We start from the raw sequence: 121,896 nt of genomic DNA, 5'->3' as shown, positions 1-121,896 counted from the left end.
GCACAGTGTATAGGTCCATGGGACCGTACACGAGGCACGCTGTGTACGATACGTACCACAGCTACCATAAGTGCTCCGTGCACTTCATGTGTGTCATGCACGACGAGTTCATTACGTGGAACTCCTGGCAGGTTGCTCGACAGCAGCCAGTGCCGATGCACGGTACGTGCGTTGACTCACAGCGTCCAGAGCGCATCGGGTCGTGGTATGGTGCATATTCTTTGCACCTATACCAGTGTCTGTCACAGACACCATGTACCTTGATGGTACTCGACCGTGGTGGGGCATATCTCACCACCATGCCACTGCGGCGTTGGTGTCTGGCATTGACACCGAGTACTCACGGGTACCAACCCATGGTGAGGCAAGCTGCCGTCGCCACGGTGTCATGCTCGGCGCGGCACCAGTTACGACTGCGTGCCTTGCCTCGACCACCACCTGGTCAGTTGTGTGTGCACTCGTGCACCACACTTGGGTTATGGCTCCACGGCCCATTATACCCGGCGCGTTGCGTACATCACGTACCGCAACCGCTTTGTCGGCGGGTGAGACGTTCCGTTCACCCTACTCGACAGGTCGTTCATGACCAAGGGACTTACACTAGGCCCGCGCTTCGCCTCGTGTGTGGTTGCTTGCAACCCCAACACTGCTGATTCGCTCAGCGATTCCGAGGCACCTTGCGCCCGTGGCTTTCTTCGCCACTATGTCTTGTTCGGCTAGAGCTACCGCAGCTCTAGCCCGGCTGTTCGCCTCCAGCCTGCAGTCGATGTACATCGACGCCTGGTTCCGTAAGGAACTTGGTCTTACCTCAAGACCAGGGAGGAAAGGTATTTCCGAGCCTCTCCCCCACTTACACTCGAGACTATTGAGTCTCTCGTGGCTTGTGATAGCCACTGGCAGCACGACGGCTACCTGCCTCTTGGAAAGTCAGGGAGGAAAGGTATTTCCGAGCCTCTCCCCCACTTAACCTCGAGACTACTGAGTCTCTCGTGGCTTCTAATAGCCACTGGCAGGCGCAACGGCTCTCCGCCATGTGCACTGCGTCGGTATGGCCGACCGCGTCGGCCGTGTCGACTGAAGGCATTCAGCCTTCGCGTCAGCAGTTTGAGTCTGCGCGACTTGACGTCGAGCGAGTTGCTCATGTCTGGCGAGGCCAAGACAACCTCGCGCCTCGAGCCAATGGCTCTGTGTGCGGCGCTATGTTACTCGCCGTGGGTGTGGAACTCTGTTACCCACACCGGAAGCGCATACAGCGACTTCCTTATCAGTTATGGTCTGAGTGACCTTGCGTGGAACTTTGTTACCCACGCCCGGAGCACCGAATGTCGGTCTCCTTAAGCAGCTTCACTGCTTGCGGAACTTGTTACCCGCAGTGTGGACCTATGTTACCCACCTGGTGAATGCCCTTAGGCACCACCACTGTCGAAGCGCATACGGCGCGACGACCTTCGGTGTTGGGATCGGCTGGTGTGGCAGACCCGCCCACACACCGGACAGAGTTGGTGTCCACCGACCGAGTCAGAGGAGTCCGGGCCCTGGACTCCGAGTCGCTTGAAGCGACGTCGGCCTGAACAAGGTTCAGACCCGACTTGCGGCGGCTGACGTGACGTGGCACTTCGTTACCCACGTCGTGATGTCTCGTTGACGACATCAGAGGCACTCGAGACCTCGTGTGGCACTGTGTTACCCACACAGGAAGCATGGACAATGCCTTCCTCTTCAGTTATAGTCTGGGCGACTGCGTGTGGTACTGTGTTACCCACACAGGAAGCATGGTCATGCCTTCCTCTTCAGTTATAGTCTGGGCGACTGCGTGTGGTACTGTGTTATCCACACAGGAAGCATGGTCATGCCTTCCTCTTCAGTTATAGTCTGGGCGACTGCGTGTGGTACTGTGTTATCCACACAGGAAGCGCATTCAGCGCCTTCCTCTTCAGTTAAGGTCTGGGCGACCGTGTGGTCCTAAGTTACCCACCTGGTTAGCGCTTAAAGGCATAACCACTGTCGAAGCCCGTACGGCGCGACGACCTTCGGCGTTGGACGCTGCTGGTGTAGCAGGTCCACACGCCGGGCAAAAGACCCATGCCCGTGGCATTGCCGCAGCGTAGCATGGTCTTGCTGTACGCAGAGCTGTCGGCGCGTTGACAGCTCCGTGACGCTTCTGCGTCCTGGCGGTCTGTATCAGACGCCCCAGTCATGACGGAGGTGGGAACATGACTCACCAATGCTGCGTCATAGACCTGGACTGGTAGGCCCTTCTCAGCCTTGCCACACCAAAGTCCGGGCTGTGCCTTATGTTCGGCACAGCCATGTTGTTCATGGCGAGAACTGCGAGCGACACCGCGGTGCGCGAGCTCATCGAGCCGAAACGTTCAGGTCCGTTGAGGACCATTGATACTACCGTACCAAAGGCTAGTCCATCAAGGACCAGCCCATGACCGCCACTCTGACATAGAGTGCAGTCGGATGTCGCTATGCCAAGCGACGTTCCGGCGGCGTATCAGCGCCCCAGAACTCATCAAACGTTCAAGGGGTACCGTACCCCCGTACACCGAGTGTACTACCAGCAGCCCATCACTGCCCTTCACCGGTTTGAGAGAACCACGTCTCTCTGGGCTAAGTCCCGTGGTGTGCACAACCTGCACACCCATCACAAAGACTTAGCGCTTTTCAGTAGGGCGTACCGCCTCTACTGGTGGCCGGGGAGTCTTCGTCCACCTGGCCGTGGCCTGCGCCACCGGACTTGGGGCCCACGGGCCGTCTTCTTCCCGAGGACTAGCGAGGGACACACACGCTGGTAGTGTCCATGTCCGCCGCATCCATAGCAGCGGACCAAGCTCTCGGCTGAGCTTAAGTCCATGGGCTCGGGCTCGCTGTACGCACCGGTATCGACGGGCTGCGTGACAGCAGGAGCAACAGCGTCATTGCTGCGATGCTCCGCCTCCCGAGGAACGCCATTCTCATCGTGGCGATGTTCTTCTTCCCGAAGAGTACCAGCCTGCTTGTGGCTGTACTCTTCTTGGAGACCTTCAGGCCGTCCATGAGGACTGTTGGCTTAATGTCTTCAGGCAGAGGATTCCCTGCCAGAGATGCCACCAGCGTGCGCATCTCTTGCGCGTACTCCTGCAGCTCACGTTTACCTTGCTTACACGCGAGAAAGCGTGAGCGCTGGCGGAACTCGTCGTTCGCCGGTAGGAACGCGGCTCGAAGCTGCTCACACAGCTGAGCCCAGGATGCAAAGCATCCAGGAGATGTCGTCTCCCTGGTGTATGCCCAGTGCTTGGCACGTCCACCAAGGTTGGACAGGGAAGACGCCACCCGAACTGGCTCGTCCGAGATGAGACCCGCCTTCATGGCGATCTCCACCTCACGGACCCAGAAGTGAAGGTTCTCTCCTTCCTTCCCCTCAAACGCGGGGACCTTCAGCCACACCGGCTTAGGCCTGGTTGCCTGGGGAGCGGCCATCGTGGCCTCCAAGCCCCCGCGGACGTGAGCGATGAGACCACGCTCGTAGGTCTCAAACGCGGTCACGCGTTCTTGTTGCTCGGCAGGCGTCGCCGCCGCCAAGCTGCGAAGGACATCTTGTCCAAAGATGCCTCCCATCTTCCGAACAGACTCGTACTGTGAGTCGTTCAAGCGAGGAAACTCGCTTCGGTCCATCTTGGCTCAAACGTTGAGCGCACAGAGGATTCAGGTAGTTCAATCTACCCGCGATGGTGTTGGATTGACTACTAGTGCTACCAAGTGTGACGGGGTCACACAGCACCTTGCACAGAGGAAGTGCTTAAGGGTATTAACTACCCGAGTGAACGTAAGTCCACGTGTTCCCGGCCTCAGTGGGAACGGTTTGCTACTTAGAGGAGTAGATTTAAGACTGATGTATTTATAAGTAAGATAAGCTTGGGTCTCATACAAACTAGAAATTACCTATAGTGGAGCTAAGTAGCCATGCACTGACTGGCTCCGAGAGCACCTGGTACCGTGTACCAGGTGTCCACAAGAGTGACGGGTCACTATTTATGTAACATGGGGCACACTGGATTGTACCCCGTTACACTAACAATGTCTCGCATTGACTAGCCATGGTTACCATAGCAGACATCCACTGCATCCTTTCCAACTCGTGAACTGGCGCTGAGATAGGTGGTATACTAGACAAATCAGCAACGTACGCCACAATTTCGACAGCACGCAAGCAGTCCTTTTGACTTCTGTTGCCACGGGATTTGGAAAGAGAACCGAGACCCTCCACAAAATACTGCACCAAGAAGTCGGACAGACGCTTGCCCCTCAAGCTGGATAAACGGTGTGGCCACGTTTGTTCTACCATTGGAGGACGTAGTTCCAGTGTTGAGGCTGCATTTGGTGGCTGGGTTTGCTCCGCCACGTTGCCGGTACTGCACACAGCGCACACGGTGTGCTCCATGCGAGGCATGTGATCTAACCTATCTAGTATTTGATGCATCATGTTTTTCAGACTTTCATTTGCAGCAACAAGTTCTTGATGCCCAAGTAATAACCTCTCAAGCGTATCCCCAAAGGTATGAACTCCAACAAATTGTTCCGCTTGTTCTTCCATCGTGAGACTGCTTTTAATACTTTCTACTGGAAGCGAGAGGATGTTATCAGTAACAAACCGCTTCCGGATCTTGCTACCCCAGTCCAGCAGCTCCTCCTGACACGAATGCAGCTGTTGAATGCGACTGGAGATTTCTCGTAAGTGTCAACGTGTGATCATACTTGTACATGGATTTAAATAACCTGTTGATGTACGCAGCCACATGCGCTTCCGTCGTAGTCTCCAATACTTGTGAGAACACCCTTGGCGAGGCGTTATACGGATTGGCAATTAGCTGAGATGCCAAAGCATGGAAAGGGTCAATACTCCAGCATATATAAGAACAGAAAATCGAAATACTTTGTTGTTGTCGAGCTTTTATGCTGCAGAACGAAAACTCAATTAATAGGGGCAGAAGAAATAGTACTAGCTAACCCTTACCGTGTGACGTCGATGAGAACAAAGTTCCCATTCCAGTGTAAGTCTGAGAAGTGAATGGTGCCAATATCCGAGCTGCGTCCAATTGCTAGCCATTGATTGTTAAGCAGAGTTCTGTCTAGTAGCGCTTCGACATCATTGCGAAGAAAGAGAATTGTAGAGATGGAACGTAAGTCGTCTAGTGTCATAGGAGGAGCCTGTTGCTTCAGCTTTTTTCCAGTCGAAATGGAAAGCATGAGATATTGTTTTTGAAGATGACGACGACATCGTCGGTACCACTCCGGATCGTTGCGGAAAAGCTCTGTGCCAGTCGTCTCTTCCAGCTGACGCTTGATAGAGCTGAGATAGCTCATCGACGTCCGCCAATGGATGTCAGGATCATTAAACAAAAAAGATAAAAACTTACCAAACATTTCTTTTGTCACATGAGCTGCTGTTAGCGTAGCTAGCTTCAGAGTCTTGTCTACATGTCTGGTCAAGAAGGCATTGAACTTCGCCCTTGCGGACGCATCTTGCTTCTTGGAAGAGGGGCCAAGCTCACTCTCCATCAAGTCCACAATCGATTCCACGTTGGTATCGCCTGCCATCTCCAAAAGCTTTTCCCCGACTGGTCACAGTAAGGTGACGTTACTTGAATGTTGCGCTAAGGTAACTTTGATTATCTTCGTCAGACGAAGTTAAGTAAATACCCTATTATATTATATTATATCCGAATTTTGGGGCAAGGAAGAAATGTGCTCTAATGACAACTCGTGGCGGTTGGGGTAGCTCTTTTCAACTGGTTAACCGAAAGCGGGTATTGTAGCAAATGACCCGCTTAAGGTGCCGGCGGGCGAAGACGCGGCCGCATCGAGTGCCATGGCACTTGCGTATTGCGTCAGCTCTATCGCTCTTACTTAATTTTTATAAACCCAGAAAACCCAGCCTAAAGAAAGAGTGGGTGGGTGGGTCGCTCAAAATACCCAAAACCCAAAATTCCAAAACCCATTTTGCGAACCCTGCCTCTATGGCGTCCGCGACGTCGTCAGGATCGAGCATGGAGGCTGCTGGGTCCACCCGCGCAGCGCTAATTATCGGTGCGTGTCAAGTTTCTGTAAATTGGCATCTTGTCCGGCGTTTCTTAGTCTAATTGACGTGCATGCAGACGGTTCCTATGCGATGATAGGAGCGCGGGCCCTGGTACGGTGCACTCTTTTACCATGGTAGTAAGGTGCGGTGGAGATGCACATTCTTAGCTGACTGTGACATATGCAGGGTGGAAAGATCGACTACATCAAGCTCCGATCGGCTCTGGAAGATCAGGCGTCGACGCAATTTGGAGGTAGGCGTGGGAGTATGCAGGCAGATTGATGTTTTGCTGTATGTGTGCGCAATGGCCGTCACGCTTGTTGACGCTTTCATGATTCATTAGATTGCTGGTTCTTCGACCAGAACCCGTCTGCTCAGCGGGTTAATCCAGCATTGACGGCAGAGTACCACATGCTGAAGTTTGCACCTCCGGACGGGCCTCAGGTATTGCAGACCTGCTAAGTGTGGTGCTGAATGATTAGTGACAGACGTTGTAAAATGGCTACTGCTGGCAGTTCCAAGTCAGCTTGTTCCCGATGAAAAAGTATAATTGTCACTGCAGAAGATGCGGCAACCACTTCACGCAGAATGTGCAAAAAGGTGTTGACAACGGGTACGGGCATCGACATCATGTATTTTCTAGGACAAAACGAATCTTACTAAACGCGTAATACGTTACGCAGAATTGCTACCAAGATCCTGTCACTTGCCTATGAAAACGTAAGCCAACTCTGTGCTGTCACAATATTCAAATCTCTCCGTAAACCTGGTTTCTGCTGAACGTGTACCAGATTTGCGACCGCTTCATTTTGTTTGCCGGTGCGCGTTCATACTTTCCTTTACTATTTTCCTGGGTCTGACTTATTGCATGCTTGGAGCAGGTGACGGTGATTTTTACAGCTCACTCAGCCACGTACGCAATGTGTTACGAAAGGATATCTGGGTAATTGGTAAGTGCTGCTCCAATCGTTTATTCAGTTACTTGATAAACGGTACTGATGATACGAGATAATTGCTTAGGCTACCGAGGAACAGTATCCGGGGACCTGCAGCAACTGGCATCACGGGTTCTTTGGATGAATGACTTATGGTCTCAAGTTAAAAGTATCCGGCAGGGAAGATCTCAAGAGGGTGGACATAGGGATGAAGGACGAAAAGATCGAGGGCGAAAAAACGAAATGCGAAAAGACGAAGTTGTGTGGTTTGAGGACCACGAAGGAGAGGACGTACACTTTAGCAATGACTCTGTTTCAGCACTCAACGAAGCGCAAGAGGTAGGCAGTGGTCGCCAAGTTGTCATAGCTCCAACTAGTGAAGATGCGCGAAGCCGCTCCAACCAATTGGCTCGGGTCAGACCCCGGGGTCGTGAAGGGCGATTGAACGGAAGAGGTCGAGGAAGAAATGGCCGAGGACGAAGCCGCTCCCGATCGAGGGATCGGCCTCGTGCGAAACCACCTAGCACCGAGAATGGCGCCACCTCGAACGCCCTACCTGACGTCGAAAACGCGTTGCCTAGTGTTCCTGCGGTAGTAAGTGTCCCAGTGAAAGTTACAAGTGTTCCAGCAGGGGTGGCTAAAAGGAAGAAAAAGCCAACAGCTCAAGGAAAACGAGGTGCAGGTGAGAGAAATGGCAAGAAGCGGAAAAGAAATGGTACGCGTGGCGGAATGTGTGCGCTGGATTACCTTGCTGAACAACTTTTTTGCTCATCGTATCACGGTGTATTGTAGGTGCAGATAACAGCGAGCAAAGGCCAACAAAACGAGGAGCTCGTACGAATTCAAGCAAGCCGGCAGACGATGCGCCAGTGTTCACTTTATCAGACATCAGTTCGGATGAAGATGTGGGAGGCAAACCGTTTCCGCTGTCATTGCCTGTGCCACTGAGATCAGTGGCACCGGTTATGGCAGCGCAGGATCGTGAAGATGGAATGGATGAAATGGGCTCCCGGGCTGAAGTTATCGATCTCGCTTCCGAGACAGAAAGTGAGTGACACGTCGACGGCTAAAGAAAATGGAAGAAGACGAAAGGCGGAGGTTTTGCGCATTGTCAAGTGAGCCGAAGGCGAGATAGGATTGGCGATTTACCGGAGTGGAATGTCGTAGTGTTTGTTGCCTATGGCGACGTGAACTGCTGCTACGCTTGTCGTAAAGCAGCGCTGGTTTTCCTGCTGGTGGCTGAGGAGGCTTTCACATTGGTCCGATGTTAGTTGCGCGAGCTCTTCACCCAGGGAAGAGGCGATGCTAACATGCGGAATGGGATCCTATGAGATCGAAATCACCCCGACGTTAGCGAACAACACCATTCGAGCCACCGGCAACAAACACAACGACATTCATTTGAATAATACGATGCATTTGTTCTTGCAAAATTGGAGAAGCAACGACGCACCTTGTAGTAAGTAGGCTGTTCGACGCGAGAGAGGCACTGATCCACACAGCGCAGCACTTGAGTGAATTGCTGCTCTCCTTCACCAACTCGAAGCGCTAAGAACGAGCGAGTTTTTTCATCGTTCGCCAGCACGAGAGCGCGCCGCAGGGTAACGCTGAACCTGAGAGCATTTACAGCTGACAGATGATCAGTTCAACTACAAGATCCATTACACTGAAAGTAAACATGCACGGCACCGTTGTTGCCATTTGAGCGCAGCACGCAGTGAGTCCACAAAACCGTTAATCTGGTCGTACGTGAGGACAAACGGTCGCGATAGACTCAGGTGCAGATAATCAGTTGCTCCAGTTGATGTCAGTCCAAGCTCCTCGAAAGCCAACATTGCTACCGCGTCGCCGACAATCTCCTGAGCTCGCTCGATAGCGTGTCTCGCCAGCTCACGAAGTTCGTGGGTGACGGGAATATCGATTCGTACGTGGCTTGGCCAGTTGCCATCAACGTGAGGGAAAGCTCGTTTCCACTGCTGCTCATCGGAGCGCTTCCGCTTAGTGCCAACCTGAGTATCATCTCCAGTGGCGGCACATCCCGCTTCGCTGTCGGACGAGGAGGAAGCAGCGTCGTGTGATGATTCGGACGATGATCCGTAGGCAGCGACGATGGACTCCATTTTAGTGATCGGGGGCGGGCAGTATAGAAAGGAACAAAAACGGGGAATCGGAAATGGCTTGAAGCGTTAAATGGATGATGTTGCTAATTGCTTTCCTGTCTTAGTTGTCTTCAGCCAGGACCTCATTTATCTGCACCTCGGAGGGTGGACGTCCTGTGATCAGCTAGCAGTACACAATAGCGTCTTAGCGTAAATAAGCGATTCTAATAGTGGTCTCAAGGACAAAACTGCGCACCTTGCAAACAAAGTTGAGAACCTGCACCTTGCTCACTTCCAGAAACGTTCGCGGCCCATACTGGTAATGTTTGATCTTCTTCAGGTCCATATCAAGCTCTGACGTAGCGTCCAAGTACCTGACAGCATCCGCAACAAACGTGCGTTTAAGTGCGATCCGCGATGAAGTGCATCATACACAGTGTCGATCGTTCACTTACAGTTGGCTCTCAAAGGTCTTGAAGAGCAAAGAAATGTCTCCAAGCTGAGGGTGGTTTACTTTCAGCTTCACTGTCGGGTCCAAGCGGATCAGTTGCTTCCACAGATCATCTATATTTCGCAAGCAAGCACCGTGAGTTTTTTGCTTTTACGCCAGCTCAAGAGCAAATGTGTGACAAGTTGTCACTGACAACACCAGTAAACGAACCTTCCGACAGTCGCCGGGCAGGGGCGCACCACAAGAGGCCCAACACCATCATGAGAAACCCGCGCGAAGCAGCTTTTCCCGTCTTGTTCATGAGCAGCAAGTGTTCTTGCGACGAAGCATTGTTCAGCACGAGGTACAGCTCCTTGCTTGTGCTATCTTCCACCTGCACCACGCGATAGCCAAACACGCTTTCAATCTTCTGTTTCGCGTGGTAGAAGAAGTATCTGTAGTAACAGCCACACTCATTAGAGCACAATATACTTCACCGCCACTTAGCAATTCGTTCTAGCGCACCTTGATACACTCTTGTACTGCGGGAACACGTCCTTGCTGATGTCCGCGAACTTGATCGGCAGCTTCAGGCCGCCCTTGTATAGCATGTAGCGCACCAGCTTCGCCATGAGCTCATCCAGCGCCTTATTCGTACAACAACATCAGTACAGACAGCTTCATATACACACAGATATACGCATTATATGGCAAACCTTGTCTGAAAGTTTGTGCAAGGCTTTAGGTTTGGTGGGCTCCTTGTTTCGCCTGGTCAGTCCTTCATCGTCACTGTCGTCACCTGCGATCGGCTCCACCTGACTCATCTGGACCACATAGTCCGTCTGTGTAAAGTCCAAAAGCGCCTCCTCTTCGTCGTTGTCTTCTTCTTTTGCTTCTTCGTCGCTGGGGCCGTCATCCACCACGACATTCGTCGGCATCACTTCATCGTCGCTTGCGTCTTCGCTGCCAATTACGTCGCCTGCGCAGTGTTATAAGCTGTTAGATGCAGAGCACAGAACAGCAATATTATATACAATGCGTACGGTGGCGCGATCGTTTGTTGCGCTGCGAGGCCTCCTCGCGTCGGCGCTTCAGTCTGGACATTGCCAACGAATAATGACGTTGCCGTTCCCGCGCTTTTTGGAATTGTGAATATTAGGTTTAAGAGAATCAATTACCGGTATTTACAAAAGAGGTTGAAGATGCAAAGTTGCCGCAACCGTTGGAGGATGAAGCTTTGTTACGAAGTTCGTTCTGCTCTCGCTCAAAGCTGCGGGTGTCCACGCCAATTTTTGCAGTTCCATCACGTCTCTGGAAGAATTCTGGACCGCCGCAGCTCGATCGAAAGCGACCCGGCTGCGACGGGGCGTGATAAACAGCAAACGCTCGCGTTCCTTGGTCCCAGACCACGCATGACAGCCAGAGAATAAGAGAGCTAAGACAGTTGAGGGAATTTCCTAGGAGCTGACTTCTTCGTGTTTTCCCATCTCGGTATTTGGCAATTTGCCGCTCCCCGAACAAGTCAAGCATGGCTATGAAAAGAAAGACCAGCGAGGTGTCCGCCAAGACAACAGCGTTGATCATTGGTAAGCCGATGAAATTCCATTTCTCAATAAATGCAAAGAATGATACATTTTTTATCTATTGCTGACAGATGGAGCGTATGCACGCATCCATGGTCGCAGTCTGGTAAGCACTGTATTTCAATATGTCGGTATCACGTTGCTAACTCGCATGCTAGGGCGGAAATATCGATTTCAGCCGTCTCCGAACGGAGCTAGAGGAGATCGCGTCAACCGAGTTTGATGGTGAGTTTGGTTGCAAGGAAAATGAATATGCTTGTCAGTACTTAGCTCACAATTTGGAGATGTCTATCGTAACACACATCAGAGTGCTGGTACTTCGACAGCCAACGTAGAGATGCGCCAGGCAACAGTCAATTGGCTTCAGAGTTCCATGCCCTGAAGTATGCTCGCCCAAGAGGGCCCCAGGTACGTTTGTTTGCTTGTAACAGTCAAGTGACAGACCAATGATTTATGTACGACGAGAATGCAGCTTCAAGTGGAGATCTACTCGACCAAGCCGCGCAGCTGCAAATGCACGAGCTGCGGACACAAGTTTAACCAGAATGTGCAGAAGGGTGTCGACAACGGGTAAGATGAAATGCTAAAATGTATAAAGGACCTCGTGCATTAACCCCGTTGCTCGTAAATTAATAACAGGATAGCTACAAAGCTGCTTACCTTGACGTTGACGCGTGTACGGTCTAAACCGTCCTTGCCTGCAAATTGTCACTTAATATGCAAAGCTAATGTTCTGTCTTTTGTCGGTTTTGTGTAGAATATTGAGCGCGTCATTTTAGTCAGTGGCGATGGAGACTTTTATACCTCTTTACGCTACGTTCGCAATGAACTGGCGAGAGAAGTCTGGGTAGTCGGTACGTTTTCATCAAACAAAGCGGTTGTTCGAACTACTTTCTTGTTTTTATTCTAACCAGCATGTGTATGATCGATTTTGTAGGTTTCTTGGACACTGTGTCAGGGGATCTACAACAATTGGCGTCACAAATAATGTGGATCGACGAAATGTGGGGGTTAGTGAAGATGGATCGGCGTGGACGAGGGCGTCTCAGCCGCACGGAAAAACCACATTTTTCTCACTTGCGTCACCAACCAAGTCTTCGGTCCCACCGACGCCGGCACTCACATTATGACCGACACCAGCGACGCGACCAAGCGAGAAGCGACTACGGTGAGTGCGTAAGTGGAGAAGGATCTTATTTATCAAGCCTGAATTCCCATGTGCTGCTCGATAGGGTCCCCAAGGCGCGAACGAAGTCTGCCACGGCGCGAGTTGCCGTTTCATGCACACGACTCGAAAAGGATCCGTCGCTCACCTTCACCGCGTCGAGACAGCGAGGAGGATCCCAGCTACTCGCCTCTATTTGAGGGAGTAAATCTTAGCTGCTCGGGCAGCGAGGTCGAGTATTCGTGTCCTTCCCTTCAGGCGTCTCCGTCTCCAAATGAGACGGGTGTGGCACAATCGCCCCCGGAGCGTCGATTTAGCTTCCCCCCATCGCCGACAAATGGTCCAAGTTCCCCGCACCACCTTTTGGACTGGGCTTTCGGCAGAAACGCCTAGCTTGCCACGACGAAGCTCCTGGTGAAGTTCAAGACGAGAAGGTGCAGTTAAATTTATTTTCGATGATGCAGACTGCAGTTTGGCAAACTGTTTGCATCGTCGCACAAGTCGTTTAAGAGAGTGAGCTTCTTTGGGGGAAACTATGCTTTTTTAGCATAATTTTAAAAATGAATGGAAAGTCAATAAGCACTTCAACGACCATCACTTGAGTGGGTTAGGGGGTTTGCCTTGCGTTTTTAGCCTCATCTCAATTTTGCTCATGTGGGTTCTGGACGTGGTGGCGGGCGACGGCGCGGACACGACCTTCTACCTTGTGGCGGGCGAGTGGAGCGTGGGGCGTAAGCGCTGCCATTTCAACTTTCACGCGGACTCGTCCATCTCGCGCACACACGCGCTGATCCGCGTCGGGGCTTTGACTCCTGAGCAGCTTAGAGATCCATCGACGCGTCCAACATTGGAATTGGTGGACAAGAACTCTCGTTTCGGCTCCTTCGTGAACCAGGAACAGATCTTCGGGACGCGCATCTTGCGTCATGGCGACCAGATCTCGTTTGGCGCAAAGAAGACGGTGCTGCGAGTGCGCTATCAAGTGTTCGTACTCGTGGCCTCACGCATTCAACGGGCCAATCGAGTGCAAGTGAACGACACGTGCCAGCGTCTCGGCATGCACTTGGTTGCGGCGGAGAGCAAGGACGCTACACACTGTATTATGGACCCAGGTCGCATTGTGGCGACTGTGAAGGTGCTCTGGGCGCTGGTATACAACCAACCGGTGGTGTGCACGCCGTGGATCTACGCCATTTTGAATCGCTCGAGTCTGCCCGAGCCGTTGCCACGATGTGAAGAGTTTCTGCCTTCAGACCCGCTTGTCCCTTCAGTAGAGAGCAACTATCTGCCGAATTCGCTCCGCAAGTCACTGTTTCAAGGATACGCAGTCGTGTTTCTAACCCCGCAATCCATGCAAGAGCTCATCCCGGCTATGGGTGGTGTAGTGGCTGCTGCCTACAAGGGCTTTGAGGAGGATGATAACTTGCTGCGTGCGTTGGATTCGCTGGCTTCGAGCAAGCGCCTACTTCTTGTGGAGCCGTCACACGGGTCGGGATTCTCCAGCACAGCGGGTCAAAGTGAACAGCGAGCTTCAGCTTCTTTAGATCCTCCGTGTCCTGTAGAAATAGTAGAGCGACGTGTGGAGCTGTTCAAGTCAATGGGGGCTGTATTTACGAGTGTTCAAGAGCTTGCGGCGAGTGTGATTTTTGTAAAACCACCCTCAGCATCCAATGACTCCACATTCAGCAGTAGTCTTGCTAGCTATGCAGGCTCATCCGTTCAGATCATGAGCTTTCCAGAGCACTTAAGCTTACGAAGTGCTACGTCAACAGTGGAACATGAAGACGACGATGTAAAATCAAGCAGAGAAGATGACGACGAGGATGTTGACGCTGCGGATGTGACGATTAAGGAGAACTCTGAACAGCAAACTGATCCTCTCTACGAGGAGGTACGCTTACCTTCTTTAAGAATTACTTCCTTTCAAGTTCTTAACGAGTTTTGTGCTCTCAGGCCAAACGTGACATGTTCGAGGACAGCAACATCAACATCGTGCAGATCCCCTCTTTGGACGAGGCGCAAATGCGACGTACGGTGATTTCAAGCTTTCCTTGCAACGGAGATGTCACTTACTCTGTTGCGGTGTGGGGCCATATTGTTTTCTTACGTGATAGAATCTTTGACTCCTAACAAATGCGAGCGTGAGAAGCTGTCCCGTAAGCCAAACGATGAAGAAGCGTCCTCCTGGAAGTCAGCGCGTGTATTGCAACCGCGTGACGTAAAGTTTGAAGAAGAAGATGCAGGTAAACCAATCGTCGTGAGCTGCTCCTTGATCGTGAAGAAGCTAGAACTGCCTCGCTCAGGTAGGCGAGGGGGAAACGGCCTAGTGAACTACAAGCGCTTTAAGAAAGGCAACGGACACGGCTCTCGTTCTTCCACAGCTTCCTTGTTCCCGCAGCAGACTGTTGTCAGTGTGGTCGACAACCCCGAACGCAAAGCACTTCAGGAGAACCTTGAGGCTATGGAAGCGCAAGAACGTATTGCGGAGGAACTGTTTGCAATGGGAGAAGGAAGAACCAAGACGAAGCTGTTCTAGGTTCTCTGTTGACGGCAATAATTTATCGCAAAGTTCCGAAGATAATCCACGCAGTCCATGTTTATTACCTTGTGCTACCTTTATACGGAGAGTGGCAGCGCAACTCATTTCTTGTCATTGAAGAGAGCCTTCTTGGTGACCTGCAGCTCCTGCCCGAGTGAGTTCTCAATGGCGAGTTCGTTCGCTGCTTGAGTGATCTTGTCGAGCGCCGACTCCTCAGCTTCCTTGTGCGACTGCTGCTTTTCCGGCACATAATACTCACCAATGCGTGACGCGCTGCGACCGACACGGGGCATTAAATGAGCCTCGCAGCCATCCAGTTTGTTCGCCAGCAGCTGAATTCGCTCCGAGAAGCGGTCGCGGTTCTCGCGCTCCTGCATCGTGTTGGAGCTCAGCGTACGCATCCATAGAAATTCTTCTGATAGAACACTGACAACCTGGGAACCAAGAGAGCTCATAAAGTAGTCGATCTCCAGCGTGTAGTAGCGGTTCCAGCAGTTACCCCAGCGCTCGAGTCTCGCACTCTCGTCCGTGACAATTGTTCCATCGGGAGTCTCGTTCACAGGGGCAGCAAATTCCGGCGGATACACGCGGAAAGCTCCCATCTCCGGGCGCTTCTTGGCCAGCGAGCGCAGCGGATCCAATACAATAGCAAGCCACGGATTGCCGTGCGGATCTTCTGAGCGCTGCCACTGTAGCTGCGTGCTCACGTCCGTGGCAGAAAGAAAGCAGTGGCTGTGCACCTCGACGTCGAACGGGTGGCTATGGTACCATCCCATAAACTTTTCTTTCCGGGTCTGCTCCACAGCCTCGCCCAGCGAGATCATGTAGTTAATAACCTCGGCGTCGTCTGCAAGCACACGCGTCTCAGCGCCCTCAATGGGCAGTGGGAAGCAATCGGTGACCACGAGCGTGTGGGCATCTCCAGCGTCTCTGTCAGTTCCAGTAGACGGACGTCCCATTATAAGTCCCATGATTTCCACGGGCTTTCCACCGGCCTTGATGCCTTTCTCCACTCCCGAGTTGGCGTGGTTGAGCATCTTCATGGTGGCGGCAGGCGACACAATCACCTTCTTGAAGTACTTGGGGTCCTGCATCCACACCTTATTGTTGCGCACATCCTTGAGTACCTCTTCATCGAAGGCGTAGGCAGCGTCCGACATGGACGTCGCTGGAGCCTTCGCCTCGCTCATCTTCGCAATCTGGAAGACTGATGTCTGCCAACACAACACGATTGGTCTTTTATAGGTTATATCACATTCGTCCAATCAAGTTTTGTCATAGGAAACAGGTTATGTCGCATTTAACCACCTTATAATCCGCACTTGACCTGCGAGCCTCAAGGATGAAGAATCGCGTGGGGGAGGCCGCGCCTGCGCCGGCCCCAGGCGACATTGACGCTGTGGTAGGAGGACAACCGCAGGTTCTCGATGTGCCTGCAGCGTACTCGCCACCACCACCCGTCGTGACCGTAGCCATGCTGAGCAAGGCGGAGCAGAGCCGCGTTGAGTATCGTGGCGGCAAGGGTGAGCTGTTGGGCCTGGGCGAGATCTACCTGAACGACCTGTCGGATATCTTCGTATTCGAAGTGGCAAATCAGAAGGCACGCAAGCTCAAGCTAAAGCTACGCGCGGAGCTGCGCAAGCCTTTCCAGAACACTCAGTGGGGCTTCCAGCTCGAGAACGAAAATGTTAGCATCATGCAGCGCGAGCTTCAGCAGGAGAGGGACCGTGCCGTGGCCTCGGATGAATTTAACCACGTACCATTTTCCGTGCTACGCTCGTCGTCCAAGGCTGCTCTGTGTGCCGAGAACGTTTACCTGTGTGAAGGCTACAACGAGCTCTTCAACCATATCGGGACACTGGACGAGATCGTGCTGGGGCCCAGGGAGACTAGGAGGATCATGTTTTCCATATGTACTAACCTTACACCGCAGCACAATGCGTCGGGGAGCTCCACGTACGTGGCGGCGGGGGATTCGTCGGAGGAAGAGCGTGCTCATCTTAGTGAAACATCGTGCTTCGTGCTGTCAGGGCGACTGATACTGCAGCCATCATTCGTTGACGGCAGTGTTACTAGTAGATTGCCGATTCCGGAGATGCTGGTGCCACTGCAAGCTCAAGTGTGCCGCTCGCTGCTACGACTAGATGTCAAGGAATTGCATTTCGATGATTGTGTGCCTGGCGGCTCGTTCGTCAAGGACTTTACGGTCTGGAACCGCTCGGAGATCCCGTTACTGCTCAAGCTTGTGTCGCCAATGACGCCGTGGAGTGAGAATAACGAACTGCTAGTGTGTACGGACTACAACTCTGGATACGTTATTGGCGACAAAACGCTTCAAGCTGCTGCTTATGGACATGTGCGGATTCGCGTCACGTATCGCCCGACGGATGTAAGTGTGTATTAGGAGGGGGAGACAGCTGATCCGTGTTGGTATTTACCGCATGCTTTGGCTGCCTACTTGCGTGGCGTACAGATCGGAGAGCGCTTTTTCGAGATTCAGGCACAAAACCTACATGACTCCAGAAACATGAAGGTTCTCAAGATTCATGCAGTTACGAACCAAGAGCATCACAGGTATAATGACGCCATTGAAGTATCATCATACTTTGCTATCTGCTCACTTAAAACAATTGCGTCTAATGTGTCGTAAAGGGAGGGTCTGTCGATCAAGGAGCCCGATGGTTCTTACCTTAGGAGTGGAAGTCGGCTTGATTTTGGGGATTGCTACACGGGAATCGCAAGTTCAAAAGTGATTTTGATGCGAAATATGACAGAGGTGGCCTTACATGTGGAGCTGACTAGCGACCGACCCAAGGAAGTCACGTTCGAACTCAAGCTGCAGCAGAATCGATCACGTGTTCCGAGAGCCCCACGTAGTGAAGAGCTTCTTTCTCCCACTAATTCCAACGATGGATCGAGCTTAAAGGGATCGATGTCTCCTGACAGAGCGAAGACCTCGATGTCCTTTTCAAACATGGATGCGTACGCACTTGACAGTGACGAGGAGGCCGATGACAACGAGGTTAGTGCGTTTGATTATTGAAAGGTATCAGCAGGCTAACAAATTGCAACTACTGTTGTGACAGGGAGACTTCTACGAGGAGGAATTTCAACAGACTAAACGAAACTCTTTCGAGGAGAACCCGATGGGAGATGGTGAGGATTTAGATGACGACTTTGAGTTTGATCGAGAGCCCCGGGCACTGCCTGAAAGTCCTCTGGGAAGTCCAAAATTGCGAGGACCAAGAGGGACTGGAGATTTGCGAAAGAAAACTTATCGGACGAAAGGGAAAAAGTCGTCTAAGGTTTCGTCTCGAGTGAGAGGCCTCGCTTACGATAGTGGTGTGGACAGGTAAAGTGGTTGCTGCCGTATGGGCATTGCTTCTCGATGTGCTTTTATCTAATGTTGTATTTTTTTATGATGACAGCCCGCGCTCTTCCCCTGAACGAAGTCTTCGTGTCGACACACGAAAGCGTCAGACAGCCCCTGTTGACGACAGCTCGGTGTCTAATTTCCTCGTTGAAACCATCGATTTGCCACCTGGTGTCGAGCGAACCATTTTAATATGGTACGCGCCGGTATCCAGTAGCAACTTAGAAGGATTGTACGGCGAAAACGCAGATGCAGTCGATCTCAAGGCTGCTCGTTTGACGAAGCAGACGTTTCGCATATCGTTCCGGTGCCTTTTAATGCATGGCGCGCGGCAACAAGCTCAGTCACGAGTGTATGACCGCACGCTGGGCAAATCTATTCACGTTCGCGCCCGTACGTGCACCTCCATGGTGACGGTATCACCGTCAGTGTTGCACTTGGGAGATTGCAACATCGGAGAGCTGAAGAGCAGTTCATGTATGCTGACAAATCATTCTGAATTACCGACGGTCGTAAAGCCGTTAGTCACATCCAAAGTGATTTCAACGGTGCCCAATGACGACATGATGCTTGGTCCAAAGCAGTCCACCGAGCTCAAGATCGAAATTATTCCGCGCAAGACGAATCCCAACTACTCGCGACTCATCTCCATTATCAACATGAAGAACAAGAGCAACATTCCGCAGATTTGTGTCCGTTCGAGCAATATGGACGCACATCACGTGATCTACCATTCGTTGTTTTACAAGCTGCTGACCCAGTCGAGATCCGCCTTTCTGAATTTTGAGCACGTGGCAATCAATTCGGTTGGAATCCAGGTGTTCGATTTGGAGAATATCACGAATGCCCCGCTTCACTTGAACATACAAAGCTCTGCACCGGCAAAAGTACGGCTGTATTGCATTAAACATCCATTCGGCGACGTGGCAAAGCCATCGAAAATGTTGGAAAACAACGGGGGCAACGAAGAGGAAGGTGACGCTCGACCATCGTCTTCTTCAAAATCTACGACCTCGCAGGGTAGTGCTGGCAGTGGCACTCCAAGTAATGCTTCGACGCAAATAAGCCAGCCACCTACTGGGAGGCCTCTCCGCAGACGCAGATCGTTTGGCAGTGTGTCGGAGCTAATGGACGGGAAAACGGTCGTGAAAAGAGGCAAGTCGACAGCGCTTCGAGAGCTTTTGACGAAAAAACTGACGGCGATTTCAACTGCCCATCTATCAACAGCTTCACCTGGTGCAAGTAGCATATCCAGGTCGGTTTCCACTCAACATTTCGAAAGTGATAGAGGTCGGCAAGAACAGCAAAACGCTTCAGAAAACAAAGGAAATTCATCCCATGCGACGGGAGATGAGAGAAGGAGCTCGGAAGGACCTTCTTCTAGCTCACTACTGGCATCTGCGGCCAGAGAGTCGAGGCTGACGTCGCCATCGACCTCCAGTGATTTGGAAGAGGTTTCGTCTCTGCTGGAGCTTTTTGCGAAATCTCGTTCCGAATGCGATGCACATTGCCACAGCTCTCTTCCTTCAAAGGAAAAAGAGGAAGAAATTGTAGCGATGGTTCGTGAACGCACGAAGCGCCTACAAACTCTATTCGCCGAGAAAAAGCTAGCTTTGCTGAGCTCCAACAAAGAACGCAACGTGCGCATCCCTGCAAAATCACGTCAACGTATCGTCGCCGTTTTTAGTCCTGTTGCTTCAGAGACAGCAGCCCCCAAGGATGTTGCGAAATCACGAGTGGAAAAGCATAAAATCATGCTTACTCTTCCACCTGGTGGAAACAAGAAAGCCGTCACAGATGGAGGGAAGTTTGACCAGAGCAAACCCGTATGGGCTACGTCAAAGCATCCTTTTGATACTCGCTCTTCTGTGAGGGAACTACTGCTTAAGAGTCGAGTATGTCGTTCCATCATGAATGTGAACCAGAAGAACATCAATTTCGGCCGCATCACTACGTCTTCGAAGAGTTCGAAGCGACTAGTTGTCCAAAACATGTCTGCTACCCCGCTTGTGTACAGCGTTGAGAAAACGGGCTCAATCTCTTCGGGCTTCTTACAGATCAAGGAAGGAGAAGTTGGCGTGGTGAAGGCATTCGGCACGAAAGAAATCTGCTTTCAATTCCAACCAACCCTGGCTGGTCCCTTTGAAGAAAAGCTGAAGATTATCAACGTTCAAGATCCAGAAAACTCGGTTTCGGTCACAATCAAGGCGAAGGTAGTCAAGCGAGAAACGTTCAAGCTTCTACAATCAGGTATTCCCTCTGATGGGTATTTTTGTTTAGATTCTGGGGTATTAACTTACTGCCGTGCATTTCTTTAGGCCAAACGATCTCGTTTGGAAAGTGCCTTGTAGGGGAGAAGACAGATGAGGTGAAGATCGCTGTCCGAAACACTAGCCGCAAGAAGCGCGAATACGTGATCCAGTTGGATCCAAGTTTCACGGTTCCTACGTTGCGACCAACGTTTTATTTTTCAGTCGATGAAACCCCAGCTACGGTTATTACTCAAGCGCAGGAGAAAAAGTTGGACGAGGAGCTGGAGAAGTTGGAGCACAAGTTGCGAATTGCGATTACGAAAAAGAAGACGGACAAGATTGTCAAACTGAACGCGAAGATTTCTCAGGTCAAGGCGTTGTTATCTGGCGAACAGCTTCCGAAAGAGCCCGGGACGCCTGCAGATAGCGACGCTGAATTGACAGGCAGGTCTGGAGGAAGCAGTGAGGTGGGGGAGTTTGATCCGTATGATAGTGCCAACAGCGATTCAGAGATGTCTGAGTCAGAATCCAGCTCGCATTCACGACGGCGACGGTCAAGACATTCCGACAAACCGGTCATCGATATGAAAACCGGACTAGTGTCGTCCAGTACGAATACTTTGCACTTTTCGCTTGGAGCTGAGGCAACTGGGCGAGTTGTGGCCTATGCGATTTTTAGCCCCCTGAGGTCCGGTGATCTCTCACCACGGGGGGAGGACGGGGACAAGAGCGGAGCTCGCCAAAGCCAGAAAATGAAAAAGCGACTCCTTCGTCGGGATGCTACTCCTATAGTAGGGGTTGGAAAATTTCTCCTCTTTGAGCAGCAGAACAAGGACGTGGTCAAGGAGCTTCAGTACAATGCAGAAATCTTCTCACGGACGCCTGCTGGAGAGAACGCATTTTGCCGCGCCGTCGGTCGAAAGCCTCCGTCTGTGCTTCCCCCGCACCCAAACACCAGCGTGTTGCCTTCTACAGTGGGCGATTCTTCAATGGAAAGTCGTGCAAGAAAACCACACGAGCCAATTGAGGGCTCCATTTCACGCTTCGGTGATGTTATTCCATCGCAGACCGCACATTCTGGTACTGATTCTGCCATAGTGGAGCATCGTCGCAGTTTAACTATCAACATCCCTGATTCTGGCAAGACAGCACGAAAGCTGAACTTGGATATTGCCCCTGATCAGCTGGGTGTATCCCCAACGAGCTCAAACCTGCTGGTGTCTGCGGAAGAATCACCAGCAGATACCCGTGGCTGGACAGTAACACTATCGCTTGGATCCCCTTCGTATAAGGGCTCAGGGATTGTGGAGGTGGTGTGGAATGCAGCGGGAACGTTTAGAAATGTGCTGGCTTTGACGTGCGAGGTTGTTCCTCATGATTTTCTGATACCTGGTGAGATGATGACTGAGTCTGGACCCACAGAGAGTGCTGACTTGCGAACTATGCTTCCTCTAAAGTTGAGTATCCCCCCTGATCGGACGGTAAATTTGAACTTTAAGTGGTGTTTCACTAGTGATGCGGGCTTTGCATTGTCGACCTCTCTGGCGTCTTGTGTAAGCCGATCGATTTTGGAGAGCGTATCTGAAGCGGCGGAACTACATGCCGGTCAGATCGATTTTTTCTACCACCCAAGCAACTCGCCGCCGGGTGAGAATATCGATGTGACGACGCGGACTCCGACCTCGTCCGTGGGTGTTGCAATAGCTAAGGCTGTCCAGCGGTCACTGTGTTTCGAGAAGGACACGCTTGATTTGGGTGAACATCAGCAAGGTGATGACGTGAGGGGTGAGGTTGTTATTCACAATAGATCGCATCAAGCTCTCCAGTTTCTTTTGCTAGCTGGGTCTCGTGATCAAGGTAGTGCGAGCTCATCGTCCGTGGTTTCTCCTTTGCTTGTTGGAGGCGATATGACGTTCGAAAACGCTACTGGGACCGTGGAAGCGGGGTCTTCTGTGAGAGCTACATTTGTGTACAAAGGCAGTGTACCTGGACAACACACCGAGCAAATTGTCTTGCGCAATCTCAGTGGGGATCGCCTCGACACGTCTGTGTTGGTATTGTCGGTTCGCATTACTCGGCCAGTGTATGTTCGGGTTCCTGAATTGGACCTTCAATCGACGGGCCAGTTGGAAGTTCTCAATCTTGGTCCTTGCTACGTTACGCCAGAAATGCAAGACACAGCGGTGGACAGCCCCAATGTCTCGCTTAGGTTCAGTAAAGTGCACAAGCTGACATTACAGAGTCAAGTGGACGACTCTTTGGTTATTTGCGCATCGTCGAACCTGAAGACTCAGTGCTATGTCTACGAAGACGCTCGCCTGCATCGTGAAGCGACACATGTTACGATGAAAGGGAAGCAATCCATTGATCTTTACGTGGCAATACGCCCACGGTTGTCATCGGATGCAATCAAGACAGGGTCGACACGTGATCTCGTTGGTGGCATTCGCGTTCAGCTGTTCGGGCTACAGACGACCCAGTCATCAGAAGAGGAGAAGAGTGAGATGTTGGCCGAGTTTACTGTCAAGTTTGTTGGAGTGGCCGGTGCCAGTATTGCTCGAGTGACGCCGTCCTTGATCGACTTTGGTGTGGAATACAACAGCGAACGGACGCAAACATGCCAAACGCACGAAGGGTACTTTGAATTGATTAACATGAGCAAGGCGTTGCCGCTGGGATACCGCCTCTTTGTGACAAGTGCTACGGAGGGCTACTCAGATGACGATGATGCACTACACATTTCACTGAAGCACGAAAAGGGTGAAATTCCTGCCGGTGAGACTGGAGTTATCGAGTTTCGTATAGTGGCGTACACGAACGGGCTATTTCGACGTCGTATCATGGTGGAAAATATCCACTACCCGGGAAAAGTTAGCTTCGTTGATGTCGTGCTTTTTGTGGATAATGGTGCATTGAAGTGCGAAATTCCAGGTGCAAATGCGGGAACTGATATATCTACGTACGGCGGAACTCAAAAATCGCATTCACTGCAAACTCTTGACTTTGGTTTGATTAACGTGATTAAGCTTGAGGACGAGTTGGCGGACAGCCCGTCTTCTTCTGGAGGCGAAGGCGAGCCCACAACTCGTAAATATCGGATATATGGAGACCACGGAAATGGATCTTTTTTTGAAGAGGAGCATGGCCCGACAGTGAACACGGCGTCACAATCAGACAAGCAACGTACTGGAAAGACCCTCGTGCTTACGAACACGACAGATCGAGCCATGGTGGTGCGCCCCTTGAGTACGCTTCCGTTGACGTTCGAATGGAAGCGTGAACGACACTCAGGAGATATCACAGCTATCACAGAGCAAAACGATTTGATGGCTCGATGCACCTCGACCGACAGTGCTAGAAGGCTGCACACTCCACCACTTGAGATAGCACAACCGAGTCATCAACCGTCCATTTTCTACGGCGAGTCATTTTCACTGGAGGCCAAGAGTTCGTGCTCGCTATCGTTCCGCTTTGCGGCCATTGCTACGACTGTCCCATTACCTATTGATACAATCGAGAGTGGTAAGCTGTGCCCACTGCGGGGAATGATTGGAATCCAGAGTTTTGACAGTGAAGATGGAACGGATGCCGAAGAAGCATGCACGCTGAAAGTTGTAAACGTTTCGGGATCTTACGGTGAACCGCGGTTTCAGATCGCTGAAAAGTGCTTCTCCTTGGGAAAAATTGGCTATGGAATCGGCTGGAAATCATCAACGTTTCAGATTTGTGTGAGAAACGTATCCGACGTGGCAGTATCCTTTGCCATCGCCAATCTACCAGCTTGCATCAATGTGCTCAATGTTTGCGACGGTAGCCGTATACAGTTTTTCGCCGACAGCATTTCTGGATCGGGGCTTCAAGTTCCTTCACTTCGAATGCTGGCGCTAAATGTAGAAAAGATCCTGAAGAGCAGCGAGGCTCTACAAGGGAGCGCGTGGAAAATTCAGCCTAGGACATCGTGTGTGCTCGAGATGGAGCTCGTCCGGACGGCAGAGGTACGTTGTTTAATTGGCTTGTATGTTGATGATTGAACTCGGGAGATTGAACTGATGATATGATGTGCCCTATCACAACAGTTTTTGGCAGCAGGCTCGCACGAGTTTCCTCTGCGCTTTCTTAACCTGAGCAATCCTCACAACCATGACGATGTGCTAGTTCGAACGCAGATTATTTCAAGTTACGCCGAACTGGCAGTAGACCCTGAAAGCTCAGATCATGGAGTGGAAGCGTCAGAGCTTAAGGACCAACACATAGCTTTCCTCCCTCCGGTCACAGTGCCGACCGCACAGGAAGCGCCTCCGCACCGTGCAAGTTTCTGGTTTTCGCTTCGAAATGTGTACGATGAAGAGTTGAACGTGAAGCTCTCCTCACAGACGCACAATCCTTATGAGCGGTACGTTATCTCCTCCTTTTCGTAGTTCTTGTTGCATGAGTCCTGACTCCTGCCTGATCTTTTGTGTGTTGTAGAACGTTTGAGCTGTTGTTCATGTTGCGTTCTGCTAATACGCCATTGAGTTCGCTTGTCATCGCACCTGGCGAGTCGGTAGATATTCGTGTCGTGTGTCACGTTCTTCCGTCTGCTCGCCTCCCGGCTGACACATGGTCGACTGGGAGCAATGGAGCTACATCCGAAATTCTGGACTTGGGGCTTGTTTGGCTTGACATCAGTATCGAGAAAATGGAGGACGCTGCACAACGTGAAGAAATTCACGTAAAGGGAAAGCTGTTACCAGGCAAAACATTCGTGTTGTCAGCCTCCAGCCTTCACTTTTTTGCCACAGCGACAGAAATCCCCGCAGATATTCCAGTGGATCAACTACCGCCGTCATTGAAATCGAAAACTGGGGCCAGCAGAGATTCAGCTCAAAACACGCTACCTGGAGCGTTGCAACAGACCACTGCCTCCGTTGTGCATCAGCTGCGAAACGCATCAGAATATTTCTGGGTGAGGAATCCGTCAACCGAGGAAGTGTTAAATTTCGTCATCAGCCCAATCTCGATGTACCAGCCCGGGTTGTGTCTCGTTGAAGGCTCGACGGAGTCGGATATGCGCGCTATGAGTGAATGGATCCAAGCTATAGCAGTTCCTTCGTCGGGTACAATTGCTCCTGGTGAGTCGGTGAAGGTCACTGTGCATCTTGAGGAAACGTCAGCTCCATCTTCAAACTCGACTTCGTTCCTTGAAGCTAGTGATACCAGACCAGCGGGGAAATTGGCAGCACTGCACAAGATGCGCCACCACCCAAGCTGGCGAAGCAATTCGTGGGATGCCGATGGACAAGAAACAACCGCAGAAGAGAGTGGGCAGAACCGCATGTTCTTAACTGTGCGGGATGCAGACTCCAGCCTGGACTCCGGCGTGTCAACCGAGGTTGATGTTCTCTTAGTTTTGCAGCAGCAAAGCTCGACAGGTGAAGCTGCCAAACAAGGAGGTGTGGTTCTGGACAAAACGTTAATTACTGCAGCCTTTGAGGCCCGCAACAAGCGACTTGCGCAGTCCAGGAAGCTGTACCCTGGGCCCACACTTGAAACCCACTTGGAGGACGAGTTGTTCGAGCAGACGGAATCATCTGGGCTGGACAACTTCGAAGAATTTGACATCTCCTCGATCCGTTCAGGCTCTGTGGGACGCAAAAACCATCTACCGGTCTTGGCAATTCGTGGCTGTACGCCAGCAGAGTATTCATCGCTGGAAAACACGCGTTATTTGATCGATGTGGGGCAGCATACTGTTCGTAATGGTGGAGAAGTGGAATGGGAGATTACGATTGAAAGCTTATACAGTGCCGCTAGTGCGGCAGATCCAGGACTCGATTCCGTCGAGTACCGTCTAATGCTTGTCGACAAGAATGCCCAGTCGTGGCTGCAACTAAGCCGTGAACGAGGCACACTGGATCGAGCGCACAGCTACCAGAGTGTGGTGCTTTACTTTCTTCGGGGAGTCGTGGGAGTTTACTCGACCTTCATGGTGCTGCAGAATTTGGCTAACCCGTCCGACCTGAAGGTGATACATGTACGATTGGAAGTCATCGCGGACTTGAACTCGTTACGTGGAATGTCATCCGGGCTAGATCCAGCGACGAATTTGTTCCGCGTGCTTGTGTCGAATCACGGCAGCCCCAAGCGTTCACGCCGCTCCAGTGTCGAGATGCCTCCAGAAATCCCTGCCGGTGGTGCTCAGCGATTGATGATTGATTTCAGCGAGGTGTACTACTACAAGCTGTACCAAAACCACTCGATTGTGATCGAGAACTCGTCTGGTTTGAGCCTCGACTTCATTCTGTCGACGAATGCAAGGCCACAAGAAGTCAGCTTTTCAATCTCGCCGATGTCTTTTAACGAGGTCACCACAGTCACATTGGGAGCTCATGCGAGCATGCAAGTGTTCTTACATTTCCGACCCCAGCCAAAGCAAATGCTTCTTTCCTCTGCGTCTGCTGAGGTGATGTCGGACGTCGAAGTGAATGAACCCTGGGTGCGTGAAATCGAAGTCTATGTGAGCTGCCGACTGGTGAAAGACTTCAGGGAAACAGTCATTATCCGGGCTATCTGCAGCCAGCCTCAGCTGATGGTCAATGTCGCTAATGGAGAAACCAACGAGTCGCCTTTGCAGAGGGAAGCGTATTTCTCAGCCCAGCCAACGTTCCTTGGCTTGGTGTTTCCTATGCTGGAATCAACACTCTCAAGCCCGGAGTTGTCGACAATAGCTGCCGATGAAACCCAGAAGTACTTGGTTGTACGCAACACGAAGAGTGATTCGTATGCGAGGCTTGCACTGAGGAATGATAGTATGTTTTTCGGTCTGGCGCTGGATGACAACATGACTCAGCCAGGTGCTGCAACTGTTGACTTGCTTGACCATGGGGTGTGCGCTGGTCGAAGATCAACGCTACTAGTGACCATCCAGCCCCAGAGTGTTGCAGTATTCCGAGTGAAACCCGATGTCGCGGCGCTGTGGAAACATCATCAGCTTTGGGATCACAGCGTGAAGGAGCACGTCACACTGTACAATATCAAGCAGTTCGCAGAGCACTATCAAGTGACGTTGTGCTTCACATGCAGGTACGACACCGAAAGTGTTGTGTGTGTTGTGTTTGTGCCCTAACCTGTGATGTTGACTTGTCTGCTACAGTAACGTCGCGAGCTTCTACATCCCACCAAATATTAGTGAGAGCTACCCCATCTCGGCACTCGAGGATATCGTTGCAAAGTTCCTTCAGGTGCGTAAAACGCTCTAGACCTGCGAGTGGGTGGTATGGATTGCTCTAACACTTTAATTGCTGGTGATGTAGAACTACGAGTACACGTGGAAGTGGTTGATATCGTACCACGAGAAGGCCTTGGTGTTAGCAAAGCACTCGGTCGGCCAGTCATCCCCTGCTTCAAAGCTGGCGAAAATTTTGAATGACCTCGAGAATGCGTTGGATTTGGTGTCGCCTCTGAGCCCTCGGAATCTCACTCACGCAGCCATACAAACCTTCGACGAAGAGGAGAGTGTTCAAACAACATCCAGTAGGGACGACCTTTACCAACTGGTGCAGTCATATCGAGCACTGTACTTCGACTTTTACTACATCACCGATGAACTGGTATGGTACGGCGTGCGCGGAAATGCAGTACGGCATAGTCTGGCACTAGCCGACTTGGCCTATGGCGTTGTGTTTAACCACGAAGTCTTCCGATCATTCGTGCGCGATGCGAGGAGCGATAGTGAGGCTGTGGCTTTCCCACGGTTGCTGCTTCCGTGGACCCGACAGCTTGGACACTTCTTGAGTTTCTTTCCCGAGAATCAAGAGGCAACACAGCCACTTCGACAGGTCTATGACCAGCTCCGGAAATTTGAGGCAAACTAGCAACATTGTAGGGAGAACATCTATACTGTAATGATGTGTACGCGGGGATATCGACGTAGGGCGGACGAGATGTCGTTTCTTTACAATAAAATATCGGCTCGAAAAGCGGACATCTTCGCAAGTTGCGAAGATGCGAATCGCAACCCACGGACAATCGGCACTCCATCCCGTTTCATTTCCGACGAATACTACTGTCGAGATACTGTTGTCCTTCGAGCGGTTCTACTTTTGAGATCCTATCCCGCGCCGTGGTGAAGCAAACGTAAAGCCCATACATGTAGCAAGTCTCTTACCTACTGATTTCTCTCTCAACTGCTTCGCCATGCTATGCGTTCTACTTTTCGGCTTGGAGCTTTTTGTTCACTTCTCTTTTTGCAGACTCGGAGCACCATGACGTCCGAGTTTTCGCGAGCACTCGACTTAGCTCGGCGAGACAACAATTCGTCCATCCTTGTAGAGGATGTGGGCTCAGATGACCTCGATCTTAACGAGTGCTGGATTGGGCTTGGCGTGAGCTCTGCGCCACACTGGCGGGTTTCATACCCCGAGAAGAAGGAACCAGTTGGCTCCATGTGGGGACCACCACGCTTCACCTGGCTCTCTTCCAATGTACGCAATGCTGGCGCTGCAGTAGCTGTACGCGCCAAGCAGCTTCGTATACCCACGCTAACCTGCATCGCTATCGGTCGTTCGCGGAAGTCCACAAGGAACCTACCAAGAGCAGCATCCTTGCCGACGCAGCACGTGCTCAACGAGTCCGATATTGACGACTTCGGAAAGGAGCCCGAGCCCGAAGACGACAACGACAGCTCGGAGACTAGCAACAAAAAGTGTTCTATGCTCCATCCACCCTACTCGTGTACCCAAGGTTGCTCCTAGACAAAGAGTTGATGTACATGCATTAAGTGAGCTGATAGAAAGAGTAAAAAAATCACTTCAACTTGTCTTTTTATTGTGCCACACCTATTTGTACACTAAAACCAAACAAAAAACAATAGTTGCCGAAAATGGGCAAGCGCGACTCGAGTGGGCTTGATGAGCGCAAGCGACACAAACGGCGGCGCGATGAGGATAAGAAGAAGCACAAGAAAAGGAAGGAAAAGGATAGTAAGAGCCACCGTCGCCACAAGCGCATGCGCCACAGTAGCGGCAGTGACAGCGATAGTGATCGCGACAACGTTCCAGATTATGCAAGGGCAATGAAAGTAGTGCGTGAGCTGCTGACGGAGACACCGGAGCTGGCAGGGGACCTGTTGGGGTTAATTCAGATGGTAGACGATGGAGAGGTAGCTGTCATCGGGGGTATCGAGAACCGACGCATCCGCTCCAAGCTGAAAGAGCTCTTTCCGTTGCTGGGATTGGTCAAGGTTTGTGGCTTGAGCTCGAGTGAGTTGACGATATGCTAATACTAATGACTGGTATTATTGATGTAGCTTAGAGAACCTAAGGGTGCATTTGCCAAGCCGCGTAAGGCTAAGGATAATGGAGAGGGTCTCATGGAGGTGTTCCAGAGAATGCTGTCTGGAGACAGCGACAAGGTTGGTAGCTCCCACGCAATATGGTTGATGAAGGTGGCTGTATAATTAACGGTGTTTTATTCGTAGCAGCTGCCTAAGTCGGATGCAAGAGGAGAGCAAGATGACAATTTACCGACGAAAGGTACTGAACCTGTTGGAGAGAAGCCGGTGGTACAAAAGCCGATTAAACGGGACGTACCCATTGGGCCTACACTGCCTCCTGCATCAGCGAGATTGCCCAGCAGTGATGTTCAGAATGATGACAGTGACGATGAGGTTGTCGGTCCATCACTACCTGGCATGAAGGGATTCCGGCTGGCAGATGAGCGCGTTGAAGCGGAGATGGCACGTAAAGCAGAGCAGTTGGAAAAGGAGCAGTGGCAACGTGCACGTAATGGTGGCCAGGAAGAAAAGGGTGCAGGGAATGGGATGGTGCGAGAAGCATGGATGACTATGATGCCCGAAAGCTCAATCCTGAAGGATTCTCTAGGACCCCAGAACAGACCTCCTCCTGGCAAACCCGCGGCATTCCGCAGGTACAGTCTCATAGTTTAGTCGTCGTGGAGTGGTTATCTTGCTGACTATTGCATGTGTTGTTTTATATTTGCAGCAAGGAGCCGGCAGCAGTGGATAAGACGTGGTTTGATTCTCCTGAAGAACGAGAACGTGCGAAACGCGCCAAGCTGGACATGTACGACAAGGTGCTTTCGACGATGTGCTATCGTGAATGCTGTTCTGATCTACTTTCTTTGCTGTCTAGGGAGTTGCTTGGTTACGTCCGCGAGGAAAATGCTCCTAGCGTTGAAGCCGCTAGTAAGATATCCTCGACTACAGTACAGCCAAGCGTGAACGAATCGATCCTCCCGAATGCGAACCCCGAAGCAGACGAAGAAATGCGGAAGCAAATGGATAAACTGCGAAAGTCACGCGGACCATCGCTGTTAGAGCAGCACCAGCGCAAACAAGCTGAGCAGGCGAAAAGTGAAGCAGAGTCTACCCAGAACGTTGGTGGATGGAACAGGTTTGTAAATGCAGTTCGACTTCAGCGATCAAGAGCTTTATCTCATTGATCATTTATGCTAACCACGCAGGGATCGAGACCTTACAGTTCGTCGGGGAATGTCTGGGGACGATGCAGAGCGCATGATTTCGGCGGCAAAGCAGATCAACTCGAAGTTCACGGCACCGACAATTTCACGGCAGTTCTTGTAGCTTACGCCTCCTGATGCGATTAAGCATCTTACGACATTTTGACTTTGCCACGCGCAGCAATCAGAAATCGTGAAATTGCATTGATGATCATGGCAAGCACAGTGAGAACCCAGCCGACACCGGCGTTCCAACCGTTGAAAGACAGAGCATAAGTGAGGTTGGACTTGTGCTGCTGCCGGATGCTGTTAAGATCCTGTGCACAATCGACCTCCTTCTTGTCCTTATAGAGCTTTCCTACTGCTTCCTGCATCATCTTCTTCTGAAACTGCTTCCTGTGCTGAACTCGGTGCTTGTGTTTTAATTCACCTCGGGAAATGTTCTCTAACTGTTTGTCAAGTCGATCGACAAGCTGATCGCTGACACCATCAATCGACGTTGACGGTCCACGAACAATTTGCTTTGCACGATAGACGTCGGCACTGTTGAGAAACATGCAACGTTAGAGTCAAATCAAACGATAGTCGAATGAAGCTTCACCGTACCGAGCATCGTCAAAGTTATTAAGCTTCACTTTCGCCTTCGCACGTTGCTGGAGTGATTTAACGCAGTTCGGGTCTATGGAAAGAACTTGGTCGCACATCAACCGAGCCTTCTCCCATTGCTGTCGACAAAGGACCAGCATATTTCAATAAAATCAGCTCACAAAACTTGATAGCTTGTTCGCCCCTACCTCCATCATTAGCATGCAGGCAGCCAAGTTACAGGTCAGTGGAATCTGTAGCTCCTGTTGGCAAGAAATCTTCTCCTCTAAAGTAGAGCCAAAATCCAGCGCCGTAAGGGCCTGGATATACGCCTCTGCTGCCTGTTGATAGTTTCCAGTGTGGAAGGCGTCATTTCCAGCCTGTCGTTGAGTTTCTACCCACCGTGCCTTAGCCAGTTTGTCAAGTTGAGCGACTTGCTGGGCTGAGTGCTTCACTCTGGCTTTGGTGTCCAGGTATGCAATCTCCTTCTCCGACGTGTTCAGCATGATACCATTCTCCGTCTTTCGCTGTAACGTCACAGACCCGCATACATCAGTAGCTACAGGAGCCATGACTTCGTTGATACTGGCGAGCATTTTCGACACGGTGTACGCCTCCGGCATCGTTCGTTCTGGTTTCTGCACTCTTGGTGTTCTTTCTTCAATGCTGTACGACCAGACAATAACCGCTCTACTATTTATTTGCAGACGAGAAATGATCATTTTTACTCTTCGTCAACACAATGGCTATTCTCAGTCTACAAAGTAAAATCAGGACCGTCGCGCAACACTAGTATCACCCGCATAATACAAAACTTTTCACTTTCTTTTGCTCCGACTCTGCTTCTCCATCGCTCTCTGCTTTTTCGTCTTCAAGCCTGTTGCCTTTCCGATCCGACGCAGCAACTGCAAACTCCACCACCGAGAAAACCTACATATAAGACAAGATATGAACATCAGGGTCAAAGTAACAATACAAGCAGTTCTAGAAAACAAAATACAGGACACTCGTACAGTACGAACGTACCTGAAAATCGGCAGCTTTTTAGACGCTTCATTGCCTTCTGAAACAGGGTCACACGCGATGGCTAGCAGTAGAAACTGAATACCCAACACCGTAGACACACACAATTTACTTAGTCGTCTGCCACCAACAACGGATACAAACAATCAAACACATACCACTGGAAAGAGTAGAGCGAAGATGCCTTTGCTCACAAAATTGGGTACAAAGAACGTAGCCAGCGTGAAAGGACTCCCGAATCCCGCGAAATAAGCCCAGTTCTGCTCCAAATGGGCTAGTCTTCGCTCAAGACTCCAGCCAGCCAGGGACCACTTGTACTCGAAGCAGTAAAGCGAATACAGCCAGCTCAAGTGAATAAAACTCGTAGCAGGTCCAACGATCGGGATTAAGTAAGACAGCACAGTCTGCAGTAGAAAGAAGGCCACAAGAATTGCTCGGTACATCTCATCCCTAGCCAATCCCCATAAGCAGTATTTAGTGCTGAAACAACATACAGAGTCCATATCCCTGTACCCACCTAATCATATCGGTCACCGGGGTGGGTGACGGCTTGCCATGAAGCTGCATGTACGCTGAGCAACAAAAAAGTCACTCCTAATGTTAGGTCAACACGATATCATATGTGAGAGTTACACGCACCATCGTCGGCAATTTCTTGGTACCAGATTGTGTTCAAGATGAAGCTGATGCAGTAGATCGGGTACATCCACAGCACCTAAAAACAGCATAGAGTTGTCGGTATAGTGCACAATCTAATGACTCCGACGTTATTATGCACCTGATACAGTATAAAGACGAAGCCATCCACTCGATCTCGCACATCATCCACTTGAGTTGTCGTCCTGGAGTAACTCCACTTAGGCAACAACAAAGACAGCTTAAAGAAAAGGCTCCCTACCCGTAGGAGAAAGAGCGATGCAGAAGTTCCCCGAACATGTGAATCACTGGGATCACGGCTCGGTCAAAGAAGTAGATGCTTCCCAAGAAGATAAGGCCGTTGAGTACGAAGCACTATTGCGCTCAACAGTAAGGTTTAGAAATTAGTTTTACGCCCTGAAAATTGTGAGTCTACCGACCTTGACGCTGGACACACAAATGAGTCGCGACTTCAGATAGAAGAGCAGGATGCGGTGCAGCGAGACAGCGTGCTGTACGCCACCGCAGAACTCGCGGAAGCCGGCGCTAAAGGCGTCCGACATTTTCAGTACGATTTCTTGTTTCAAAGACGAAAAAGAAGTGAGCAAAAGCACAAATCAAATCACAAATCGCAAAACAAAATTGTGATTTTATTGTTGAAGCCAATTTAGGGAATGACTGCTGCTCGACGAAAAGGAGCGGAATGCGAAGGTGTCGCCTGTGAGCATGCACTGGGACAGCAGCCATTGCGACTGTATGAGTATCTTTGGTCCAATGCGAATCCTGACGATGAAGACAGCGGCAAGCAGGCGTTCTCACTCATGCTCACGGACACGGTGGTATTCAAGCGACAGAAGCCCGTTAAATGGTTCTTCACGTCCAAGCAGGAGCGGGGCAAGGTACGCAGCTACTATTAGTAGCAACGCTCAAACTGTGAAGCGCTGACGACCATAAGGGTGATTGCCCTATTCTATTGCAGATTTTGTGCAAGACCAAGAGGTTCTTGACCACTTCTCGAGTGCTGCAAGAGTTTCTGGTACCGCGATGGGTTTCGAACTCACTACCTAAGCTGGACAACGGTAAACAGATACTTGCAACTTTCTCCTACTTAGAGCGATCATCTGCGTTTGGCGAGATGCAGATGATTATCGAGCACCTGGACAAGGCGGAGCTAGGTGAGCTATGACACGTTTTGGTACTGCCGGGGTGAACTCACGATAGATTTTCTGCTTCAGAACATTTGCTTGAAAAGCGAGACAAGCCTGGACTTAGCGTCTTGCAGCGGTTTATCCCAACCCAGTCAGGATACAACCACACGGTTCGATCGGACTGGTCGGCGGATAGCTGCACGGTTCAAAAGTGCATTAGTCCGTTTTTGCTGAGCGACACGAAGATTTCTATAGCACAACGCACGGCCACATTCGAGGTCGATGATTCTTTACTTCGCCATCGTACGTGTCTGTTGCGTTGCTTAATGTTGCAGCTATTGACGTTTGGTACTGTGATTCTCATGAAACTTGATAGGCGATGTGACGGACAAGGAAGTACGGAAATCTATTGAGAGGATCAACGCGGAAATGAGGACCCACCTGGAAGCCATCGTAGGGAAAAAGATGGTTCGCTTTGTCAGCTACTTTAAGGTAATCAACTTGCTACTTTGCGCTTGTATTAATTAAGCTCTGTAGTGTACATTGATCAGCTAATTCCTGCTTATCGTTCCACGAACAGATTGGGGTTGATCATCGCATCTATCTGCTATGGAGCTCAATGCTTTCTTTTGATGCTGAAGCGAAGGGTGCTGCCAAGCACTATAGCATGGCACTGAGTCATTCTCTCTGCCCATCGTCCTCGTCAAACAATGAAGAAACACCGCAAATGACGAACCAGTCGCTCATCGGCTGTGCAGCCCAGCTGAAGGTTTGCCCAAACTGCAATCGAATGTTTCCAAGAGACGAAGTTCAGTACGTGGTAAGTCAAATATGCCGAGGGGTTGCATCTTCTAGGCACGATGAATCGTAGTAAGTGATGCTCTGCTCTGCTCTAGGTAACCAACAAGTCGATTATTCAGCAATGCAAGCGTGATTCAGTCGACAACGCTGAGAAGATGATCCCGACTATGCTTAATGGATCCATTCAAGGAGAGCGATACAAGCATGTGAAACGGTCTGCAGCCTATCTGTAAGTTTGCCTTTGTAATATTGGTGAGACTCCTCCTGTTCGAGGTGAGAGCATCATTTCTATTTGTTTAAATCGCTGTTTTCGTGAAGATACCAGACAGTACAACTTTGCTTTCCCTGCGCTAGAAATGTCAACGTGGAAGTTAAAACATGCAGCTCGCCAAGCCGAAACAACAATGAGGACGTCATGCATGACCAGAGTACAGGTATGTCAAATGAAGATACGAGACTTCAAGCTGACCAGCATCTACCCAAGGAAAACAAGCGTTGCAGTTCTGCTAAAGAAGAGGAAGTAAGGAAACCCCAGAAGCCGATCGTGGTAGTACATACGCGAGCATTTTCTGCTGGCTCGATGCGGATGAATTTCTCCAAGAAAAACATCACGAACGGTAGCAACCAGTATCGGCAGTATTTCTTGCGAGTCCTTCCTCGTTTGCATGCGTTCGGCCCACCAGAACTAGCTCCTCGAGATCGAATGCGTCAACTAGCGTTCCACTTGAAGCGCACGTACGGCCATCCATCTCTACGCTTTGCGCTATCACAATGTAACGTGTTCCCTGTTGGATCCTCTACGCACGCTGGGTTGTGTCTGCAGTACAGAACTACTGATGTCGGTAGCTCTCTATGTAAGCAACTGCCACTCTTAAAACAATTTGCTCTGTACTAACTGTACTGTGGACAGTGGGCAGAGCTATCTCAAGTGCAAGAATCGTCGATAAACCCGCAGACCATCGACATCGACGCAATTGACAGTTTACTCGCCGCCAGTCTTAAATCTTCGTATCAGACTACTCGTTCTACTGAGGATGCACCCTCCCACCCGCGGCGACAAATAATTCGGCCTACTCGCTTCATGCAAGCTACGGAAGCTTCGTGTCCTTTGATCCCCAGTGATCCGTCGACAACAATGTGCGTGCCAAAGAGACCCGATCGACCACATAGCTGCATCCCAGCCAGCTTTACCTCTCGCAGAGCACGGCTACTTTCGCTTACAGCAAGGAAAGTTCGTGAACCTTCGAGTAGCGACGAAATGCAGCCTGCAGACTCATCTGGCCGATCGAAACCAACCGTGCACGTTATCGATGGGATTCAGTGTCGTGTGCAAATGTCCGCCAGAAATGATGATGACGGTCAGTGCGTGTTGCATCTCGAGGTGGTCAAGTTGTCCAGTGCGGACAGCAACCAAGCACTGGAGCTAACGCTCAAGACCTCCCAGGTACGTCGACTCACGCCATCAATTGGACAGCAACGTCACTAACCACTACCCTGCACAGATCATCGCGCTGCTTGGGAAAACTCAACATCTCTCCAGTCAATCTGCTCTGCTTAATGGGATTCTGCCGCTTCTTCGGATCGAAAACGCGCAGCTATGCATTCCCGTACTGCAGCAGCGACAACAATGTGCGGCATTGCCAGGGTCGAGTTCACAGTCATCCCTTTTGCTGCCGCATCCTCCTCCTTGTCGAGTGCCAAACGACAACCAAGCGCATTTTGAATAGAGCAAACGAATCTTTTGCCAAAACGCCACGTGCGTGGCACCAGTGTTTTGCACCAGTGAAGCCATTTCAAATCCCCAATCCTTGCAAAAACGGGACTTGACATGTGAAATGAGTGGCAACTGGCAAGTGAAGCCACTTTTTGCTGGCAAAAATATTATATCATGTTTCTAAGGTTTTAGTGTCGACCAGTCATTTCCCACGCTCGTGGCCCGCGCTTCCGCATCATTCCCGTAACCGCGCCAGTCCTCTCACTTCTTCCTCAATTGATCGACGGACAAACATGGCGGACTTCACCCCGGAGCAGTTGGAGGCATGTCTGCTGCAGCTTACGAACCCGGACACGGAGCAGATCAAGCAGGCGGAGGTTGCACTTAAGGCCTACACCAAGCAGATCGCGTCTGTAGGCGGTCTGCTCACGCAGTTGCAGCACTCGGCCAAGCCCGAAGTGCGTCAGCTTGCCGCTCTCATGCTGCGCAAGAAGATCTTCAAGCACTGGCCCAAGCTGGATGCGGCTGCGCAGGCTCAGGCCAAGCAGGTGCTGCTCAGCCGCGCTGCCGAGGACCCCGTGCACGTGGTGCGCTCCACTGTGGCCACGCTCATCGCTGCGTTGGCTTTGCACGAAGTGCCCGCTGGCAACTGGCCCGAGCTCATGGTGTTCATCAACACGTGCGCCAATAGCGCCAGCGTTGACCAGCGTGAGATGAGCATGAAGCTGCTGCAGCTTCTGGGCGAGGGCATGGGCACGTCGCTCCAGCCGCACTTTAACGACCTTAAGCAGCTGTACGCCAAGGCTCTTCAGGACCCCGAGAACCTCAAGGTCCGTGTGGGAGCCATGCGCGCTGCCTGCAGCCTCGTCGAGTTCTTGGAGGAAGCTGACCTGCGTGGTTTCCGCGAGCTCGTGCCGCTTATGATCACTGTGCTGCAGCAGTGCGTGGCCAACGGCGCTGAAGCCGAGGCCGTCGAGTTCATGGACGTGTTCTCGGAGATCGCGTCGCACCCGTTCCCCATTCTGGACCAGGCCTTCCCTCAGTTCATTGAGCTGCTGTTGCAGATCATCCTGGCCGAGCAGCTTGAGGTGAGCACTCGCGCGTCCGCCAGCTACGCTATCGGCGAGTTCATCAAGAAGAAACCGAAGACTATCGGCAAGAAGAACCTGGTGGCCAAGATCTTCACCACTATGTTGGACATTGTGGCCGCTGACGAGGCCGTGTCCTGTGGCCTTATCTCAAACCTGCTCGAGCGTGAAAGCAAGGAAGAAGGTGACGATGACGAGGATGACGAGTCCCCCGGCCACTTGGCCCAGCAGACGCTGGACTCGCTGGCCCTTAGCGTGCCAGCCAAGTACCTAAACCTCGTGGTTTTTGGCATCTGCAACGAGTACATCACAGCTCAGGACGCTCGTAAGCGTAAGGCTGGTGTGTTGGCCCTAGGTATCCTGTCGGAGGGATGCTGCGAGTTCATGTGCCAGAACCTGAACGAGTTGCTGCCTGCCGTGTACCGCGTCGCTCAGGATGCCGACCAGCACGTGCGTGAGGCCGCATGCTTCGCTCTTGGCCAGTTCGCCGAGTTCCTGCAGCCTACGATCACGGACCACTACACGGACATTCTGCCTATTGGTCTCACTCTGCTGGACGACGCGTCGAAGGTCATCAAAGCCACTGCTTTGTACGTATTGGACGAAATCACGCAGAGCATGGAGAGCGAGCAGGTGTTCCCGTACCTTGAGACGCTGGTGACAAAGCTCGTGGATGTGTTGCGTACTGGCTCGCCGCAGCTGCAGAAGATGGCTCTGGATGCCGTTGGCTCTATTGCCATTGGTGCCAAGGACGCCTTCTTGCCGTACTTCCCGTCTGTGGCCGAGCTGATTCAGCCGTTCTGGGGCATCACGGACCCCAAGTTCTTCTTCCTACGTGGCGCGGCCATCGAGTGCCTGGGCTACCTGGCTACGGCCCTGGGTAAGGAGCCTTTCCGTCCTTATTTTGCGCCCTCGATGCCGTTCGTGTTCTCTTCGTTCGAGCTGGACGACTCGGAGCTGAAGGAACAGGCGTTCGTGTACTTTATTAACGTGTCGAGCATCTTCAAGCAAGAGTTCGCCCCGTTCCTTGACCAGGCTGCCACTCACGTGCTCCAGGCTATTGTCAGTGACGAGGGTCTCCGTGTTATGGACGATGATGAGGACGTTCTGGGCGGTGTCGACTCGGACGATGAGGAGGACGGAGACGACCACGTGCTGCGTCACATTAGTATCCGTACCGACGCGCTGAACTCCAAGGTGCGCGCTGTCGCCGCCGTGGAGGAGCTGGCTCTGAACTGCGGTGGCTCCGTGTTCGAACCGTACATTCCCAAGTTCCTGGAGGCTCTGGCTCCGCTCACCGAGTACATTCACGAGGACGTGCGTGGCGCTGTGGCTGAGGCTTTGGCTGCTCTTGTTATCTGCTCGTTCGAAGCTTCGCACGCCTCCAGCGGTGACGCACAGGTGTGGACTAAGGGTGATTTCAACAAGAACATCTTGACGCCAAACAACGCTGTGATCGCGTCGGCTGTGATGAAGAGTTTGGTGGAGGAGCTACTGGAGGACCCTGAAGAGGTTGTCGTGGAGAAGGCCTTCAACGCTATTAAGGCCATGAGCGCTCGTGTGGGGCCCGTCGTGACGATGGACCACATGAACGAGCTGATGCGCATCACCAAGACTGTTCTTGCTCACGAGCACGTCTGTCAGACTAGCCACGAGGAAGATGAGGATGAAGAAGAAGAGGAGGGTGGCTCTGTGCTGGAGAGCGCATCGGAGCTGATCGGTGTGCTGGCCAAGTGCTACGGCGAGCACTTCTTGTCTGCGTTCCAGGAGCTGTTCCCTGCTCTGCTGGCGTTCGCCACTGGTCTGCGTGCTGTGCGTGACCGTGCCGCTGCAGTAGGCTGCTTCGCTGAGGTACTTCGCGAACTGGGCCCTGGCGCCCTGGGCTTCGTGGAGAGCGTGTTCCCGGTCGTTCTGCAGGGTCTTGCTTCCGACAACTACGTGCTGAAGGCCAACAGCGCCTTCTGCATGGGTATTCTTGCTGAGGTCAGTGGCGACAAGCTGACTAGCGCCTACGAACAGATGCTGCAGGCTCTGCGACCGCTGTTTGAGACCTCGGGCAACGACGAAGTGGTGACGGACAACGCGTGCGCTGCTGTGGCTCGTATGATCATCGCTGGCGGTGCCAACCTGCCTCTGGAGGCCGTGCTGCCCGTGTTCCTCGGCGCTCTGCCGCTGAAGGCTGACATGGATGAGAGCCCCGTGTGCTTCCGTTGTCTGAACGGCCTTGTGAGCTCGCAAAACCCGGTGGCGCTCAATCTGATGCCGCAGGTGCTTGACGTGTACGCCAAGGCCCTGGCCCCTACGTCCAGCGTAGAGGAGGAGACCCAGGCTGAGGTGAAGGTGTGTGTGCGTGGTTTGCTTCAGGCCTATGAGGTCCAAATGAAGGAAGTCATTGCACAGATGAGCCCGGACGCCCAGGCTGCTCTTAGCTCGGCCCTTAACTAAGAGTTCCTCGGAAATAGGTAGTATAGAAGTATGAGGCGTGCACCATCTGCCTCTTGCTTCACCCACGGCTTTGGTTCTTTTTGATAAGTAGTGAGTAGGTTGGGGAATATGTATAGAGATTTTCCTTTTTTCTTCTTTCTTGCATTTTAGCAAATGTTATGCTCCTAACAAGCACTGTGCGAGCATGGATACATTTCTACAAGTACGTACAGTAGTAACTTCAATAATACATGTACGTGGCACTAAAGTTGAAGTTGAAATTTATCAACACATCTTACTAAGGAAGCACTTTTGACAAAATTAAAATACAACACTGCACTATTCTTTAAGTGGTTTCACTCGACGGGGTAAGCTCTGCGGAAGCGAAGATGGCGTTTGGCGATACGTCGACAGGTCTAATAATGCCGCATCGCGTCATTCCGGGAAATCGGGGGCACGCTACTCTTTTTTTATTCCACAATGCTTGGTGGCTGGTGTAGGAGTCGTTGCATCTGGAATGGCCGTCGGGGCGATCGAAGACGCAATTGTCGGGGTTTCAGATGTCACACTAGGGCTCGCAGTGGTCACGTTAAATGTCGGACTGGAATTAGTTGCTTCCGGTGTCACACTTGGGGTGCACGGCGTTTCCGAAGAGGCAGTAGACGTCGGCGTTTCCGGAGAGGCAGTTGACGTCGGCAATTCCGGAGCAGTAGACGTCGGTGTTTCCGGAGCGGCAGTAGACGTCGGCGCTCCCGGAGAGGCAGTAGTAGACATGGGTGTTTCCGGAGCGACAGTAGACGTCGGCGATTCCGGAGAGGCAGTAGTAGACGTGGGTGTTTCCGGAGCGGCAGTAGTAGACGTAGGCGTTTCCGGAGCGGCAGTAGTAGACGTTGGCGTTTCCGGAGCGACAGTAGTAGACGTAGGCGTTCCCGGAGCGGCAGTTGTAGACGTCGGTGTTTCCGGAGTAGGTGTGCCACCACGTGAAGCCGCGTTGTACAGAGCCCAGGAACGGGTGAGACCGTCATCCATGGTAGCTGTCGCTAATTTCGCCAGTGCATCAGCTTGGTTGATGACAGCTTCGTTCACAAGCAACAACGATAGCCACGGGTTGGAGGTATCACTGCCCGTAACAATCGCCTCCTTTGACAGAATATCATCCCATTCTTCCTGGACGAACGTCTTCGTGCGTGCCAAACCGTTGATAGGCGAAACAGGGATCATTTGAATACCATGGATGCAATACTTTTCGGCGCTGAACCACGTCGCGTAGTCAGCCTTGTTGTCGAAAAAAATGCCCGTGACGTGGTTGGGAACGAACTGAGGCGGGTGGATCGTGTTGTCTGATGTCATGAGGAAATAGGTTCGGACAGCGCGAGCATTGAGGCGCAACATGAGACTCCCCAGGTCTTCCACCGCCTTGTTTTCTGAAACCTGTCCCCACAATTTCATGCCGTAGAAGAAGTTGAGGTCCTCCGATGTGCTCTCCTCGTCCTTGCCATCAGCCATGGGGGTCACACCGTGCGAGTACGAATGACCCAAATACCAAGAGAAGTGGCGGAACGTAGGGAAGTATTGGTCATCCGCGCTTGGGTTGGCAACATCGCGAAGGATCGTCCATACCATCGTCTCTAGTTGCGGCATCCCCGACCACGTCGGATCTAGTTTTTTCAGAATAGCCGACGCCGTGATCCAGTAGCCGTAGTGATAGTGGTGGTCATTGTAGATCCCATTGCCGAAATCCACATCGATGTTGTTGGCGGTGAAGACCTGGCTGGTGACGATGCCCTTGTAGGCGGTCTCATACGCGAGAGGCGAGCTAAGAGTGTTGCTAAGGAACGGCTCAAGTAGTTTCTCAAGCTTCGTCAGACAGGTGCTCAACAGTGTAGTGTCATCGCCCACAACAGCGCTGTCAGCGGCCATCAAGCAGAGCGATGCGTACTTCTGGTACGCCTTGCCATTAAAGTACCAGCTGCCTGTGCTGAAGCTCCAGTCGCTATCGATGTCGCTCTGCAGAGTCGGCAGCAGCTTAATCTTCGAGACCACGTCCACAGACCGTCTGCTAGCCGGGTAAAAATCCACCTCTTCGTCCGCCTCGCTCTCCGTCAGCGTCCAGCTCCCGGACGTCGACACTTGGCCCACCATCTGACCGCGGGTGGACGAGTGCAGGACAATGGCGTCGCTTGACTGTGCGGTGATGGCGTTGTCCATGACTTCCACTTGATGAGGCAGAGCAAAGTGAAGAAGACCCGTGCTATCACATCCACTGCCCTCAGTTTCCCACTGCAACGTATAGGAGGTGCGGGACTCCATAGACACATTACCACCGTGGATGATACAGGACGCGTAGTCATCGTACACACTCTGCTCGTTGCTGTCAGGAAGAATCGCCACTCGAAGCGTGCCGGTGTACGGTGCGTTAGACACAAGAGCAGAGCCTGTGCTGTCAATCGAGAAGGATGCACTGGGGTCGCTAGAATAAACAACCCACGTCTGGCTGTTTGCCAGTTGAATGACGTACTTGCCCGCAGTCGAGTCGTCTACGATGGTCATTGCGTATTCGGACACAATGCTGGCGGTGAGACCGGAGTACGTGGCGGAGACGAACGCCATACCGTTTACAAGAGACGAATCCATGCAGTTGTCACTTCCTGACGCACAAGTACGAAGACTGGCACCCATGTCGCTGAACGAATAGATTTCGTAGTCAGGTTTTGACGAAAACTCGGTCGCCGATAGCGTTAGATCATTGCGGAACGCATGCAAGTAGTACTTGACGACACCGTTCACCTCATTGGCCATGCTACGGTATGTGTACGAGTAGCAGGCCTGGAGACCAAAGGGTGCTTGCTTGGGTAGCTTGAGAGCGTACGGGTTGGACCAGGCAGGGTTGGCCACCGTGTTGATGTCTTGTTTGGTGGTGTGGATGAGGTTTCCCCACCACTTGTTGGTGGGAATCGGCTTAGTGAGCAAGTCGGAAGCTACGTTGATGATCGGCGCTAGCTCGGTGAGGGTGTCGTAACGCTGGAAGAGATCGGAAGGTTCATCAGTCGAGAACGGAGCCATGTAGCCGCCACTCGATGTCGTGTCTGCTGCAAAAGATTGAGTTGTTCCTGCGACGGCCACTGCCGCTTGTATCAAATGCGTGATCTTCATCGGTGTGTCGTGAGAGGCTGACTCGAGTGCTTTATCACTAGCCAGCCGAATTGGAAGTGAGTCTCGCTTACGAGCGAGATGTTCGCCACCAAATCGACAAGGCAGTCGGAAAGTTGGCAGATACTTTGTCTTGTTGCCAGGCTCGGGCCACTAATTAAAATTGCCGACATCTCAGCGCATTGTCTTGACTTGAAAAGCAATACACGCTTGTAAGCCTGTTATTACATCTTTTTCGAGCTGACCACAAACTTGACCACTTCTGAGAAGCACGGACGCCGATCTTCCGCTTGCATTGCGCTGATACCTAAATCAGAAAGCCGCCACCACGAGAAGCTGGAGCGGTGCTAGTGAGGAAACGCCGCCTACTGGGACGAAAAGTGTTCTCATGAAATTGCCACCGCGTCGATTCACTTAATATTTGCTGAAAACAGTCGAACATCCCAAGTGACATTTTGTTGGTCGCGAAGGCAACGCGAAAAATACTTGCGTCAGACAATGAGTCAAGTCAAGAGATGGCCTCATTTTGCAGGCATCTTCGCCCCAAATAGGCGTCATGTGGTTCCACAGAAAAGAGTAAATTTAGCGCCGACACACACGTGTGGTGTTGGAAGTGACACCGGACGGCTCTCATCGTCCGTGTCAGATTCAACGTAGCTGCAACCTGAAGACAGCTCAAACAACAAGGGATAGCGCTTAAGCAAAGGTCTCGGTGAAATAAGCTGCAACCTGAAGACGGTTCGAAATATGCCTTTAGCCATTTTAGACTCCAATAAAATACAGTTAAAAAAGTATTTTAAAGATTTCTAACATGAAGTTAAAATACCGGTATCTGCAAATTAAAAAAAGCGATATAAAGTTTTTCTTTTTGTCAAGAAGCAAAACAACACTTTTTTCGCAACTTGCTTTTTACATCTCTACAAGTATTGTTTTTTTAGTTTTAGGAATGAGATGCCTCTCAAGCGGCCGTCAAGCGACCAATTTGACGCTAACAGGCCCCACAAAGTGTCAGGTGCACTACCTCCAGCCGCCAACGCTGCGGTGAAGAAGCTACAGCGAGCATGCAAAGAATTGCAGCTGTCGAGTCTCCCTCGCGTGATGACCGGGCGTGAGGAAGAACGCGACGAAATCTACACGGCGCTTCGCTCCTCCATCGAGCAGCAGAGTGCCGGTGGACCAATCTACATCAGTGGCCTCCCAGGAGCGGGTAAGACATCCATCGTGAAGGAGGTAATCCGTATGCTTGAGGCTCAGCGAGACAGCGGGAAGCTCCGCAACTTTGCATGGGTGGAAGTCAACGGGCTGCAGATGCCACGGCCAGACGTCGCCTATACTGTACTATGGAAGGCCTTGCACCCACCTACAACTGAAGAAGAGGATAGTGAGCTTCAACCCTCGCGTGCGAACGTGAGCGCTGCACGACGATGCGAGATTCTGCAACGCGAGTTCCACACCAAGAGTTCAACGCGGCCCATGCTGCTGGTGCTACTGGACGAGATGGACTTCATGCTGGCCGGCAAGAACCAGGTACTGTATAATCTGCTAGAATGGCAGACCTCCGCCTCGGCGAAGCTTGTATTGGTTGGTATTGCCAACACTATGGACTTGCCAGAGCGACTGCCAACCAAGATCCGCAGTCGATTGGGTGGCCACCGCATTACCTTTTCAGCGTACACCAGAGCTCAGCTAGAGAACATCATTCAGCAGCGACTACTTCAGCTAGACATCTTCAGTGAGGAGGCTATCCAGATCTGTGCCAAGACGCTGGCACACCAGTCGGGTGATGTGCGTCAGGCGCTGTCGCTTTGCCGCAAGTCTGCGGAGGTGTGTTTGCACAGGCTTACTGAGCTTGACCGGTCTGCAGCTGCAACAAATAAAGGTGAATTGTTCGTGACAGGTCAAGATTTGCACGATGCACAGCAGGCCGTGTCGGTGTCAGCGCCAATGAGTCGCCTCCGTGCGTGCAGCAAGTTCGAGTGCACGTTTCTGGTCGCTTTGCGCATGGAAGTACGCTCAAACGCAACTCGTGGGGTCAATAAGAATGGCGCGGAACTGGAAGCTGTGATCGAGCGGTTTGCGATTTTGTGCAAGACTCACTCGTTCGTGCCGATCCCGCGACTGCGCGGACTGCTTTTCATTTGTGACGAGTTGGAGCGCTCGGGGATCATCAAACAGATATCTACTCGAACATCGCGTTACCCGCTGTTGGAGCTGCGGTGCTCTCACCAAGAACTTCAAGACGTGTTCCTTACACACCACATCGGCATGCAGCTAATTTCGTAAAAGAGTCCCGCCATTCAACGCAGTAGCTCGATTTAAGCCGCTACGTGTTGTTGTACGTACTGTTGTAATAGTAGCTATGCTCCAAATGCATTCGTTGACAACAACTTGTACTTACAGAAGTACACAGCTGCAACAAATAATAACCCGTACCCTAACGCGGACGATCGAATTTTGTTCTACTGCAATAATAAATAGACCTGACGAGTGCTAATCGTCGATGACACACGCATTTCAGCAAGGGGCAAACAAGAGCTGAAGTACTAATTACTAGTACTACGTAATAGTATTAATAAAACTTGTTTTTCCGGTACCTCACGTTACGCAGTAGCTCATAGAGGAAACAGCAGCACCAAAATCCACACTTTTTGATGCCACATTCGCCACTTGCAATAGATCGACAAATAGTAATAGTACAGTAGTACACGGTACTGTTCTGAAGAAACACAGATTCTTTTGAAAAGGGTGGTGTTAAAAAACACCAGGTGAAGAGTGAGGAATCAGAGCTCCTCGCAACAAAGGCTAGCTCAAAAAGCAGCCAGTGATGGTAAAGTTGCTGTTTAGGCTGCCGAAGCGACCTGAAACACTAAGCGAAATGCGCTTATCCGCCGAAGCCGTACAGAGTGCGGCCCTGGCGCTTAAGAGCGTACACGACATCCATGGCAGTCACGGTTTTACGGCGAGCGTGCTCAGTGTAGGTGACCGAGTCACGGATGACGTTCTCGAGGAACACCTTGAGGACACCGCGGGTCTCCTCGTAGATGAGGCCGGAGATACGCTTGACACCGCCACGACGTGCGAGACGACGGATAGCGGGCTTGGTGATGCCCTGGATGTTGTCACGAAGAACCTTGCGGTGACGCTTAGCGCCGCCCTTGCCGAGTCCCTTGCCGCCCTTGCCGCGTCCGGACATTGTTCAGTAGTTGATTTTCTTGAGAAAAGAGGAGTGGAAAGTTGTTGTTTCCAAGCCGGAAATTGAAGAATGAGAGTTGGGAGCACCCGCGCTTTTTGTGGCCAAGCCCCTCTATACCGGTACCGAGTCTCTGTTTTTTTCGGTTTGAAAAGGCGGAGACCTACCCTCAGCCAAACAAGACGTTTTTCACAGGATGCACTTCGGAGTGGTTGATTGGTCAATCTCTCATCATCTAAAAATAGGCTTCGCTCATTGGCGGAACCTTATTAGAGGGGGTCCGCTGAGTGGCCCAACAGCAAGCACAATGTCAAGCTCATTCTCAAATTCTCCCTCAAGTTCTCAACTTCGAAGAAAAGAAACACAATGGCTCGTACCAAGCAAACCGCCCGCAAGTCCACCGGTGGCAAGGCCCCACGCAAGCAGCTCGCCACCAAGGCCGCCCGCAAGTCGGCCCCCGCCACTGGCGGTGTCAAGAAGCCTCACCGTTACCGCCCCGGTACGGTCGCTCTGCGTGAGATCCGTCGCTACCAGAAGTCGACGGAGCTTCTGATCCGCAAGCTGCCCTTCCAGCGTCTGGTGCGTGAAATTGCCCAGGACTTCAAGACGGACCTGCGTTTCCAGGGCTCGGCTGTGCTTGCTCTGCAGGAGGCTGCCGAGGCCTACCTGGTGGGTCTGTTCGAGGACACCAACCTGTGCGCTATCCACGCCAAGCGTGTTACCATCATGCCCAAGGACATTCAGCTGGCCCGTCGCATCCGTGGCGAGCGCTCGTAAGTTGTTTGTCCGCAACTGCGTAGCTCTAGCTGCTAAGTAGGTGAGCTCCTTTGTGAGCCTGCTTACTCTTTTCGTGTCGGTTTGACCTCGTCAGGCCAACACCTTTCATTCTGGTGTTTTTTAACACCACCCTTTTTAAAAGAACAGTCAAACAATTCGTTGTAGGCTTAGATGCGTAACCAGTTAAATTATTACTAGATAGAGAGAGGCAAAAGCGATTGAGGTCACACAAGTACCACTAGTAGTCGTGGGAGAACCTCTGTTATCCAGAGGATGAAGGTACATCTTTCCATGCATTCAGCATCGGAATGCTACTGTAGTTGTTCAAACGATCGTACTACTTCGTTGTATGTACATGTATCAAGGCGTGTGCAGTACTTAAGTACTACCTCCGCTCGGAAAAAGATAACCATTTGTTTTTTTTTTGCGCAGCGCTCCGCCTCGTTCATTTGGGGGTTATTAATTTGTGAGAGGCTGGCTAGCTAGCTTTATGGCGAGAGGTGACAGTGAGAAACTAAGCAAGGCACAGGCGTTCATGCTCCGCCGTGCAACTACAGATACAAAAACGGATCTAAGACGGCAACTACATCGCCACATTCTGAAGGGGCGCTCAGTGGGGCTTCTGGAACTTTAGCGGTAGGCGGTGGGGGGCTGCTCGCTGCAAGAAGCAGCATGTACGCGTTAGCATTGGCGGGTGAGGTAGCGTCACAAGGCAGTGACGTAGGGAGAGTGCCAGCTCGTACTTGCTTGTCCTTGTGCCGGAGCGCGCCAACTTGTGCGTGGGTGTAAGTAGTGGGCGGGTCTGTCTGAGCGCACGCCGTATGTAGCCTTCCTTGATCAGCTACTGAACCAGGTAGCAGCTCATGTTGGACGCGCGCTGAAGCAGACGCTGGTTTTCGCGCTCATTGACAGGAACTGCAGCGATTCTCTCGCACAGCTCAGCTCGAACCACCTTCTTCCTACCACATGCGCTCTTCCTTGACTTGACCACGGCTGCTACTCGATCTCCCATTGAATTGATTCCACGCCTCCAAATTCGCTCGACAACTTGGCGGCCCACACGGAAGTACGCTGCAACCCGAACGATCTCTCCATGTTTGAGCACTCCTCCCACGCTGCGAAGCAGTAAGGTCTTCCAGACGGCCTGGCGCTCACTGTTTGATCTCCAGCTTTCAAAATGAAAGCTGGGAGCGGGAGCCAGTCTGGTCGGGAAAGCGCGGGAGATTCGAAATCCAAAAAGTGATCGGCATAGAGGGGATATGTATTTTGGTAGGCTATCATATAATTTGAAATGGTTTTCTTTTTCAAAACGGAGGTAGTACCACTGTAGTACTGTACTACAGCAAGGTTTTACTGTAGTATTACAAGCACTTCAAGGAACTGTTCTCGTGTCTCGGTGAACCTTTCGCGCCCTATAAATTTACTGTATTAAAATGCTGCGCTAATGACCTGAGTCAGGACTCATGAAACAATCTGTGTCGAGAAGTTCCAAAGCACCAACCGCTCTCTAATTTCTTGAGCGTAAAACTGAACACATGCGCAGCACAATGGCGGAGATTCATTCCCGCAATTTCCGCATCTACTTTTCTAATACCTCGTGAAAAATAGATAAAACAAACAGCTAATAAATTTCTCGAGCAAAGGGTGGTGTTAAAAAACACCAAGATAGAAAGAAAGTCAACCCAAAGCCGCAGCTTGTGTGACAGTAGGGCGACTTTGGTAAGTTGACACTTAAGCCGACGTGAACTTGGTCACAGCCTTCGTGCCCTCCGACACGGCGTGCTTGGCAAGCTCACCAGGGAGCATGAGGCGCACGGCAGTCTGGATCTCACGGCTGGAAAGCGTGGACTTCTTGTTGTAGCGGGACAGCTTGCCGGCCTCCGAAGCGATGCGCTCGAAAATGTCATTGATGAACGAATTCATGATCGACATGCCGCGCTTGCTGATACCCGTGTCAGGGTGCACCTGACGCAGCACCTTGTAGATGTAGGTCGAGTACGACTCAACACGCTTCTTGCCCTTGCCCTTGCCGGACTTGGCAACCGTCTTTGCGGCCTTCTTGGAGGGAGTCTTCGCCATTGCTGCTGGTAGAGAGGAGAGTAGAAACTGCTTTTACTGCGTGAGTCAAATCTCGGAATGACAACCTTCATGCAGCGTTGGCCGCTACTTTTTCCCGCGCGCCGCTCAAATTATAAACATGTGGCTCCATCTCGCAATGATGGTAGCTTTTCAATCGGGCTCGCTTCACACGCGCTGATTGGCGGAATCGGTATTGTCTTTATTTTATTGGTGGGTGGCGAAACAGAGGGTCCACTAATCAGCTGACAAGTGTAGACACACAAGCAGCCGGCATCCGGCATCCGAGGTCCGCTGTCCGACGAATAAAAGAGGCGTCAGATCTCCCACTTCTAGCCACGCGGCTAATACTCGATCCAAGGTAGCCAGCAGCCATGAAACTGGGAGCAGGCCAGGACACGTACGGCGCCGGAGGCGACTCTGGCCGCGGCGGATCAGCTATGACAATCTCGTCCGTCATGGCTGACATCAAGGAGAAGTTTAAGAACGACGAGGAGGACCAAGGTACGGCTGTAATAAAGATCAGCATCCTCTAGTCTCCCCCTGCTGGGAAGCTGCTGTTCGTACCTTTATCAACTTAAACTGACCGTGAATGTTCCGGTCGCCCCCACAGTGTCGCCATTCCAGGGACTGGACAAGGCTACGGTGCTACAGGAGACCAAGATCTTCTCGGATGCCAACACAGTGACTCGCCACCCCAAGAAATGCTGCCAGCTGATCACCAAGCTGCTGCACATTCTTACACAGGGGGAGCCCTTCACTAGCGCAGAGACCACCGCTGTTTTCTTCGGCGTCACCAAGCTGTTTCAATCCAAAGATGCCAATCTGCGTCGTATGATGTATCTGTTTATCAAGGAAGTGGCCGAGGCCACTGCGGCCGACGAGGTACAGCTCAGCTTACACACGTATAGACACAGCATAGCTGGAAGAGCGCGGACGCTGACGCGTGTTGTGGTTATCAGGTGATCATTGTGACTCAGAGTTTGACCAAGGACATGAGCTCCGACGTGGATCTGTACCGTGCCAACGCTATCCGAGTGCTCTGTCGTATCATTGATGTACGTCTCAGCTACAGTACCAGTGTGGCGCTTGTGATAGTAGACTTATTAATGCTGATATGGTGATGTAGGGCTCCATGTTGAACGCAATTGAGCGCTACATCAAGCAGGCCATTGTGGACCGCAACGCTCTTGTGGCTAGTTCAGCTTTAGTGTCTGGTATTCACCTGATCAAGAACAACCCGGACATCGTGCGACGCTGGGTGAACGAGGTGCAGGAGGCCGCTAACTCCACGCACGACATGGTGCAGTATCACGGCGTCTCGCTCCTGTATCAGATCCGACAGCACGACAAGCTCGCTGTGTCCAAGTTCATCACGCAGCTCCAGAAGACCAACCTGCGTTCCAGCCTTGCTACTTGCTTGCTCATCCGCTATACGGCGGCTCTGTTGCGAGAAAACGCGAACGGTCAAGACGCCGCTCCACTTTATGCCTTCTTGCAGAAGATGCTGCGTCAGAAGAACGAGGTACGTGTACACACTCTCAGAAGATGGATTGATTTTATTAATGTAGTTTGAAGTTGCTAACATTCTTATCGACATGATAGATGGTTATCTATGAGGCTGCCAAGGCTCTATGCGCACTGCCAGTGGACGCGCGTGACCTGACGCAGGCAATTGTCGTGCTGCAGCTGTTCCTGGGCTCGTCAAAGCCTACTCTGCGCTTCGCTGCGGTGCGCACTCTCAGTCAGGTGGCACTTACCCAACCCATGCTTGTGACGCGCTGCAACGAAGACATGGAGGCGCTTATCACGGACTCCAATCGATCTATTGCGACTCTGGCCATCACTACGCTGTTGAAGACTGGTACGTTGGTCGTGGAGATGGCTGCTGTGACTTTGTAGCTAACCGTATCGGTATATATAGGTGCCGAGTCCAGCGTCGACCGTTTGATGAAGCAGATCTCCACGTTCATGGGCGACATTGCCGACGAGTTCAAGATCGTCGTTGTGGAGGCTATTAAGAGCTTGTGCTTGAAGTATCCTCAGAAGCACCGGGTGTTGCTTAATTTTCTGGCCAACTTCCTCCGTGAGGAGGGTGGATACGAGTTCAAGAAGACGATTACGGACGCTATTCTGTTCTTGATCGACCGTATCCAGGAGTGCAAGGAGACTGCGCTGCTTCATTTGTGCGAGTTCATCGAGGACTGCGAGTTCACTCAGTTATCCACCAAGATTCTACGAGTACTGGGTCAGAAGGGACCGACCACGTCTGCACCGGCGCGGTACATTCGTTTCATCCGTAACCGTGTTATTCTGGAGAATGCACCGGTACGCGCTTCGGCCGTTTCGGCCCTTGCTCAGTTTGCTATTCGCGTTGCATCGCTCCGCGTCAGCGTGTCCTCGCTGCTGCAGTGCTGTAAACTTGATGACGATGATGAAGTTCGCGACCGTGCTACCATGTATCTCGCCCTTCTGGAGGGCGATGAGGTCACTAGCCGTACGCTTCTTGTGGAGGACTTCCCCATGAGTGTAGCGGCACTGCAGAAGTCGATTGACCAGTATGAACTGCGCCCCGCTGAAGGTCCGCTTACTTTCGAGGCCCTTCCGCACGTTGAAGTGGTCGAGGACGTCGTCGAAGCTAACGTAGACGACGCCGAAGCTGACAATGATCCGATGCAAGCGGACGCTGCGCCGGAGCCGCAGGACGTTGCTAAGGAACTGTACACGGTGCGTCCAAGCGTGGCTTGCTCTTTAGTATGTGCTCTGCTGACAAATTTCTGCTTCTGTGTCATTTCTGTAGATTCCGGAGTTCGCCGAGCTTGGCACACTCTTCCGTTCGTCCAAGCGCCTGGAGCTAACGGAGGCCGAAACTGAATATGTCGTTAGCTGCACGAAGCACGTGTTCGCGAAGCACATTGTGCTCCAGGTATGTGCACCCATTGAAGGCAAACAGGAGAGAGTATTTCTGCTGATGCTGTCATTGATGTACTTGCCAACAGTTTAAGGTGCTTAACACTGTGAGCGACCAGCTTCTCACGAATGTGAACGTTGGATTCGTGATGGAACCAGAGGAAGTGTGGCAGGTACACTCGGTTGTTCCGCTGGATAAGTTGGCCTACGGGAAGACCGGCTCGTGTTACGTGTGCTTGCAGTACACTGGCGATGGTGTCTACCCCATCGTTCAGCTTGCTAATGTGGAGGTATGTTTCACCGTTGATATCACTGTTTCGTACTGCTGCTGACTATTGTTTTATGCTTCTTCCAGTTGAAGTTCAAGGTACACGAGGTGAACCCGTCGTCCGGTGAAGTCGAAGACGACGGCTTTGACGAGGAGTACCCGATGGAGGAAATCGAGATTGGCTCGTCGGACCTGATGGCCAAGGTTCCCGTCAACGACTTCCGTTCGGCTTGGGAGCACATTGGCGACGGTGCCGAGGTTAAGGGCAGCTATGGTCTGAAGTACAAGAGCCTCGTGGAGGGCGTGGCCGCTGTTATTGAGAACCTCGGCATGCAGCCCTGCGAGAACACGGCTGTGCCGCAGCCAAAGGCGAAGGCGCACATTCTCCTGTTGTCCGGTGTGTTTGTCGGTGGTGTCAAGGCACTGGTGAAGTCGAGAATATCGTTCGATGAGCAGAGCGGCAGCATGATTCTGCAGGTACGTTGTGAATTGTGTTGCTGTACGACCATACATTGCATTCTTGCTAACGTGTTACATCGTGTAGATGGGCGTGCGTTCGGAGGCGGAAGAAATCAGTCAGACCATCATGGACTGCATTAGATAAGAAGCCTGCGTTCGTCGTCCGGATGTTCGGCAGTCGTGTCCATCAGGCAATTGAAATACAACGTGGAATATGTACAGCTCTTGGAGAGGAACATAAGCGAACGTTGGAATTTGAGGAACGTGAGGAACGGAGGAGCACAATTAGCGAGATGCTTACGAGCTATACTTTCTCTCAAAACACAATGGACATTGTTTGTGATTGAATCTGTGTTAGTTGTTGACTACGGCTGCGTAGTGACGTCCAATAGGCCCTCGGACCACAGTCGCAAAAGCATTCCGCGCACTGCGGTTTCGTCGCTGGCAGCCTTTGCTAGCTCGTCAATTGATGCTCCAGGTGTGGAGGTGGCGTACAGCTTCATAAGCGCAGGTGCCAAGTCTCCTGGGAAAGCGATGCTCTTGGGTTGAGGAGGCATTTGCCCAAACGCAGCACTGAGGTCTCCATCTTCGTCATCGCTCTGGTCGTCGCCATGGTCTCCGTCGGCGCTGCTAGTCTCAGCTTCCTCGCCAGCGTCACTACCATCGCCTTCTTCCTCACGTTCCTTGCCCTCCTCATCATCTCCACCGTCACATGTGCACAGGCCCATGTGATGCCGCCTACAGTTGTGCAGCGAGAAATAGACGGCGACAAACGCCTCTTTCATCTCGTCTTCACCAATCGACAAGCGGATATGTGAGCGGTTCTTGAAGCAAATGGAGACGTTTCCATCAAGCGGACTCGGGCCAGACTCGTCATCGTCGTCCTTTCCCTCTGATGGCGGCGGTAGACGGTTTGCAAGCACATCCAGGGCAGCTTCATCAGCAGCCTCCTGCAAGTCTTTTTCACTTACGTGAGCAGCCAGCTTGCCCACCAGCTTCTTGCACGTTGCCATAAACTCCTTCGCCTTTGCCGAGTCCGCTGGGAACTGGGTGCCCACCGAGTCCAGGTAGCCCACCGGAAGACCCTCACGGAACGAGACGTCTGAGTCGAATGCATGACGGATAACACGGGGCAGCGCCACCTCCAGGAAATTAGCCCACGTGTTGTGCTGGTACACTGAGATGGTCACATGCGTGGAAAATTCCTTTTCGTCCGTGCATGCCTGGTGTATGACGCCACGTGGGAAGTACAAGAGGTCTCCTTCCTCCACAGTCAGCTCCATCCACGGCTCACCGATTTGATCCTCTGCCAGGTCCGAGCTGTGTTCACCCGCCAGCTCCACCAGCGGGTGATAAAGCTTCCACTTCTTGCGGCCCTGCGTCTGAACCACAAAAACTTCGACATCATCATGATGCGGCGCCAATGCTTGCGAATTGGCAGGGGTCAAGTATGCGCTGGAGCCTGCCAGACCGCCGAAAACGTCCTCAAACGCTGCATTCAGCTCGTACAGTCCGTCTTCGTATCGTTGCGGCTGGTAGAACTGACAGCTATAGCCTCTGTCCAGCAGACTAGCCACCTGTCGACTCGTAGCATGGCCATTAGTGTCCTCGCCGTCAAAGTTTTCGCGCTCTGAGTCGACGTATCTGCACACCGTGAGGTCCTTGCCGAAGCTCAATGACCGGTGCTGCTTCTCCATGACTTTAAGCAACTTCTTGCGCGAGAACAGATTGCTGTCGAATAATGCGCCCTTGTCTGCCTTGCGCACATGCAGCGGCTTCTTCTCAAAGTACTCGGACAGGAATGTGTCCAGCGACATGCCACCCAGCAGCTTTGTCAACGTGTTCTCAGCCCACTCGCGGCTGCCCTTCTCTCCATTGGTAATTGCAGTTGCAGCAGGAGTAGTAGCATTTGCAGTTTTAGGCGTGTTCTTCTTCTGCTTCTTGTTGGATGTAGCTGGAGCTACATCGGCGTTGCGCTTGCCGCGACGCGCACTCTTCTTGGTGCGGGTCATGCCGATACTGTAGATTCGAAATTCAAAACGGCAAGTTGAACCGTTGGCTCAGAAATCGATTTGCATCCATTTCATGTGTCGAGCACAATCTTAGGCTGTATACCACACCAATCTGGTGTGAAACTGATGTGTCAGTTTTTCGCGCGGTCGCTTGACCATGATGCGGACCTCGGGTGGCCAACGGGCAAGACAGCGGTTCGTGAGCATGTCTGGACTCGTTATGTTGGCGGAAGGCAGCGCTTCCAGGTTCGTGCGCGGAGGATGCGTCCGTACTTGCTACTGTGACGACACTAATGAGACGATTCTCTATCACTCGCAGGACGATGAAGAGCGAAGAAACGATGGCGCATCGAGACACAGAGCAGGAACAAGTACGCTTGAAACTAGAGAATGCGCGCGCTAGGATGGGACCATCCTTGGCGGTCATCCCGACAGGTCGCGAGTACGACTCGCGGCCGGATGCTTCGGGCGAACCGGTGTACGACGCACTGGAAAAGGCTTACAATGCAGCCTTCCTGGTGCACCCGGCGGTGGAGGCGGAACATGTGCATAAAGAGGAGCCTACGGTCCGACATGAGGAGAAGCGGGGGTGAGCTGCAGCTTCAACGAGATTTGCATGGACCTCAAGTGCTGATAATTATGTTTTAGTTTTGTGGGATGCAGGGCCGAAGGGAAGACTACTGGATTTGGGAAGGAAAGTGAGAGCAAGGTTGGTTGTACTGTCAACAGCTGGATAGGTAGTGAATACTGACAGAATTGTGGCATTGTTATGTGTTAAACTAGGACAACACGGCGGACGAGCAAACCTCGTGAGTTGATGGTTTCCATTGAGTTGGACTATAAATTAACGATAGCGTACTAACCGCTGTGAATTCTCATTTTCTCAGACAAGTCGGGACATTGAAGAGTATGTGTCTATCGTCAATGCAGCAGCACGTTGACAGCTCCGAGCAGCGTGAATTGAACGATGGACAGCAGACGAAGGATGTCAGCTCAGCGACCGAAACGCGACGGACTGCCTCGTTAGCTGATCCCGGATCTGAAGGTACAAACTCGGCTGGCGTTGGAGGAAGAAGTGACGCCCCGACATCGCGTTCAGCCGACTCGGTCATGTCGACTTCGTCCCCACCACAGTCTACAATGTTGCCACTTAATCGAACCTCGAGTGAAGACGGGTTTCTATCAGCTTCAGAGCCGAAAAGGAAACCTCAGCACGTGACAAATGGAGGGAAGAACAGGGTGGAGCGAGCTGATCATCTCTCCCTTAACGAGTTCCTTATCGCAGAGCTTGAGGTTTATTGCTCCCAATTGCTGGATAAAGGATTCCCAAAGCGCGGTTCTTCTGGTGCTAGTGACTTAGCTCGGATCACCGGCTTACAGCTCTTCCAGGACCACCAGCGAGCTCTTATGGACTTTGATGACGAGTGGAAAAGGTGAGATCTAGTAGGTTATCGGAACCTGCTGAACCTGCTGACATTTTTTTGCTGCCAGATCCCACGCTGATAGTTTTCGACTCGCACCAACGACGTCCGAAGAACTGCCGAAGGTGTCTTCGACCATAAGCGCCAATCCTTTTCAGCGAGGCACTACAAACCCGTTAGGCATGGACGAATGGGCAACACTTTTGACGCAGGTTCGAGCTTCCAGTACGAAGTCGACTCCAACTGGGACGTCTTATCCTCCACAAGTGATGCTTCGCGGGGATACTGGCGAATTATTTGCTTCGTACAAACGAGGATCGAATGGAGTTATTGTTGGAGGAGACAGTTGTGATGCCGAGCGCCTCAAGGTAGGTCGACATTTGTGCATGTCACGTCGTCTATAACGACTGATCTCTATGATTTGTATCCAGGTCGGTGCGTTTATGGCTCAGGTTGCGTTGTACCAACGCACGTCGGCATTTTATGTCGTGGTGGCCGCCGGTTCGGATCTTGCTCGCTGGGAGAAGGCATTGTCGTCTGAGCAGCTTATCCAGTTGTATCCGTATTGGGGAAGCAAGCAAGATCGTCGAAACCTTTTGCAGCTGCTGAGCAACGAGTATTTTTCAAGCCGGAACCTGTCAGCACACGTTCTACTCACCAGCTACGAAGTATTTATGGAGGATATCGGGATCGTGGCTTCACTGCAGTGTCAGCTCAGTATTATTGAAATTCCAGGACAAGCTACCGATCAGATTGCAGCCATTTGGCCACAACTGCTTTCGCTTCGATGTCGCCAACGGTTGCTGCTTTGCCAGCCTTCGTTTACTATCGACGCGCGAAAGCTACTCCACTTTCTCGTGCCCGAACTGTTTAGCTCACGACGAAAGCTGCTGGTGAGCTATTGCATAGCTGTCGCTTTTTGCTACTTCCCAGGCTTACTGACGTACTATTGTTGTTGCGGATTTGTGTTTGGTAGGCATGGAATAGTGCAGCTCTTCATCCAGATCAAATAGGTGTGGCGTGCAACATGGTGAAGGCATTCATGCTCGACTCGAATGAGGAAGCCTGCTCGACGTTTATGACGAAGGTGGAGTCGCGTACCAAACAGAACAGCGAAATCGAGATGGCTGCTTTGGACACACTCAACAAACAAGGCATTGTGAGAGCAATAGAGCCGTCAATTATGGTGCCTGTGAAGCGAGTAGTGAATAGGAAATCTCGCAGCCGTCCTAGTGCACACGTCCCGGCGAAGGTGAAATCCCTTCTTATACGTTTTTCTGTCTTTCACGGATACTAACTCGCTTGCTTGTCGACAGGGCAAACTTGAACCGGAAGATGCCGCGATGGATCCTGTGGACTCGCAACTGACGATCAAGGCACCGATTGCCGTCAAGAAGCGTAGAGGTAGCGATGGGACACCAGGTTCTCGCCAACGAATTGGGCGTTGTGGCAAATGCTCGGGGTGCTTGGCGGAGGACTGTATGAAATGTGGACACTGCCAGGACATGAAGAAATACGGTGGACCAGGTCTTCGCAAGCAGTCCTGTAAGGACCGCAAGTGCTTAAATCCGAAGATATGGGGATATGCGACAAGAAAGAGGAAGCGCAGCAAGACGAAGCGTGCTGGATCCAGAGATGCGAGCAGCGTGAAGGGTGAAATGGAGGCGGATGACGATGGCTCTGTGGCGTATTCGTCTGCAGAGAGCGACGGAGAGTCTGTGTCGACCGCAACGTACGGGAACGGGGACTCGGATGACGAGTCTCTTCGATATTCCGATGCAACGATGAATTCTCCACGTGACTTGTTGCTACCGGCGAGCGACACATTACTGGACGATAAGTTGTCTCTCAGTGACTTAAGTTCTCGATCTGCCAAGTCACGTGTGGTGCGGTGTGGGGAATGCGAAGGGTGCAACGCTCCTGATTGCATGAAATGTCCTCATTGCCTCGATATGAAGAAGTATGGAGGACCTGGACTACGGAAGCAAACGTGCAAAAACCGCAAGTGCAATGCTCCAAAGATCCTGATGCTGAATAAAGCCAAGGGAGGTCATGATCAGTATGTTGACGAGAAGGGCAACGTGGTGTACACTGGACTGAATGACAGCACATTCCCGGGTTTTTATGAGGCTCCAGATCGAGCAGAATCAGCGTCGCCTAGTGCCAAAAGCGAGTCTGGGGCACTGACTATGATTCAGGAGTGCGAGCGCTACGTGAGGCCTCGACTGGTGTTTACTTGTGTGGATTGTGCTGCTCGTTTCAGTTCGAGTAGAGTGCTCAATTTCCATACCCGGGTAGAACACGCTTCAACTAACCAAGGGACAAGCTGTACGGCGTTGGAGCGAGAGGCAAGTCGGATGTTCTTGCGACCAGTTTATCAAAACGCCATGATGAGTGCTCAACTCAAGCAGCAAGAGAGAAGCTCACAGAATTCACCACTGGGATATGCGAAGCTGGAGGTACGATATGGCTCGCAGTTGCCGATACACTGATGCGGTTAGACTCACTGTTCTTTTTATTGATATGATACAGGGTCAGAGTTTCCAGTATTTCTTCATTGAGCCGTTCGTAGTGCTTGGACGGATGGAGTCTCAGTGGTGCACTCTGTACAAGGACATGGGCTTTGGGAACCTCCAGGGTCTTCCTGGCGGCCTTGTCGATTGTCATATCGGCAACGACAGTATGATTGCAACGAGACATGCAGTGATCTCGTGGAACGCTCTCACCGGCAGCTTCGTGATCGAGTGTCTGAGTCTCCGAACGCCGATTTCCGTTAACGGACGGGAGCTCAGCTTTTCATCGCCCCCAGCAGCGCTAAGCAGCCGCAACTTAATTCAGATCGGTGCGAGTGTCTTTTACTTCCTGTTGCCAAGAACGACAAAGGAGAGCTCGACAAGCAGCACCCCACGTGCGTAGGCGTGTAATGAAGGAAACATCGAATACAGCTAAACCTGCTTAGGTGATGTGCTTCAGCTGTCGAGAGATGGAAGTCACAACGGCTCGCGATAGAAAAAATAGGCATTGGAGAGATTTTCAGCAGAAAAACATGAAAAACATCAGGGCATCGCCACAACTTTCTCCCAGACCAGGCTTTCCCAGGGACTGTCCAGTCTAGAAGATAATGTAGGCGGCTGGACTGGTTAGTGCTTATCGACCCTCACACAACACGGGCCCTGGGGACCGGGCTCCCTTGGACTAGTACTCTTCCTCTTCTCGTCAATCATCACCAGCGTCGTCACGGCGTGGCGATACTGACCGACGGCTTCTTCAGATTGCTGACGCTCCCCACGCCTGTGCTTGACTAACCTCCAAAGTTCATTCACCCAAACAATCCGTGAGGCTTGCTGTTTTCCAACTACGGCACTTGTCAAGGCGAGGACTCCTCGGCCCTCGAATGTTCCAACTGCTACTCGTTTTGCCTGTTCTTGGTCTCTTGCCCAAGTAATGGGTGTTGCAAAGGCATGGAGACCACCGCGACGAGTTCGAGAGCATTACGAAGGCATCATGATAATAAATCCTGAAGTCATCGTGTTTGTAAATCTGACACATTTATTTCTACCAATCAAGTACCAGGACAATTCATTTGATTTCATTAAGGCTTTGTCAAATACTGGTGGCCAGTGGCTGGCCGCCAATCCATCAGCAACATCTTCCACACTCAGATCGGTCCTCTAGCACGCCGTACGTAGCAGTAGTAAACCAGGCAACATGGTCGTCGCAGGAATTGACATCGGCACGACGCACGGATGCGTTGGCGTGTGGCACAACGGCAAGGTGAACATTATCGCCAACGACCAGGGATTCCGTACTACGCCCACGTACGTGTGCTTCGAAGGCGAGGAGGTGATCGTGGGTGACACGGCTGTCAACAAGCTGCCGTCGCACGCCGACAACACCATTTTCCACCTCAACCGCATTCTGGGCAAGGCCCACGCCGATATTAAGGACCGTGACTTTGTCAAGGAGTGGCCTTTCGATGTCACGCAGGGCTCCGAGGGTGCTCAGGTCGAGACCCAGCGCAACGGCGAAAAGCACCCCGTGACCCCTGTGGAATTTATGGCTGTACTGCTGCAGAACCTTAAGGAATTGGCTGAGGACTTTACGGGCGAGAAGCTTGAGCACGTGGTCATTAGCAAACCAGCTCACACGGACGACAAGTACACGGAGCTGTTGGACGCCGCCGCCAAACAGGCCGGTGTCAATGTGTTGACGTACCTGAGCGAGCCTCTAGCCGCTGCCATTGCCTACGGACTGGACGAGGCTACCAGCAATGAGAAGCCCGAGTATGTGCTTGTGTTCGACATTGGAGGTGCCACCCACGACGTGACTCTGCTTAACGCCGACAAGGGTCTGTTCGAGGTTGTGGCCAGCAAGGGCAAGGACACTCTTGGCGGAGAGAACTTCACGGCTGCCGTGTTCGAGCACTGTGCCAAGTCGTTCATGCGCAAGACCAAGCTGGACGTCAAGACCAACCAGAAAACGTCCAGCCGTCTTCGCATTGCATGCGAGACCGCCAAGCGCTCGCTGTCCACACAGACGCAGGCGAACATCGAGGTCGACTCTCTTATGGAGGGCGAGGACTTTGCGCTCAAGCTGTCGCGTCCTCGTTTCGAGGAACTCATTACTGACTACGTGAACGAGACGATCACCGAGATCGACGCTATTCTGGAGGAGAACGAACTCGAGAAGGAGGACATCGACCACGTTGTGCTGGTTGGTGGCTCTACACGTATCCCGCTGGTGCAGAACCTTGTCAAGAAGTACTTTGAGGGCAAGAACGTACGTACGCAGATGTCGCCCGATGAGGCTGTCGCTTTCGGTGCCACCATCGAGGCTTCGGGTCTTGCCGAGCTCGTGGACGTGCCCGAGCCGGAGAAGCCACTGAACATGGTGAACGTGGTGCCGCTCAACCTGTCTGTGGCTCTGGCCAATGGCAGTGTGTCGGAGCTTATCCAGCGCGACACTATCTTGCCCGCCACGGCTACGGAGCTGTTCACGACCTCGGAGGACAACCAGGAGGCTGTGTTCCTGCAGATCTACGAGGGCCAGCGTTTGATGGCCAAGGACAACACGCTCGTAGCGCAGCTGAGTGTGTCCGGCATTACCCCGCAGCCTAAGGGCGACGCTGAGATCGAGGTGACCTTCACTGTCAGCTCCAAGGGCGTCCTTACGGTGACTGCCGCGGAGCGCAAGGCCGGCAAGAAGTCGCTTGAGGTGACGCAGGACTCCAAGCGTCTGACTCCCGCTGACGTTGCCGCTATCGTCAAGAAGGCCGAGGATGCCGCTGACGAGGATGACGAGCTGTTGGCCCAGCTGGAGGATGCCGAGGAGGAGGCTGAACTCGCTGCCGTTGCCCCTGAGGTTGAAGCCGCCAGCGCCCCCGCCGTGCCTGTCGTGCCCACGCAGGACCTAGACTAAACTACAAATCACTAATAGCTTGCACACACAATGCAAGACACGTTATTTGTTTCTCCAACGTCCATGTCTCGCTGCCACTTGCCCATGTCAATTTCCATCGATGCTTTAGCCACACTGCAACTCTATTGGCTGAAAACAGCGGGATCCATGCATTCCAAAAAGACGAGTCTAAAAAGCCAGCAAAACATCATAAAAACATGGACGACGACGTCAAGTCCGCGGCGAATGCCATGAACGTACGTGGCTTGATGCGACCAACACGCTGATATATTACCTCATCTCCTCGTGGGACACTAGCTTACATCTAACCGCTGTTTATACTGCCCCTTTCGGTTCAACGACCGCACAGGATCGAGGCGCCGACCTCAACTTCGGTACGTTTGTTCACTGGGGCGGAATGAACTTATACGACCACTTTAGCTGACTGCTTACGGGTTGGTTGGACATGGTAAAGAGGTCTCGGTGGTCGAAGGCGATGAGCTGGAGGACGGACTTATGTCCCCGAAGGTTAGGGACACACTCATGGGCGCCAAAAACGCTGCTTATGGAGAAGACGACACACCTGCACGCCCCGTGGGTCTGTGCGGCTGCTTCAGCTTGGCGTTCTACCAACCGGTTTGTCGCAGTTGATAGTGTGTGCATGCTACGAGGCGTAACCTAACTCTTTTGCTTCTTGGAATGTCCAATAGTACTTCAATGTCGACACGTCGGATGTTCAGCAGCGTCTCATGCGAGCGCTGGTGCCGTTCAAGAAGGACCCTACGTTTGCTGAGCTGGCACTGAAGTCCCCCGATGCGTATGGTCCGTTTTGGCTCTCCACGACACTTATCTTCTGCCTGGCGTCGTGCAGTAATGCAGCGTCCTTCTTGGACTACGAAGGCAACGCAGACGAGTGGTCATACGACTTCAGTCGCCTGGCCTCTGCCTACACATTAGTGGAGATCTTTTTACTGGGCCTGCCCATGCTGATCTGGCTAGTTGGCAAGTACTTCCAAGTGCCGATGACGCTGCTCTTCCTCGTGTGTCTGTACGGCTACTCCTCGATCATGTTCATCCCAGCAGCGGTAAGAGCTCATCGATATTGTCGCAGTGTGAAGTGGACATGTGACTGACACGCTAACAACATTCTGTATGCAGATATTGTGCGTTTCACCGGTCGACGGCTTGGATTGGGTAGTGATGCTGATTGCCATGGCGTGGTCGCTCTACTTCCTGCTCTACAACCTCTGGCACGTCATTTCGGAGCATTTGACGAAGGAGAAGATGCTACCAGTACTGGCCGTTATCAGGTGCGTACGCTTGTTTGGCCTGTGATTCGTCATTCTGAGCTGTAAATGCTGACTTGGTAGTGTTATCCTCCTTCGTAGCGGAGCGCACATGATGTGGGCCATTCTTTTGAAGCTTCTGTTCTTTTAGGTGACATTGTGTGCTTACATAACTCAATACGAGCGCTGTCTGTTCCAAGCATCATCAAAGCACATTGCATGCGGTATACACACTGAATTGCATTACCAAACGGTGCACATGACACTAAAATATGACAACGAACAAGGTGATAAACACAATGACACCAAGGCCGCCAGGACCAGCACTTAACGCATGTCTACACGATCTGGATTTCCTCCTCGTCATCGCTGTCCAAGCTCATTCCACTCTCCGCGTTCAGCATCATTTCTCGCTCGTCATCCGGATGTACAGCCAACTCCTCGAAGTCAATATCTTTGCCGATAGTCGCGGGCTGATCTGACCGGTTCCTGCACATAATAACACAATTGTTCAGCCGTAGTATTACAGAGCCATCAAAGTTGGTGAGCGTACTTGAGGAAAATCGCTAATCTGACGTACTGCACTGCATTGCGCAGGGCCAGCACCGAATCCGCCGCAACCTCTTCCAGCTCGCCTAACACGCCCTCCCCTTCGTTAAAGTACATGGCCACGGACACCAGGCTCATAACTGCAGAGCAGATAGCATATCATGAGTTACAGTGCCTTCAGCATCGCCACTTAAATCAACGCACCTAACGCGACGACGTCGAAGATGTTGCACCATTTGTGCCAGAATCTCTGCCATGATATGCAAAGTCAGACCTCACTACTCCTTGTACCTGCCACTTCAATTGCAGCATCACTCACCTTCTTAAACGCCATCATACGCAGCAGCACCTCGAACACCAACAGCGCACTGACCGTGATCTCCAGTGAGATGAACACGACTGACGACGGACTATAATAACACAACAGACTCGTTAGAATGCCCACGCTTATTCCACTTCTTGGTTTTAATAAGACATACATCTTCCAGTCATTCATCCCTGTCTGTCGTTAGCAATAAGCACAGTGCAATCGTATCAGTTATTAGATCTCTCTCAGCAACTTTGTGTTAACGGATATAGTAAATGAGACTGCAATTGCTCACCCAGGCGACGCATACAATGCTAGAGGCGATCATGAAGAAATACACGAGGCGGTAGAAGCTGGAGAAGTAGAGCCGACTGGACACCGTCATGACGTACTCCTTGCATCCGATATGGGACGCCGCCGGCTCCGCCGCGCCCGCCACCATCGCGTAGCCCTTGGGCGCCTTCATTGCCTCGCGAAAGTGACGATAACTTAGCTGAACTGATTCATTTCGACATCTGAGTCGATAGATGATTGGATAAAAAGAACAAATCAAAAGCTATCATGCTGACTCGATGGTTGCTTGAGGAAGTCCCGGTTGACGGCGTCAGGGCGTCAGTGACGCAGGGGGAAATATCGCTGACGCTCTTAATTGGCCTGTAAACGAGAGGGATCACATACGTGGATATGCTGGTACAAGCTCCACATGAATTGGCTCAGCATAGTTCACGAAAGCCCTGGCAAAGCCAATTCTTGAAGAGTGGACTTTTAACTTGATTCTGTTGCTGCAAGCAGCCCTCTCGCCGAGAGTCTCGACCACCCTGAGTCCTTTGCGCCTGCGGGTCTACATGTAATAGACCGTCTATAGACTCTATAGAGTGTGCCCGGCAAGATGTTGGCATAATCCAAGCGGGTTACATATTGAAGTTCATGCAAAAAGGACCTTTTAAAGGTGTCACGAACGTGGGACTGGATGGGAATGATAGGTTTAACGCGTGATGCAAGTGTTGCCTCTGGATGCCATTCACGGCGCTTGCGACGTGATGGTGGCTGACCAGGATGCCTGCTCTACTTGCGAATTCACAGACTCACTTTGGAATTTGCTCCGCCTGGTGCACATCTGCCCAGGACATCCCCCAAACAATGGTCTTCCGCCTCGCGAACGCTGTTACCGTACTATCTGCTGCAACGTCACTCATCTCGGTGCATCAAACCGCGGCCGAGTCTATCTGCACGCTCAGCGACTCCGAAACGTGCGCCGTCGACTCACTCACACCTTCCGACGACGATGGCAGCGTGATCATCTACCCGGGAGGCAACACGCGTTGTGCTTTCGATGACTACACGGACTCGAATACAACGTTCTCCACGAACTCGACGTATTTCTTCCAAGCGTTTCCGAATGGAGGCTCGGACAAGTCGAAGCTGATGATTTTATTCCAAGGCGGTGGAGCCTGTGCCGATAAAGGCACGTGTGCGTTCGGCTTGCAGTGCTCTCTGGGTGCCAGTGCCACATTTTCGACTGCAGCCACTGCTAGCAGTGCAGGTGTACTTGACCGCTCGCTACCGGATAACATGTTCAAAGACTGGAACATTGTCTTCATCCCTTACTGCACGGGTGACATTCACATTGGCAACCGAGTCACGGCTGCCTACGAGAGCGGCATTGAGGTACTTCTAGGCAACTCGCAGCGTCTGGGACACGACTACGCGATGCACATGAATGGATACAACAATACCATGGCGGTGCTGGACTGGGCACTCGAGAACTACCCAGACGTGGACAACCTCATCGTTGGCGGCGAAAGTGCTGGGTCTCTTGGTGCTCAAGTCCACAGCGCAAAGATTGCTGAGATGTGGGACGTTGACGCCAAGGGTGCGAGATTCTCGGTGTTGGCCGATAGCTACGTCGGTGTCGTGCCGGAAGACCACCCGGCAGCAGAACTCTTGGTGTACTACGGTGCATGCACCAACGACTTCGGTTTGTCTGAGGACATTGTGGCGGCTTGCGAAGCTGGAACTGCCACTACCATTGAGATGATCGATGCGCTGTTGGACGCACAACCTGAAGGAAATTGGCTCTTCATCGACAGCAAAGGAGACAAGACTCAGCGCTACTTCTACGCCCTTGTCGAAGAAGGTATCTTGGGTTATCCCTTCTCGGACTTGATTTCGGAGGCAGATTTCTTCTCAAACATGAGCACAATCCTGGATTCGTACCGCAAAGTAAGCTCTCGTATCACAACTTTCTACGTGGAAGGTACGAAGCATGTCTTCCTGGCCGATTCGAACTTTACGAGATATAAGAGCGATGAAGGTTTGCTACTAGGTGATGTTATCAATGAATGGCTCATCTCAAACTCGAGCTTGAATTCAAACTCGACCGAGACACCGACTGGAAGTCCTAGTCCGATTACGGTGACACCCGGTGCAACTACGGCAACTCCTCCGGCGACAGCAGACGCACCAGGCACCTCCCCGTCTTCCTCCCCGAGTACGCCTACGTCTCCAAGCCCCACTACATTATCGACGACTGCACCCAGTGCTGCCGCTACCTCCGCGCCCCGCGCGTGCTAGGAGCATTGAAATAAACTTTTGACCGTTCACCGTCTCGTAAGAAGGCTCAACTGAATGCAAACTTTAATTTCTGTGAGCCGGGATCTTGATTCCTCTTGTAGCAAATCTTCTTCGATCCAACCTTGCTTCCAAACACTTCGGTAACTCACGCACCGAAAACGACGATGCGGAGGTACAGTACGTGTACCACGAGCTGAGCAGGGCGGACATGATCATCAATCTCCGACAATTGCGTAATATCCTTGCAGCTCAACAAGAAGTTGACACGCATTTGATGCTCTCAAATTCCTTTATGTACAGTATGTCAACTTGACATTGTCAAGGAAACAATGTCCAGGTTGATGACATCAAGTTGAAGTTGTCAGGACAGTGGAGGTATCGTTTAACAGCACGACAGCGTGAACTTCTCGCTTGATGTAGGTGAATGGATTCTCTTTCGGTGAGCTTCGTGAGAGCACTGCCCACCTGCTCATTTTTCAATCAGCCTCGTGAACGCTGCATCGCTTGCCACCCGCCCTCCAACATCTCCGCTATGCAGTTCAAGAGTGTCGCCTCCACTCTGCTCGTTGCTACGGCCTTCATCGCTTCAATTCCTCAAATCAAGGCCGAGTCCATCTGCACGCTCAGTGACTCTGAAATGTGTGCTGTGGATACACTCACTCCGTCCGACGACGACGGCAGTGTTCTTATCTACCCGGGAGGAAACACGCGCTGTGCTTTTGACGACTACACCGATTCGGCGACGACGTTCTCAACGAACTCGACGTATTTCTTCCAAGTCTTTCCGAACGGGGGCTCGGACAAGTCGAAGTTGATGATTTTCTTTCAGGGAGGTGGCGCATGCACTGACGAGGATACCTGCTCGTTTGGCTTGCAATGCTCCCTGGGGGCTAGTGCGACGCTTTCTACAGTTGCAACCTCAAGTAGTGCGGGTGTACTGAATCATTCCATCTCGGACAATACGTTTAAGGATTGGAACATTGTATTCGTGCCGTACTGCACCGGGGATGTCCACGCTGGAAACCGGATCTTGGAGCCGTACGAGAGCAGCATTGCAGAGGCCCTTGGAGAACCACAATGTCTCGGATTGAATTACACCATGTATTTGAACGGCTACAACAACACCCAAGCAGCGCTGGACTGGGCTCTGGAAAATTATCCGGACGTCGAAAACCTCATTGTAGGTGGCGAAAGTGCTGGTTCGCTCGGTGCACAGCTTCACAGCGCCCACATCGCGGAATTGTGGAGTGTCAGCGCCAAAGGCACACGGTTTTCGGTGATCGCAGACAGCTACGTCGGTGCCGTGCCCGCGAATCATACGGGATCACAATCGCTGCACTTCACTGGAGTATGTGACGTAAATTTGGGCATGCCTGCTACTGTCATGGCAAAATGCGACGCAGAGACTGCTACAACGGTTGAGATGACAGAATCATTGATCGAAGATGTACCACAAGGCAATTGGCTTTTCATCAACAGTTAGGGAGATCTGACACAGCGGTACTTCTATGCGCTTCTCGAGGAAGATATCGAAGGCTACCCGCTCACTGATCAGGTGTCTGAGGAAAATTTCTATGCAGACATGAGCTTGATCTTAGAAACTTACCAAAGTATCAGCGCTCGCAGCACTACGTTCTACGTCGAAGGGACGAAACACGTCTTCTTGGCCGATATGAACTTCACGACTTATGAGAGTGACGAGGGGCTGATGCTCGGTGATGTACTCAATGCATGGTTAGTCTCGGATTCCAGTCTGAACACGAACTCGGGATCTACTGAGGCCAGCACAACCAGCACAACCAACACAACACCTACTGCGAGTATAACTTCGACATTGACTACAAGCACTACCCCTTTCTGTTAGTGAAATACCAGACCTGAACGCAACAACTCATGACGTGAAAATGAAAGTAACTTTCTTGAACAACTGCATTGTACTTAGTGTCATTTTTGAAACGAACCTGGCTGGGTCTTACACAGCAGTCTCAGGCAGCTTTGGAGCAGAAGTCTCGGCCTCGTGCTCACGATGCTCAGCGTTCTTTTCCTTCGGCGGAATGCTGATGACGCGCTTGCCACACAGCGAGTAGTGGTAGCCCGGTTCGAAACGGTCTTCAATGTTCGTACGCACCAAAAAGAGCACCACAAAGCCGATACACACGATAACAAAAATGACCTGAATGTTGTCAATGTACGCCTCGCCCACGCTCATGCCGTCGGCAACCTTGCCATTGTATGCGTTGTTGAAGGTGATGCCGCCAACAACGGCACCGAAGGCCAGGGACGTGAGAATAATGCCGTGCAGGGGACCGACGTTGTAAGCACCGAACATGTCGGTGACGAGGGCCGGGATCGTACCAAGACCACCACCGTAGCTGCATGTGAGTACAAAAATCTCGATGACGAAGAACGTAAAGCTTTCGTGGCGAATGACCGTGGGCAACGATCCGATCACAATAATCTGCGCACCCAAAGTGAAATAGTAGAGCACTTTGCGAGCGAATGTCTTCTCCACTTTGAAGTAGCGCACGAGGAAATCCGAAATGGACGAGAACGCTAGACGACCGCAGCAGTTGAACACACTGTTGATAGACACAATGTCGGAGGCAGTGTTTGCGCTCTTGGCGAAAATGTCGGTACACATACCGGACAAGCGAGATAACACGATGACACCGAAAAGCTGGTTGGCGAAGAACATGATGTACATGAAGATGTAGTCGGGTGAGAGAACAGCATGCTTGAGCGCTAACGGCTGGGTAGGAGTCTTGGAGGAAACCAGGGTCTCCTTCTGGTCCGCACCCGTGGGTGTTTGAACAGGCTTGTAGGCAGTACTCAACTTCTCCTCAAGGACGTCGCTCTCGTCGATACGATCACCGTGAATGTTAAGACCGTTAACAGTGAAGTCAGGTGGCGGGACGCGAAGAACTAAGACGGAGGCGTACATGACAGTGCACATGATCGTGCCTAGAAGAACAAACATCCAGGCAAGGCCAACAGCATCAATGGTGGGCAGGTACACCTTGCTCCACACAACGGACCCTGCACCGGAGCCAGCAACAGCGAAACCAGCGGCAGTACCACGGTAATCGGGAAACCACTTCTGAAGTGTCGATACCGGGGAAATGTAGCACATGCCCATACCGATAGCGGTGATGACACCGTATCCGATATAGATCCAGGCGATGGACTTGTAGTGAACTCCGAGGGCCGTGACGATGTGGCCGATCATGAATAAGGTTGTTCCGATGGACACAGCCCAGCGGGGCCCCTTTCGCTCGATGATGGGGCCCAGAGCTGCCGTTGCCGTGCCACAGACACCCATCGAAATGTAGAAAGTATTCACTGCGCGGCCTTTCTTGGCATCACCGTAGACAGCCAAGTCGATGGGGTGGTTGAGTACCGACCAGGCGTAGATACAGCCGAGGCAAAACTGCACTGCAAATGCTGCGATGAACAGATACCAACGCGAGAGCGTGAGTCCAAACATCTTGAAGTAGAGGCCAGGCAACTGGAAAAGGGAAGGCTTCTGTGTCAGGTAGCCGATTCCAAACTGAGCGAGTTCTTGGAGCTTGAGCTTTTGTCTGGTTGGCGCCTTCGGGTGGTTGTTGATGCGCTGGTACGCAAAGCACTGCCACCGAGAAAGCCAGCGACTTCGCCTGTCTGTTTGGGCTGCTGGGTGACCCACTGTGCCTAGCAAAGTTAAATGATCGGGTCAACCTGCAGCTTCTGATTAAAATCAAATCAAAAGAAATTGATTAACGCTGTAAACAGAATCCTACACATGACAACCTTTGCTACAAATTTAGTACATATTAATACATGTACTGCTTAAAATAAAGAGCTTGAAATGGGGTCGAGTGTACCGATAAATTCGCCGAGCGACCAAATAAAAAAAATGCTAGTACAAGTAATAGCACCAGAGAGCAACCATAAATTCGCCGATACGACCAAATAAAAAAATAATTGTTAAGCTTAGCACAAGCAGAGTATGGACCCAATCTTTGGATCGTTCAATGATGGGCCCCAGAATTGCCGCTGCTGTTCCAAATACACCCATCGCAATGTAGAATGCATTTACTGCACGGCCCTTCTTGGCGTCGCCGTAGACGGCCAAATCAATGGGGTGGTTGAGCACGGACCATGCATAGATACAACCGATGCAGAATTGCACCGCAAAAGCTGCGATGAACAGGTACCAACGCGAGAACGTGAGTCCAAGCATTGTGATTGAGGACAGTCGACTGGATAAAGTGAGGACTTCTGCGTCGGGCGGCCGATTTCAAACTGAGTGGGTGCATAATGCACTGCATTCACCTAAAGAGTCTCTCTAGTAGAGACTTGTCTCGAGTGGTTGTCGGGGGGGGGGGGGGGGGCGGGGTACATGTACATGTGAAGGGGCTTCCTGAACGAGTTACACAAAAAGTTTCATGTAGGTAAAACTGTTACTGGTAAAACAGATACTTTTTTTTCCGAATTTTAAAGCAAAACACTGTTGTTACCAACTTTAAATTAATATCAAGGAGTACCGGTACAGTATACGCCCGCGGCGGTGGTTGCGGTCACACTGCAAATCATGGACAGCGCCACAAAATGTAAGGAATGCTGCTGCAGCCTAGACATTTGCTGCTCCGTTCACTGAACGGTTCAGTGGTTGGGAATTTGATTGCCTCGATCGTGTGGATTGGCGGCGATGTCGCTTTTGTTTTGCATCTCCTTTTTAAATTGGCACTCTTTGCTGCACCCAACTGAAAAATATGTGACGAGGCTGCTGCAACCATCTCGCCTAATACGAGCCTAGCTAGTGCCAAACAAACCCCCATACTGCTCCCAACTACGCGCCCAGCTCAAGAAGCCAACGCAAAATTGTATACATCAAACGTGTATAGCCGGAAAGACACACTTACGAATGTGCGCGCCATGTCAAAGTCCGAAGCTGAGCGCCTTTGGGGGCGAAGTTAGAGCGTTAGATTTTCATGTCATCCCTTTCAATCAATACAAACAAATACAACAGCAACATCACTCTAAGCAAAACAAAGTAGTGGTGTATTGAACGCTGAGCACCTACAGCACAAGCTGTTGCACAGCTGGGTCCTTACGCTTCGATAAGCATGCGTATGTAGCGGTATCGCAGAAGCTGTAATGTATTTTTGTCCAGATACCCAAGTTGCTCAGCACCGCAAAAAAGCTCAAACACCAGGAGCACATCCACCCCACAATTGTAAAAGTCTGTCTGTACACCTAGTCCAGGATCGTAAATTGTACTGCAACATACGCTTCTTCTTGGCGCCAGCCTTTAGCAGCTCAGTCACTGTCCCAACGACCTCTGGTTCCAGAGCTATTCGATTATGTGGGTACTGCTCAAATATGTGCTTGTGAAGAGGATGATTATGCTTCAAGCGCGTCGAAGTAATCCGCAGCGAAAGTGTAGGTACCGTAGTATCGACTACTTGCACGCAAGCACAAATCTACGTACACAACACAAGCATGCCATTAGACAATCTACCACCCAAATTACACCCAACTGATACAATGGTACCCAACTGAGACCCAACTCGAAGAAACTACATATATCGCACCTGCACATCGCATTCAATAGACCTCGACTGCTGTCGCTTCCTAATCCCCTATCCTCGTGCCTTGTACTTACCAGCATGGGTACATACAAATGTCTTGCCGTAGTAAATTCATTCATCCGGAAGAATTGGCTGCTTCAAGCCGGGGTTTGCTCGGATTATTTTGTTCCGGACCTCGACTTTGTTCTTCGTCCGGACTCTAAAACACTATTTCGACACAATAAACAAACAATCCATCAGTAGTTATGCCACTTGTAATGTGAATCCTGGCTAGCAACGATAACAAATACAGTCAAGTGTACCTGATCCGTTTCCCTTGAATACTGTTGAAGGTAGCCCTCCAGGTCTTCCCAAGAATCAAATTGAGTGCGCTGAAGGGGTGGTGCCTGTGCTGTTTGCGATGTGGAGTCGCTCGAATCCGTGTGTACTGTGCTGGAAGTGGCCGACGACTCCTCAGTTGAATCTATCCACTCCTCATCGCTACACACGATACACTGAGGCTCGGAGCGGTCGCTTCACGGGCCCCCCAAGCCTCCAGCACCGGCTGCATTTGACGCGCAGCAGCCCGCGCTAGTGACTTCCATGCTGCTCTCGCTGTCCCCCCCCCTCACTTTCGAAATGAGTGGTAGTTGACAATGATATACACGAATACTTACTTGACGGATATCGACATTTCTGTCGACCGGGCCTCTTCTGGGGTAGGGGAAAATCTGGTCGCGATTTACGACGCTAAGTTGGGTGCACTACTCACTCCCTTTTAAATTCGGTAAGTGCTCCCGAATTTTGGAAAGAGTCCGAAATTATTATCTGTGAAAAACGGATGTTTCCTGTCGTGATGGTACCGCTCGACAAAAATGCTCCATCGCGAGTAAGCTCGGCAATTCAAATCGTCGGCAGCGGTCCAATTCACACAAACAGGCCACCAAGGCGTGACTCGCCGAGTTGCACGCGACAAGACGAGCTGTGCAGAGCGAACTTCAGTACATGTAACAGTAAAAAAAGTCATGATTGCATTTCCCTTTAAACTGTTTAACTTAGGCTAAAAACTGACGATGGCTTTATCCCAGTACCGGTACTATTAATAATAGGACAAATTGTAAATGCAGTCTGCAGGCATTGCTGACTGGCAGCAAGTGAATGTCTGTACCAGTAACGAGTTCATTAGACAATTTTTTTTTCCAAATTGACAGCTACATGTACTACGTAGTACTTTGAAGTACTGTGCATCCGCACTAAGAGAACGACAAGATATTATTGGACGATAGTAGAGCGTACTTATTATTTAAATTTATAGACGCTTTACTTTTTTACACAGCAGTCTCAGGAAGCTTTTCAGCGGCAGTGGCGGCTTCAGCCTCCTGCTGCTTCATCACATCCTTCTCCTTGGGCTGAATGCTAATCACGCGCTTGCCGCAAACGGAATAGTGGTAACCTGGCTCGAAGCGGTCCTTGGCAGTCGTGCGCACCAAGAACAGCACAGCGAAACCAATGCACACAACAACGAAGATGCCTTGAATGTTGTCAATGTAGGCCTCGCCCACAGGCATGCCATCAGCAATCTTGTCGTTGTACGCGTGGTTGAAGCTTAGTCCACCGGCGACACCGCCAATAGCCATAGCCGTCAGAATGATACCGTGCATTGGACCAATGTTGTAGGCGCCGAACATGTCCGCGACAAAAGCCGGAATAGTACCGAATCCACCACCGTAGCTGCACGTTAGCACGAAGATCTCAATCACAAAGAGCGTGTAGCTGTCGTGGCGGATAATCGTAGGTAGCGAGCCGATCACGATAACCTGGGCACCCAGAGTGAAGTAGTACAGCACCTTGCGGGCAAACGTCTTTTCGATCTTGAGGTAGCGGACAAGCACATCCGACATGGCGGGGAAGGCAAGACGGCCACAACAATTGAACGCACTGTTGATAGACACAATATCAGAAGCAGTGCCGGCGCTCTTGTTGAAGATGTCGGTACACATACTGGAGAGGCGGGACAGCACAATGACACCGAAAAGCTGGTTGGCGAAGAACATGAGGTACATGAAAACGAAGTCGGGCGTCAAAAGGGCCTGCTTGAGCGTCAGCTTCTTGATTGACGAACTGGCTGAGACCTCGTGATCCGCGCCAGTGGGCGTCTGGACTGCCCTGTAGCTGCCGTCAAGCTTCTCTCCCAGAATGTTCTCGTCGACACGGTCACCGTGGATGTCGAGGCCATTGACAGTGTAGTTAGGGGGAGGCACTCGAAGAACCAGGGCAGAAGTAAACATAGCAACGCTCATAATGCCACCAAGCAGGACAAACATCCAGGGAAGACCCACAGCGTCAATGGTGGGCAGGTACACCTTGCTCCACACAACGGAGCCGGCGCCGTAACCAGCAACAGCGAAACCAGCGGCAGTACCACGGTAATCGGGGAACCACTTCTGAAGTGTTGACACGGGCGAAATGTAGCACATGCCCATACCCGTGGCAGTGATGACGCCGTAGCCGACGTAGATGCAGGCGATGGACGTGTAATGGACTCCGAGAGCCGTGACGATGTGGCCGATCATAAACAATGTTGTGCCAATGAAGACACCCCACCTGGGGCCCTTGCGTTCGATGGTAGAGCCCATTAGAGAAGTCGCGACGCCAAAGACACCGATAGCAATGTAGAAGGCGTTCACTGCACGCCCCTTCGTGGGATTGTCATAGACAGCCATGTCGATGGGGTGGTTGAGCACCGACCAGGAGTAGATGCAGCCAATGCAGAACTGCACGACGAAGGCTGCGCCGAAGAGGTACCAACGCGAGAAGGTGAGTCCGAACATGTTGAAGAGATCAGACAGTTCAGGAGCTTGCCGGGGTTGAAGACGTCTGCTTGAGGGGGCAGATTCCAAACTGAGCAGACTCTCGGAGCTTCGAAGACGGAGCGTGGTTGGTGCTCGCGCGATGGGAATCCCAATGGGATTCCTTTTGGGATGTCTTGCCGCAAGGCTTTCCCATAGGATCTCGCAATGCGAGATCCTATGGGAAAGCCCGGGAAACGCCTGTCTGACATGCATGGGGCGTAGACACCGCGACGCCAAGACAGCAGCGAGTCGTGGTTCAATTAACTCCTTGGTTTGTCGGACCCATTTCAACATTGTTGAGAAGATTAGATTTGTCACGTTGATGTCTTGTTTTAATATTAAATACATGTAGTACAGTACTGTACCGATGCTGCAAGTGTATTAATACTTGTAAATCATACTTAAGTAACATGTACCGCACAGTATTCAGGGCTGTGTCAGGTAGTGGCACCGCCTTTTGTAGATTAAAATTGCTGTGTGCATGAAATTACATGTACATGCACTGTAGACATCCACAGTGTCGTGGATTCCACGACCCCTCTTGCTCATTCCCAACCTTCCTGACACTGTCCATGATGGACAGTGTGGACTCCATCATGGACGACAAGCTGCCTGTGATCACTTCGAATCGAAGTACATGTACATGTATAAATTTTACTTGAAGTACTAGTACTTCGATTCGAAGAGATCAAATACTAGATACATGTACATGTACACCATGGTACACATTTCCGAAGTACATGTATCATACATGTTCAGTACTGTAAAGTAGTACCAGTCGTCGACAAAATCGAGATCTGCGACCAAGACGAAAGGGACATACAGTATCGTACATTAGTTGCCTAACGATTCGTTCGTACGATGGCAGACGAGTGGGTCTCCGCTTACGGCACCCCCTCTTGAAAGCTCTCCAATGAAGAGGGCCGCTTCACAAGAGTATGTAGCGCATTACAGACATCTTGTACTGTACCTTAACTTAACTCTTTTAACTAAGTAACAGACAAGTCTGACTCTTGCAAGAGTATGTAGCGACTCGCTTTATACTTGTGCATTACATACCGTATGAAAAGGTGCCATTACCGGTAAGTATCATTCCATTCATACATATGACAGCTAATATTACATTTACATTGTATTATTAATAATACATGTACAGTACAAGGTGCTTAAAGCAGTGCTTTCGGAATACCCGCAGACAGAAATAAAATATCGCCACTATTTAATACAGTGTAGCTTGAAAATTGAGGATGGTCGGCTGGCATCTGTAAATGCACCATTTCGAATGTACACCAGGCTGAGCCACCCCACAACAAGAATACCCTTAGTTAGAAATAAAATGTTGGTTCCCGTATTTGCCCATCTCAACTTCGGCATTAAACTCCGGAGAATAATTTCTTGTCACATCTTATAATTATAAGCTATTACTGTAGTGACTGCAGCAGTCAGGGTTAGAGGAAAGTGTCGAGACGCAGCGACTTGCGATTGGATTTGCCACTGATCTTGTTCCACAATGCCTGACTGCATGTATTTTTTTTCCTTGTAAATGCCCAGTCTTAATTTCGGGCTCGTTGTTAAGCGACATGTCCGAAATTAGGACTGGGCATTGTAGGTCCCTAAATTTGAATCGGGGTCATCTTTTCACAATTTGGGTAAGCTCCGATTTACATGTTATTGTAATCACCATCCATTTTGTCCTATTCATCGACCGTTATTACGGGGATTATATCCTATTTACCCTAGCTAGCATCCGGAGAGTGAGTAAATCTGAAAGGACAAAAGCACAATATAGGATAACATCTCTAAAAAACAATGAAGCCTTTTTACAAGCAGTACTTTGTACGATAAAATTTGTTACAAACCATGCCTTCCTGCACACTGCATCGCAGAGTGTGCGTCGTTTATCTCTCGGCAGCACCAGAGTATTTAGCCATTTGCTGCATTAGTGCACAGTTTATATAATGACAACCTTTTGGCTACAGCTTTAATTTCATTGTGCTTGCAACCGACCTTTTGCAGTTTGTCTTAACTGCACGGAAACCCACCAAAACAATACCTCCTGTGCCGAGAATAGCCATCCACAGTTGAAACTGTGTACATGTACAGTACATGATGTACTTCGAAAACATCGTGAAGTAGATAGATTTGTCTGTTGACATTGAATGGCAAACAGTACAACCTCTCTGCACAAACCAAATATATAATATTAAGTACCGGGTACTGCTGTAATTAGTCTCGATCTCCGAGCTAAATTCAATGCAGGATATCGAGTACAGTACACCCACGATTCAGTACCTTCGTTTTAGGGCTGATAAGCAGCACTCAAAGAACTCGATTTGTGGTTGAGGGAGCGTGGAAGTGCTTGTCATTGAACGCCCGCTTTCCCATCGAATGCTGGGGTGCTTGGGGCTGCTTCCATTATTGTAGACTTTGAGCTCGAGTTAAATGATACCGGTAGCCACTCATTGATAACGTCACCGAGAAGCTGTCCTTTGTCGCTCTTGTAACTTGTAAAGTTCTTGTCCATCAGGAAGACGTGATGGTCACCTTCAACGAGAAATGTGGTAATGCGTGGGCTTTTGGTTTGGTACGCATCTATGATCACTGACATGTTCTTGTAAAGGTCATCTTCCGACATAAGATTCGGGAACGGGTAACCTTGGATTCCCTCGTCCACTAGGGCGTAGTAAGTTAATAACGCTGGACCGTATCACCTTTGCTGTTAATGAAAAGCCACTTGGTCTCAGGTTTGTCTTCAAGAAGTGCTTCAACAAGATCAATCGTTGTCGCATTCTCTGTACTACAGATCACCGCAATATCCGAACGGAAGGCAAGTCCGCTCTCACAGCCGCCAAAGTAATCTACCAGCTCAGGTACCGGGTGCAGGGGTGGGAAAAATAATATCAATCCCGTAATTACTGTATTATCCGGCTACAATTATTATTATTGGATCTGTCCAAAGTCAATATAATATGATATTGATCCAATAATATCAGTACAATACCGGTTTATACCAATATGTTAGAGGCAACTAGCTCTTCGCGCCAATCGTTCAAGTGGTTGACGGTCGTGCACAGACACGAGCACGAGCCGAAGCCTCACAGCACTCCCTCACTTTTCATTTGACCACGATGGCTCCGAACCGTGATATCTGCGCATTCTTCTACGAAGACAAGGGCCAAGGCGACTTCCGCTGTCAGCTTTGCGGTTCTTACCGCAAGCAGCAAACCGGTACCGGGTACTCGAGCCTGATGTCCCACCTCAACCTGACGCACCCCGACTTCAACGAGACCTACAGCGCATCTGCGGCTACGGACGCCCCCCTGTCCAACTTTGGGTTCGTGTCCGAGGCGACTCAGCATCGCTATCAGTGGCTTCAGTGGGACGTAGAGAGGCACATGCCCGTCTCCGAGGTCGACAACCACCTCACAAGGTCCATGTCGTCCTGGAAGCCCGTTTCGTCCAAGAGGTTGAAGGAAGACATGAAGAAGTGCTCCGAGAGCGTTGGTGTGCTGATCGAAAGCGAGTTGGGCAAGCTGTTTGGTGTCATGTGGGATGGATGGACGCACGGTACCACGCACTACGTCGGTATCTACGGTGTTTGCTACGCAGACGGCAAGCGCCGTGAGCGACTGCTGTCGCTGTCACCGCTGGAGGACGGCAGCCAAGATGCTGAAGTGCACATCGAGATGTTCAAGCGCGTGCTGGCGAGCTCATCCCAAAAGGTGCGGCCCACAAGAAGCTTCTCGGCCTGCTAGAGCACCTCAAGAAACTCGATAGTGTCTGCAAGACACTCCAGCGCGAGGACACCAGCATGGCGGACGTGCGTGTTTTGTTCGACCAGGTTGTTGACGACTACCCAGTTATGGCGAGCCATCTGCGATCGGCGGCGAAGATCGTCCATGCGCCGGCCTTTGAGGCAGCTTTGGTCAAGATTTGCAACAATGCGAAGCTCACTGCGTCTGAGTCGCGCGCAGTCCAGCGATTGGTGGTGGAGCCAGATGCTGCAACTGGTAAGAGGAAGGAGCGCTCGACGAGCGATTACGCCAGCGCAATTCTACGAGGGGGGAAGCAGATGCGAGCGGCTGGTGCTGCGGGTGTGAACTTTCATGAGCTGGCAAAGGTGGTGCCGCCCACCTCGAACACAGTTGAAAGACTGTTTTCGCAGTGCAAGCTCATTCTGACGCCTCAGCGGTCATGCATGCTTTCTGCAAACTTTGAGATGTTAGCATTTCTTCGCGTGAACCGCGACATGTGGAACGCGACTTCGCTCGTCGCCAATGAGTAGGAAGACTTGGTAGTTAGAGGCCACAATATACTTATATTGGCCCCGTTATTATTATTGTACTTCATCATATTCCCGTTATTATTATGGGACTCGATGTCTTGCAGTACAATTTCGTATTGTATTGTCCGAGGCCTGACCGGGTGACGTGCTGGTAAGACTCCGACATAGCTGTCTGCCATGACTGAAAACTGCGTGCCTTTGACATCAACATTCCACATGTCGGCGATGTGAGCACTGCAAAACTGGGCGCCCAGCGATCCAGCACTTGCACCACCAACTACGAGATTGTCAACATCCGGAAAGTTCTTAAGTGCCCAGTCCAGCGCTGCCTTGGAATTGTTGTATCCGTTCAGGTACATGGGAAAATCTCTTCCGAGACACTGTGGATTGCCTAATTGCTGCTCCATGCCGCTCTCGAATGCAGGAAGAACTCTGCTCCCAACGTGAACGTCACCCGTGCAGTATGGCACGAATACCACATTCCACTCCTTAAACATATTGTCCTCCTTGAATCGATCGATAACTCCAGCTCCCCGAACCGTAGCAACGGTGGTAAACAGCGCGTTCTCAGCAAGTGAGCACTCCAAACCGAAGGCACATGTATTGTTATCGGTACAGCCACCTCCGCCTTGGAAGAAAATCAGCAGCTTGGACTTGTCCTGGTTCGTGTTTGGAAACACCTGGAAGAAGTACGTGGAGTTCGTCGTAAACCCCGTCACAGAGTCTTGGTAGTTGTCGAAGGCGCAACGCGTGTTACCTCCTGGGTATACAAGTACGCTACCATCGTCGGATAACGACGAAAAACTTTCAACCGGACATGCTTCGGAGTCACTCAGAGTGCAAGTCGATTTGGCCGTCGCACGAGTTGCTGAAACCAGAACCGAGGCTACGCACAGAAGAACCGTCGCGAATAAGGAAACCATCGACAATAATTCACCAGGGATAATACGGGGTGCGCTTGACGAGGACGAAACAGGAATGCCAACAACCAGCGCAGCGACAGGTAGATACCGGTACAGTGCAAGGTTGATGTTTACACACAACTATTTAACGTGACTCAAACTCAAGCCGAGCATCGTCGGTATGCACCGGTAATGGGATTTTGACATAGGATACAGCACGCTATTATACCGGTACTTGTAGCATAATTTCATTGTCTCAACAATCTGTTTGTTTACGAGGAGGCATGTTTTACGAGAAGTTCTACTGCTACCGCAAAGCGGTAGCAAAAGGTGTAATTTCCGGTATCACCAGTGTGCGATCTGCATTTATATCCTGAGACATGCGCTTAGAATAACTTTGAGATGGGAAAGCAGCTTTCAGAATTTTAGAGATCCTCCAGCCATTCACCAAACTGGCCAGCAAAGCGAGCAAACAAGGGAGAGGAAGGCTAATGGTAAGTTGTATCTGCTTCTTTGGTCTCTTGTAGTGGCGCTGACGATTACATGCTGTAACTGATCTCGAATCTAGAGCGACGAGAGTGAAGGGGGAAGCGACACGCTGTTGGAGGGGCGAGCGCACTTGCTTCAGCTACGAGCCCAAAGAGAGAAGGTTGAGCAAAGAGGGAAATCGGAGACCAAGCGGTGTCAAGCGCTAGAGGAAGCTACGCAGCTTGCTTCATTCGAGCTAGTACACACCTCTATGTCTCGAGCGGAGGTGCGCGCTTTTGTTACGAAGAAACGAGAGCAGTACGCAGCTCGCTATACTGCTGGAGCAGTTGAAGCTCCTCCGCTTCCCGTAACTCGCGCGTGCAAGCGAAGCAAGACGCAGGCGTCACCCCGTACGAAGCAACCAGATCAGTTGGATGGCATTGGGGAGGAGTCCCCGGAAAGTCCGGATGACTGCCGTGACCCTGATTACGTGTTGGATGCTGGAGACGACATTGCAGGTGCCGATGAAGACATCAGTGCCGACGACGAAGCAGCATGTGTGTCTCCCCCGGCTGAAGTGTTGACATGCAGCACAGACAAGGAAGCGAGACATTATTTTGGAATAAGTGAATCGTCGGACGATGAAGGTCAACAGCCCCCGACACAAAGCAATCTACAGTTGGACCAAACGGAGAGACTACAGATCGAGCACCCGGAAAAATCACAGGGAGGACAACAGGAAACCCTACACTTGGATCACCCGGAAAAACTACAAGGTGTTCTACCGATGAATTTACAGGGTGGCCTACCGGAAAAGGTAAATAGTTCAGTGAAGCCATTTGAAAATGCAGGGATGCCCTCCAGATTTCTCTCTCTTCCGTCGGATTCTTGTGTTGGGTTTCTGAAGCAATTTCCATCTCGCTGGCTTTCATGGGAGCGCTTTCATTCTGAGCTTCACGCATTTTCAGCGCAAACAAACCAGCGGTTTATCGTTCGCTCGACATCAAGTGTGAAGAAACGGAATGATCAGATATTCCGCTTGCTGAGCTTTCGACGTTGTCAATGGCTCTCGACAACATCCATTCTTACAGCCACGCACGCCCTCGCAATCAAGTATGGTGAAACTGGAGTTGTGAGTCCATCATTTGCAGGCATGAAGGAGCCCGACAGAAAGCGCAAAGTTGCAAATGCTTACAACGCGTTCTCGGGAACGAACACGGAGATAATTGGGGTGCTGAATATTGGAGGAGTGCACTGGGTAGCCTACCATATCGACGTACGAGCCCAAACCTGCCGTCTCTTTGACCCTCAGCAAGGAACAGCATCTTACAATGAGTTGGAGGCTGCCGTGAAGGAAGTTGTTGAGCCGCTGCTGTCGCTGAACTCTGAGCTCATTTACTACAAGTTCACATCGTGCCTACAAGAAGATAACGACAGCTGTGGTCTGTGGTGTTTGGTCATCCTGGAGCTCACACTTGGCCGTACTCCGTGGAACAAGGTGCTGTACGAGCTAGTGCCGTACCTTCGCCTTCGATACTTGGGCATGTGCACCAGCTACATCGAGGAACAGCGCGGCGGAAGATAAATCTCTAAATCTAGACATTGAGAATGGGCGAGCGAGGTGCTACCGTGTCAATAATTGTCGGCTGTTAGTAGTATTACATGGACATGATAAAAAACACGCTTTGTGATTCAATGTTTTTTTCCGGTAGCAGTAGCATCTGCCCATGTTTTACTGTATCACAATCGACGGCACACAAGGCTTCGCCACTATTATACATCTAGATTAGGAAGCGAAGCACGCCTGACCGAGAAGACACACTGCCGGTAGTATTAATAGCAGTTTGATCCGACGTATTTCAATGACTATTGTCGTCTGCAATCCGAGAATGCGAGCATACCGGAGAACAACTGCATGCAATGATAAGATGCCTCTACATGTACATGTATTACCAGTACTGTAGAGTCTACAATCCCAAGCCTGGTGCTTCGAAGCATTGGATTTGGACAAAGGTACTGTTTACTTATCACTAAAAGCTTCTGTTGGCACAGCGTCACGACGTCACTAGCAGCGTGACTACATCATTTTTGTCGGCCACCAACCGTTAGACAAACTTCGCACAAATTGAGGTTTGTTCCGCTATATAACCTGCTTCGAAGCATTGGATTTGGACAAAGGTACTGTTTACTTGCCACTAAAAGCTTCTGTTGGCACAGCGTCACGGCGTCACTAGCAGCGTGACTACATCATTTGTTGTCGGCCACCAAACCATGGACAAATTTCGCACCATATTGAGGTTTGTTTCCGCTATAAAACCTGCTTCGAAGCATTGGATTTGGACAAAGGTACTGTTTACTTATCACTAAAAGCTTCTGTTGGCACAGCGTCACGGCGTCACTAGCAGCGTGACTACATCATTTGTTGTCGGCCACCAAACCATGGACAAATTTCGCATATTGAGGTTTGTTTCCGCTATAAAACCTGCTTCGAAGCATTGGATTTGGACAAAGGTACTGTTTACTTGCCACTAAAAGCTTCTGTTGGCACAACGTCACGGCGTCACTAGCAGCGTGACTACATCATTTGTTGTCGGCCACCAAACCATGGACAAACTTCGCACCATATTGAGGTTTTAAAACCTTTAATATTAATATATCGCCATTCATAAAAACAGGGTGTGGGAGGACTTTTTTTAGAAAGTCCTGTTTCTATTTCTACAGTTTTTTTTAACTTAAGTGGTTGCAAACTTTGTCCTCAAGCTAGAGCTAAATATTTAGAAACCAATACTGAATTTAAGTCGTGTAAGGAATACGTCAATGTTTCTGTGATTCCGACAATGCGGTATACCTCCTACTTTAGGTTACAATTGAACAGTAGTGTAGCGGTACACTCAACCAGTCATGTCCAGTTAGCAAAAAGCAGAAGAGACAGACAGCAACCAGTATGAGCCTCTCCGCACATATCGCTACATGTACAAACACGCAAAAAGCGCGTACTACCGGAATGGGCGCGTTCGAGCGTATGCTGAATGTGACGGGGTCACACAGCACCTTGCGCTAGAGGAAGTTAGCTTCCGAGAGTATACAAACTCTCAGTAACGGCAGTTCACTGGTCCCCTCTTTATTCAAAAGAGAGCGAAGTGACCTAATTAAGGTAGAATGTAAACTGAGTACAGAAATCTGCCTGAATAAGGAACGCCTGATATAAATTAAGAAAGAGATTGCATAAGCTGACAATGCCTTGCTAAAAACAGACTATGATATCGGATCATGTGCATGTATTGAATTAAGTTAGGATAAATTGAAGATTCGACTTTTGAATGAGACCAGAGTTATTCCAACAGTGCTGAATCGTGGAAGCGCTAGCTTTAGACAATGCAGCATCGCACCAGAGCAATGTAGCTAGCTGGTCGACGCTGTACGGGTTGCCGAGGGCCTTCGCCTAGGCGATCCACTCAGCTAGCTCATAATACGACAAATTAGGTGAGCGAGCAGCCTTCTCGAGGATGGCTACCTTCTTGGGCCAGGTGAGGCGGAGACGGTTGGAGGAAATGGGGGTGCTGAGGACGCAGTCGGCTAGTGAGGCTGAATGTAAATGTAGGAATGAAGCTCGGCTCGTAGGGCTTGAAGTGAAGAACGATTACCTACTGCGCGCCATTTTTTAAACTGAAATCAAAGTCAGTGCCTGGATTGTTTTGTCAGTACCTTGCCCATCACTATCCCATCTCCCTAAATCTTTCCCGAATATAAAAATTGCGAGGTTATTAGCTGAAACCCCGTTCCTTATTCAGGCAGATTTTTGTATATTTAAAGGTAGATAAAGCTTGGGTTTAATACAAACTATAAGTCACCTTTAGAAATGCAATGTCGTTAACCAATAGTTGGCTTTGAACGATCTTGGTACTTTGTACCAAATATCCCGAAGTACGACGTGTCACACTTCATGTAACCAGGGTACACTTAGGGATACGTACCCCGTTACACCCCCCCACTTAGGTTCGGTTTACCGACCAATCAGAATGAAGAGGTGTTCGTCACAAACTTTCATTCTTCAAGTCGAAAACCATCGACTTGGCCGCGCGAGCGCGGCGGAGGCTCACTTCACAGTTAGAGCCTGGAGCAGCAGTTTGTGCGCTCTTCTTCTAGGTCTCCACTTCGACCGTTTACCATGCCTCGTGGCACTGCAAAGAGCGGTGCGAAGACACGCTCCAAGGCTGCTGCCGGGAGGGCGCAAGCCAAGAGCACTAAGCCTCACGGCAAAGGCTCGGCACTTAAGGAGGCTACTCAGGTGGCCTCCGAGGCGATCTGTTCCTCGGGTGACGCGGCTGTGGACAAGCGAGAAAGCAAGCGCCGCAGCCCGTCGCCCTCGGCCTCTCCAGACAATCGTTCGAACCCTCGGTTCGTAGAACGTGAGCTCAACTCTGGCAGTGAGGACGAAGCCGAGTCCGAGAGCACGCACGATGCTCCTGCGGGCTCTGCGGAAGGGCACAGCCCAGTGCCCAGTGAACACAAGGATGATGGCTGACGGGTGCCACCACCGAACCCCCACGCACACGCTGGGCAGCTTGGAAATCCTCCTGCTGCTGGTCGAGGTCATTCGGACCTCCCGGGGCTCAGAGATAGCACCCTCCTCCTCATCTTCTTCCTCCTTCTCCTCATCTTCATCCGAGGAGTCGAAGATGCCCCGATGGGAGAGCCGAGTCTCCTTCTCCTCGCGGAGTAGAGACTTAGAGGCTGTACGCTTCTTTGAGGGCTTGGCGCCTTCGGCTTTAGAGGCCTTAGCACGCGCAAGACCCTCGGCAAGCGAGAGACGCTTGCGAGGATTCTCTTCCTCATCGCCACCAGCTTTGGGAGTGCCCTTGGCCTTGACGGCCGGACTCTCAGAGCGCACAGATGTCCTGGGACTGTGATCACCTTGATCACTAGCGAGCGACTGCACGCTGCAGGTAGCTGCCATCAACTCAAGAGGGTATTGGCCTCCCGAGGAGAGCTCTGGGGCTGACCTCTTCTTAGAGGTTCTCGTCGCTCCTCGTGGCCTTGTGGACGGCCACACTTCTAGGGGCATTTACGAACGTGCCCTTGTTCAAAAAGAGCAGTTGTTCGTTGACAGCTTGGAGGCTGCTCGGTGTGTGCTTCTCGCGGCACACCGCATCCCCCTGAAGGACTTCACGACTTGTCGTAAGAAGCCCGAGACCCGGGGTGGTCTCTATCCTCTTTGGGGATACCCCTGGGTTATGCCCGAGAGCTGTCCCACCTGGAGTTCTTGTGAGGACATGTTCTGGGCATGGGTGGAGTCTCTTAAGTACTCACCCACGGAGTGACGGGAACTCCATGAAGATCAGCTGCTGTCCTGCATCCTGGACCAGCGTGATCTTCGTGTTCGGTTTGCCCACTTGGTCAGCAAGCGCATGCTGCCAAGGGACATCCTGAAGCGTGCGGCTTCCAGCGCTCACGATGAGCGCGGGTACGGAATGTATTCATCGTCCGTACCCCGTTCGGGCAAGAAGCCCCGTACTACTTATGAAGCTACCGCCGCGTCTGTTCCCAGATTGCGACAGCCTTCGGGAAGTCAATCAGGAGCCGTTCAATCGGCTCCCACGAGTTCTCAGAGTGAGCATAACCCCTCCACTTCACGAGGGCTGTCGCTTACCGCGACGCCGTTGCTCCTGGAGGATCCGCTCCACGTGGAAGTGAACTTCTCCATTCCGGTCAAGCAGGGGCGGAGGTGCCTTCGTACGAGTACGAGTACTCGGCGCCTCCCGAACGCCACTCTCGTCCGAGTGCTCCGGTTGCGGGTCCGACACAGGGCCCTGAGGTTGACCGCCTCCGTCAACGTGTCCTCGTGCTTGAGATTGCACTTGGCCTTGGGACTGGCGGTGATGCTGCCGCCCAGGCCGGGAATCAGGGCGAGCTCGCTCGTCTTGCGGGCCGCCTGGACCTGTTGGAGCGAGAGGTCGCGAGCCTGCATCTGCGGGTGGATCGCCGGGCCTCTTCGTCCGATCTGGACGAGGCCTTTCGCATGATCCGACGGATCGAGGCTCTGCTGCCACGCCCGGAGCCGCCTGCGACACACTCCCAGACGTACGCGTATGGTGCGTACCCGGCGTATTCAGCGTATGGCTCCGGGGTCCGCTCGTACGGAGCCCCTCCGGCGTACGGTCTTGACCGCAGCCTTGCCGCTCTGACCGAGGATTGAGTGCCTGCTCCGACGCCCTCATCGGCGTCTGTGACCGGCTCTCGCTTCGAGGAGCTGGATCAAGGTGGGTCTGCGAGTCAGCAATCCCCTGCGGATCAAAGTACCGCTTAAGACGTCCAACATAGAACGTCGAGTGCGTCGTCATTGACTTTGGCAGGTCGATAATGTACGACGCACCATGTCTGGCCAGGGCTGCAAATGGTCCGATGAAGCGGTGCTTCAGCTTGTTGCTGCCGACAGAGCTGACAGTGTCAAGAGGTAGGTTCCTCGCGTCTAGTAACACTAGGTCTCCCACTTTAACATCGCGGACCCTGCTGACAGCGCTCAGCTTGATATCCATAAAGGATTCCACTTGTTTCCGCAGCGAAACTGGTCTCACATCCGAGACCTGGGAGGAAAGGGCTTTCCGAGCCTCTCCCCCACTTAGAATAGAGGAGTCAGTGTCTCCTCGAAGAGTGAGAGGCACTCTGGGGGTGGCGGAAGCCGTTCAAGTAGAACGGCGTGAACCCCGTGGACGCGTGCACCGCGTTGTTGAGCGCAAACTCAGCAACTGGAAGCTGCGACGACCACGTACGTGGCGCTGCCGCGCACACACTGCGCAGAGTGTCCTCGAGCACTCGATTGACGCGCTCTGTTTGGCCGTCTGTCTGCGGATGATCCGCAGTGGACATCTGCAGACGAGTTCCCAGTAAAGGGAACAGCGTTTTCCAAAACGCAGCAGTGAACCGCGGGTCTCGGTCCGAGACAATCGTCTCCGGGAGACCGTGATAGCGGAACACGCCATCGACGAACAACCTTGCGGTTTGTTCGCCCGTTACAGTGACGTGAACTGGAGCAAGATGTACCATCTTGCTCAGCCGACACACGAACACCAAAATTCCGGTGTTGCTGTGCCCGTCGGCGGGAAGCCCAAAGATGAAGTCCAGACTCATAGACTCCCAACAGCCAGCCGGTACGGGCAGGCTCTGTAGTGGAGCCGAAGAGTGCCCTGCGGGTTTGACCCGCTGACATGTTTCACATGTCTTAGCGTACCGGGCGACCCACTTGTACATGTGGGTCCACCAGAAGGCCTGAGAGACCGACAGAAAGGTCTTCTCGCGGCCCAAGTGGCCGCTGGAGGGCGCCTCGTGCGCCTTCGCGAGGATATCGAACGTCAGATCCTCGTCGTTGGGTACGACCACCCGTGGAGGTTCATTGGGCTCCACCCGGTAATAGAGGAGGTCCCATCCTTCAACTCACATCGGTTAAGCCGTGAGCGCTGTCGCGACGAGAGCCAGTCGGACTTCGCGCTCGTTCCTGCCATAAGGAGCTTGACGATAGGCGCGACAGCCTCATCGTCCCGATATGCCATGCGTATCCGATCAAATAGATCCGTTGTCACCCCTGTGATGTGGACCAACTCATAGTTAGGACGCCGAGAGAGGGCGTCCGCAAGCACGTTGAGCTTGCCCGGCTTGTATTTGACGCGGAAGTTGTACTCCGCGAAGAAGGACAGCCACCTCGCCATCCTTTGGGAGAGGTGAGGCGAGTTAGTCGCCGTCCTCAAGGATGCGTCGTCTGTGTAGATCACGAAGGGCCGAGAGCCCAGAAGGTGAGCACGAAACTTCACAAGGGCATATTTCATTGCCAGGGGCTCCTTGTTGTGGACAGGGTAGTTTCGCTCGGCGGCTTTGAGCTGCCTGGACTGGAACGAGATGACTCGTTCATGTTCTGCCGTGTCGGCCTGCAGCAATGCACATCCGATGGCGTTGTCGGAGGCATCGCAGACGACGCTAAACGGCTTCGTCTCGTCCGGCAGTGCCAGGCAGGGGCCTCTTGGAGACTGGCCTTGATGCTGTCAAAAGCATCGTGGTGCTCTTGCTCCCAGCGCCAGTCGACGTCCTTCTGAAGGAGGCTCGACAAGGGCTTAGCGAAGCCCGCGTACCCTGCGCTGTACTTGTGAAGGTAGTCGGCCAAGCCCAACCACTTTCGAAGATCCTTTTGGGATCGGGGCGTCTGCCATGCTGCGATGGCCTTGACCTTGTCTGGGTCAGCCCGAACGCCCACGTTGCTTACAAAGCAACCGAGAACTTTAATCTCTGGTGACGCGAAAACACACTTGTCAATGTTGGCGTAGAGCTTGTTCGCTCGCATCACGTCCAACACTCGACGGAGGTGTCCTAGATGCACCTCCATGGCCGGCTTGCCTCCCTCGGCACGGCTATGGACGAATATGTTGTCGAAGTACGTCTGTACGAAGGTACGCAAAGGGCGGAACAGTTGCGTCACCAGGCGATTGAACGTCGCCGGGGCGTTAGACAAGCCCTGCACCATGACGAGCCACTCCCAAAGCATGCCGCTTGGAGTGCTTACCGCGGTGAGCGGGATGTCACTCTCCCGCATTAGGATCTGGTTATATCCGTCTACCAAATCCAGCGCACTGTACAGTACGCTCCCGGCCATGCTGTTTAACAACACATCCTTTCGTGGGATTGGTGTTTGGGCCGGCGCCGCTGCGTTGTTCAGCTTGTTATAAGCGTGAACCAGACGCCACTTTCCGTTCGGCTTCCGAACGCAGAAAGTCGGCGTCGAGTGCGGGGATTTCGACTCCCGCACCATGCCTGCCTTCGCTTTCGCGGCGAAGAAGGCATCAATGACCTCGCACAGCTCGCGCGGGAGAGGCCATTGCCTCGTGACACAATACTTTGTGCCGGGCACGAGATCAATCTCATGCCGTACGCCTCGATCCGGTGGGAGTTGGGTCGGTGGGTGTTTGTTCACCACGTCCGCAATACTCCGTCACCAAAGGATACACCGGATCCTTGGGGTTCTTAAGGATCTCAGAATCCAAGCGCGCCTGACGCTGCTTGTTTAGGTCTTCCAGGACGCTCTCGTCCGAGACAGAGGAGGAGTTCAGCTCCTCCCGAGTGGTCTCAGGTCTCATGAGCACCATCTCAGCAATCTCTCCAGCCTTGAGGTTGGCCAGGAAAGACTCGACCGTCATTTCCTCGAGGTTCAGTGCAGCGGGGCTGCCGTAGCTTTAGCGTCAGAGGAAGACGTTCGACTCAAAGAGTCACTAATACTAAGTTCCTTATCCAAAGGAACTTACAGCCCAAGACCAGGGCTCAAAGTTAATACCTTAACTTTTATGCTTCAAAACCAGAAGTGTTTTTTTACTATTATTGCGGCCAAGCCGCCTAGGGGTAAATGTATCTGTTTAACTATCTAGCATAGTTAAACCTAATCAAATGCATAACGTGTAACTTTCAGCCAACGTACTGAGAGACCTTGTTAACTCTCCAACTTATGTACTGAGAGTTTGTTAACTCTCCGGGTACTTCGTACCCCTGTGTGTTCCACACCATGTAACCCCGTTACACTCTCCCCCACTAAGATGAGAACATTCCGCTCTCGAAACTCTCCTCAGCGAGGTCACGTCTTGTTAAGACGGCGGAGGTTACTACACCTCACACCAGCGTTGTACAGCTCCGTGAGCTCGCAAACGCCTACGCATCGTTGATGCCCAACTTCTCGTCGTCGGCCCACGGCCCAATGCTCCAAGCGCAGCGCGCATCTTGCTCTCAAGCGGTCTCAGACCTACGCTCGCGCTCCGCGCCTACTCCAAGAGCTGCAAACCGCTTAGAGCAATGCTCTTGACTCATTCGAATCGTCGACAACAGCTCAGTGGTTGAACAATCGCTTCACAAGCGATAGGTCGGTGGTTCGAACCCACCAAGGCACAGCCCTATCGTTCCATGAACGATTGTCCACGCTTGGACAAGCTTAAGAGCAATCCGCTTTTAGCTCAGTGGTCGAGCGTTGGCTTTGGAGGCCACAGGTCGGGGGTTCGAACCCACCAGGGCACAGCCCTCTCGTTCCATGAACTGTTGTCCTTGAATGGACAAGCTTATGGGCAACGCCCTTTCAGCTCAGTGGTCGAGCGCTGGCTTTGGAAGCCACAGGTCGGTGGTTCAAATCCACCCGGGCGCAGCCCTCTCATACCATGAGTAGTCCGTTCTCGGACTGGCGTACGGGCATCGCCCTTATAGCTCAATGGTAGAGCTCCGGCCTGTCAAACCAAAGGCCAGTGGTTCGATCCCCGTCCGGGACACCACTTTCGCTGTCACAGCGCATCCACATTTGGATCATGCTCATCGAGCAAGCTGCTTCAAAACAACTATGCGTCTATCGAGACGCTTGTGCCTGAACCTTGTTCAGCACAACACGAAGCACCTGCTTCCTTTGGGACCATGTCCCTAGCACTACGAGGTCTCTCCACCTCCTGCTCCCGCTGCGATCACCGCTCATACGTACGAGCTGGCTGCTGCAGCCACTGGTCAGAGCCTGAGCTCAACTACTGACCTGATCGCTCCCCACTCTAGTGGGAGGCGCCCAGCGCCTGGCGACGCTGTCGCGCGCCATGGTGGCGCCTCGGCACATGATGTGCCCGGTCGTAAGCGTCAACGACGTCAGGGCAATCTTGCCGGAGGATAACCTCAAACTCCGATGAGTTCTGTGAGTGAGGGTAACCCCTCCACTTCACCAAGTACTGGGTACGACCCTGGCATCTACGCCACGCCACAAGGCGTTCCGCGTGAAAGTGGAGCTCACCATGCTCATCGAGCAGAGCAGGAGGAGGCCTTGCCTCAGCTGGGCTCTCGCGGGGAGAGTCAGCATTTGCCGGAACGGCGTCTGCGTCCATACGACGCCGGCGTCCACGACGCGAACGTTCACGTTCACCGCCCATCGGTCGATCTCGAAGAGATGATCCACCTTGTGGATAGGTTGGAGCCACCACTGCTGACTCACAACCAGGTCTCGGACCTTGAGCGTCCAGTCGCTCGGCTGAACGTTCAGCTTGTCTTGCTCCTGCATCTCGAGCACTTCGCTCCGCGACCTGTGGCTCTGCCACATGCTGCTGATCAGCCATATGTGGATCCACCACTTGCTGTCGTTCAGCCTCCCGTGGCTCTACCACCTGCTGCCCTGCAGCTGTCCGTGGTCCAGCCACCGTTGGTGCCAACGCCTCCGCGCTCACCTGAGCACGGTCTTGGTATGGCTTAAGCAAGCCAACAAAGAAGACCGGATGCGTGCGCATCTTCTTCGGAAGGTTGAGCGTATACGCTAGGCCCTTCCTGACCACGACCTTGAACGGTCCTACGAGCCGAAATCTCGAATTCGTCTTGAAGACTGCAGACACTGCATGAGTAGGTAGGTTTTTAGCGTTTAATAAAACTTGGTCACCGACCTCAAACCTCTCAGCATTGCTTCTGCCCTTGGCATCTGCATGTTCCTTCTGCGTGTCTTGGCTTTCAGCCAATGCGTCGCGTACTTGACGCATTACGCTCAGTCTCAAAGAGACAAAGTCATCGACTTGCTTGCGAACCGCAACAGGGCTGACATCAGCTAGCCGCTCAGCTATCCCTCCCCCATCAAGCCCTGAGCCACTGCGTGGCGGCGTCAGTGGGACACGAGGGTTAGCCAAGCCGCTCACATAGAACGGAGTGTAGCCTGTCGAGGCGTGCACTGCATTCGTTAATGCGAACTCACCGAGTGGGAGCATCTGGCTCCAGCGTTTTGGCGCCTCAGCGCATACGCTTCGGAGGATATCCTCCACAACGCGATTCACGCGTTCGGTTTGATTATCGGTCTGCGGATGGCCCGCTGTGGACATGTGCAAACGAGTGCCGAGCACGCTGAAGAGGGACGTCCAGAACTTCGCGGTGAAGCGCGGGTCTCGATCCGAGACAATTGCCTCAGGCAAGCCATGTTGGCGAAAGACTCGGTCTAAAAACAGCAAAGCTGTACCCTCACCATCAATGGTGTCCGGCACCGCCGCTAAGTGAGCCATCTTGCTACAAAGACCACAATACCCGTGTTTCCCGCCTTATCCTTGGGAAGGCCAAACACAAAGTCCATGCTCATGGACTGCCAACATCCCTTGGGGACAGGCAAACTCGCCAATGGCGCTGCCGTGCTCGGCGCAGACTTTGTCCGTTGACACGTCTCACACGTGCGTACATAGGTGCCGACCCACTTATACATCTTGGGCCACCAGTACATCGAGCTCACCGAGCCGTAGCTCTTCTCCCGACCTAAGTGCCCGCCCACGGGCATGAACCTCATAGAGGATTCGATACTTTAGATCCTCATCATGAGGAACGACTACACGAGGGTTATCCTCAGAGTCGGTGCTGTAGTACAGCAGGCCGCCATCGAGTGAGTATCGATGCAGCCTTGCGCGTAAGCGCCCAGACAATTCCTTGTCAGAGTCTTTAAACTCTTCGCTCCCAAGAGCCCGTAGCAGCGCTACGCACATGTCGTCTTGTGCATACGCTCCGCGTATCAACTCAGGCACTGACGACGTCACTGTCGTGACATGAGCTAACTCGTAGTCCGGCCTGCGCGAGAGCGCATCGGCCACTACATTAAGCCGCCCCGGCTTGTACTTCACCTCGAAGTTATACTCGGCAAAGAAGGAAAGCCATCTTGCCATTCTCTGAGAGAGATGAGGCGACTGTGTCGCAGTGCGTAACGACGCATGATCAGTAAAGATCACAAAAGGCTTAGAGCCTAGCAGGTGTACCCTGAATTTGACTAGAGCATACTTCATTGCAAGTAGCTCTTTGTCATGAACTGGATAGTTCTTCTCTGCAGCTTTGAGCTGGCGAGACTCAAACGCAATCACGCGTTCACGCCCTTCGGCGTCTGCTTGTAGTAAAGCACAACCGATTGCAAAATCGGAGGCGTCACAGACGACGCTAAACGGACTTTCCGGGTCCGATAGCGCAAGGATCGGAGCCTGGAGGAGGCTCTCCTTCACAGCCTCAAAGGCTCCGTCGTGCTCGACGTTCCAGCACCATGGTGCGTCCTTCTTAAGGAGATCTGATAATGGCCGAGCCATCTCCGCGTAATTCGCGCTGTACTTGTGCAAGTAATTGGCTAAGCCTAGCCACTTGCGCAAGTCTTTTTGGTTCTTGGGAACCGGCCAGTCCACGATGGCCTTGACTTTGGCAGGATCTGCCCTTAAGCCTCGCTTCCCAATGAAGCACCCGAGGAAAGGTATTTCCTCCGCGCCAAAGACGCACTTGTCCAAATTGGCATACAACTTATTAGTGCGCATGCACTCGAGCACCGCTCGCAAGTGGTCAATGTGGTTTTCCGCGTCTGACTTTCCGTGCTCAGCACGACTATGGACGAATATATCGTCAAAGTACGTTTGAGCGTACGCCCGGTGGGGCCTAAACAACTGCGTCACAAGACGATTGAACGTTGCTGGTGCGTTCGACAGCCCCTGGGGCATCACCAGCCACTCCCAGAGCATACCGCTCGGAGTACTCACCGCTGTCAGCGGAATGTCGCTCGCTCTCATGAGCAATTGGTAGTAACCATCGACCAAGTCGAGCGCACTGTACAACGTACAGCCTACCATGTTGTTCTGCAGAACATCCTTGCGAGGAATCGGCGTTTGCGCCGGGATAGTGGCCGCATTTATCTTGTTAAAAGCATGAACAATGCGCCACTTGCCGTTCGGCTTTCTGACACAGAACGTGGGTGTCGAATGCGGAGACTTACTCTCGCGCACCACCCCTGCCTCGTGCTTCGCACGGAAGAATGCGTCAATGACGTCACACTGCTCTCTCGGCAAAGGCCATTGCCTTGTTACGCAGTATTTGGTTCCAGGAACCAGGTCAATCTCATGACACACGCCTCGATCCGGAGGCAGGCCCGTCGGTGGGTCTTTCGAGACAACGTCTCCATACTCCTTCACCACAGGGTAGAAGGGATCCGAAGGATCTTTGAGGATCGCCGATCCACTTCTTGCGCTCAGCGCCTTCTTGGTGTCCTCTAGGACCGCGTCGTCCACGACGGATGAGGAGTTCAACTCCTCAGGTCCCAGCAGGACCACCTCGGCTAGCTCGCCTGCCTTTAAGGCTTCGCCAAACTCGGCAATGGACATCTCGTCCAGCTCTAGCAGAGCATCTGCAGCGGACAGCGTGTCAAGGCTGATATCGCCTTCTACCTCCCCCGTCACTCCATTAACGAGTGTATACAGCTGTTCACAGCAATCACGTGGAGCATCACCGCTCGACACGTTGGACACATCGTCCGACGTCGAAAACGTCACAGACGCCCTGCGTCTTCTTCTCCTCTCCCTCCGCGACCGAGCCCGGCCGGATGAGGGCGGTGTGGCGACATCTCCATCACCACCACCGGGTGCAGCAGCACCATCACTCCTCGAAGAGGATACAGTGTCTCGCAAGACACTCGGCTGAAAGCCAAGAGGTTCTTGACCTTCACACAGTGAACTAGGTGTCACTTCACCTGCATCTCCTGGACCACGCCCATGATGCCTCGACTCGCAGTCGACCGCGACCCTCGGGTCACGCAGCGGTAGGTCATCGACCAGATTCGTACCACTCAGTGGATTACGCGCCACTCCGCGCTCGTCCTCACCAGGACCCAGCAGTTGGTCATTGACCTGACCTGCACCGCTCAGCGGATAACGTGCCGCACCACGTACGCCCTCAGGGCAAACAGCAACCTCGCTGCTAACAATTTCGGACATACCAATGTCCAGCACTTCGGCCGCCTCGGCCTCGTGCTCGCGCCAAAAGCACTTCTGCTTCCTAGCAGAGGAGGGTTCATGACTCACCAAAGCTCCACTAGGAGCAGGGTGCGACGCACCCAGCGTTTTCGACTTCCAGTCGATCCATGGCTCATGGCGTTCCAGCCATGCCAAGGATGAGGTCATACCTCGCATCCAGGTCTAAGACCAAACAGCGTTCCACGCTATCGAAGTTCTCAAACTTCACTCCAAGGTCGACAGAGACCTTCGACACAGTTACCAGTGTCCCCGTCGCGAGACGGACAGAGATCGTATCTCTCGCTGGCACTTCCAGTGCCTCAGCATACAGCTGACTCCCTTCCAGGGTGGAGCGACGGGCGTAGTTGCCCGAGGCTCCCGAGTCAAACAAGACTCTCCATTGCTTTGCAAAGCCCCTCACGTTCGCTTGAGCGACCAGCAAGCCCGGCTTCCACACACTCTTCTCGTAAGAGAGCTCAGCTCTCTTCGGGGCTGGGCCCCGTTGCCCTCTACCTCTTCGAGGCACAACAGAACTCAGTTCGTCCCCAGTAGGCCGCCCCGCGCCTACTGGGAGTTGCCGTTTCCCGGCGATGACCCGGAGGGTTGGCTCGCCGGAGCCCCGCGCTTCTTGCGCAGAGGGCAATAGGCCCTCAAGTGCTTAGTGCTATTGCACACAAAGCATCGGCGGATGCCGGCGCGCTGCTCCGCAGCAAGAAGCTCCACTTCTTCATCTTCAGCATACCTGAGGTCCATCGGCTCTGGACCGCTCGAAGAGCTTGCGCTACCAGCACTCCAACCAGGTCGCGCCGACCTGAAGTGGTGCTCGGCATTCAATGCCACATCCACCGCCTCTTCGAAAGCGTTAGGGTGTACACGGAACACTTCCGTTCGAGCTGCGCTCACACGAAGTCCCTCCATGAACACGGTCACGCTGACCAGTTCCGGAAGAGGGCCCGCCGCCATTCCGGCGATAAGAGTTCTCAACTTTTGGACATAGTCCAATAACTCCTTCTTACCCTGGCGGGTAGCAAGGAACTTCGACCGGATACGGTATGCCTGATTAGGCGGCGCGAACACACGCGAAAGCTGTTGCTTCAGCTGATCCCAAGTGGGAAATGCAGCGTCAACAGACGTGCCGCACGTTAGTGCCCATTCGCGAGCGCGACCTCCAAGCCTGGAGATAGCCAGCGCCACGCGCTGATGCTCAGACTGGAGCAGGGCCGATCCCATGGCCATCTCGACCTCACGGGTCCAGAGAAGGAGATTCTCTCCATCCTTCCCCTCGAATGTCGAATATTTATACGCTCACCATGAGCGGTTCCAGTCTCATAGACTCTTCACGCGTCATCGACGCCGCCGCCGTTGCGGCGCTCATCTTCTCTTGGGCATGCTCCAAGAGCGCGTTCTCGTAGCGGGAGAACGATTCCAGCCTTGCGGTGACCGCCTCTGAACCTTGCGATGCAAGATGAGCCACGCCCTCCGGACCAAGCAAGGACATAAGCTTAGTAAGCGCGTCCTGCTGCGCCGGGGGCAAATTCGCGAACACAGGGTGTTCCATCCTCGCAGAGGATATAGTCAACCGACTCAGGAGCGGGATTGACTACAAGTGCTATTAAGTGCAGCGAGCTGCCGTAGCTTTAGCGTCAGAGGAAGACATTCGACTCAAAGAGTCACTAATACTAAGTTCCTTATCCAAAGGAACTTACAGCCCAAGACCAGGGCTCAAAGTGAATACCTTAACTTTGATGCTTCAAAACCAGAAGTGTTTATTTACTATTATTGCGGCCAAGCCGTCTAGGGGTAAATGTATCTGTTTAACTATCTAGCATAGCTAAACCTAATCAAATGCATAACGTGTGGCTTTCAGCCAACGTACTGAGAGACCTTGTTAACTCTCCAACTTATGTAATGATTGTTTGTTAACTCTCCGGGTACTTCGTACCCCTGTGTGTTCCACACCATGTAACCCCGTTACATTCAGTATCTCTGCAACCTCTGGCAACGGTTTCAAGTGGACACCAGATGCCTTGACGGGTAAATCGGTCTCGCCATCGAAGATGTGATAACACTCTTCCACCGGCCTTGTCGGAGGAGCCCGGGCCCTGGACTCCGAGTCGCTTGAAGCGACGTCGATCTGAACGAAGTTCGGATCCGAATTGAGGCGGCGGCGGCGTCGTTGACGCCGGCGACCGTGACGTGGAGCTTTGCTGCCCACGTCTAGGAATGTCGGCGCTACGACATCCGAGGCACTCGTGGCCTCGTGTGGTACTATGGTACCCACACAGGAAGCGTGTTCAACGCCTTCCTCTTCAGTTGAGGTCTGGGCGACCGCGTGTGGCACTGTTTTACCCACACAGGAAGCGTATCAGACGTCTTCCCCTTCAGTTAAGGTCTGGGCGGCCGTGTGTGGAGCTCTGTTACCCACTCTGAACACGCTGTTCTTGGTGTTCATGACAGTTGCAGCTGTCTGCGGAACTAAGATACCCGCTTGTGGACCTAAGTTACCCACTTGGCCAGCGCCTCTTCTGGGCGCTGCCACCATCAAAACATCCTCGGAGTCGTCATATACGTCGACGACTCCCAAGCATCTGCCGGATGCTTTGGTACCCTGGCAACCCTTGCGGGCGCCCCGGGTCCTGACAGAGGTGGGAACATGACTCACCAATGCTCTGTCGGACTGCGCAGGGCGGCTGGCACCGATTGCCTTGCCTCGCCAGTCGATCCAGGGCTCGTGCTTCTCAAGACAGGGCATGCCCAGGATCATATCATATGGATCCATATCGAGAACAGTGAACTGTTCGAGGCTGTCAAAGTCTTCAGACTTGACGGCCAGATCCACTTGGACGTTGGGGACAGTGACGACCTTCCCGTCGGCCAGTCGCACTGACACCGTCCCGTTGCCCTTGCTTTCCCTCAAAGCATCGGACAACTTGTTGCTGTTACGAGCAACCGTCTGGCAGCGTGCAAAATTCTTCGACGCCCCAGAATCGATCAAGATTCTAAAGGAATGATCGTGTCCACGTACACATCCGTGTACTACGAGCAACCCGCCGCTGCTCTTCGCCGATTCGAGAGTGCGAAGACTTTCAGGGGCTAAGTCTCCGTGGTACGCGCCACCCGCGCACCCATCACGAAGACTTAGTTCTTCCCCAGTAGGGCGCCCCGCCCCTACTGGTTCCCGGCGTTCCCCTGTCCCCGGGATCCTGGCTTCTGCCAGCGACCCTTGAGGACGGGCTTGGGGAAGGACCGTCTGCGGAGTCTTTCCGCGGGACAGTCGCGCTTGAAGTGGCCCATCTTCCCGCAGCCAAAGCAGCGGATGTCACGCTGTTCGGCGGACCCGAGTTCCATGGGAACTGGTCCGTTGGGGCTTGTTCGACCAGGAGCCGACAAAAAACTCCCAGGCCACGCTGAGGCCGGCGTACGCGCCTGGCGGTGGTTGTACTCTTCTTGAAGAGCCACTTGAATCGATTCTTCAAGGGTGCTTGACTGCACCCGGAACAGCTGAGTGCGTGCGGGGCCCACTCAAAGGCCATCCATGAACACAGTCATCTTGATGTGTTCGCTGATTGGATTTCCCACTAGGGACGCCGTGAGCTCCCGTATCTCTTGCACATACGCGTGCAGTTCACGATCCCTTGTTTACACGAGAGGAAGCGCGAACGCTGGCGGTACTCGTAGTTCGCCGGGAGGAACGCGGCTCGGAGCTGTTCACACAGCTGAGGTCAGGATGCGAAACATCCAGGGGATGTTGCTTCCCGTGTGTACACCCAACGCTTAGCACAGCCACTAAGGTTGGAGAGTGCAAAAGCAGCACGAAGTTGCTCGGTCGAGATCAGAGCCGCGTCCATCGCAAGCTCTACTTCTCGGACCCAGAAGTGAAGGTTCTCGCCTTCCTTTCCTTCATACGGCTTAACCTTCAGCCGTATTGGCTTCGGGTGAGGCGGATTTGCTTCCGCCGCCGGAGCCTGCAGGCTCCCCCACACATGCGCGATGAGGTCCTGCTCGTACGCGTCGAACGCATTGACGCGCTCGAGCTGCTCGGCCGGTGTTGACACCACCAGGCTCTGCAGGGCCTCCATCCCGAAGATGCCTGCCATCTTCCGAACCGACTCGAACTGAGAGTCGTTCATATGGGAGAAGTCGTTCCTATCCATGGCAACGAACTTCGGAGAGGTTCAGGTAGTCTACCCGCGGTGGCGTGGATTGACTACGAGTGCTACCAAGTGTGACGGGGTCACACAGCACCTTGCGCTAGAGGAAGTTAGCTTCCGAGAGTATACACACTCTCAGTGAACGGCAGTTCACAGGTCCCCTCTCTATTCAAAAGAGAGCGAAGTGACCTAATTAAGGTAGAATGTAAACTGAGTATATTTATAGGTAGATAAAGCTTGGGTTTAATACAAACTATAAGTCACCTATAGAAATGCAATGTCGTTAACCAATGGTTGGCTTTGAACGACCTTGGTACTTTTTACCAAATATCCCGAAGTGCGACGTGTCACACTTCATGTAACCAGGGTACACTTAGGGCTACGTACCCTGTTACACTGAAAATCGATGATGTATCCATGGACGTTGTCCAAGCATGAATTTTCAGTGACAGCTCTGGAAAGAGCTTAGCGGTCGTGATGGATCGGTTTGGCTACTATCTCGCAACATGCGAAGGTAAGTAAGGCAAGTTGGCGCCCAACACCGCCATTTCCTACTTTTGAAACGTGAAGCTTTGGTTTTTTTTATGAGTATCCTCATCTCAGAGTACCAACCGAGTTAATATTGCTTAAACAAGGGAAGACTCTAGAAAAACACTGCCTAAAACGTGATAATGGAGGGTTTACTAACAAGGCGCCACCTTATACAAAGGCGGATTTGCGCTCACTAATTTGCTATGTGTACAAAACAGCATCCGTCGCCTCGGATTACGAAGATGCAGCGCTTGCGTGCCTCATGTGGCATTGCTTCGGCCGTTCATCGGATCTCGGCTACGTCACAAAGCAGCACATTACAATGTCAGCTGACAACGTTTTCTACATTCGAATTCTACAAATGAAGGCAGCTGAGGAGCAATGCCTCATGATCGTACCTGATCGGGCGGATTTTGTGACCTGCCCGCTGCACGCGCTCGCAGTAGCCTTGGTGATGCAGGATTCACCTTGTGTGTCCCTGCTAAGCCAGCTTCCTTCTCTTATGACACGGTCCGCACCCTCACTTGATGCAGGAGCACCCCTTCTCGATGTACTTCAAGTACCTTCGGTCAATGCTGCCACCTCTTCGCGTCTTCCTGTAGCAGGGATGACCGACCCAGCCGCCGCCACCCAGCCAAGCGTCCCGAGCTCCGCTGCAGCCAACCCTTCAGCGACCAACCAAGCTCGCGGTGACGACGGGGTCCAAGCGTACGTGAACCGGTTCCTGAAGCAGGTGCCAGAGCCTGCAGGAGACTCAGCCAACTTGACCTCGCACTCCTTCAGGCGGGGCGGGGCGCAGCATGCAAACGGGGACGAGCGGCTGGCTGCACAGTGGATCTTTGATCGTGGGTCATGGGACATGACGCACACCAACAAAGTATTCGCCTACGTATATAGCACGCCACGCGAGGACCGTAAAGTAGCACGGGTCTTGAGCGGATGGGCTGCTGACGAGGTACCGACGATTCTTGATGTTGCCATTATCGACCTTGGGGCTCAGGAGCGCATGACCCGGTTGCAGGAGTGGCTGTTCGCTTCCTGTGTAGGGCGGAATAACAACAAGCTACACGTGGGTCGCAAAGTAATTGGGGCCCTTACCGCCTACCTAATTCGGTATTTCCCGGAAGTGAAGAATTTGGAACCCAGGATCTTGTTCGTTGTTCAAGTGGATCAATGCTCGGAAGCAGCTGACATCTCCCACACCGACATGCTGGCGTGGTCGGTCGCGCTGAGCCATGTCGCCTCTAAACCTGCTCAACAACGGAAAAGCACTGAAAAGAACGACTGCAATCGAACGGAGTGTCATCACGCTGCTGTCATTAATGAGCTTATCGAAATCAGTAGGCTGCTGTCCGCACGCCTGCTGGTGCTGGAGGCTACCATCCTTAAGCGACCTGCGCATGAAGAGCCAGCCCAAACTACCGAACAGGAGCACGTTTCGTTAGCTCAAACACCTGCAACGAAACGCAGAAAGAAAGCGACTACCAACCTGTCATCGATCTGGCTCGAGTGATACACACGACAGCCTCGCGTCTGGAGCTCTAACGACCGACAAAAGAAGTCAGATTACCGCTTGATCGTCGCGTACATGAAGCTTTTCCTTGAGGGCGGGTTCGAGCTTCACGAGAGATCGGAGGACTACAAGGATCGCGCTCTCGAGGTCGGCCAGCGCGCAGAATCGGCGGTCCTCGGGTTCTTGAGTGGATAAGGGATCCTAGCGATAGGCAGCGGTAGCGTACTGCGTGCGATGCGCAAACTTCATCGCTTAGGGGCCCTCGACGGCCGTATCACCACATCTCACCGCGGACAAATTTGCTGACCCTGCGCCTACATCAACCCAAGACATACTTTAATTCGTAGGACATGTGTAAGACAAGTCAGTAAATGTTTATGAATAGCAACTCTTCGCAAAAATCATAAAGCCGACAGCAGGGAATTGGCCCCCCACTCGTTACCATCCGAGCGCTGCACCAGCAGTGCCGGCGAAATTCGTGTGCGCAATGGGATACTGTGCTCTAGTCTGGTCCTCTGCTAAGGGAGATCTGCTGGGATGGCTCTGGAAAAAGAAGACTGAGACCACAAGGCCCCTGTCGGTAATTTGTGGCGCTGTATGATTGGCTAAGTAAGAATCTAGACAAGGTTTAATAAGTGACGTTGTTAAAAACAAAAAACCTGAATGAGGTTAATCCAAATGACTGGCCTACGACAATGATGTCACTATTTTTGGCTTAAGTATCATTGTTTTACAATAACCTCTAATCGTGGCCCTCACCCTCGCTTCGGGTCTCATTCATGAATTTGCTGGCTGGAGAGCACAGTGCTGTGAAGCCTATAATGCCCCTAAACAAAAAAAAACGAGTTTTCTCGGCCCACAGGCCTCTTTAGAGCATTCCTTGCGCCTTCGAACTCCCTTCCCAAAGCTGACTGGAATGGTCGCACTTATAAAAGCGAGCGTACTGAGTGTAAGCGTACTTATTCTGAGTACACCGTCATGATCTGATTGGCGGATCCGAACTGTCGGAAACTTGTCGGAAAGGGTTAGGGTGTCGGAACGGTTGCAATATGGCGTCCGGACTGGAGGGATGGGACCGGGGGGGGGGTGAATGAAGCAGCACCACTGAGGCGACTTTCAGATAGCCGTTCAAACGATAAAGGTACCGTATCACCATCTGAAATTGAGTTGCTTTTTAACCAATAAGATGGACTTCAGCGATATTTTCTCATCTGAAAGTCGTTCTGAATTCAGCTCTGACAACCCCTAATGTGGGTTTCCCATCTTTGATGGCTTAGAGCAAAGTTCTCACTGGTAGAAAAATGGCCTAACTACCCGCCCTGGAAGCAACTAAGACGTTTATCGTGATCTTCGAGCTAAGAGCTTCCCCGCTGAGCGTGTTCCATTTATTAAAGATCAACGTTTTGCCGAAACGCCGGTCAGTAGGACCGGGCCAAGGGTTGTGAATTCCGTTTGAAGGCCAAAGATTTAGCTGAGCCATTTTGCTTGGTAAAAATAAATTAGAAAACCACTTACGAACTATCAAGTTTCACCGACCACATCCAGTGCACTTTTTCTCACGATATTAGCTACACGAATACCCTCCCCTCCACTTTTCTCGGGAAAACGACCAGCTATTTACATGTAAATAGCTTATTATTGTGCTTTAAAAATGGTTCTCCGTCTTATAGCCTAGATCGAGCACAGTCGGATCGGGCGTAAAAATGAGATGGGAAGAGGTAGAAAACGCAAAAGGGTCGATTCACACGCTATCGATGTGGATTTGATGGCTGATCGACACCGAGCGGTCGATTTGGCTGCCGTAGCTCGATTTATCAGCCAGTCTAGCTAGGTCGATTTGTACTTTTTATAGAACTCGATTTAAAATGACCTCTATTTATTTAAACATCCAATTTTTTTTTTAATCCGTGGCTATTTATTATAAATCGAGCATCAGGCTAAGTGAATAGGACAAAAGCATTGACATGTACAATAAATGGTGTACATACAACAGTTTCTGTGTCGGAACAACGTCTCGGCGTCACTAGAAGCGTGACTACATTGTCCCGTACCCGGGAACGGAGGGGTCATTCCAGGAGCCCTTCCTCCCGTCGGGATGACTCGAGGCCCTGGAATCACTCCTCGTCCAGCCGTCCCGTCAGGGTGGTTCCCGTTGAACCCGACAACGCACGTGCCCCTGACCGAGCCCGTTAGGGTGGTCCTATAAGGGGGCCCCAGAGCGCCGGTGTCTTAGCGTCGTGGGACCAAAAGCACCTCGCGACATCAAGTCCCTTCCCAGAAGCTCTCCGTTGTCCCACGAAGGCCGACAACAAACGAAGTGAATCCTTCCTTTTTTTAATATGTAGTGTAGTGTATGTAAGGTCGAGAAGGTGTTAGACCTCTCTTCCGGTTAGCTCTCAGTCTTATATTTTCCTCCTTCTACTCAAGAGGAAGCCAAGCCAATCAACAAACTTTTATTTTCAGCTCTCTAGTGTTCCTATCTACCGTTCCTGCAGCCACTGAACAAGACCGTACTCCCTGAACAGCCGCGGACTACCCGACCCTTGAAGGAAGAGGAGGTATACGACATCTGGCGGAGAAGCAGGGTAGTCTGCTTGCTGGAGAAGGTCTTGTTCCAAGTGAAGACTCGCGGAGAGCGTCAGAAGGAAGGACAAGATGTCGGCTACTAGCAACAAAGAAGATGAGAGCGCCACTATCCGAGAAGAAGAAGGTCAGACTGGGATTCTGCCTTCGAGGATGCGACCCAGTCTGTCGACTACGCAAGGCCTCCAAAACGTGCAAAATATAGTAGACCAAGCGGCCAACCGACTTGGAGGGAGCAACTCTAGTACTGGTGTCGAGCCACCCGCGGACGCTTTAGGCTCCGGGGTCCCTGCGACCTTCACTAAGGATAAATTGGGCCCGATGCGGACCCTGGACGGCGGCGGCGGCCGAGGTACGGTGCAAGGCTGGCTCAACTCCCTCAACTGGTTGAGATCCGTGGATCCTCCTGAGATTGCCGCCGCTATGGAGAGAACTGGTGGGAACAGTCTCGTGGGGACTCCCCCTCCTACTACTCGAGTAAGGACTGCAATCCCGTCGTACCAAGGCTTCACAATCCGAACCCCGAATACGTCATATGGGCAGGACTTCAACCCGTTCTTCTCTCTACCGACTGTCCCTGAAAACGGTGGACGTGCTTCCCCTGCAAGTATTCCTCCGAGGACCTCTAACGCTCCTCCTCGGGGTCTCCAGCCCTCTGGTAACTTGCGAGGTGGCGGGGGGAACGCTCCAGCAGTAACCGTTCCCGTTCCTCAGGGTGTTCTCTTCCAGGCCTCATCGCCTACCGTTCGAATTCCTACACAAGGCCCGGGGTCTCGAACTTCGACTACCAGTGGAATTGCGTACGGAGTCGACCATACGGGAACAGCCCGAGCTTCACGAGGAAACGGAGGAACTACGGCTTCTGCCGGGACCCATCAAGGTCTTGCGTATGGGGAATATGGAGGTAACTCCTACTACTCATCGCCTACGTATGGTAATACGCCTTCGACGACTAGTGGCCAGTATGGTATGCCCACTAACATCCGGAACGCTATCCGCATGCTCCAACCATTTTACTGGGAAGGAGCGTCGGTAGAGAAAGCTAGATCCTTCTGGGAGGCCTTCGAGAACGCCACTATCGGGCTGGACGAACCCCTGCGACTTAGCGCTTTCCGGGAGTGCTTGAAAGGCAAGGTCGGCGAAGACTGGTGGATGTACTCGCGCATCAACAGCTTTGAGGCTCTGAGAACTCGGCTCCACAACCAGTTCATCAGTCAGACCCCGTTGCAACTAATTGAGAACCTTAAGAGCACTAAGCGACCCAGGGGAATGCTTGCCGAAGTATGGGGCGACATGATTTCGAGCCTCTGCGATGATGCTCAGTGCTACGATCCTCAGATGCGCTACCAGTACTTCTTGTCTGGACTTCGGAACGGAACGCTCTCACCACGCCAATGATTGACTCCATCCCTGCGGCTGTGGCCATGTTGCTCCTTAAGAATATGCACCGTCCGGTTGAAGACGACTCCGAGTTCGATAATGTGCCGTCCCCTAAAGCTTCCAAAGAGAACGCTGTCCTCGAACGCATGATGAACATGATGCAGCAGACGCAAAAACCTACTCGCTCAGCAGCAACAGCAACAACTTCAACAGCAGTTGATGGAGCGTCCCCTGACGACCGCCTATGCTCCCCCGGCGATGAATGTAGCTGCCGCCTACTCTCCTCCTGATCCGAACCCCTCCCTGCACTATCAGCCTACCGGAACGCTTTCTATTACGCCTATCTGGGGTGTTCGTGTGGGTCCGAACTTGCGCACTCAAGATGGTCTTCTCGTGTGCGGTCGGTGTCACACTCTTGGGTGTAGTCGAATTCACTGTCGCCGGGGCAAAGCCCCCTGTCCTCACTGTAAGGAAGTGGACCACATCGGTCCTGAATGTGAGCGTGACCCTCCTAGCGGATTTCGGAACACCCAGCCGAGGAACGGTCGCAAGTGCTTCCTGTGTGATGAATCAGGTCACATGTTGGCGGAGTGCCCTCTAAAGACGTCGCTGAAGAGACTTGGCGGTCCGGCTAGGGCAGCGATGGGACCTGTCCTAGGACAAGCGCCCAACCAGCAATGATGGGGGCGAGAGGGAGGGGAAGGGAGTGTCGCTCCTTCATCTTGTCTATGGATCGACACAAATGGGAACACTCTGAACTCCGCGGAGGAATCGACCAGGAGGTATGAAGTGTGTCCCGTTGGAGGTGGGATGAGTTCCGCCTTACTGGGAAAAAATGAAACGACCGTAAGCAACGAACATATGACGAGAACTGAAGAAATACTGCCGTTTGTGAATGAAGGACGTACGGCGCCCATGTGGAACGGGGTATCGGTAGTCTCAAACACTAACGATTGTTGGAGGACGGAGAAAGAAGCGTTTGTAAAAGAGGTAGGCTCGAGACCCGTATGGGACGGTTCCGCAATAGCTGCGCAAGTCGACGAACGCTACAATACGAACCTAAGAGTGGTTACGAGAGATGACCAAGAGAGCAAAATCGAAACGGCGAACGAAAAACTAAGCAAGGACAGAGAAACGGAAGAACCGCAACATCAGGCGTCCTCGGCGGAACGAGACTACCCGTCGACGTCAACGGGCCACAAGAGTGTGGTTTCGAGCGTGCTAGATCAAGACGAGGAGAAGGGTGAGTCCAACGACTGCCCTATACAGGAGGAGCTACTCCCAGACGTGACGGAGGTACTCGAAAGCCCAACCCGAGAAGAGTATGGAACTACCGAAGCTAGTGTTCCAGTATCAAAGGCGGAACCACGCGAGCAGGAGAAAGACGTGACCCCTCCCGAGAGAAACGACGCCTCCGAAAAGGACTCTGAGGACGTCGCCAGTACTAAGTCTCCAAAGGATGAACCGGAGAAGGAGCCTTCCTTCGCGAGGGTGTTCTCCAAAGAAGAACTAGATACTTTGGAAGAAGGTAAGCCATCCGAGCTGGCTGAAGAAAGAGAAGAATATGACAAAGAGCTCGAAGACCGACTGTTTCCTCGCGATGAAGTAGAACTAAAGCGCCGGTTAGTCGAGAATGCGGAACAGTCAAAGGAGTTGTCTCTTGCCGCGTTGAGTGGCTTACTCGGCATTCCCGAAGAACAGCTAGCGAGGACTCGAAATTCTTCCCCAGGTCGGCTATCTACTCCTAAGTACTGGTTATAATGGTTCCAAAAGACGCTGGCCTCGTCCGGAGAAGCGAAGCGAGCCAACCGTAATTTCAAAGAGGAAAAGCCGGTACGGATCAACTCTGTGACTTCGGACGACTCCGATTACCGAGACGAAGGTGGAGGAACCGCGACGAAAAGGTTCTCGTGGCGGGATGCGTCTAAGACGATAGTGCACTTCCCAGAGCTGAAGGTACCTCCTCTACCAGAAGAAGAGTGTCCCGTGGACCCCTCTGTAGTGGAAGACAATATCGCGCTGGCCCTGGGAAGTTCCCCAAAAGGGCCCTCCGACGTCGATGAAACCAAGTACGATTTGCTGGACTCTCGCGGTATCGTGCCTGACCCTTGGCGAGCCATGGTACGACGAGCAGTATACTTCCTCGTAAAGGCTGAAGCTTCAAGTGGAGGTGACTGGTGTGAAGGGTGTATTGGCGAAGGATCGTTAGAAGAAGAAAAGAAAGATGACTCCCCGCCCCCCACTAGGCTCCAAGATCTTCTAAGCCCGATCGAAGACTGGATCAATAGCCTCGCTGTTCCCACTGACTCGCGATCGAAAGAGTTACTGACTAAAAGAATTGCGGACCTTTACGAGGAGGAGGCTGACCAACTCCGCTTGAAGATCCTCGAGAGGAGTTCACCCTGCCGACTCTGTCGTTGGAAAGATCCTGCTCCTAGGTGCTCTCCAGCGCCGAAGATAGTCAGTTTCGACTGCTCCTCTCTATTCAACAACCGTACCGAAGCCCTCGGACCGAGCTGTTCTTCCCGGGATAAGGAAAACGGGTTGTACGGCTATGTGAACGTCGTCGCTGACGCTCCAAAATCTCGCCCCAAGCCAGGCCTGGTGGAGGTACCGAGCGCTACTTATAACCGGTCCGCTGACGAGGAAGAAGGAGTCGTTCCCCTCGGCAAGCGAGTAATCGGATCGGTAGGGGGCGTGGAAGCTCTATCGTGGGGGTTTATCGAGAACCTCCCGGCCGAACTTCTCATCGACTCCGGAGCCGTAGCGTGCCTAGTGCATAGGCGGGTATTGAAGCGTCTCGGCTTAACTAACTCTCCTCTAATACCCTACGTTGGCAATCTGAGCGGTGTATCCGGGTCTGCGCTCGATATAGAAGGAGTAATCTACTTGCCGGTGACATTGGGCTCTGTCGAGAAGAGAATACCGTTTGCCGTCGTACCTAAGCTACACGTCGACGTCATCCTGGGCACCAACGCTCTCAAGGACTTTCGCGCCGTGGTGGACTTGGACGAGAATACAGTCACGCTAAAGGACACGAGAGAGGTGTTCCCTCTGGGGTCTCCTCGGGTGGAAGAGTCTTACCTGTCCCGCATCTCATCTACCATTCGGCTCTGCCCTGGTGGACAAGCTCTAGTAGTTGCGGAGGTTCAAGGTCAACTGAGTGACGGAACCACTGTCCTCATAGAGAGCCTTACTGCGCTGGATGACTCCATTAAAGTTGCTAGGACCCTGTGCACTGTGTACAGCGGTCTAGTGATCGTGGAAGTATGCAACCTCTCCATCGAGAACACAGTCATCAAGAGGAGCACTAGATTGGCGAGTGTTACAGTAAACCCCGAGACAGCGCTTCAGCAAGGAGCCACTGCGAGGGTGAAGCACGAAACCGCCCTGCCCGGCGAGGCCCAGACTATGGACCGAAGAGCTCAAGACCTGTGGGTCCACTCGGTCATTGGCGCCTCTAATACGACGACCGAAGTCACTCGAAAATCCGTACCTGGGTTGGACCGAGTACTCAAGGAGGAGCTCCACGTCGACCTGGACGAATCTAAATTGGGGAGCGAACAGAAGAGAATATTCACGGAGTTCCTCCAACCATTCAAGGACATGTTCGTCGAAACTTCGATGCGCCCCGGACGGACGAGCCTGCTCGAGTTTTCTATTGATACTGGAGAGCACTCGCCTATAAAGCAACCCCCTTACCGAGTGTCCAAGGCGGAAGGAGACGTGATGGAGTCCGAGATACAAGAATACTTAAGGCAAGAACTCATACGACCCTCTTCTAGCCCTTGGGCGAGCCCGGTGCTTATGATTTGCAAACCTGACGGCGGGATACGGCTCTGCATCGACTATCGAAGACTTAACGCTGTGACTATCAAGAACTGCTACCCGATGCCGCTCATCGATGACATTCTAGATGTACTAGGCAACGCTAAGCTGTTCTCTACAATGGAAATACCATCCGGCTACTGGAATGTCCCGATGGCAGCTGATAGCGTGGAGAAGACTGCCTTCACCTGCAAATATGGCCTCTTCGAGTGGCTCGTAATGCCGTTCGGACTGTGTAATGCCGTACCGGCCTTCGAACGACCGATGGAGACTGTGCTTGTTGACCTTAAGTGGCAGACTTGTCTAGTGTACCTCGACGACTGCGTGGTCTTCAGTGAAGACTTTCCTACCCACCTAGTACGACTAAAACAGTCTTGGAACGGTTCCGTTCTGCTGGATTTAAGCTCAAGATGAAAAAGTGTAAGTGGGCTCGTGACCAAGTAGCGTTCTTGGGACACATCGTCACTCCGTCTGGCATCTTGCCCAACCCCGAGAAGGTCAAGTCGGTGATGAACGTGATCAGACCACACGACTTGCACACTGTGAGGGCGTTCCTGGGTTTGACTAGTTACTTCAGGCGGTACATCCCGGGATACGCGGCCATATCAGCCCCAATCGAACGGCTCAAGATGAAAGGAGCCCGATTCTTCTGGAGCGACGACTGCGAGGCCGCTTTCCTGCAACTAAAGCGTAAGCTGGTGGAACCTCCTATCCTGGTGTATCCCGACTTTTCGAAGCGCTTCCATCTATATATGGACTCATCTAAACTCGCTGTAGGGGCGTGCTTGATGCAAACCGTGGATGGGCGCGAGAGAGTCGTGGCCTATGCGAGCAAGCTACTAGTTGGCTCCGAGAAGAACTGGGTCCATAAGGAGGACGGTACGTCGGAGATCGAGTGCTGGGGTATCGTTTGGGCCACACGCAAGCTCCGCTGCTACCTGGACCGTTGCGAGTTCGACCTATACACGGACCACAAAGCTTTGACGTGGGTATTCAACGAAACTAACCGTACGAGTAACGCTAAGCTGGCTAGGTGGGCCATGGAGTTATCTCAATTACGTTTCAAGGTGTTCCACAAGCCTGATACTTCAATGGGTCATGTGGATGGTCGGTCCAGGCTGCATACCCAAACCATCAATGCTATCTCTATGGCGGAGCTACTCAACGATGCTGACGAGTCCCCTCCTAGTACTGTCGAAGTCGGGGAGACTACGCCTCTCGACTCGACTCTGCTCCCTTCAGGGCCCTTGCCCGTGGACACAGGTGAAACTGAACCCGTAGCGTTCCCCGACGAAGAAGAGGTTACCGACCAACTCCTGGTGTCCCCAGTCGATGTGTTCGGGTTACAACAGACTCGCTTCGTGGACGAACAGAAGAGGACACCCTGGATCCAAGCTATGATAGCGTTCCTTAGCGATGGAGCTCTAGCTCTGGACCCTCAAATGCGCACCAAAATCCTGCTGATGGCCCCTAACTACTCGGTAAAGAACGGAGTGCTCATGCGTCGCATACACCTGAAGGCTCGCGCTGGACCCGCGTCTACGCTAGAAGTTCCTGTGATTCCCCTGCCTTTCATATCCACTGTACTGCATCACTGTCATAAGGATGTACTTGCCGCTCATGTCGGAGTTACTAAGACGCTCGACAAAGTGCGCAAGCACGCTTACTGGCACGGCTGGAAGAAGGATGCGGCCGAATATGTTCGGGAATGCACCGGTTGCGGCAGTGGTAAAGGCTATTACCCTTGGAGAAATGGCCGGATGCAGCGAATGCCAGTACAAGAACTATCCGGACCTTTCTCGCTATTGGTGGTGGATGCCATAGGCCCCTTAGTGGCTACTCCTCGAGGCAACAAGTTCATCCTCGTCTTCGCCGACTATTTTACTCGATGGGTCGAAGCGTTCCCTGTGGCCCGCTTGGACACTGTAACGTTCGTGGAAGTTATGGTGAACGAAGTGATCTCGCGGCACGGAGTCCCCGAGAAACTACTGAGCGACCAAGGATCCAACTTCATCTCAAACTTGGCACGATCCTTCTACGAAACACTCGGGATCAAAAAGTAGTTTGGATCTGCTTACCACCCCCAGACTCAGGGGCTAGTCGAACGCTTCAATGGCACGCTGATCGGGATGCTTAAGATGTATGTCAACGAAGCTCAAAACGACTGGGACTTATATCTTCCCAGAGTACTGTTCGCATACCGTTCGTCTTATCACGAGGCCCTTAAGGACTCACCGTTCTTCAGCCTGTATGGCTGGGACCCGGTGTTACCCTGGACCTCGCGTTTCTCAACACGAACAACGGATGGAAGAGTAACGAAGTCGCTAGCTACCGGCGAAAGCTATTCTTATCCCTACGAGATACGAGACGATTAGTAGAGCGCCAACTCTTAAAGGCCCAGGGCAGACACGAGCAACGACTGAGCAACCAGGTATCGATTAAGTTCAAGGAGGGAGACCCGGTGTGGGTCTACCAGTACTTCCGAGCTCGTCGCGGGGAGAAGACCACGAAGAAACTCGCTTTCGCGTGGCATGGTCCGTACCGTGTGGTCGGGACTGTGGGAAAGAAATCATATCGAGTGGCTATCCCTTCTCACCCCAACCGAGTCGTGACCATTAACGTCAATAGGTTGAAACGTTTCCAAGGGCGGTGGAGCCGACCGTTCCCTTCCGAAGTACCCGATGGGGTCCAGTCGAGTCCGGGTGCTGACGACGACGGACCTTTATCAGAAGAGGACCTCCCCTCTACTAGCTTCGTAGAGAGACTCCTGATTGGAGGGGAAGAGACGGCCCTGACCGGAGTTCCTTGCTCTGTGATCGACATAATCGCCCGACGTAAAAGGAACCGTGAATAGCAGTTTCTGGTGTTGTTGGCTACCTATGAGACTCTTTGGAGACCACGAAACACGCTATTGCCCACCTACGCGGCTCTGATAAAGGCGTTCGAAGAAATCCGTCGTCGAAAGGGAGACCTACCAGAACACTACGTCGCAGCGCGCGGTTGGAAGATGCTAACGCCGCCGTTGACGAAGAAGAACTACTCTTCTAGGAAAAGGGAGTCAAGGCGGGTCGACCCTATGAGCCTGAGTAAGCTCACGACCCCGCCTCCCTCGGAAGTGTCCTGAAGAACACTTCTTACGACTCTGTATATTTTTGAATTCTACTTCACAAGTGGCTGATCTCCTACATACCAAAAAGAAAAACAAATTTACCGCGATCTCAAGAGGAAGAACGAAAACAACAAATGGGAACGAATCATGGTGAAATACAAAAAGAAACTTAAAAAGAGAAGACGATACCAGTACTCTTACACTCATCCAGTGAGGAACGGTTCTGGAATTGCACGAATCCCTAACTTCTCGACGGCCTCTCGTTAGGCGGTTTTGTTGGATCTCTTAGCCGGCGAATTGGGAGCAGAGTGCTCTCCCGGCGAGCTCGACCTCCGAGGTGCTGACGGAGACCGCGAGGCCGAGCGTCCCTTAGGAGGCACTGCCTTCTTCAAGGAAGACGCTGAACGCGACCGCCGCCACTTACTCGTGCCGTCCCGCGACGCTGGAGCTGACGGGGGAGTCGGCGTTTTGCCGTCGGTTGGTTTGTCGGAGGTGACTTCACTCCCCTTCGCGTGCGAGGGTGATCTTGCTTTGTCCCGCCGGGACTCCCTACTCGCCTTGGTGGCCGAGGCCTTCGTCGGAGACTTCGACCGAGACGCAGGACGCTTCTCCGAACGTGACCGACGGGACTTCTTGCGCACTGGGGACTTCGATCGTGACCGTAAGGGAGAAACTGAGCGTTCTGGCGAAGCAGCGCGCGCTTTGAGTTTGCCTTTAGCGCGTGAAGATGAAGAGGACCGCTTGCGCGACGAACTTAATCGAGGCTTCTTCAGGGAGGTAGAACTGCGAGACGGGGAACGGGAGCGCTTCGCGCGCTCCTTCGCCCTCTGAGACTTGTGAGAAAGCTGTAGACGCTTGTTGGGAAGCTCGTCGTCCTCCGAACTCTCGTCGGAACTAGAAGAAAGGCGCAGCGTCTTCTTAACGGGACGGAGTTCTTCAGAGTCGCTCTCGGCTTCATCCTCCTCGTAGGCCGACTCTTCCTCACTCGCTTCCTCCCAAATCGCCGTGTAAGTGCCGTCAGTACGCTCATACGCCGCGTATCCCGACGAGTCAGCTTCAGACGCATCTAAGGGGGTTACCTTGGGTGTTCGAAGAGCTCCCTTTCTCCCGTTCGCGCGAAAGCTTGGCCGTCATCTTCTGAAGACGCGAACAGGGACTTAGCGCATACCAGACCCCCTTCGAACGGCCCCCTACCCAATGAGGTTCGTGATCCTCCTTCGACTTTATGTCCAGCAGAACGAGAGCCAACGCCCGGTCCGTGAGCTGACTGTCGAGCTTCGAGCTATTAGGGTCCAGGGCTCCAGTATGCTCCAACAACTCCGGGATGGTCGTGTCGATCCGGAACGGTTTGAGAGCGTTCTTCACTTTTCGCGAGTACGCTCCCGAGTCACGCGAGTAAATTTTAGACAAATTGTCGATGACTGGGCCGTTGTAGGACTTGGAGTCGGGAGCGTTCCGACCAGGCTGTCCTCTCATCGACATAAGGCGACGACGGTGCGCGCAGCTCTCGAATAAGCAAAGGAAGCCGAAGTAGCCCCAGGTCTTGATACAAATGCTCAGGAACCAGACGCGTGCGACTACTGCCGCCATCTTAGCCTTGCGCCGCTGAGTCCGAGCGTTGGAGTTCCTCAACGGAACGTTCGCCTGTCAATCCCAGAACTTGGAACGGTTCTCATTCCAGAAGAGCCAGTGAGAAGCGCGCACGTGCGGGTACTGTTGCGGGTTGTACCACAAGTGCGAGACCGGCCACGGATACGCCAGCTGGTACGGTTCCTGACCTAGCTCGGCCGCCTCGTAATAAACCGTTTCAGATCATCGACTACGGGAGAAGGAGTCGTGTCCGACAGCTTGAATGGTAACGCGAAAGAAGACTCGGACGCTTCTTGCCGGAACGAGGACTCTCCGTAATCGTCTTCCTCTTAGTCGAGCCAGTGCTGATGCTCTTGAGCGGAAATCGACCGTCCTGCGTGAAGCGTGGGTGCCGAGGCGGCTTCCCGCGAGTCGGTTGCCGAGGCGGCTTAGGCATGATAACTACCGGCCCCGTCAAAGCGTCCGAATCCTTCCCCGTGTCGTCCAAGATCGCGGCGGCGATGCCATCCAGAAGCTCGAGACCGATGGAGCTAGCATTTGCGGCTAGGACGTCTCGCATGAGAATCCAGAAGCGCTTGTCGGCCGGAGTGTCATCAGAAGAAGAACCGTCGGAGTCCGAAGCCTCAACGTTCCAGACGGCCTTGAGTCGGCGCGACGCCGTTCCGCGCGAGGTGCCCATACTGGGGTGGTGAAGAGAGAGGGCGCCGAGGGCTGCGTCTGAAGTCAGGGCAAAATTGCCAAATGAGCCGGAAGACTGCCCGTCGGTACCTGGACCTCCGGCCCTGTCTCTCTCGAGGTTCCTGTGATAACTGTATATTGGGTGCAAGAGAGGCTCCTGAAAAGGACGAGGAATCGGAGTTCTCCTTTCCCAGCTACTAGACTTGACGGATGGATAGTGATTAAGACGGATGGGGGTCGAACGGCGTCAAGAAGGGTCGCCCTGGGTGTACTCAGTTTCTTATTTGCCGAGTGTTCTCTCATCTAAATGGAGCCTCACGCTAGTGTTTTCTACGAGTACGCCCGCTGGGAGCTGTGGCCCGTGTACGTAGGAGCTGTAGCGGTCTAGGTCCTAACGACTCCTCTACGTAACGTTACCTGGGAGTTCTTGGTCCAAGTGTGGCGTGTGATCAAGATGAACTGCGATATTTGGAGCGACTGTGCGTCGTTGTACCGGGACGTACTTCAAGCTAACGAACTTCGACAACTTCGGGGTGCTACCTACGCGTATGGAGTATGGAGTGCGCTTTTCGCCGTGCCTCCTATTGTTCTGCTCAAAGGAGAAGAGAAGTATGGTCGTTACGGACGGATGCTGCGGAGTTGGTAGATCGCCAGCAATGTGACCTTCTCCGACTACATCCCAGAAGTCCTCCTCCGTACAAGAGACTCGAGCATACGCTATTGGTACGCTTTCTGGGACGCTCTCAAGGCCACCTGGATGCGTCTGTACGCGGTGGGAGAAGCCACCTGCTGGCTAGTACTACTATGTCTGTCCCTGCTGCTGTACATCCCGGTCAACGTCTTTGATCTGGTGGAGTTCGTACTCCTGGGACCTGTGGGCATGGGTACTGTACTATTGCTCCTACTAGCCACCAGCTACTGCCTCGAGTGAACCGGCTGGAGTCTCGCCGACACTCTTGTCGTGGTGGTAGCCGGTGTGGTATCTCACGCTTGTCGTCAATACGACGAGAGAAGCCCCCTCAGAACTGTCTCCCCTAAAGTACTGGTCGAACTAGCATTGACTAGTACCCGCCGAAACGCTTCCCAGCATAGTATGGCCGAAGCCCGGAACATCGAACGTCTGCGGGTCAGCGACGACGTCGAAGTGCTATATGACTTTCAGGCTGCCGACCCTGACTACGTTGAGGACCGCTCCGAGGACTACCCCAAAGCGTTCCAGCCTCCCCTGTCTGACGAAGTTACTAACGACGGAGTCAATATGACTAACGTGAGAGATGTACGCAGAGGACCCGTTCGCCGAGGACGACGAACGACAAGTCGGGGAGGATGTCCCGTACCCGGGAACGGAGGGGAGCTCTGCCTCCCGTCGGGATGACTCGAGGCCCTGGAATCACTCCTCGTCCAGCCGTCCCGTCAGGGTGGTTCCCGTTGAATCCGACAACGCAGGTGCCCCTGACCGAGCCCGTTAGGGTGGTCCTATAAGGGGGCCCCAGAACGCCGGTGTCTTAGCGTCGTGGGACCAAAGCACCTCGCGTCATCAAGCCCCTTCCCAGGAGCTCTCCGTTGTCCCACGAAGGCCGACAACAAACGAAGTGAATCCTTCCTTTTTTTAATATGTAGTGTAGTGTATGTAAGGTCGAGAAGGTGTTAGACCTCTCTTTTGGTTAGCTCTCAGTCTTATATTTCCCTCCTTCTACTCAAGAGGAAGCCAAGCCAATCAACAAACTTTTATTTTCAACTCTCTAGTGTTCCTATCTACCGTTCCTGCAGCCACTAAACAAGACCGTACTCCCTGAACAGCCGCGAACTACCCGACCCTTGAAGGAAGAGGAGGTATACGACAACATACATTTGTGGCTCTTATAGTTAGATACAAGTAGAGTTTGCAACTCAAGCCAAACAGAAGATTGGCTAATAATCACTCGGATTCCAATTGATCTGACCCCAGCTTTTTTCTTCCAAGTTCAGCTGAAAACTTTTTCAAGATCCAAGAAACGCGCACCACAGCACGTCAAGGGCAATTGAGCGCGAAGACAACGCGCACCCAATAAGAAAACGTTTTTCTGCGACCGTGATACAGTGAACGAAGGCAAGTCATCACTCCAGATCGTCATGGGCTGGCTCTCGACGGAGAGCTAAAATTAAACGAAGAGAGAAACGAACGTGAGAACACACAGACCAATACGTATTTAGCTCTGAAAGTGCCACTACAGGTTGATCATCGAGAAGATTGGTTCAATTTATACTGGCGCGCAAAATGCTATTGGACAGCGGAATTTCTGCTGATGAAGTGGATCGGGTTCTTCCTCCTCAGTAATAAGGCGAGAGTTTATATTCAGCAGGTAAGGACCCGTCTTGTCGAATACGAGATCTTAAATATGCACGCCTATCGTATCCCGCGGTGCCGTTGTAGATCAGCCGACCTTCATCCTCTTCATCATCTTTCCTGGCTCAGGTTTAATTCAGTCATCAGGAACGGGGTTACCAAATAGTCATGTCATGCAGAATCATACACACACGAATTTACTCAATAATATATTTGACTTCTTTTTTGCTTCAAAGCGATGACCGCAGTTTTCGCAGCAATGAAAGTTGTTCTTTGAGCATTCCGATGCAGTGCTCAGCACGAATTCGAATTTTAGCAAGCCAGGTAATAAAGTATGCTTCTTTAGCACCTAGTTGGCTACAGTGCCCGCCAAATCATTAAGACCCCCGATTTGGCGGGACAATTCTGACAATATCTCGGCTTCTAGCCTGAGTTGAGAGCTGCTACTTTGATATGCTCTCTCTATTAGGCTTACAGAGGTGCCACTTGTGTTAACAACTTAGATTTCTATGTATCTGACAGGGCTGGTATACAAATTCAAGGTTTGGACATCAGCGTCAAATTATTAAGACCACATCCTTTTTATGACGAAAAAACACTTTTATGAACAGACCATACAAATTTCTATATTAAAAGAGTGATGGTCAAAATAAGTAGATGGTTGGCGGAAATGAGCGGGTAGCTAGACGCTACGGAGGCTGTGAGCCTTTCATTTTCTAATGGGCCACGGCAAGACCCTCTCCCAACAAGAGTACTGGTTTATCGTCGGTCTCCACGACGGAGGCGTCTCTCTGCACGAGATCGCTAGGAAGACAGGTCGGTCCCGTACGTCCGTTTGGAACGCAGTCAAGGCGGAGCGGGGATGGAAGGAAGACAGGGGTGGAGAGCGAAGGGCTGGGCGGCAACCGGCACTGACGGAACGAGAGCTGCGGCAGCTTGTGCGTGCCGCGGCGACAGGTGAGTTCTTTGCTGCGGAGCTCAAGACAAAGTTCGGCATCAAGGCGTCCGTGAGGACGATCCAGCGGGTTCTGCAGCGTGTGGACCATCTGGTTTACACCAAGATGGACCGCACGCTTCCCCTCACGGCAGCGCACAAGGCTGCCCGCATGCAATGGGCGGAAGATTACATACTGAAGCCAGGTAAGCCTCTCATATTAAAGTTTTGCTGCAATTTTGTATTATAACAATATTTTTTTTTTAGAAACTTGGATTTACACTATTTTTTCAGATGAAAAGAAGTTTAATCTAGATGGTCCTGATGGATTCAAGTATTACTGGCGGGACATGCACCAGCCTGCACAGTCTTATCTGCGTCGCCAAAATGGAGGAGGGAGCGTCATGGTGTGGGGCGCTTTTAGTGCAGCAGGTAAGAGTGAGCTGGCCATCTTGCGTGGACGTCAGAATTCAGGTGACTATATTTACACGTTATCTGAATATCTACTCCCTTTTGCTCACGCTAACTATGGTGTTGACTTTGTATTTCAGCAAGACAATGCTTCGATTCATGCCTCGCATGAAACGAAGCAATTCTTGCAGGAGATGCAACTCAGCACCATGGCTTGGCCAGCTCGCTCGCCTGACTGCAACCCCATCGAGAACGTCTGGTCGGCGATGGCGGCCAAGGTGTATGCACATGGCCGCCAGTACCAAAACGTTGCTGATCTGGAGGCAGCAATCATGGCTGCATGGGACTTCATTCAGCTAGACTACTTGCTGAAGCTGATAGAGTCCATGCCTCGCCGCTGTCTAGCGGTGATCAAGAAGAAAGGTGGTCTGACTAAGTACTAATTTTTAATATAGAAATTTGTATGGTCTGCTCATAAAAGTGTTTTTTCGTCATAAAAAGGATGTAGTCTTAATAATTTGACGCTGATGTCCAAACCTTGAATTTGTATACCAGCCCTGTCAGATACATAGAAATCTAAGTTGTTAGCACAAGTGGCACCTCTGTAAGCCTAATAGAGAGAACATATCAAAGTAGAAGCTCTCAACTCAGGCTAGAAGCCGAGATATTGTTAGAATTGTCCCGCCAAATCGGGGGTCTTAATGATTTGGCGGGCACTGTAAAAAAATAAATATTGTTATAATACAAAATTGCAGCAAAACTTTAATATGAGAGGCTTACCTGGCTTCAGTATGTAATCTTCCGCCCATTGCATGCGGGCAGCCTTGTGCGCTGCCGTGAGGGGAAGCGTGCGGTCCATCTTGTAAACCAGATGATCCACACGCTGCAGAACCTGCTGGATCGTCCTCACGGACGCCTTGATGCCGAACTTCGTCTTGAGCTCCGCAGCAAAGAACTCACCTGCCGCCGCGGCACGCACAAGCTGCCGCAGCTCTCGTTCCGTCAGTGCCGGTTGCCGCCCAGCCCTTCGCTCTCCACCCCTGTCTTCCTTCCGTCCCCGCTCCGCCTTGACTGCGCTCCGGACGGAAGTTCGGGACCGACCTGTCTTCCTAGCGATCTCGTGCAGAGAGACGCCTCGGTAGAAGCCGAGATATTGTCAGAATTGTCCCGCCAAATCGGGGGTCTTAATGATTTGGCGGGCACTGTAAAAAAAAATATTGTTATAATACAAAATTGCAGCAAAACTTTAATATGAGAGGCTTACCTGGCTTCAGTATGTAATCTTCCGCCCATTGCATGCGGCCAGCCTTGTGCGCTGCCGTGAGGGGAAGCGTGCGGTCCATCTTGGTGTAAACCAGATGGTCCACACGCTGCAGAACCCGCTGGATCGTCCTCACGGACGCCTTGATGCCGAACTTCGTCTTGAGCTCCGCAGCAAAGAACTCACCTGTCGCCGCGGCACGCACAAGCTGCCGCAGCTCTCGTTCCGTCAGTGCCGGTTGCCGCCCAGCCCTTCGCTCTCCACCCCTGTCTTCCTTCCGTCCCCGCTCCGCCTTGACTGCGTTCCAAACGGACGTACGGGACCGACCTGTCTTCCTAGCGATCTCGTGCAGAGAGACGCCTCCGTCGTGGAGACCGACGATAAACCAGTACTCTTGTTGGGAGAGGGTCTTGCCGTGGCCCATTAGAGAATGAAAGGCTCACAGCCTCCGTAGCGTCTAGCTACCCGCTCATTTCCGCCAACCATCTACTTATTTTGACCATCACTCTTTTAATATAGAAATTTGTAAGGTCTGTTCATAAAAGTGTTTTTTCGTCATAAAAAGGATGTGGTCTTAATAATTTGACGCTGATGTCCAAACCTTGAATTTGTATACCAGCCCTGTCAGATACATAGAAATCTAAGTTGTTAACACTAGTGGCACCTCTGTAAGCCTAATAGAGAGAACATATCAAAGTAGCAGCTCTCAACTCAGGCTAGAAGCCGAGATATTGTCAGAATTGTCCCGCCAAATCGGGGGTCTTAATGATTTGGCGGGCACGTGTAAAAAAATAAATATTGTTATAATACAAAATTGCAGCAAAACTTTAATATGAGAGGCCTTACCTGGCTTCAGTATGTAATCTCCGCCCATTGCATGCAGGCAGCTTGTGCGCTGCCGTGAGGGGAAGCGTGCGGTCCATCTTGGTGTAAACCAGATGGTCCACACGCTGCAGAACCCGCTGGATCGTCCTCACGGACGCCTTGATGCCGAACTTCGTCTTGAGCTCCGCAGCAAAGAACTCACCTGTCGCCGCGGCACGCACAAGCTGCCGCAGCTCTCGTTCCGTCAGTGCCGGTTGCCGCCCAGCCCTTCGCTCTCCACCCCTGTCTTCCTTCCGTCCCCGCTCCGCCTTGACTGCGTTCCAAACGGACGTACGGGACCGACCTGTCTTCCTAGCGATCTCGTGCAGAGAGACGCCTCCGTCGTGGAGACCGACGATAAACCAGTACTCTTGTTGGGAGAGGGTCTTGCCGTGGCCCATTAGAAAATGAAAGGCTCACAGCCTCCGTAGCGTCTAGCTACCCGCTCATTTCCGCCAACCATCTACTTATTTTGACCATCACTCTTTTAATATAGAAATTTGTAAGGTCTGTTCATAAAAGTGTTTTTTCGTCATAAAAAGGATGTGGTCTTAATAATTTGACGCTGATGTCCAAACCTTGAATTTGTATACCAGCCCTGTCAGATACATAGAAATCTAAGTTGTTAACACTAGTGGCACCTCTGTAAGCCTAATAGAGAGAACATATCAAAGTAGCAGCTCTCAACTCAGGCTAGAAGCCGAGATATTGTCAGAATTGTCCCGCCAAATCGGGGGTCTTAATGATTTGGCGGGCACTGTAAAAAAAAATATTGTTATAATACAAAATTGCAGCAAAACTTTAATATGAGAGGCTTACCTGGCTTCAGTATGTAATCTTCCGCCCATTGCATGCGGCCAGCCTTGTGCGCTGCCGTGAGGGGAAGCGTGCGGTCCATCTTGGTGTAAACCAGATGGTCCACACGCTGCAGAACCCGCTGGATCGTCCTCACGGACGCCTTGATGCCGAACTTCGTCTTGAGCTCCGCAGCAAAGAACTCACCTGTCGCCGCGGCACGCACAAGCTGCCGCAGCTCTCGTTCCGTCAGTGCCGGTTGCCGCCCAGCCCTTCGCTCTCCACCCCTGTCTTCCTTCCGTCCCCGCTCCGCCTTGACTGCGTTCCAAACGGACGTACGGGACCGACCTGTCTTCCTAGCGATCTCGTGCAGAGAGACGCCTCCGTCGTGGAGACCGACGATAAACCAGTACTCTTGTTGGGAGAGGGTC

The 121,896-nt window shown here is 52.1% G+C and overlaps 29 protein-coding genes across 29 annotated transcripts; 15 read left to right on the top strand and 14 right to left on the bottom strand.

The window, feature by feature from the left end:
• Positions 1-6,002: 6,002 nt before the first annotated feature.
• On the top strand, positions 6,003-7,148 carry PITG_03566 (uncharacterized protein; the record flags this gene model as incomplete). Its single annotated transcript, XM_002906581.1, has 8 exons — positions 6,003-6,072; positions 6,141-6,175; positions 6,251-6,317; positions 6,408-6,508; positions 6,580-6,677; positions 6,748-6,784; positions 6,965-7,014; positions 7,085-7,148. 8 exons carry the CDS (start codon positions 6,003-6,005, stop codon positions 7,146-7,148), a joined length of 522 nt encoding a protein of 173 aa, XP_002906627.1.
• Positions 7,149-7,400: 252 nt separating this feature from the next.
• Positions 7,401-8,251, top strand: PITG_03565 (uncharacterized protein; the record flags this gene model as incomplete). Its single annotated transcript, XM_002906580.1, has 2 exons — positions 7,401-7,714; positions 7,792-8,251. One exon carries the CDS (start codon positions 7,466-7,468, stop codon positions 7,592-7,594), a length of 129 nt encoding a protein of 42 aa, XP_002906626.1.
• Positions 8,145-9,119, bottom strand: PITG_03564 (uncharacterized protein; the record flags this gene model as incomplete). Its single annotated transcript, XM_002906579.1, has 4 exons — positions 8,145-8,191; positions 8,255-8,324; positions 8,453-8,612; positions 8,689-9,119. 4 exons carry the CDS (start codon positions 9,117-9,119, stop codon positions 8,145-8,147), a joined length of 708 nt encoding a protein of 235 aa, XP_002906625.1.
• A 100-nt stretch (positions 9,120-9,219) lies between these two features.
• PITG_03563 (uncharacterized protein) lies at positions 9,220-10,632 on the bottom strand (the record flags this gene model as incomplete). Its single annotated transcript, XM_002906578.1, has 8 exons — positions 9,220-9,282; positions 9,355-9,472; positions 9,554-9,662; positions 9,760-9,983; positions 10,054-10,175; positions 10,245-10,286; positions 10,359-10,486; positions 10,572-10,632. The coding sequence occupies 8 exons, from the start codon at positions 10,630-10,632 to the stop codon at positions 9,220-9,222; spliced, it is 867 nt and encodes a 288-aa protein (XP_002906624.1).
• A 424-nt stretch (positions 10,633-11,056) lies between these two features.
• PITG_03562 (uncharacterized protein) lies at positions 11,057-14,406 on the top strand (the record flags this gene model as incomplete). The annotated part of the gene is made up of 12 exons (XM_002906577.1): positions 11,057-11,114; positions 11,183-11,217; positions 11,270-11,336; positions 11,419-11,519; positions 11,584-11,681; positions 11,751-11,787; positions 11,869-11,965; positions 12,049-12,121; positions 12,252-12,287; positions 12,910-13,706; positions 14,049-14,167; positions 14,230-14,406. 12 exons carry the CDS (start codon positions 11,057-11,059, stop codon positions 14,404-14,406), a joined length of 1,695 nt encoding a protein of 564 aa, XP_002906623.1.
• Positions 14,407-14,854: 448 nt separating this feature from the next.
• Positions 14,855-16,076, bottom strand: PITG_03561 (COP9 signalosome complex subunit 5, putative; the record flags this gene model as incomplete). The annotated part of the gene is made up of 1 exon (XM_002906576.1): positions 14,855-16,076. The coding sequence occupies one exon, from the start codon at positions 16,003-16,005 to the stop codon at positions 14,917-14,919; it is 1,089 nt and encodes a 362-aa protein (XP_002906622.1).
• A 213-nt stretch (positions 16,077-16,289) lies between these two features.
• On the top strand, positions 16,290-28,293 carry PITG_03560 (uncharacterized protein; the record flags this gene model as incomplete). The annotated part of the gene is made up of 14 exons (XM_002906575.1): positions 16,290-17,210; positions 17,289-17,389; positions 17,468-17,837; positions 17,902-18,167; positions 18,244-19,111; positions 19,208-19,447; positions 19,643-20,438; positions 20,507-21,399; positions 21,544-23,702; positions 23,838-24,435; positions 24,517-24,833; positions 24,908-27,502; positions 27,573-27,660; positions 27,733-28,293. 14 exons carry the CDS (start codon positions 16,290-16,292, stop codon positions 28,291-28,293), a joined length of 10,773 nt encoding a protein of 3,590 aa, XP_002906621.1.
• A 1,199-nt stretch (positions 28,294-29,492) lies between these two features.
• Positions 29,493-31,022, top strand: PITG_03559 (uncharacterized protein; the record flags this gene model as incomplete). The annotated part of the gene is made up of 7 exons (XM_002906574.1): positions 29,493-29,660; positions 29,727-29,835; positions 30,040-30,207; positions 30,250-30,346; positions 30,421-30,501; positions 30,571-30,831; positions 30,902-31,022. The coding sequence occupies 7 exons, from the start codon at positions 29,493-29,495 to the stop codon at positions 31,020-31,022; spliced, it is 1,005 nt and encodes a 334-aa protein (XP_002906620.1).
• A 28-nt stretch (positions 31,023-31,050) lies between these two features.
• PITG_03558 (uncharacterized protein) lies at positions 31,051-32,106 on the bottom strand (the record flags this gene model as incomplete). Its single annotated transcript, XM_002906573.1, has 3 exons — positions 31,051-31,441; positions 31,505-31,623; positions 31,693-32,106. 3 exons carry the CDS (start codon positions 32,104-32,106, stop codon positions 31,051-31,053), a joined length of 924 nt encoding a protein of 307 aa, XP_002906619.1.
• Positions 32,107-32,301: 195 nt separating this feature from the next.
• Positions 32,302-33,730, bottom strand: PITG_03557 (uncharacterized protein; the record flags this gene model as incomplete). Its single annotated transcript, XM_002906572.1, has 8 exons — positions 32,302-32,413; positions 32,510-32,583; positions 32,665-32,956; positions 33,024-33,078; positions 33,146-33,221; positions 33,285-33,348; positions 33,405-33,517; positions 33,583-33,730. The coding sequence occupies 8 exons, from the start codon at positions 33,703-33,705 to the stop codon at positions 32,302-32,304; spliced, it is 909 nt and encodes a 302-aa protein (XP_002906618.1).
• Positions 33,731-33,816: 86 nt separating this feature from the next.
• Positions 33,817-34,818, top strand: PITG_03556 (uncharacterized protein; the record flags this gene model as incomplete). Its single annotated transcript, XM_002906571.1, has 4 exons — positions 33,817-34,041; positions 34,122-34,317; positions 34,378-34,593; positions 34,667-34,818. The coding sequence occupies 4 exons, from the start codon at positions 33,817-33,819 to the stop codon at positions 34,816-34,818; spliced, it is 789 nt and encodes a 262-aa protein (XP_002906617.1).
• Positions 34,819-37,098: 2,280 nt separating this feature from the next.
• Positions 37,099-40,338, top strand: PITG_03555 (importin-like protein; the record flags this gene model as incomplete). The annotated part of the gene is made up of 1 exon (XM_002906570.1): positions 37,099-40,338. The coding sequence occupies one exon, from the start codon at positions 37,099-37,101 to the stop codon at positions 40,336-40,338; it is 3,240 nt and encodes a 1,079-aa protein (XP_002906616.1).
• Positions 40,339-41,434: 1,096 nt separating this feature from the next.
• Positions 41,435-43,470, bottom strand: PITG_03554 (endo-1,3(4)-beta-glucanase, putative; the record flags this gene model as incomplete). Its single annotated transcript, XM_002906569.1, has 2 exons — positions 41,435-41,457; positions 41,514-43,470. 2 exons carry the CDS (start codon positions 43,468-43,470, stop codon positions 41,435-41,437), a joined length of 1,980 nt encoding a protein of 659 aa, XP_002906615.1.
• Positions 43,471-44,418: 948 nt separating this feature from the next.
• On the top strand, positions 44,419-45,750 carry PITG_03553 (origin recognition complex subunit, putative; the record flags this gene model as incomplete). The annotated part of the gene is made up of 1 exon (XM_002906568.1): positions 44,419-45,750. The coding sequence occupies one exon, from the start codon at positions 44,419-44,421 to the stop codon at positions 45,748-45,750; it is 1,332 nt and encodes a 443-aa protein (XP_002906614.1).
• Positions 45,751-46,187: 437 nt separating this feature from the next.
• PITG_03552 (histone H4) lies at positions 46,188-46,710 on the bottom strand (the record flags this gene model as incomplete). Its single annotated transcript, XM_002906567.1, has 1 exon — positions 46,188-46,710. The coding sequence occupies one exon, from the start codon at positions 46,658-46,660 to the stop codon at positions 46,349-46,351; it is 312 nt and encodes a 103-aa protein (XP_002906613.1).
• Positions 46,711-47,023: 313 nt separating this feature from the next.
• On the top strand, positions 47,024-47,434 carry PITG_03551 (histone H3; the record flags this gene model as incomplete). The annotated part of the gene is made up of 1 exon (XM_002906566.1): positions 47,024-47,434. One exon carries the CDS (start codon positions 47,024-47,026, stop codon positions 47,432-47,434), a length of 411 nt encoding a protein of 136 aa, XP_002906612.1.
• Positions 47,435-49,063: 1,629 nt separating this feature from the next.
• On the bottom strand, positions 49,064-49,556 carry PITG_03550 (histone H2B; the record flags this gene model as incomplete). Its single annotated transcript, XM_002906565.1, has 1 exon — positions 49,064-49,556. The coding sequence occupies one exon, from the start codon at positions 49,511-49,513 to the stop codon at positions 49,166-49,168; it is 348 nt and encodes a 115-aa protein (XP_002906611.1).
• A 328-nt stretch (positions 49,557-49,884) lies between these two features.
• On the top strand, positions 49,885-53,495 carry PITG_03549 (coatomer subunit gamma, putative; the record flags this gene model as incomplete). Its single annotated transcript, XM_002906564.1, has 10 exons — positions 49,885-50,014; positions 50,124-50,395; positions 50,473-50,568; positions 50,640-51,035; positions 51,116-51,374; positions 51,435-52,237; positions 52,311-52,436; positions 52,510-52,710; positions 52,776-53,165; positions 53,233-53,495. The coding sequence occupies 10 exons, from the start codon at positions 49,885-49,887 to the stop codon at positions 53,290-53,292; spliced, it is 2,733 nt and encodes a 910-aa protein (XP_002906610.1).
• A 106-nt stretch (positions 53,496-53,601) lies between these two features.
• PITG_03548 (nucleolar protein, putative) lies at positions 53,602-55,180 on the bottom strand (the record flags this gene model as incomplete). Its single annotated transcript, XM_002906563.1, has 2 exons — positions 53,602-53,605; positions 53,643-55,180. The coding sequence occupies 2 exons, from the start codon at positions 55,157-55,159 to the stop codon at positions 53,602-53,604; spliced, it is 1,521 nt and encodes a 506-aa protein (XP_002906609.1).
• A 1,843-nt stretch (positions 55,181-57,023) lies between these two features.
• On the top strand, positions 57,024-59,496 carry PITG_03547 (uncharacterized protein; the record flags this gene model as incomplete). The annotated part of the gene is made up of 4 exons (XM_002906562.1): positions 57,024-57,473; positions 57,557-57,832; positions 57,897-59,039; positions 59,113-59,496. The coding sequence occupies 4 exons, from the start codon at positions 57,024-57,026 to the stop codon at positions 59,494-59,496; spliced, it is 2,253 nt and encodes a 750-aa protein (XP_002906608.1).
• A 735-nt stretch (positions 59,497-60,231) lies between these two features.
• On the top strand, positions 60,232-62,056 carry PITG_03546 (hsp70-like protein; the record flags this gene model as incomplete). Its single annotated transcript, XM_002906561.1, has 1 exon — positions 60,232-62,056. One exon carries the CDS (start codon positions 60,289-60,291, stop codon positions 61,996-61,998), a length of 1,710 nt encoding a protein of 569 aa, XP_002906607.1.
• Positions 62,057-62,201: 145 nt separating this feature from the next.
• On the top strand, positions 62,202-63,414 carry PITG_03545 (uncharacterized protein; the record flags this gene model as incomplete). The annotated part of the gene is made up of 6 exons (XM_002906560.1): positions 62,202-62,234; positions 62,348-62,372; positions 62,453-62,613; positions 62,688-63,062; positions 63,136-63,287; positions 63,366-63,414. 4 exons carry the CDS (start codon positions 62,494-62,496, stop codon positions 63,412-63,414), a joined length of 696 nt encoding a protein of 231 aa, XP_002906606.1.
• Positions 63,415-63,601: 187 nt separating this feature from the next.
• On the bottom strand, positions 63,602-64,585 carry PITG_03544 (uncharacterized protein; the record flags this gene model as incomplete). The annotated part of the gene is made up of 6 exons (XM_002906559.1): positions 63,602-63,752; positions 63,817-63,952; positions 64,017-64,062; positions 64,132-64,222; positions 64,292-64,314; positions 64,415-64,585. 6 exons carry the CDS (start codon positions 64,583-64,585, stop codon positions 63,602-63,604), a joined length of 618 nt encoding a protein of 205 aa, XP_002906605.1.
• A 590-nt stretch (positions 64,586-65,175) lies between these two features.
• Positions 65,176-66,693, top strand: PITG_22718 (uncharacterized protein; the record flags this gene model as incomplete). Its single annotated transcript, XM_002906558.1, has 1 exon — positions 65,176-66,693. The coding sequence occupies one exon, from the start codon at positions 65,176-65,178 to the stop codon at positions 66,691-66,693; it is 1,518 nt and encodes a 505-aa protein (XP_002906604.1).
• Positions 66,694-67,225: 532 nt separating this feature from the next.
• PITG_03543 (carbohydrate esterase, putative) lies at positions 67,226-68,557 on the top strand (the record flags this gene model as incomplete). Its single annotated transcript, XM_002906557.1, has 2 exons — positions 67,226-68,110; positions 68,177-68,557. The coding sequence occupies 2 exons, from the start codon at positions 67,226-67,228 to the stop codon at positions 68,555-68,557; spliced, it is 1,266 nt and encodes a 421-aa protein (XP_002906603.1).
• A 108-nt stretch (positions 68,558-68,665) lies between these two features.
• On the bottom strand, positions 68,666-70,177 carry PITG_03542 (Major Facilitator Superfamily (MFS); the record flags this gene model as incomplete). The annotated part of the gene is made up of 2 exons (XM_002906556.1): positions 68,666-69,435; positions 69,490-70,177. 2 exons carry the CDS (start codon positions 70,175-70,177, stop codon positions 68,666-68,668), a joined length of 1,458 nt encoding a protein of 485 aa, XP_002906602.1.
• A 2,197-nt stretch (positions 70,178-72,374) lies between these two features.
• On the bottom strand, positions 72,375-72,936 carry PITG_03541 (uncharacterized protein; the record flags this gene model as incomplete). Its single annotated transcript, XM_002906555.1, has 2 exons — positions 72,375-72,462; positions 72,920-72,936. 2 exons carry the CDS (start codon positions 72,934-72,936, stop codon positions 72,375-72,377), a joined length of 105 nt encoding a protein of 34 aa, XP_002906601.1.
• A 634-nt stretch (positions 72,937-73,570) lies between these two features.
• Positions 73,571-75,073, bottom strand: PITG_03540 (Major Facilitator Superfamily (MFS); the record flags this gene model as incomplete). The annotated part of the gene is made up of 1 exon (XM_002906554.1): positions 73,571-75,073. The coding sequence occupies one exon, from the start codon at positions 75,071-75,073 to the stop codon at positions 73,571-73,573; it is 1,503 nt and encodes a 500-aa protein (XP_002906600.1).
• Positions 75,074-79,583: 4,510 nt separating this feature from the next.
• Positions 79,584-80,302, bottom strand: PITG_03538 (uncharacterized protein; the record flags this gene model as incomplete). The annotated part of the gene is made up of 2 exons (XM_002906553.1): positions 79,584-79,656; positions 79,737-80,302. The coding sequence occupies 2 exons, from the start codon at positions 80,300-80,302 to the stop codon at positions 79,584-79,586; spliced, it is 639 nt and encodes a 212-aa protein (XP_002906599.1).
• Positions 80,303-121,896: the final 41,594 nt, after the last annotated feature.

The sequence above is a fragment of the Phytophthora infestans genome, genomic scaffold (genome assembly GCF_000142945.1).
Source record: "Phytophthora infestans T30-4 supercont1.4 genomic scaffold, whole genome shotgun sequence".
NCBI lineage: Eukaryota > Oomycota > Peronosporomycetes > Peronosporales > Peronosporaceae > Phytophthora > Phytophthora infestans.
This window is presented reverse-complemented; position numbering and strand designations above follow the sequence as displayed.